Source organism: Parus major, chromosome 7 (genome assembly GCF_001522545.3).
Source record: "Parus major isolate Abel chromosome 7, Parus_major1.1, whole genome shotgun sequence".
NCBI lineage: Eukaryota > Metazoa > Chordata > Aves > Passeriformes > Paridae > Parus > Parus major.
The window spans coordinates 14,236,536-14,380,714 of NC_031776.1; the positions used below are offsets into that span (position 1 = coordinate 14,236,536).

General features: G+C 39.1%; 2 long non-coding RNA genes across 3 annotated transcripts; both read left to right on the top strand.

Annotated features, from left to right (window-relative positions):
* Window positions 1–31,229: 31,229 nt before the first annotated feature.
* LOC117244741 lies at window positions 31,230–74,041 on the top strand. Its single transcript, XR_004498380.1, has 3 exons — window positions 31,230–31,380; window positions 42,517–42,698; window positions 73,971–74,041. It is a non-coding gene; the product is annotated as an uncharacterized LOC117244741 (long non-coding RNA).
* A 1,633-nt stretch (window positions 74,042–75,674) lies between these two features.
* On the top strand, window positions 75,675–89,868 carry LOC117244739. 2 transcript variants are annotated; one of them, XR_004498376.1, is made up of 4 exons: window positions 75,675–75,764; window positions 84,312–84,452; window positions 88,248–88,396; window positions 88,978–89,868. It is a non-coding gene; the product is annotated as an uncharacterized LOC117244739 (long non-coding RNA). The 2 variants fall into 2 exon arrangements; XR_004498377.1 differs by lacking the exon at window positions 84,312–84,452.
* Window positions 89,869–144,179: the final 54,311 nt, after the last annotated feature.

The window sequence follows — 144,179 nt, forward strand, 5'->3', positions numbered from 1 at the left end:
TTCCTGTACTGAAAACAGGACATCGGATTATGGTGTTGATGACAGTCGTTGAATCTACTTATTATTTTAAAAGTTAATAAGTACTAAATAAGATAAATGTCTTTAATTTTGCCTTGCAAGATTTTGCACATTAACCAGAAGATATTTAAATCTCTTCGGTAGAATAGGACACCTTTTCAGGAATGTTCTTCTGACTCATCATACTTCTTAAAAATTGCCATGTTTTTAATTTTTTAGTAGAATCCTCTACTTTTCTCAAGCATTTTTTTTAGAAATTGTCATTTAGCTTTACTTTTTCTCATTCTGGCCAGAATATTTTCACATGGCTTCTGAAGGTGGTAATCACACATTGCAAAAAAATAGCAATGCTGGTGTACCAGCAACATAATTGATTTCATTTTCATGGCTTCCAAGTTAAAATTCAAAATAATCATTATAGGTAGTGATTAAGGTTGATTGATGATGATTAAGATCATTAAGGTGATGTATCTTTGTAACTAAGGGCTGACAGGGGGACCAAGGAAGGATTTCTGGTGGGTTTTGATGCTTACTATTTTGATTTATCTTAAGAGCTATCTACAAACAAAACAATCTTGGAAAATTATAATAATTCAGATAAAGTTTTTCAGGGTTGTATTCTGCTGCCTTGGGAATTTTCATTTTTTCATGCAGATATATTTATTCTGCTGCTTTCTCCATGAAAATAAGTAATATTTCAGAGGTTTGTTTTTTAAGATCCAAAGGTTACTAATTATATTCAATGCTATTTTTGCCTTACTTTGGAGAAATTTTAATACTTCTACATGATTTTTTCTCTGTGAAATTCTTAGGGTTATAGCTAAAAAACCAGGCCTTTATTATTGACTTAGGCAACAAACACTGCAGTACATTTAATTCTACCTGTTTGTCTAGTCTTTGTATATGCAGTTTCTGAATATTTACTTAAATTTAAGAAGACACAAATATTCATATGGACATATATATGAAAAGTGTGTTTTTCTTTCTTATTTCATTGCTGTTTTATATGGACATTCTCAAGACAGAATAATCTCCTGCATTTGCTTCTCCCTCCCTATTAAAAGCTGATTATATGGACAGCCTAAGACAAGTAGGATGCAAAGGTATTTTTCCACCAAGCTGTGAAACCTGGATTTGTGATTACATTTCCAGGCCTAATTTGCTAAGGAAAACAGAATCATCTAACTGGTCTCTTTCAAAAGTCAGTTTTCAAATGGTATTTTTAGATTGTTTGACCTGTGACTCTTTTAAAAATACATTCAGGAATATTTCTGTAATTGGGAGAGAAAACTTGAGGGAGCTATCTGAAAAGAAATTGAGTTTTGTAATGACCAATAAAACACCCTTATGTACTGTAAAATGATTGCATTTATTATTCTAAAAATTAATAAGAAATTATATATTTATAAGAATTACTGTAGTAATACAAATATTACTTTTTAGGTATCACAGAACATATTAGCTGTTCTAGTAAATTTCTGCATTAAATAAAACCTACTGTTGATAGCAATTTTGGATAAACATAATTAAGCTAAAACCTTGTAGTTACCTCTCTTTCTCTATCTTAATATAGTGTACATATGCATACATTCATGCTGAAAAAGGATTGCCATAAATCATCATGACCTAGCAATGGAGCATAGAGAAAAAATGTAACCCTGATACACAATTATTATGCAGAAGTATCTGTATGAAACCATTGCCTATGTTCACCATATCTCAGCATCAGCTGGCAATATTCACATCAAAATCTAGAGGATAATAAGTTAAAAATAATCAATAGTAATTTATCATTTAATTTATTACTACTTCCTCAAATTCTAGAAGAGTACTTGATATAATCAGCTGAAGATACATCATGATAATTTAATACATTAATAGTTAGAGGCTTCAATTGAAGCTCTAGCTCCTGTCAGGGCTTGATTATACATCTGTAAAATATTTCTTTCCAGCTACATTAATTGGTAATTTGGCAGAAAAAAATACAGCAAATTAACTTCTAATAATCATCTTTTACTAAATGTGTTTCTATCTTCTTGAGTACGGAAAGACAGAATATTTAAATGCATTTTCCCTTGTGCACAGTGGGCACTTGTGAGACTGTGCCATTGGGCCCCTAGTCTGGAGCACAGCCTTGGGACCAAAGGCTGTGGCCCAGGGTGCTGGCTCAGTTAGGAGCCTCCCAAATGCCATCTGACTAGGCTGGCCCTGAGCCTAGCCTTACACTCAGTTGTTTAGGTTCTTCTGGACTCATCCCTGCCCATCAGGAAAAACTGGCTGCTGAGTCAGATGAGGCTACAGAGTGAATCACCTTTAGGATTCAGGCACTGGCTGGAAGCATCTTTTGATCAGTAGATGGAGTTAGGTTTGAGATTAGCTAGGTCTGTGGATCCTAGTGTTGGATTGAGTTCTGTTGGGTGTTTATGTAGAAAGACAGTTGTGACTGATTAACCTGAAGAAAATGGTTAGCAATTAAAAAGGTAATTACTATTTTCCTTGTGTGGCAGGTGACCTGAGCAACAGTGAGTTTGCTATGGGATTGGACTGCACTTCCAAAAGGAAGTTTAGGACTACAGTTCTCTATTTAAGATGTGACAAACAAATACTATTTCTTCCTTTACCTCCCTTCTTATTTTCTCACATATGAAAAAAAGTCCACAAAATGGCCTGGCAATGGGAAAAGGAAGACCTGAAGGCTCAGCTCCCTCCAATAATTGGAAGTGGTTAAGGACAAAAGGACAACCAATGAGCATGCTACCAAGATTTGGCAATATTCTCTGCCTTCTGAAATAGCATTGTAGTACTGCTGGTGAGACCATCCATCAGCCCTACAGACATTAAAAATGTGAATGACTATTTCTGGAAAAAACATTTTCACTATTTGTATTAGTTCTAGTAATAAAAACTCATGGCAGCAAAATCACTCTAATTCATACTGAAGCGATTCACACTGAAGAAATGTTTCTGTGGAAAAGATGAACAGAATAGCCAGAAAGAAATTTCTAAGAGCTACAAAGACTGTAACAAAAGCAGACATTGTGGCAGTAGAAAACAAATTGCCAGCTATTGTAAATCCTATTATTTTCTCAGTGTGCCTAAATAGCGTACTACCAGGACTCCCACTGACATTACTAGCATGGAAATAGAATATTATTGTGAGTGCGTTTTCAAAATATTATAGAAGCCAATAGGGTCCACATAACTGTCTACAGAATATGCAATATAAGCTATCAAGCTCTCCTTCTCCTTTGGAGTCAAGAAAATGTGTTTCTTTCGCAGTGAGACTGATTTCTGGCAAGGCCTCTGTTTTGCCACAATAAATAAAAGTAAATAAAACTAGTGCATTCACAGGTTTAAAAGATGTTTTTAAAACCTGATTTCAATTTGAGTCATGCAGTCTGCTACAGTGTTGACATGTTTCCATTTCATCACGAGACTTTTCACTACGTGAGGCATGTTGTGAGGAAATACATCAGGGCTGAACATCCTATCCATCTCTTCATGCTCACCCATGAACTGTTAGAGATGTTTCAGATCAGTTGTCTTGGATACAAAGCAGGTGACACAGAGTGCTGCAATGATGTTCAGAAAAGTTAAAAAAAAAACAAAACTGTAAAAAAAAAGTGTTTTGCCCAAACCTGTCCTATCTATCAATATTCTTTCCTCCCTCCATGCTAAATTATTGGTTTATACACAGCTTTCAAAAGAACTGAGAGGGCTTTTTAAAATCCTGTTTCTCTTTTCTGCTCTATAGTTACATTGTGAAAAGCTTGGTCATACTTCAAAAGACAGAGGGTTCATTTTGTTGGTGACACATTGAGGAAAATACGTTCACACACAAGCATGTGTGCTTGCACACACACATTCTACACTCTATAGAATAAGCTTGTACCAGAATATTTTGAAAAATTTCTAAGAGATTTACAAGTTTTAATGATCAAAACAGTTTGAAGATTTAGATTCTAAAGCAATCAGAAGTGTAACTATTTTTACAATAAAAGCTTAGGAATTAAATCACTGGCACGTACTGGGAAAGACTTGGGTTCACCAATATAATTGTAAATTCATTTCTTACAGTTCAATTGTTTCCACTGTCATATGACACTAATTTGGACGTCCTCATTTCCCATGAGAATTTCACAGTGTATTAAGATACAATAAGGAATAGTTTGCTTCAGATATGTAACTTTAAAAAAAAATAAAAATTGAAGTGCTATATAAGGAAAAATATGTATTATTTTAAATTATAATTATACATACACTTCGGTACCCATTTCTTACATGATCCTAGAGATTTAGATTTTTTCAGGTTTTTTAGCTTACCCTATAAAATTGTAAAAGCAGCCTCTCATAATCATCATTTTGAATAGATATATAACTTGCTTGAGAGATGTGACTTTTAATTTACAGAATTTAATATTTAACATTTCTCCATCATTTCCAGTGTGGAAGCTTCTCTGTCACTGTAAAACAATTTAAAGAAGTAAGTTTTCTGCAGCCAGTGGTGGCTGGTTTTTATTTGATCCATGTGCATAAAACCTTGAATTTTCAGTTCTTGCTTTTCAATTTTAACGTGAGTAATTTACTTCAAGTTTAAAGGATTCCATGTGTGTTGGCAAGAGGGAGCTGGGGCTGCATGAAAATAGCATGTATATAAAGAGTTGGGGAGATTGGCAGCACTGGTTTCGAAATTATAATAGCAAAATTTTCCAGAATAAACTCAATTTATAAAACTTTCACTATGATTTTCAATCCCATTAAAATCTTGTAACAAAAATATGCCTAAAATATTTTATGTGAAACAGCATTTCCAATTTCATGCAGAATCAGGACGGCTTGAGGAAAAAATCTTGCTACCACTGTAGTTAGAGTTTTGGAAAAATTCTATAATATCTTCAAGACTTTATTATCTGTGTGTGCATCTGTGTCTTTGTGTTCTTAGCACAATTTTACTACAGTACTACCTTTGTTTTGGTAAAATTTCATATCCTGTATAGAAAGAAAATTTCACAGAATGCAAGGTTTTGAGTACCTTGTGGGAGAGATAAGTGGTGCCTTCACGGGAAACTCAGTGCAAATTTCTCATTGTGCAGCTTGGATTTCTCAGCATGAATATCTAATGTGGAGCATTGAATAGAGACCCTAAGCACACCTGAGGGAAGCACAAATGCTCACTTGAGTAGCAGCGTGCATGCAGTACCAAAAGACAGAGTGTGAGATCATCAGTGTGTGAGGTGGAGTAGGTTTTAACTTGCCTGATAAAAATTTCTCAGCTCATTCAAGAAAGAACATAAATTTCGTAGCCTAAGTTTCAGGTTGCATGCAAAATTAGTTGCAAACCACACACAAATGAACTTGCATTTCTTTATATCTCTGGAACATCACGAGCCATGCTAGGCACATTCCACATCATGTTAGATGTTTTCACAAAATAGGCATTTTATTGCACCTTCCAAGTTTTCATGCAGAAGGAGTGTTAAATGTCCTAATGCAAACTTCAGGAGACCAGTGTGAATCTCCCTAAGCAAGGCTCACTGCATATTGCAGTGTAGTTTGGACACTACACCCGCATGAAACCTTAAATGTATGTATAGGTTCAAAATAAATATGTCATACTAGAATTTTTAAGAATTGCAAAAAAATACCAGCAGTGTTCTCCATATACCAGCTGCAAAAAGTTAATAGATTTTCCATTCTACCATATCCCATTCCTGCACACCTCTGCCCACCTACAATTATTGACTTTTTATTTAAAACAAGCAGCGAAAAAAAGAATCCCACAAATACAGAGTCATTATGAGAAATGTAAGCAGTTCAAATGAGACACAAGTAGTGATTGGATTAGGGAGTGGAAAGCCACTATCCTGCACTTAAATACAGTGGCTAGACAGCTAATGTATCAAGCAAATTCCAGCAGCTTGGAAATGCGGGCACAAAAACAATGCAAATTGAACAACTGTGATGAATAATTGAAATCATACCTCCAGTGCCAGCTTCCCTGCACAATTTTGCAGCTTGACACAGATTCAAATTTTATAGTGTTTGTACAACATGAGTTTCACAGAACACAATGAAAATTATCTCACATGGAGAAACTCCTGCACAATGGGGCTGACTGTGTATGTGTAAATGCCCAAGCAGTGTGCTTTCATCTTTGACTTTAGTTCTCTACTGATGTAACCTAGTAAACAGAATTAAGGAGTACCTGCTGGAGACAGATGTCATCTGTTCCAGTTGTTTCACATGCATCCTGTGAATTTGTCTGCTCCACCTGAAGCCTGTACAATCTCTTTTTGTTGCACAAATATCTTCATATCTTGATGCCAATTTTCCTTCAAAACAAACTCAGAGAATAATGAATGGGAAAGAAAAGATATTAGCACGTATTTATTACTGGTATCTGCTTTAAGTTTGGAGGGACAAACCTGTCTCATTAGTATATCATATTGCCTCCTGACTTGGTAGCTGCTCTTCCTCAATCCTAGGAATTATGATGGAGCAACGACACATACTAGAGTACATTTCCTCCTGTCAGCCAGCCAAAGGATTAGAGCTGGAGCTGCTATTCACTATCCAACCTTAGCATCAAAACAAGTTGGGTTTTTTTTCCTAACTATGGTTTGAATTTGCTAATGACAAAGGCAACTCCCAGTGGGTGTGACAATCACAAGATAATCAGCTTTAGAGGATTAGAGGACCCCAGGGGTGTGATTAGCTCAGGTTGGCCAAGCCCTCTGTCATGAATTAATTCAGAAATTAATATTTGCATTCTAATACTGCATCTTAGTGAAACTGATTTCCAGCCTATGATTTTTTTTTTTTCATTAGGAAAAGCAATTCACATTGCACAAGACAATTGGCAGCTGTGGTTAATGAAATGTGAGATGATTAAGCAATAAGGGTCTGAGTTTTGTGTGATTTACTTCTGCCAATGATCGTTCAACGCGGAGAACACATTCACTGTTATTTTTAGTCCGTCTTTTTCCTACACTTTCGTTAAATGCTTGATAGAATATTTTCAATTCATTTGATACCATGGTTGACAATCAGATAACTTTTCCTTCCATAATTAGCAATTATCAACCGCACAGAAATACTGAATGGCATTGGGTTTGCATAATAAACAAAAAGCAGAAGTGATGATAGCAAGTTTGCTGAACTGAAAATATACCTTTTGTGCACTTGTCACATATTTGGGAATTTGGAACAGTGGTCTATACTTGTGGAGGCACAGGTGAAATGGCCTATATGTCTGACAGTCACATTAAATCCAACCAGGCAAAATTGTTGCCTGACACATTTAGCTGATGTGTTTGATAAAATAGGCCAGACAAATATACTCTGACAATGCAGCAGTAATTTGAATCTGTTTTATCAAATGAAGAAAAACAATTATTTGCAATAAGAAACAGATAGAGATTTGTATGGTCACCTTTTTGCCTTAAGAGACATCATTGTGTGTGGAGGATAATAGACAAATAGCAGCAATGTGGGTGCTCAGTATGGCATACATGTGCACTCCCTCACTTTTTTACATCCATTTTCCTGCAGGTTCCACAATCTGTTCTTCAGTCCTGGCAATTTCTTGGATACATATTTTTTGTAACCTACTTGTTCTGATCATGTATCTCAATTTCCAAGTCCATAAAATGAGTATGATGGTGGTAGTGAGCTCCCCACTGCTTTGAAATTTAGTTACAAAAAGCTTTAAATACCATCAGTAAAGAAAATTAATTTTGCAGTTTTCTTACCTGAACTTACTTTTTTTTCTTCTCTTTGGGGTAAACAAAAATAATTCTATTCCAGCATTGTTTACATTCCAATCATAAATTGTTTTTTAACTGAACAAAGATATCTAACAGTAGTCACTTCTGGCTTTCTACTTTACCATTCAATTCTTCTGTCATATCCACTAAATATTATATAATCTGTTTATAAAACATTGACCTTGAATTGTGTTAGATTTTTCTGTTACATTTCCTGGGAGAAAATTATGATTGTTTTGATATTTAATTGCATTGTCTGCCTAAATACTTCAAAACACTCAACAAAAGCTGAACTTCTATTTCTTTACCAGTAGTAGCAATAGTCATAGCTGTAGCCCTGGTGACAGAAAAGCAGTAAAATTGTGTAAAAGCCAATACTTAAGCCTCTTAGCCTGAGTATTAAATTGTTCTTTGCTATGTGGACCTAGAGAAAGGGAAGGAGTACAGACTGTAGTTGATGGGCTTTCATGGACTTTCTTGAATCGTAGCACATGTTAATCCAAAACCTGAAGGTTAGCTACTACTTTGTTCTTAATATTTGCATCTGTCTTGTTCCCTCAGATCACTTCTGTACTTAATATCCTTTATTAACATGTTAAATGGAAATTTTAAGGGAGTTTCTATGGTTCTGTATCCTTGTCGAGATTCTCATCCCTTAAATCCCTTTTGCAACCTGTTTGTCTTTCTTCTTCTATTAATCTCTTTTTAAATACATTCCCACCCACATGGAAAAATGTATCCATAGGATTTATGGTTTGAAAAGTGTGTCTTAAGATCTGGAAGTCCAAGTGGAGTGGTGCAAATCTTATCGGTATATAGTGCCATAAAGCATTAAATATAAATTAGACCTCTTGTGAGCTGCAGTCATTAACAGCCTGTGGCTGTGGAAAAGTTTTAGACATAATTCCAGTTTGATTTTAGTGGGTGCACAAGTGCCTCCATAATTCTGGCTTCTGAGGACAGATGAAGAAACAGCTTTTAACTGTGAATGGTCTTATCTTACACAACGGGAAGCAGTCAGTAGTGAAGGCAGCTTCCTTGATACCATTGCAGTTCATCCATAACCAATACAGCACACTGCCAAAATTCTCTATTCTGTGTTCTGTATTCTGTATTCTGTATTCTGTATTCTGTGTTCTGTGTTCTGTGTTCTGCCTAATAACTACTGCAAAGACCGCGTCCACTGTACAAGGGCAGCACCTTCCTAAGGTGCACATTGCCATTCTCAGTAGGGGAAAGAGGAATGACTCGGCTCCTTCCAATATTACTTCAGCCAAAACTGTCACTATTTGGGATTTTTTCCCTGTAAACAACATCAACAAAATGTGCAGAGTTGCTGCCTGTCAGAGGACAAGTTGCTGCTGTACACAACTGAGCAAATAATGCTGCCAAAGCAAGAGTGCTTTGCAGGGCTGGCCCTCTGCTCCTTCAGAGCAGCCCCCAGCTGAGCCTGTTTAGATCCAACCAGACCAATAACTCGAGGAAAAAAGGCAGCAGAAACTCTGAAATAAGGGGGTGTGAGAAATTGCCCTGTTTCCTATACGGGCTGTTTCTGTGCAGAGCGATTATGTCACAGACAAAGGAATTGAGGGACCAAAACTTAAAGGTGCAGACACATGAGTACATCATGACATTCATACTGACAGAAATGTGGATTGAAAACAAGTGTGGGGACTTTTGATATTCCACAATGTTCCTTTGTGTATCTACCAGTGCTGATGTGTTTTGAAACTGTGCACCTTAATGTTTCCATTTCAGGTGTTAAAGTATTCCATTTTTTCACCATTCTTAATGATTCCCTTGATGTATATGAAACAGATTTTTTTTTCACAATGCATATTGAATGATTCACACCATACCATTTTAGCATGATATACAACTGTAGTACAACATATCTTTTGTATTTCCCTTAAAAGGGTAAAAAAATCTTACAAATATTTAAAGCTGAGTTTTATCCAAATGAAAAAAATGTTGGCTGCATCAAATAGCATGGATAATAGGTCACTGAACTGGATAGATTTTTGTCAGGCCCTGAATGCTGTGATGAGTATGGATGTGAAATTTCTACTGCACATGTTACAGATAATAGATTTTCAGCTGTCACTCAGAAAAGTATCCTTTCAGATGCTGTATTGTGTTTACAAAAACAAAAGTTTTAATTTTTTTTTTAGAATAAAACTTACAGCAATTTTTAAAATAGGTTTATTCTGCGTCCAACTTTCTAGGCTTAACTGGAAAGGTTAGGGTAGGTAGCAGCAATGCAGAAAATATGATGGAGATTGATATCTGGGTTTTCTAATGGTGCTTTAATCAGTCTGCTGTTCAACAGCAAGGACCATAGAGAGGCATATATTTAGCACTCACCAAAATACAAGAAATCTGGCTTCTGTACCAGGTGTGGTTATAAAAATATCTATTCTGGAATTTGTATGTGGTGGTCTAAGTTTCAATTTTTGAGCATTCACAGGCAGAGCAGTTTGCTCCAATGAGTTGCTCTGAGGCATTGGGACACTGAGGTAATGGTAGGGACCAGCATCTGAAGTGCTGGGAGTCCTTTCAGTCCTCTGCCTGTGTTCAATCCAGGAGTATGGGGCACATCTTGTTAGCAGGGTCAGCCATCATTTCTGCTCTGGATCTGTGTCCACCCTGACCCTCATGTGGGAAAAAATTGATTTTTGGAACTTCACACAGGAAGAAATTACAGAGAAGGACTGAAAAGACCTGAGCAATATTTATAAAACATGAATGAAAGCTTCTGGTCCTCTTTAGCAGGATCCAAGGTGTTTGTTTGCAGACAAACTGCAGCTGTCTTACAGGAGATGGATCTTAACTTTTAATACAATTTCTGTATCCAGGACTGAATTTTTCTTTGGAAAGATGGGAGTTCAATTTGCCTCCTGCAAAATTAACTTTCAATAGGTAAGCCTTTTGTAAAACCTTTGTTCTCAACAAGGGATTTTCATAGCACCATGCATGTCCTCACTTAGCAATAACAGAAAGGCCTAAATAATCCACATGTCTGTACATTGATTTTATTTGTCTATACCCTATAAAATTTGTGGAAAGGTCCTTCAAAGACACTTTTTTATCTGTAAAAAGTTACTAACTTTGAATTTTGTGCAATATTTTAGCACTGTTCTACACTTCCCTCACACAAAATAGTATTTGGGTAAGCATGATGGACACTTGCAATCCAACATTTGACACAGCTCAAATGCAGATTAACTTGTGTGGTTTTTTTTCATTTCCGTCTCTTGGTAAAGGAACTGCCAAAGTCAGTGTTTCACATTCCCAGAAGATACTTCTTAGCAAAAAATGTAAGTACTAGATAAGCTGCTATTCTGTGTGTAAACACAAAGCTGCAATTAATACATAATAAATTTCAAACCTAGCCTACAGGGTCAGTTTAGAGCAAGCACCCAAAGTATATGAAATTCTGTGTCACATTTGTAACACAAATGTTCCCACAACACAGTCCTCTAAAGAAAATTGCATTCTTGTTTTCACTCCAAAAAATGTGAGCATGTCCAAGCTTATGTTTAGTGTAGAAACAACTTTGCAGTGTGCAGTGCTGAAGTGTAATTCTGAATCATTTTAGAAAGTAGTTGCAAGAACTATTTTGCTATTGTCCCTCTCACAGTAACAAAAGTAATTCTGTTTCTTTTCAGTCGTAAGTTCTAGCTGATAGGTATTCTCCTACCCTCTCCCCCTCCCCACCACTTCCTCCTCAAAATATAGAAGTTTTGGGTTAAGAACACAAGAATAATGACTTTTCTTGGTATTTATGAAACAATTTGTTCTACAAAAAGCTGTCTTTTCTGAAAAGGACATTCAAATTGTTGCTTCAGTGATAAATCAAAAAATTTTTCCTGAGAGGCACATTGTGGGGCACACACATCTTGAAACATCTTACAAGTAACTTAAATATATGCATTGTACTGTAATTTCAAAAGACTTCCTGTCCTTTCCCAGTGTAAGTTTTCTTTTAAAAAACAGAAATCTTTGAAGATGTATATGAGAAGACATTGCTATCAGCCAACAGCCACTTGAGAAAAACAGGCCGATGCACCAACTGACAGCAAGGTTAAAAATGAGATTTGATCAAAATTTTCTCCAGAATTAATTAACTGAAGGATAAAAGCTGGTTTTTCAAGGCTAGACTTTCTTAGATTGTTCTACATTTCTTTTCTGTGTTTTAATATTGTGATGACAGCTCTATGTCTGTCTGTTAGCCATGTCCAAATCCCTTTCGATTACTTTTAGAAGGAGCAGAGTGGCTGCTTAGCTGCAGGAAAGGAACAGAGGCACAAAGCTTTCTGCTCTCTGCTTTGCCTTGTTTGGATTAGGAGATGATCAGCTGTGGATCTCATAGCTGCATTTTGGATCTTCAAGATCCACTTTTAATAATCCTTCGCTAGAAGAAATTTTTTTGAAAGTGATTTAAATTGTCTTCTTAATTGTCATTACATTGTTTCTTTTCCGAAGTCATGTTGATAATTGGGTTTTTTTCTAGTGTCTATGAAGAAAATGAAGGTACAGATGCAAACTTTGCAACTTCAGCCTGTCTCTAGTATGTGTCTATTGAAGGAAAAATCCTTTGCAAATGCAGTTAATTGTTTGGAATAAAAGTTGAAAGGTAAGGCACAGAAGACTTTGTACTTTCAATTCATAGTAATTCATAGAAATATATCTGTGAGGGGAAAAGATTTGGATTTCTTGACAGAAAGAAGAAGATGAGGTGAGACAAATCATGCTAAGACTCTGCATTATAATTAAAACTTCTAATTTTAAGGCATATAATTTCTAAAATGCATAATTTTAAGCAAAAATACTGTTTAAAGATGGAAGGTCATCTGGTTAGGACTGAAAATGAAAACTCCTTGATGAGTTTCTGATTCTGAGCTATGTCTCTAGTAGTACTGGATGATGTAATACATTAATACAATAACATACAAGCAAGGTAATGACTGTTATCTTACTGATTTGTACTATTTCCTTAAAAATAATGAGTGCTCTAAATTATCTGAATGAAATTCAAACCTATTAATTAATTATAAAAAAGATAAGTTTAGATCTGGCAGTTATTCATAAGTTGAAGTAGAAAGGTACCTTCAGAACAAAAATTTTGTCACTCTTAATAAAATACAGGGAACCAAATGAAATACCTGACATCCTGTTGAAGAGGTCTGGGCATTTCACTTTCACTGGGTTCTGCATTTCACTTGCATGCTTTCCATGTGACTGCTCTTATCAGGGAACAGAGTGCATACTTAGTAAATGTCCTTAGTAAAAGTCAGATTTCACCAAAATTATTTAAAAGTACATCTCCAACTATAATCACACATTACTTCATATTAATACAGGTTTTAAGACTGAGTAGATTTTATAGTATAAAATAGCACCTGCTTTGTCTCTATATGAGTCAAGTGAATAATTCACCATGAATAATTTATAAGATGAATTGAGGTTCCTCTTTCATGTACCACCTACGTGAAATAATTTCATTTATTCAACTTTTTTTTCCTTTAAATTCTGAAGTAATATGCAGATCTGAAAGCAGAACTTCCTTACCTAATGGTGCTTGGTCAAATAAGATCCATGTTTCTGTATCTTGAATGGATAAGCAGAATATAAATAAGTTGTGGAAGCAGATGTTATAATTACAGATTTTAAATCTACTTTTGACAAACACTGCTTAATATGAAACCTGCTCTCAGAAGTTATTACCAGGAGTAACATGAATAGGATAAGATGCTTACATAAATCAAATACAACAGAGTAATCAGAATCATCTCTGAATTCACGTGCAGGTATTTTTGTGGTGAATCCTCTTTTGGAATAGGTAAAGAGGAGTTGTGCTGCCTGCTCTAAAGGTGCAGAAGTGCTCCTGAGGCACAGGGCAGTGTGTGGGCAGCAGCTCTATGGTGCCTCCAGAGATCAGCACCAGCCCACAGACAGGGCATGGCTGTGGCAGCCCTAGTGTTCCCTTGGTACATCAAAGACTGCCTCTGGTCTACAGGTTAGGGCACTCCCAGTCTCTCTAATACCAACAGCCACAGCAGCTCCAAGCTGCCCAAAAGAAAGTAGGAGCTGCCTTCCTCCTACGTCTGTACTCCATGCAAACTCAGAAAGAGGCAGGCCTATGAAACCTACTTTACAGAGAATTTTAGACTCTTAAACCTATTTAAATTGTAATGTGAAGGCTTGTTATAGTTTCTATAATTTGAGGCATTAAAAGCAGATGAAGCATCTTTAATCATAAAAGCATCATTGCTCTAATTTATGATACCTGCATTTTAAGCCCCACCATAAAGTGGATTGTGTTTGGGGGGATGATAGTTCTCAGTAAGCAAATGTGATCTATCAGGAAATCTGTTTACATTAAAGCATTTTGACAGCACCAGTAATTAAACCTGTTCCCCAGGTGCAGAGCAATATTTTAAATGCCCCTCCGGCTACAATACCATTCAGGTTTGTCTTTCTCCCTTATCATCCACTGCAATAACAAGATAATGAGAATATGGGAAAATATAAGGAGGACTGGACTAGCAATTAATAATCTAACTATAAAATCAGAATGTTAAAACATTGTTTTAACTGATTTGTGTATTAGTTTGTATGGGACTGAAAAATTCCTTTGTGCATTTCTATGTGCTTGAGAAACAGTAATAGGAAATCGTGGCACCAGTACTTGCTGCTGTGAAAAGTTATAGCCTCACATGATCATTTCTGACTTTGAAGTGTGAGTTGGCTCTAGAACACAGCTATGCAGAGCTTTTTATGCAGACAGCATGTGACTTTTTTCTGTGAACCTTGCTTTGAATAACAGTGCATGAAAACTGGCAAACCCTAGAACCTGATGAGCCCATGAAAGCATAATTTGGACAAGTACATACATGTGCCATGTATCCAAGGGCAAGGTCTATTTGACTTACACACAGCATAGCTCAGATGCTGCTCCCTGTCAGACCAACTAATTTCTAGCATCCCTGCCCAAGCTAACTTGCTTCCTATCAGCCTCCATCTTTAAAGCCCCAAACTGACAGGTAACCATCATTATTGATACTCTTTGGGAGTAACCAGTCAGTTCTGCTCTTCTCTTCATCAGCCAACGCAACAGGTTATAGTGCTGCATTTCCAACCATGCTTAGGGAGCCTTTGGAGGAAATCTTTGGAAGAAAGGTTCCAGGCATGGGTGTGCTCTTGGTGCTTTAACCAACATGCAGTTTTGTTATTCTGAAGATGAAGCCCTGGCACATGAAGCTGTTTAATTCTTTCCTGTTTTTTGAGGGATTGTCAAGGTCTTTGTATCAAAAGTAGGCAGCTCAACCTAGGAAATCTCATATGTTAGGAGAATGTGGTGACTTCTGGCAGTGGACTGAAAGTAAGTATAGCAATCCATCATGAGAAGTTTTGAGAGGGAACAGGACATTCACAGGAGGTGTAAAAAAGATAGGATTTAACACTACCCTATTGCACAGCCAAGTATGTTCTTTCCAATACAGTATTTTTTACAGCTGATGCACAGAGAATTTTCACCACTTGTAAATGCTTGAGATTATATCTATCATGTGCTTAACTGAAGTATTTATCACTTTAGAACACCTTTAAAAATATCAGAAAGCTATAATTTTTGAAATAAGAAATGTCACCATTATTATTCCTACACAGTTTATATGCAAATACATGCTTGCCCCCAAGCTTGAATTCACAGAAAATTAAATATAACAGATTTTTTCCCCTTTCAAGTATTTTCCCCCCATATTGTGCAATAAGGCATTGCATAAAACTGGCATGCCACTTGTACAATCTATAGTCATTACAATACAATCTTAAATGCTGAATCAGAAACCCTGGGATATCTTCATATTCAGTGCTAATTGAATAATTTCTGTGGCTGCTCACCAGCTCTGTGCTGTGTCAGGAAGCTGTGTAGAAATATTAGTATCATAGGTCTATGCCTGGTGCAAAGGAGAACCACATCAGAATCAAAGGGATTTTTGAGTAGTTATTACTTTCTCTAAGTCTATAAACATACACAAATATTTGTTAGAAGCAGAAGTGACTGTTCACCATCCATTTTATTGAAAATGGAAGTGATCTGATTTAGCACAGCTATAACAATCATGTTTTTATACATATTATACAGAAGTTATTTGTTTAAAAACCACAACACAGCAGATCACCTGAGACATTGCTCTTAAAAGAGAAAATATGATCATTATTCATAAAGCTATTGTCAGAGGGCATAAGTGGGCTCTCTCTATGTGTCCTAATGCCTTTACATGCTGCTCAGCTGAAGCGCGGTGCACTCATTTCCATCTGGGTTTCTAGGGTAAGAGGCTGCCTGGATCACCAGAGAACTGGCAGAGACTGTTTCCTAAGCAGCGTAAGGAATGTCTGTTAGAAGTAGTTGTAAAAATCTGTGCTGCAGGAAAGTTCATAGTTTGCAACAATGCCTTGTGTTTGTGGTACAAAATGCCAGCTCTGTGCCACGCTGTGTGCTGGTGCTGTATCTGTTTAGTGTTTATATACAAACAATCAAAGCACTCCTGTAACCACGGGACTGGGTCATGTCCTGTCTTGTTCATTGGGGAATTAATTGTACTTGTTTTAGAGTTAGCTGTTAAGGAGATTAGGAAGGTGAAGCATAGCAGGGTGGCTGTGGTTGCATGGCAACTGGAAAGAACAGTAACATCTGGTATTCTTAATTTTCTTAGAACCTATAGGTCTTTGTGCTATTGTGTGAGTATTATTATTTCTACAACCATGCCTCATTTTTGTTATTTGTTAGCCAATAGGTAATGCCCTTGATGTTACCAGTTGACCCAAGGGCAAAGTTAGATACAGCATTGGATGCTGTGATGTTAAAGTCAGCTTCCTAATTGCCAGGCACAGTTAGCCCCAGAGGACACTCTCCAGCAGCAGCAGAGAGGAAAAGGTCTTTCCTCGCAGGAAAGACCGGCTTTGAGGTTACTCAGTGATGTTAGCTACTTCAGCACAGGGTGTGTCTCCTGAAACAATTGATCTAGTTGAAGTTTTGTTTACTGTCCACCTGCAAGACTATTTCTTTCCTTTTAGGAGGGCAGGGAACCAGGCCATCTGTCACAAGAATGGCACCTAATAGGAAAACTGCATTAAGTGCACTTTAGCTCCTCTTCCTTCATAATTTTCCCCACTTATGCTTTATGTTTTATTTCTGACAAACAAAGGAACCTTTTTAAAGCAGTGCTTTACTTCATTAATTTTTGAAATAAAAAATCAGTAAGTAATGTGGTGTCAAGTGTAGACCAGACTGGTTTTGCTCATCCGTCTTTAGCATTTGACATCACTCTCCCACCACATGGCTTTCTTCAGTGGTTACTTTAAAAGAAAAGGAGCAACAGGGTTTTCCAAAGAGCTTCCCACTAGGGAGCTGCAGACATTGGGCAGACTCAGCAACTGCAACAGCACTTGGCTGGTTCAGAGCCTTGGAAAACCTTTCCTGGTCTTGCCACACCAGGGACAAGGCCTATTTTAAGCTCTCCTTGCCTCTATGTAGGCACCCAAACCAGCCCTTTTCTAGGGCAAATCTACTGATTTCATCAAACCTGACTGACAGTGGAGCTTTGGAGAGCAAAAGCTCAAAGGGAGGGTGAAGACATTCCCCACACTGCTCAGCACCTTTCTCCTCTGGACTCACTGATCTGCTCAATGCCAGACAGAAAAAAGAAATGCCAAAAGCATGCCAAAGCCTCTTTTTCAGCCTGAACCCATTGCTGGAAAGATCAAGTACAGACCTGGAGTTTTGTGAACATCAACCAGGAAATATTTTCTTCAGTCAATGAACTTCAGTGAACCTTGTATGTGCATTTGCTTGGCTGCTACAATTCTCATTGTCTCCCAAGAAGCTGTTGAGAGCACTTTGAAAAAGCTAACAATTGTATAAATGTGGCAAAATAATTTCTTATATTAGAGAATATTGACTAGACTAGCAGATTTTATAGCTGATGCATAAAAATTTCCTTTTGCATATTTTGCCTTTAAGACTTCATTTTATAAAACCACCTTTGTAAATCCTCTTTTGCTACTTTCTATTCATCCTTTTGTTCAGATCTTTTTGAGACTCAGCCCAGATTAGAATTCATCATGTCTAAAAAAAATGAGATGCTAAAGGTATTCTTTCTTCAATGTGCATCCCCAGCCTTTCTTGACAGGCTGTCAAGAAATATGTCTCTAAAAAGCCAGGTTAGATCCTCAGAGACAACCAGTGATGCAGTTCTTAGTAATGTGCTAAAACCCAGTCAGAGTGCACCTTATTGTTGCTGTGTGCAGTGATGTGACATGTGAGTTATTTGTTTGCTCTGCCATAACATAGCATTAGGGGATATAATGTGAACAGATCACTCATTTGTGGAAATATTTATGGTGCTGCTTTCGAGGGATCATTCAATTCGAAAGCAGATGGCAAAGCATGGATATTCATGGACTATTTTAAAAGCTATCTTAGGTAAAATGTTTTCACACAGAGCAGCTAAAGCCTGTAACATTCTGATATTTTACAACATTTATTACTTAATGTTTACATATATTTGCAATAAATCTTCATAAATGCTACTCAAGCAAGAATTTGCTAGTTCCAGTTTTTATTACAGTATATCCCATGAGCTCTTTATTGCTCAGGCCCCTGACCCTGCAAATATCTACACATGACTTAAATAACAGTCAGTGAGGGGCAGGGAGAGGAGGCTACTGTGTTCAGCAGTGTTTCTAGCATGGCAAGCTCTGGGAACATGTGGCGTGTGTCAAGATTTTCAGTTATCTGGAGACTTGAAACCCCCATCTCATGACAGCTAAAGGAAACTAGCTCTAGAAGTGATGATTTTGTCTGCTCAGAACTGCAGAATCCTTCTAAGGTGTAACTTTGAGCATCCAGAGAACAAATGTTTTTAATGATGATATCCAAAGGCTTTATTATTTTGCAAATAAAAATTCAGGTAAATGTGATGTAGATGTTGTAATAATTCCATATAACTCTTGCCCAACCACTCAAAGCTCAGCTTTCCATGGTTCAATGTTTCAAAAAAGAGAATAAAAGTCCACTGTTCATGTTCAGCTGGAGGACTGGCCTTTTTCATAGAATATGTGATTTAGCATGTATTAAAGTGCCACAAATTTTTCAACCTCCTGATTGTGTTTAGTGTCCCTCACCCAGCATTCCCTGGGCTGCTTCTTCCTTACTGCCTTCTGCTCCTTCAGGAACATCCACATGCCCTTTCCACACGGTGGTTTTAGAGATTCACACACCAAAGTTTGACATAAAAGGAAAAAAACAGTATCAGAACATACTTTGAAATTATTCTGTCAGAAAAAGGTGTGACACAGCACTTTGCTTTACCCATTTCAGCTGCGTTCACTTGCAGTGCTCTCGTTCCCAGCTGTCTGACATTTAAGATGGTCCCCATTGCATGGAGGTGCTTCAGGTGTGGGCTCTGTGCCTGCCTTCAGTGGGTTCTGGCCCTGGGTCCCAGCTGGGGCTGTTTGGGTTGTGCCCACTGCCCAGCTCTTTGCAATGAGCAGAGGAGCTGTGCCAGAGCCCGATTGGTTGGGATGGGCACAGCCTGGGGCTTTTCCCCCATGTCTGGAGTTGGGTGGGGATTTCACTGCAGTGCAGGAGCTGTTCTCAGTATGGGGCTCCCTTCAGTTTTGGGTAGGATCCTTTCCACAGGATCGAGCTGAAGTGAGTTAAGCTACTATAGCTGTTTCCTATGCAAATGTCTTTTTAAGTGCTTGGTTTTAATTTTTTTTTTTTAATTTATTTATTTATATTTATGGCTCTAAAGATAGGGAGGTATAGTGCTGGGTGTGGGTCAGGTTCTTTTGGTTGTGGTCTGTCCTGTTTCTGGAAAACGACTGGGGTTTGACTAGCTTGAATTTTGCTGAGTTGAATCCACTGGTCCCTGTGCTGCTGGAGTATCTTCAGATGTTAGAGAGAGATATTTTTTTTCTTTTTACTGTTTCCATTAGATCTAGTCTTGTTATATCTATCACGGTAATAAAAAATATTGTTGGGGTGTCCTGCTTCTTCTCCCTCCCTCATCCACCCCAGCCTCAGTATAGTTATTTCATGTTAAAATTGAAATAAGCCCTGTGACTGGATGTAACCTTCTCCCCCTCTGTGGGCTGTGCTTGTTCTTAAGCAGGGCCTTTGGGAAGGGACCATCCTTCAGACCTCCATCTAACTCAATGCTTTATTTCCATCTTTGTTCTTCTGCAGCCTCACAGTGCTGGTCTCTTTACTCTTTCTACTGCTACAAATTGGATTGTTCCTCAGCTAACAGTAAATGTACTTGGTGCCATAGCAGGAATGATATTTGCTCTGGGAAATACCTTGCCATGAGTATTCAAAGGCTGATGTAGAGTATGTACTTATATGCATATGTATGTGGTGTTTATTAAAATGTGCTTCAGTAAGTATTAATAATGGATACAATGCTAATGTTTGTTATGGGTTTTCAACCCACTGGGGAAGGTGGAGTATAAACTATAACTTGAAATATTTCCCTGTTGAGAAATAGGTGGATTACAGCTACTGCAATGTGCTTACTTTTCAGGAAAACTATTAGTTAAATCTCATTAATGCTATAAATTGTCTGAAGGAGATAATATGCCTCTGAAAAATGCTCTTGGGTAGGTAAGTACTTGTGTACAGCCATATTAACAACATAGCAAAGGTGGAAGCTGGTCTTTCTGACTTAAATACAGTATCTCTGTTATCTGTGCATATAGAAAAAGACCTGGGTAGGACAGACCTGGGATTTTCTGTCCTTGTTCACTTTGGCCCAATGTGGCATTGATTTTTGTAGAAAAAGTTGGAAACTTGGATTGGCTAAGATGGTATGCAGAGCTTGTGTGTGCTGTTTGGGTTAAATTATTTAAGCCTGGCTACTGCCATAATTCATGCTCTGTGGTGGTTTGTGCTGTGAAAGCCTGTGAAACATTGTAGCAGGACTCTCAAAAATTCCTTGTCTTGCCTGGAAAAAAGAATACTAAGGGGTAAAAGCAAAACAAACAAATGAGACTCAGGAAAACTTCCTGACTCTGCACAATGTTGAGGCAAGCAGTCTGTGGTAGACTTTAAATGAAACAAGAACACAGGGGACTATATTTAATTTAAACACCACTCATCCTAAAATAACTTAACCTACGGAATGATTGCTGTGCAAACACTGAAATAATATAGCAGAGCTGTCACTTCAGTCAGTATTTAATAGTCTCTGGCCAATTTCATTATTAACACTTAGAACACTTCATGAAAAGTGATGAAAGTACCGATACATAACCCGTACTGAAATCTCTGAGATCCCACAGAACATTTTTGTAGCTACTGCCTGACACTTCTCAAGGGGGGACTGTGAATGGTTCTGAACTTGAGCTGTTAGCAGCAGATGCCAAAACTCCTCTTGTTTCAAAATTGCAAACAAAGTAGGTGAAATGGGCTCCTCACTGTTTTGCTTCCATGTGGCTTCTGTGGGTGCATAGTAAGGGAGATTAAATGTTTCCTCCTGCTATTGCAAATGATTGGGAATTATTTTTTCTCTTAATTTATATGAAGACTATGCTGATGTATTGTACTGTCTTGAAGTTATATTGAAGGAACAACCCAAGAATAAATACCAAAAAAAGACTGTAGCTGCAGAAAGTGCCTGCAGTTCTGCTGTTAACGTTTTGTTTGTACTACCCTGTATTCCAAAAGTTCTTTTCCATAACACAGATCCTGATCATTGTAGAAAGAAGCAGACTAGCCAAAATTATGATAAAAATTTATATTTGTGTGCATATATAGACACTGTAGTTATGGTGCAAGTATGAGAGAGTACCACTAAATTTATTAGAGTTCCTGTGGTTTGTTTTTTCTTTAAACTCCAGAAATTACTTCTCTTGTAGTGGGGAGAGTGTGCGGGTTTCTGCTTGTGTTATCACTGGTCTTTGGTGGAGATGGTTGATGTAGCTGTGGCTGGGTTGATGGTTATTGTTAGTAACAGCTGGCACTGGGCTTGATTGTTGTCTGAAGGAGCCAAAATGGAATCCCTGGAGAGCCTGGTATTTCCTTAGTTCCTGGCATCAGCTCAAGCTGCAAGTCACAACCTTCCTATGCTGAATTATAGCAGCTGAGAAGTTTGTGTACTTCCATTAGTGACAGATTAAGTAGCATGACTTTGAACTCGGAGATCTTAACTTTAGGTGCACCTGTGCTGACACCTGGCCTGAAATAAACATTAGCATGGAGCTTCTGGCCTTCCAGGTGAGAGAAATAGATTGGAAACATGAGGTCATGTTTCTCCATGGGTAACATGCAGAAAACCCCTTGGGAAGGACATTGCTTTTCTGCCTCCTTCAAGTTCTATAAGAATCTAGGAATGCCTCAAGGCATTTGACTGGTATTGAGTGGTCATCTGAGTTTTACTGTGTTCTGGTCTGAAACTTCTGCCATGAAATTGTGAAAACACTGGTTAAAAGGATAGGAGATCACTAATAACTGAATTTTAATAATGAATTCCTAGCTGAGGTGTCTCCACTGGGTACCTTGGTTTCTTTTTCTGGACAGGTGGATTTCAGACAACAAAGAGGGTGAGAGAGTGGCTTGATTCTCTTTCCTTTCAAAAAAAAGCAACCTGTAACATGTCTCCACTGTGCTTCTCTTTGGTATCACTTGAATGTGACACAAACTATGGAATTTGGGAATCTATAATGTAATGGTGCTGAATATTTGCAGTCCAGATAGTGGCTTGGTTGGACTTTTAGCTGATGTTCTGGAAGCACTCAGAGGTAGGCTATGCTTGATTTAAAGGAAAAATAATGCTTATAACTTTTCCAGATTTCATATAATGGTTTGGATATAAAAAAATAAAATCCAAGTGAGCTTGAATCTTAGATTAATGTGCACTTGTTGTGTGTTCTTAGCAGTTGGACTGCAAGAGCCCAACATTTGCTGTGCCTCCCTGCATGCTTCTTAGTTCTCCTGGGCTGTCTGGCTCCTGTTATAAATGAAAGCTTGGCAGAGTTGCTTGCAGCAATAAAGGATTATGGGATCAGCCCTGTAGTGTGCTGACAGAGACATGTGCAGCCTGGCTCTTAGGGCTGCTGCTGGCTAAAGCACAAGGGGGTTCTTGGTGCTCCAAAGCAGGAGAGACAGGTTGGATGCTGGCCCAGTGGGAAGGCAGGTGGTGGATCTGGCTGAGGACCTGAGATGGGGTGCAGGAGGAGCCTGGTGCCTGCTCTGGCCTGTGCTGGGAACTGGGAGAGGGCAACAGGAGGCCACTGCTTAATCTTGTTCAGTTCTTAGGGATGCACCAACTAAACTGGGCTTGTTCATTTAGTATACTATTAAAGAAGTTGTCTTCAGGGTATTTATTTCAGGCAGTTCTAGTGAAGTAATCCTTTAATTCCTCCGAGTAAATGCTGATGAGGATTTACCGCAGACTAAGCCGTGTGGAGGTCGCTGTGTGAGTGGTTATAGAGTGTTTGGGAGCAGTGTGGCTGCTGTCCCTTGGAGCTGGGCAGTGGGAGCTGCAGGGTGTCCCCCCAGCTGACCCACAGCAGGGCTGTCCTCTGGGGCTGTGCTTGGGTGCTGTGCTTGGGAATGCTTGTGTCTGAGCCTGGAGAGAGGGGCTGGTTCTGCTCCAACTTTGGCTGAAACCACTACTTCTCTAAATGTTCTGCTTTTTCTTCCTGTTGTGCATGCTGCTCAGCCTTCTCTCCTCTGCTTTGATCTTTCTTTTCCTGGGTCATCCCAAATAGTGAGAGAAGGCCCAGATGAAACCGTGGTTTTAGATGTACAATTCAACTTCAGCACAGTTCTGTCTATATGCATTATTTTGTCCACAAAATCATAATGGTTTCTCATTGTTTAGGCAGTGATTTCACTCTATACCAAGGGTATTCTGCACTTAGGAGGCCAGGCAAAGGCCTCTTCCACTATGTCAAAATGGATGTGTAAGGCTTTAGTTAGCTAGGTTTTCAAGTTAGGAATTTTTTATCCTCATTTTGTTATTGCTGGAGCAAGTCAAAAGAAATCTGCGTGGAGCTGCAGCCTGTGGTGAGCAAAGGAACTGAAAGGAATTGGGACTTTACTATTCCATTCAACTCCTTTTCCCAAGGGAGCTGGTTTCATGGGAACACCAGGGCAGTGCTGTTGAAGCTGCATGATAGGAAAGCAGTGTCAGTAAAATCTTATGCCAATATTTTGGATGGGAAGCTGGTTACAGAATGTCATTTGGTGTTGAGCGTGATGAGCTACCTTATAAAAAAGGAAATGATTGCCTGCAGTAAGTGAAAATGTAGGTCCAGTAAGTAACTTGCTTACTCTTGAAATTCCTTTGCTCATGAAAAATTTGTTAGTGGCCTGAGCATGGCTCTGGTCTGAGCAGGTACTCCTGGTCTCTCCCCAGCACTGCACCAACTCCCTTCTGTAAAACCTTCCTCCTGTGGCTGCAGCATTACTGGCAAAAAATCTGATATTGGAAGCTTGTTCTTGGATAATAATAAATCAAGACCTGAAACTACTGGAAAAGCAGAGTTGCATAGAAACTTGAAACTTTTAGCTGCTTTTCTTCTGTGGAGGAAAAATGATGAACTTTTACCCGTTTCAAGTTATTAAATCAAAATTCAAAGTATCCTTTTCTAATAAACTGGGTTCTTTCAACTTCTTCCATTTCTTATGTCAGACATGGAGCTGATTTACATGGAAACATTTTGCTACAAATAGCAACAAGTTATGTTTTCTTTCTTTAGACAAAAATATTAGATTTTTTCTTGAAGTATATTTGAAGGCACTTGAAACTTTAAATTGACTAACAGAACACTTTAGTTTGAAATGTAATGTACTTTTATATATAGCTAAAACATACAGGGTTTGCATTATTTCTGAGTAATTGTAATCCCTGGAAGATCCCATAGTTGAAAGAGACTGTTTGAGTTTAATACTAGAAGCTCAAATGTATTGAAAGCAGCTGTTCTTCAGTTTAGAAATGGTTTTATCTGGAAAATAAAAATAAGCCTTGATATGGAGGGGAAAATAAAATATTTTGATCTAGTAAGAAAGAAGTTTCATGAGTTCTAAGTACCAGTAGTCACCCTTATAAATTAGAATATTTGTGTGCTCTAATCTGACATTTCATTGTGTTTATAAAGCTTGTGACATGGCTTAGTACAATGTGTTGTATTTAAAGGTATCATTACCCCAGGTCGTGAAGTAACATGAATAATAAGGATAAAATTATATGTAAGGGTTTTTTGAAAAATATAATTCAACATGAAATAAAATTTTAAAATATCCTGCTTCTGCAAATTGTTCTGAAAGAAAAATGCAGATTGATGCAGTTTGAGTGACACAGGACAATGAATATGGGCATGTTCCTGCAGCCTCCAAATATCAGTGTGGTAAAGGCTGTTTACACTTCATAGTCTCAGCAAAGGGTGAAGTTTAACCTTGTGGGAGTCACTGGCATATTCCCATTTTTATATCACCCATTTTAGTGAAGTGAGGATTTTGGCTGTGGCTCCAAAATTAGCTTGGTCTGAGCAGTTCCCATGGGCCTTGTAGAAGAGGGCACCCAGGAGGCCTCATTTCTGTGGGGACTGTGGGCAGTCATGGCAAAGCCTGGAGAATGATGGGGGAACAGAGGGATGTGGTGCAGAGCAAGCAAGCCCTGGTGTCACTGCCCTCTCTTCTGGCTGTAGCTGTTGTCTTAACAAACCATCTCTGTATCTAACACTGACAGGCATGGGAACCTCAGCTCGGTATGCCCAAAACAGCAATACTGATTGTAAAGCACAAATATCATCTTTGAGTGTTTGAGGCCTAAAGGCAGACTTTTGCAAAGGAGGATGAATTGATGTTAAGGCCAGCATCTAGCAGCCTCACTCTTCATTTATCCTGTTGAGATCAAAGTATGAGGTTACTAGACCCAAGTCAATGCTTCCTTATTGGGAAGTTTTTATTTAAGCTCTCTCAAGGTGTTAAACTGCTGCCTGTTCCTTGTTCTGGTGATTAAATCAGTAGCAGATATTTATCTTAGAGTAAGCAAGAAGAGATAACACTGAGGACAGTGAAATTACAGCTTAAAGTACTATATAATATTAAAGGTCATTTAGTTCAACACCCTTTTGATGAACAGGGATCTCTTCAACTAGAGCAGGCTGCTAGGAGCCTTGTCCAGTATGACCTTGGATTTTTCCAGGGATGGGGCTTCTATCACCTTTCTGGCCAGTCTGTTTCAATGTCTTCTTGTGCTTGTAGAAAATATCTTCTCTATATGTAGTCTAAATCTGCCCTCTTACAGCTCTGAAACATCCTCCTGTCCTGTGGCAGAAGGCCCTGCTCCAAGAGCATCAGGCTGCCAGCCTTCTTCTCTTGTGCTTGTTATTTGCTCAGTCTAGTACTTGACAGCCTTCAAGAGTTAGTGAATTCTAAAGAGTTCTTGTGCGGTTATCTCCACTTTTGCAAAGGAGAAACAGAGTCAGACAAATGACATGCCCACGGTCACAGAGGAAAAACAAGCTTACTTGTGTTCTGTGATGCTTTTGCCTACTGGCTGCTCTGCCTAGTTTTAGATGAAAAACACTGCTTGTCTTTCTCATGGCTGTTACTAGGATGGATGTTTTTCACCATACCATGAAAGCAAACTGTGTGGGGAGCTAGAGAGCACCACTACATACAGAGCTGTTTTCCAATGGCCTTAACTGCTGCTGTTTATCACAAGCCTTTTTGTAAGGTTTGTCATGAATGACTTCTGCTCCATCATTGCTAGTTGTTTACCTAAAAAACAGGAAGAAATAAGCACTATATTCACTGTTGGGTAGAAAAATCTTCAGAGTAGAAGTTAGGATAGTTGCAGACTTCATAACCTGTAGCATGCAGTGGCATCTGAGTGTTCAGCAGTCTTCATTTCTTGCATCTCTCATACTTACACTGACCAATTTAAGTTGACCCATTTCTGTTATCTAGTTTCATATAGCTTTATAACTTGCATCATTGAAAGATTATTTTTGGCTAATTTGTTTATCCACATTCAAAGTGGGCAAATTAATATAGAATAAGCTTGTGTATTTTTTAAATGCTATATTTGGACTTTTTATGTTTTTCTTCATGAAATGCTACAGGTGTCTTGTACACCTTCATTAGTAATTTAATAGACTACAGGAATTTTACTCATTAGTGTATTATCAGGCTGCTTATCAGCCTTGCTCTGGAGTTCTGAGTGTGTTTTCCTGTTATAGTAATTGGGCTTTGTTCTTATCAGGTTTGTGTAGTATTGTATAAGAGTATAAATAAAATGTTTTTGAGTAAAAATAAAAGGAGTGTGAACAACACTCTCCTGTTATAGAGAATTTGTGAGGATTCCTGTGTATAAAATGCATTTGTAGCGTTAACTGATAAAGCTGTAACAGGGCACCACACTGAGAAACTTGATGATTCGGACCTGGCAAAATAGTAGGGAAAAACACAGACCCTCTAGAGATAAAAGGGAAGGTGTTCAGTGGGGATACCCCTGCCTTTATGTCAAACTATAGAATTTCCTACTTTACTGAGATGTGTGGACAATCTGCTACTGTCTAACTATCAGGAGAAAAAGGGAATCATAGATCAATTTGTGAGCCTGCAGTGAAGGTGACACAGTCAAGTGCAAGGTAAAAGTAGCTATTGACATAGGTCAATGCTGTTGGAATTTGTCTGAGGAATTGGGGTGGAAAAGTCAGGCAAAATAAAAAGTGAAAGATCTATATTTGTTCTCCCATATCTTAAATGCCTTTAAATCTGAGTTGAATTTTTGGTTTCCATCACCACAGTGGTTCCCAGTGCTGTGTGGTAGAGTGACAGGTCTGTAACCTGGCTGCCTTTTATGTGGTACTGCAGGAAGGTCAGAGCAGAGGGAGGCAGGAGGGATAGTTGAACATCTGTATTATTTACAAGGTTTCCTGTTGGTGAAAGTGGGGAAAAGCCATGGGAGCTGAAGAAATTGGGATGTGGAAAGACCAAAGCTGAGAAAGGAAACCACAAAATACGAAGGCTGTTTCTAAGCTCTGTCTAGAAATATTATCAGTGTTGTTTAACTGCTTGCCCCTGAGTAGGATATTACATTAAAGAAGCAGGATCAAACTATTATGGGAGTTCTTGCTAATCAAACATGACACCAAGAGCAGTACTCACCCCTGCCAGTATTAGCCCCAAGGTTGCATGCGAGGTCCTAGGCACCTCATTTTTCTTTCTGGGCAGAAATAGGAGCTTCCCACTGGAAGCTGAAAAGGTGATTATGGGGAGCTGTCATACCAAAACTGGTCTATTAGGAAATCACCTACTCTGTTTCTTAAATATTGCAGTCAAAAGTTATTTTGTGCATCAAAATAAATACTCCAAAAATTAGTGTACCTTTGGTGGTTTCAGTACTTGGTCTCTATTTGTTTGGATCCATGAGAGATGGTAAGTCCAAAATAAATGCCCCGTCAACTGTACAGAGGATCTCACTTATTACAGTGTGATTGAATAAACAGAATGGTGCTAACCCAGAGTATCTAACAAATAACTGTGCTGAGCTCTGGAATTAGGCATAATGACTCTCCATACTGATGCTTGTTGGTACAGCAGCAAAAGCATTAATGTGCATCTGTAGTCTGGTTAAGAGTGAGAATTAATCTGTGCAGAGCCAAGAGCAGTACAGACCTTCATTTCCTCTGCATGTGCCTGAAAACCCCGTGTGTTCAGACCAGCTCTTGGCTGTGGCCTTTCTGCAGCTCCACATATGGACACATGTTTTTGGAGGGGGGATGGCCATGACAGTCTGTGTTGCTCTGAGACTAGCAGTACATGACACTTCATATGAAAAAAGAATGTAGTCAAGACCTACATTCCTTTTAGGTGGAAAAAATTCAATTTAGCTTGCAGCTGACAACAAATTTGATTCAGCATTATCTGAAGAAGAAATTATTTGCTCTTACTTAAGTAGTTTAATCTTGTTGAAGAAGGGGCTAGGCTAAGCAAAAAAATGATTTTTTAAAATTTAAATACTAATTTTGATTCACTTGTTAAATGATTTAGTATTTTTCTTTAATTTTTATTTTAAAAAATAAGCTGTTTAAAGTTTGCAACCCTTCATTGGAGGGGTTATTTGCTGTTATTGCTCATTATGACTGTTTCTCTTTTACAATAACTGACTTGTTTGCCTTTGAATATTAACTTTCTTTATATAAAGAAGAATTAAATCTGACTCTTTCTTGGCAGAAAAACTTCCTTGTGAAAATGTTGAAATAAGACCTTAAAAACCACTATTTGCTGCAAAATTTTGAAATTGATGTACAAAGTGCATTAAATTTTGGCAATTGAAGTAACTTGCAAGTTTGAAGCATAGAATGGTTGTGTTGGAGGTGGCCTTAAAGACCACCCAGTTTCAAAACCAACCCCTGTGAGGAGGGGATACTTTTCACCAGACCAGTCCCATCCAATCTGACCTTGAACACTCCCAGGAATGGGGCATCCACCACTTCTCTACTGCCACCTGCTCCACACCCATGGTGAAGAATTCAGTCTTGTATCTAATCTACACTTCTCTCAGTTTTAAGCCATTACCCCATGTCTTATTGATCTGTGACCTAGTAAAAAATTCCTCTTCACCTCTCTTGCATGCCTCAATCATCATGGTAAGCATTTTCTGGCCGAACTAAATCTGCCCAGTACTTCTTGGGACCAAAAAGAATTTTTTCAACATCAGCAAATTTTGTCAAAATTACCCTTGCCCTAAAACTGTGATAGGTTGTTTGTACTGCTTGGGTTTCCCTCCATTTTTATGATGAGTAGGACATTGCCACTTCTAGGAGGATTAATGTAGGATGTGATTCATTTTGTGCACACTAGCCTTGTGTTTGACAGGTGCAGACTCATCTTATAGAGATGATGAGATCATGTCTCTTTTCATTCAGGAAATACAAGAGTAGAGCCAGTTCTGACCTGGGCTTTACTCCCATCTGAAACCAACCAGTTTGGCTTTAAATGAGGATGGAATTTGGCCTGATTTTTGCGCACTTTGGAGCAGAGAAAAACAAGAAGTGATCTCATCAGATATAAAACCTGTAAAATACACTCAGATTTTATGAATGCTGACTTTGAAAATCTGTTGATTTAATCTTACCAACTTGAGACTTTATAGGCAGGGTCTGAGTACATTGACTGGACCTTTGTAAGGATCATTGTTTAATATTTTGCAGGTGCGCTCTGAATTTGTGGACATTTTTATGATTGGTTTGGAGATTTGCTGAAAATATCTGCAGCACCACAGATCAAAAATTACTTTACTTTTATGTCTTCTCAGACACCAGCCCAAGTATGGAAAAGTAGAAAGGCAAAATGACAAACTATGCCAACTAGGTCTTGCTTCCACCCTCTCTTCCTCTTTAAGTACTGTAAATCACCACTTTCTCTATTGCTGCTCTGTTCCAGGATACTGTGTCACTCAATACTCTTTCTCTAGAGTTGAGAGCCTTTTACCTTGAGGGAGGTAGAAGTTATTCACCCTTATTCCCCTGCCCAAAGAGTTGTTGTTTCTTTTTATCTTTTTTAAATTAACTTTTTTTTTTTTCACTTCTACATAGATAGATTAGAAAATTGACAAGTCAAGATATTTCCACCCTGGTACACCAAGAAAAACTATAGTCTGAGGTGATAGAGCTATACACTCCTTTGTCATGTTTTTTTTTTTTATCAGACTCTTAACAAATAAGTTCTTCTGGGTTTAGTTGTTTTTGTTTGGAGTTTTTCCCTTTCTGAATAACTTTGATTTTTGAAACTGCAATGATTTGGTGTGGTTTGTGATGTGCTTATGGAATCAACATAACACTGATAGCAATAGTGCCTAAATGAATCTCTAATGTCAGCTAGGGTATTACAGAGTTGGGATAAGCCAGCAAATTAAGCTGTTTCAGTGCAGCTTTTAGCTGGAGCTGATGACTGAGAAGATGGAAAACCATTCCCCCTTGGTATCTCAGGCCAGCTAAAGAACCCTGGCAATGTGCCAGTCCCCATTCCTTCCTCCCTTCCCTGCCAGAGGCAGGAGAGCACTAGTAAATACTGCCAGATGTGGAGACATCCTGCTGTGGGGCTGTGTCCAGAACTGGCAGGGAACCTTCTCAAACCACTAACTGCACAGGAACTTGCCAAGTCATTGCAAACATGTAATGAGTTTGAGTAATCCTACAGCCTCAGCCTAGGTTAACTGCTTTGTGGATGGTGTTTTTACCTACTAGTTTTGAGATTTTTAGTGTACTTTTTTGTATGCTTTTTTTGTACCTCAGACCTTTAGATTGGTGTAGTGTGTACTTAGTTTAGGAAAAGCATCACACATAATAATGATCCTGAGCAGGTTTGAATGCTTTCACCACTGGTTTTCATTTTTTTTTCTCCAACATTTGGAGGCTGCCACCATACCCAAAACTGCAAGAGCAAGTCGAAGAAACTTAAGCACCTTCCTCAGAAATCATACCTTGCCCTTTTTCACCTTGAATGACACAAGGAAAGGAAAATAATCTCTAGTGGAATAGCTCTTGAAGTGGAAAAGCAAAGTTTGAGGTGAGCATCCTGAGCACTCTTCTGTCAGTTCCAAGTTTGATATTTCTCATCCAGAAAGTGTTTTCTCTCCTCATAATTATATAATTCAGTCTAACACAGTAATCCTGACTTTGGTGATAAGTGGCACATCTTGCCCGGAGCACTCAAATTCCTGTTTCTGATGTATTTCTCATACTGATGTATTTCTTATGTACCTTCCAGACTTTGAGGTACATGAAAGACAATTGTACAATTGGCTGGTAGAGGAGAGGGAATCTTCTTTTTTTGGTGTCTGCTCTGTCTTAAAACATTTTGTGGCTGTGAAAATTGTGACTTCTATTGCTTGGCACTTTATGACCTCATTGGCACCAAGAAGTGTTTGCAAATATGATAACAATGACAATGATCTTTAAAGCATCATAGAAGTATAAAAGTAGTAGCTCCTGCCAAGACCTGCCTAATTCTAGCATCTCCAGGATACAGAGATGCAGATAGAGCCATTATTTCTGTGAAGGTAGAGTGTCCTGGGAAGCCCAGTCATCTCCAGATGTAAGAGTCTCCTTACTCATTAGAAATGTTTTTGGGTTTTTTTCTGCCAGTTTGGCACTGTTTCCTTGAGTGTGTGATATCTCTGCCTCTGTTTGCCTGTGATCAGTGTGAGTAATCATTTGAATGATGCATCACATGTACCCAGTTTGTAGAATATTGTTGTTCATTATTACATTAGAGTTTCTTTCCACAGTTCTGTAAGTGCACTTCAGTAATTGCTGCCTCATATGTTGGGTCCAAGTGTTCTTCTGGTCAAAAGAACAGGCATCATTAATTACATTCCCTACTTAATTTTCTAAGGTTTCTGCTCCTGGCAAGCAGCTGGTCTGTGCAGCCTCTCTGCAGCTGGAGCTTTCAGCCTCCCAGCAAACAGCATTGTGTGTAATTGCAAGATGAGTCTGCACAAGGCAGAGCAATCCATGTGCGAGACAGTATTGGTATGATTATCAAAAAGATGAAGGCACATGGCAAGGTAACATGCTTAGACAGGCTGCCATTCCTCAGAAGTTCCCCAGAGGTGCTCTGTAGTCAAATGGATTGTTGTGCAATAGAGTTGTGCAGCTATAAGCTCATTGCCTGTTTTGGTGGGCAAGCAAGGTGACAGCAGTGTCCTGTGTTACACCTGGCTGTTCAGGCTGGCCAGCAGCCTGTGAGAGAACAATGCTGGCCCAGGGCAATTTCTGTTCCAGGCAGTGTTTCATTTTCCTGATACTGAAATACATCCAGTAAGAAGTGGAGCAGCACAGCTGGCCTGCTGGCTGCAGAAGGCCAAGAAGGATCTCTGTAGATGGGACAGGAATTAGCAGGCAGCCTGCTGTTGAAAAGCTGCTTTTTCATTGCCAATCTGGATTTCATTACTACCCCTCTATCTGAGGGACAGGACTATATAGAAACTAATACTTGAGCAATGAAAAGAAAAAGTTATCATTTTGTCTCATCCGTTATATAGATCTTATGCTATTATAATTCAGGATACACTTTTTTCCTTATGATTGTCATTTTTATACTGATTATAATATGATTTTTACAGATTTAGTATGCAGAGTGGCTGAAGCTGTAAGGTAAAATTTATCTGGCTATAAACCGCCAGATTGATCTTTGTGTTGCATACATCCTAACTGCATTGACAGGCAATAGGCTTAGATATCAGCAAATCTGTTTAAATGTAAATTGTTTACTAATTTGGTTTTAGGTTTGTAGAAGTAAGACTCATTTTCAGTAGTATTGACCTGGAGTTGAACATTTAGAGCCTTGTCTTTGCCACTTCTTCCTTGTTTTACGTCAGGTGTTTCATACTATCCTTTGTAGTATAAGCAAGAGATCTACATCATAGAAAAATATGCTTGACAGTGCTTTTTGTCTTGCCCGTATTTCAGTGATTCCACTAACATGTGCTTATTTATAGTTTGCTCAAGGGTAAGGTATGCTTACCCTGTTTTGAAATTTCGAAAATGTTTTGAAGTTTCAGGCACTCTTGGCCCATTTGCACATCCCTTCACCCCTTGTCTTTGCTACCTATTAATTGATGTGTTATTATCTCTTCATTGGTCAGTTTTGTTTCCTGTGCTCATTGTTTCATCCTCCAGAGATCTAGATAGGGACAAACTATGAGGTTTATTTTTTTTTCTTGAGGCCAATGCTGCAGCTCAGCAGCAGTCTACTTTATATACGTGTACATGGTTAACTTACTGCAGAATCCCTTCTTGCCCACTGGTGCAGCTATGGCAAATCTCCTCCTTCCCTGTGCAGACTTCCACGTCCATCTTACTGGCCTCCCAGTGTTTTTATAGATTTTCAAGTTGAATTCAATATAGAAGTAGTTTAGCTTCTCTGCAGAGGGGTTATTAACTTGGTTTGGAGTAGGTAGCTCTGACCCATCCGCTATCACCCAGCATCAATCTTCAGATTTTGGTCAGATGGAAAATTCTGAAGGTTACAACTGCTTCTGATTGAGCTGCTGGGGAAGTTCCTCTTAACTATTCAAAGGCTGTACTTTGAAAGAGGAAGTTACATGGTTCGACTTAAAAGAAATGGACAAAAAAAATGTGTTTAGAGAGAAGTGGACAATAAAGAGGAAAAGCTAATTTTTAGTGGTTTCAGAACTCTTTGGACTTCACCAATGGTATCTTTCCTAGAAATTATTCTAAGACTTAGCAGCTCGCTGAAACCATTTTTTTTTTTTTTGACATTCAGAAAAACTAGCTTTTCTTCATGTATTCTACACTGAGGCATGTGTATGTAATTTTCAGGGTTTGGTTTCACTTGCCTTGGTATCAGGCCTATAAAAGGAGCCTTTATATTAACTTCTGTGGATTTCTGCACTGGGACTGTATTAATTTTAGGCTGACTTACCAAAGCAAAATTTTTAGACTAAACCTTCCATACTGCTGTTATCTTTTCAGGGGGAAAACAGTAGCACAGCCTTGATTAAATATAACTAATCTCATGTTTAAATGTGAATACACATGGGAGGAAAGGTCTGCTCAGATACTTAGACTACAGAGAAGTGAAGCAGTAGCCTAGTGCTCAAAGCAATTTGCATAGCACTAATGCTTATTATATCTTTTCTATAGGCATTCATATCCAAGCATGTATGTAAATATTAATTGGCAACCTAATTCATGTACTTTATGTACTGCTTCATGTAACTCAAGTTGCTTATGTTTCTAAAATGTTCAAAAGTTATACCTACACACAAAGCTAAGACATCTCTTTCATGTTCAGCAGATTAAATGTGAGTGTGTGGTGGAAGTGTATATTGCCTTGACTACATTATCATTTTGATTTACATAAGTACAGATGCTTTTTGGTATGTTAAAAAAGCTAGATACCACTAAGATGATTAAAGAGTTTACTATTGTCTTTGTCCTATTTAAATTTTCCACTTAAACACCTGACAGGCTCATTCTTAGTTAAATCTTGCTTTTCAGAGTAATGAAAAGTGCTGTTTGCCCTTTGAGCCAGGAGCTTCTTTCTGAGTCTATTTTCTTGTACAAACACTGCTTCCCTCCGAAGCCCTTGGCAGCCTCTCAGCCTCTGTTACAATTCATTCTGCAGCTTAAGGCGAGGATAATGGCATCACTAATCGCACCTTCCTAGCAGTGTGAGAAGAATGAGCAGTTACAGTTTGCAAACTGCTTTTATGATAACATGCCTTACTGGCTCTAACCTCATTCTCATTGAACTCAATGGCCAAAATTATCTAAATAGTGTAGTATTCTTCAGCACGTATTCATTCCTAGCCCATCCCAAATTAAGAGATAAAATTCCTGAAAGCATGTCTATCAAGGAAACAGAAGGCTAAGAAAAAATCCCTAAATTCTAGTCAGGAGTGTATAAATTCTTGATATTTTACATCTATAAAACCTGCTACGTTATTTCTATTGAAGTTTAGAAAAAGGTGGCTTGTTTGTCTCTTGAGCCTATATAGTTGTACTTGAGTGACTCAGGAAATTCTGAGAAGCAATAAAGAGTGAATTTAAATGAAATAATCCATAATGAATCTTTCCATATATGTTTCTATAGCTGTATAATTATTTGAAGTGTTTTCATCTGACAAATAAGCTTGCCATAAGGATAAATCTTAGAATATTCTAGCAGGAGTTGTATATATTCAGATGATGGTTTTGGTAACTGAGCTGTAGTCCTTCAGCAGTAGCCTTTATATATCATCTACAAATAATTGAGCTAGACTGTTGTTCACAAAGCTGAAGACATTGGAAAGAGGAAGGGCTGTATCATTCACTGTCTGGAATCCCATTTCAGTTGTCTACAAGAAATAAAAATGACTTTCCTGTAGCCTTGTACTGCGCTTTTGTGTACATTGCCTGGCGTAGATAAGGTTGGATGTTTGCTGTTGTTACATCTGAGCAAAAAGCATCTCTTTTTGTCGAAGCTGTGTTTATGAGTGATAGGAGTGTCAGCAGGGTGCTGCTGGACACACTGCTACACCTGGCCTCCACCCTGAGGGCTGGGAGCTTAGCTCACACTGTCGCTTCCTGCATGGGACTGTGCACAGACTGCCTGCAGGAGTAGGACTTGAGCCTTTTAATTTGTTCTGTTTTCTGTGAAGTTATGAGACTGCTGACACACAGCTAGCAGATTTAAATACTGGGCAATATTGCACCTTTTCCCACCAGCACAGAGGATTAATATTCAGTCATTATTGAGCAAGCTATTAAGTACACTTTATTTTAACCTCTGGTGAAGCACATTATTGAAGGATTTTGCAATGCAAAAGAATGTTTCCTACACAGCCCAAAATGAAATTCTAGTGCATTAGTTACATTAAAAAGCTGGGGCCTCTTTCTGTAAGGAAGCGCCTTAAACTGTTACATGATCCAGCAAATGCATAAGATCTTCTCAAACATTTGCAGCAGCTTTATTTGCTATATACTTTTATTTTGCTATACTACAAGATCTTATCTTGTAGTATAGCAAAACCTTCAGTCAGTTTTCAGTAGTATTTCATTTTATGATCAGACTACATAGGATTATGATATTTAGTTTGACAGGTTCTCTTTTTTCTTAAATGAAATGACTGCTCAGTGTTCACTTCTACATCAAGTATCATGTACATTTCAGAGTAAGAGTATATAATTACTAATCTTTGATACCTTTGCAAGAAGTGTATCTATTGGACTTCTTCATGAACAATTTTTTCAAGCAAGTTCATCAAGGACTTACTATGTTTGAATAAAAGGAAGGTTCTTTAGAGGTAGTGAGTAACTTGAATCTGAATTTGACTTTGGGGAAACATAAGCAGTTTCTTTGAAATCTCTTTGGTACTGGCTCATGCCTCAGAGTTCAGCACTACTTTTATCTACTTTAGATGCAATCCAGGTGGGACTAGATCCTGGCTATTGTTAACTAACAGAGCTTTATCAAAGCAAGTATGCTGACTTACCCTGGCAGAGGCACTAACCCTTAATATCTTTAGGTCTTAAGCCTATTTGCAGAAGTCTCATTTATTTTATTATCACTTTTATCATTTATTTCATTATCATCACTTAAAGTTTTAAAAAAGTTTAAACAAGAGCATCAGTCTTAGATCTATCAAATGAAATTGTAGGTCCTTCAAATATTTACATATGGAAATGAGGTGTGTTCGGATAGTTAAACCAAGGGTAGCCATATATATAAATGTGGTAGAGAAATGCATCATCTTAGATATTAGAATATTTTCCCTTGCTGCTAGGGGAAGGGAAGGAAGTATCACAGGCATTTTAGTAAACTTTATACTATTTGGGGTGCATGCCTTGTGCAGGGTTGAGATAAGAAAAAGTAGATCAGAATATTATTGATGGGCAAACCGAACTGTTGCAAACTATTCAACCTTTCTACTGCTGTAAGGACAGATTAATTCTCTCTATTAAAATGCCAGAGTGTAATATACTCTAAAATATACTGGGAGTATAGGTCAAAAGTAGGGAATATAATGTCTGAACTTCTTCATTACAGCTGACCTGATGAAGACTTTGTAATCAGTCTAGTCTCATCAAGAGTTCTACAAATGTACTCAGTTTTCATTACAGCTTCAAGTTAATTCAATATTACCTGATCATTGTTGGATATGATATAAGATGAAGCTTGAAGTTGCAACTCTTCTCATTTGTCTCTGATAACCATCCCATTTTCTGTTAGTCTCCTGACAGCAGTAGCCAAACTTCTTAAACTTAATTTGGGCACAAAAAGAGAGGAAAGACACCAAGCTAAGTCTTGTTAGTAACATGACAGAAACAATCAACTTTGTCTAACACTTTTCCAATTCAGTTCATGTATTTAAATCTTGTGAATTGGTGGGTTTTTCTGAGGTGTCAGCCCGAGGCATAGTGACCGTCTCACTCCAGAGTGTGAAGTGCACTGGGACTGATTTCTAGTATGTTGATTTGGGATACAAAAGTGGATGATCTTGTGCTGCTCTAAGTGGGAGACAGACTTCATTGCAAGCAGCCTTCTTCAATAGACAGAGGCGGACATTTCTTCCTGGAAATGTGTACCAATGAGTCTTTCAGCACCTTGTGGGATGAGTTGATTTCATCTTGAGTCACAACTTGCAGCTAATCAGTTCTTTCTGTTTTTGAGCTACTTTTAGAAGGGATCGGGTGAAAAATTAGGCGAAAAATGTTTATCTACTGCTGGGTAAAGAGAACTGACATGATTCTTGTGCAGTAATGAAAAATTTTGAGGGTCCTTTATTTCTGACATGTCATAAGTCCTGCTTTACTTGGTCTACACACTCTGAATTCTCCTGATCCCTGGTTTTCAGCCTTGTATAAAACAAGTTAATTTCTTCTATCGATTGGCTAGAGCAATCACAATAGTATGTTTTGCACAAATAGAGCTGAAGAGTTGAATACTGAGATTTTTAATAAGAATTTGCGATAAGTAAAAACTGTTGCTGTATTTATAGAAGAAAAAGCTTTTTTCTGGAGAAGATCCAGGGGTGCTCTGGTGGCCTGGCCTCCAGCATAGGGATCTCCAGAGTTCCTTGGTTCCTTGGTTATTTCACGCTTGGGAGCTCCAAAACTCTTCTATTGATGAAAAGACCAAGTCCCACCATTAGAAACCAGCTCTCTCTTTGCAAACTTGGTCCTTGACTCTTAAATTTATTTATTTTCTCAAAGGGATGAACTCCTGTAGTCAGGTAAACTTAAGTTGTGCTCAGACTGGAGATTGCACAAAAACAAAGAGCTTATTTAAATACCTCCTGAGCAAGCAAGATGATAGCTACAGTCCTGAGACTGCACTGGGAGCTTTGTGGTCAGAAGATGACTTCTGCAGGACACAAATAACCTTCCTATTATAATCTGTGTGTTTCATCATTTTGCTCTGCTGTGCTTGTTCCATAGAAAACTCAGGTGTGTGAGAGCTGGTGAGGACCAGTGTTCTTGTCCTGGGCTCTTGCTCTTCTGTAGCCCTTCCCTCTGTCTTGGGGACAGGCCAGCAAATAGGGGAAGCTTCAAATCCAGTTGTGTGGCTTAAGCCTTTATGGAGTTGTAACAGGATTTTTTTGTAGCTGAAATATGACAGCAAAACCCTCCTCTCCTGAAAAGAATTTGTTTCTGGTTTTGTTCATGGCATTTTATGTAAAGCTGGAGAAAGACAACCTTTTCATTTCTTAAAACCTTGTTAGCACATTACCCTCTGTATTGATCATGTTGTGTCCTACAGCAAATCCTACTGTATTTTTACAGTGTGGAGCCTAGAAAAACTACACTTCTATCACTTCTTCCATGGGTTTTTTTAGGTTTTGTTTTTTCTAAATTGATTAAAAGAAAGATTGAGTTTATTCTTGACTGTATCTGTATGATATGCTATTTCTCTTGGACTGCTTTCCAAGCAGAACTGTGTCTTGCACTTTAGTGTATGAGGCTATAAAGATCTTGTAAACGATTTTGATAATTTTAATATGCAGAAAATAAGGCTGCATGTTTCCTAGGCTTGAAATGATGTATTATGCTCCTTTATCACTGTTTTCCTTTCTGGGCACTCATGTTATTTAAATAAGTGGCACTTGAAAGCTGTTTGTGAGAGTCTGTGGTCCAAGAGGTGATTTCTGAATCACCAAAAAGTATAGGTCTTCTAAATCAATATATGGCCTGTGTTCCAGAAAGCAATGCAGAATCCAGAATGCAATGAGAAGAAGCACTTTTTATTTTTATTTCTACTTGCAAAAAAAAAAATCTCTTGTGGAAAAAAAAAGGTAGCTCAAAGTAGTATTTTGGTGAGTAATAGCATATATTATTTGTTGCTGCTTTTTGTTGTGGACCTGGTGTTATATGAATGTTTCACAAAGCCCTTCTCTTGTAAGGATAACTGCACCAACAGTGCCTTTTGGGTTTTTTTGAAAGTCAGTTCACACCAGTGTCTGTGTCTCAGCAGGGGAAGCCCAGCACTTGCAGATGGGCAGGACTTGATAAAAAAAAAGAGGGAGGGAGGGGTCCCTGAAGAGGGTCCCTGCTCTCCTGAGCCTGCCCCCTGCACCCCCAGGGGTGTCCTGTGTCCCCACCAGCCTGCTGGGCTGGTTCTTGCTTGTTCCTGTGCTCTCTGAGCTGGGACCAAAGTGACAAATAAAGCAGGAGCTGATGCCAAGCCCACAAAAAGAGGAACGAGTGTGCCATGCATGTGACAATTTTTAGCCTTTCATGTTGCTCTGGGCCGGGCAACTCCTGGTATAAATTAGGGGGGAAAAAAACTTTGACTATTTCTCACTAAAACTGCTGATTTTGTTTCTCATCCTTTCATAATTCTTACTGAAATAGCTTTGTACAGGATATTTTTGCCTCTGTCCCAAGGAAATACTGTCAGATTGTTCCAGTCTGAAAGTGTAAGCTAGGCTGACTGAAAAATTCTACACTTCAAATACCAGCGGTGCTGTGAGCTCATCATTTCCAGATCTCCATTGCTGGAGATGTGGGGAAAGAACAGATGAGCCAGATTAATGTCACTGGTTTTCCATAACTCAGAGATTTTCTTGGCAAGTTTTTTCCAGCAAATTTGTCATCCCTCTCCTGTTCTTTCTTAATTCCTAGCTCCTCTTTCCCAAGAAACAGAAGCCCCTTTTTAGCTTTCTCCGCTCCTCGGTGGAACACACCCCTTACCCTGGCAGTAAATGCTGCACCATGCCTTATTTCAGAGCTTCATTTGGCTTATATGGGATAGGGACTCCTTAGTTAAGGGCTGGTGAATCAGCTGTAGGAACACGGTTTTCATCTGACTTCCACATTTCAAACCGTGAGGAATTCAGCCCATATTCAGCTGTAATTTGTGTGTAGATACATATGTTACATAACAAAGCAACCTCAAATGTGGTTATTCCCTTACTGCAATTGCATGAGTATTCTAGATGCAACTTGTCCTTGAAATCATCTCTGTGGGTGTAGTTTTGGCAGCTTGTTTTCACTTGATTAAGTTTTTGTTGTTTGGGGGAAAAAAAGATGTTTTATCACAGATATGAACAATTAATCATTTTTGTTTGCATTAAATTTTTTGCTGATATCAGAATTTGAATGCTTCTTTCTCAGCCTTTGGTTCACCTACCCCAATCAAGCTTTCCTTTAGTGCAGGGTGTTGCACCAGTGCTTCCATGTGCCCTTGTTTGCAGTAAGTTATGTGCACCAGCTCACTGCAAAGAGACACCACATGTGTCTTCTGCATCTCATCTGCACACCTTAATAGCACTTATCTATTAAAATTTTTTGATTCTACTGTTTTGTCCTTGAAGCCTTTTATCCTGCAAAAATGATGGATGCTCTTCCCAGTGACTGGCTGGTTCCAGAGATATGGACAGAAGCAAAATGCTTTTCTCACTTGGGTAATGTGTTATTTGCAGGACCTTGAATGAATTCAGCAAACAGAAAATATGCTTCCCTTAGCTCATCCCATTTTTTGCATTTTGAATATATTGCCAAGTGATAAGTACAGTTTTGGTGAAATCCTGTTTGTTGGTGATTTATTATTTTATCTGCTATCCAGTGAGTTCTGCAAACAGAAGCTCTTCCTTCTTGTGTGAAGGTCCCTCCATCTCCAGCCAAATAGTTAAGAGAAATACGTAACTCTGGCTGTTCTGTTTTTTGGTAAGACACATATGATGAAGTTGCAGGTGTGTAGATATGAAAAGGAGGAAAAAGTGAATTAAAGTACATACCCATGTAGTCTTAACTTTGTGTCCTGGCACTGCCTCAGTACCCTTGCAACACATGGATTTCTCACTTTGTTTTTAAGTCTGCTACACAGAAATGATCTTCTGTCTCAGCAAGTCATTTATCCCACCACAAACAGGAAGGCCATGCACACTTAATTCTGAAATTGTTCCTGTCCTTTGCATGTCCATCTCTCTCATGTTCCTTGCCACAAAATGTGATGCTTTGCTGGCTGTCATTAATCCCAGAAATCATGTCCATCTGCCAGCTGACTACTGACAGTCCTCTGGCAAAAACCCTTCCTCAGTTGTGACAGATGTAGTCTGTATAACGTTGTCCTGAAATAAGCTTCTTCTATTTGTCTGAGAGACCTTTAAAAAGTTTTGCTTTTAATCATACACAGAGGATCTCTTTCCTTGTCTTCACCCCATGAGATCGCTGTTTCTCTGAGGTTTTTTCACAGCACTGCAAAGCTGCTTTATGTAATCTCCCTGCTGCTCTACACCTACATCCTCCCAGAGAATGCAGCTGACTTGTTTGTGGATAATACCTTTTGGCTATTAGCAGCTTCAGGGCTGGCTGTGAGAGGGCTGCGCTGGCCTGCTGTATCTTTGCCCTGTCTTCATACCTTCAGTCTGAGTTCCTCTTCATGTGTGTCATCTGCAAGGCTGGTCTCCTAACGGTGGTTGTTTTAACCCCTCTTTGATGCAACAGTATTCAGCAGTACAAAAGGCTGACCAAGTAGTACAAAGCAGTTCTATATAGCTTGAGAAATTGTTTCAAACACGTGACCTTATTTGCTGAATTGGGGGTGGTAGTGGGCAGTAACCCTTTCAAGACAATGCAGAGAGGAAGATTTCACAAATGAGACTTAAGAGCTACTTTTTCTCAGTAGGTTTACTGAAGGAGTTATTCCTCACCTGCAAAAGATTCTCAAATTTTCTGGGTTTGCTCTATATTCTAGAGAAATTAGCCTAAACTAGAATGCTGAAGTGAAGCTAACATGAAGAGTCAACCTGGAAGCTCTGCATAGCAATTCCTGGAGTATGGCTGACATGCTGCAATAATAAGGTATAATATTGCAGATATAACACCTCCATAGCAACCTTGGAAAGGCTTCCCAAAGTGCCCAAAGGGAACTGAGAGGTAAGAATCCTACTGAAAGAATATAAGCAAAATAATCTAGCCTTACTGCAAAAAAAAAAAAATAGAAATTCCACTGCCATTGATTAATCTAATAATAGCTTTGTCAATAAATGTCCTATAAATAAAAAATCATCAATTTTCCAGTGTTTCTAATAGAAATAAATGCTGTGCAAAAGATTAACCTTTATTGCCCTCTTTGAGAAAGCTATTGTAAACATTTGGACAGAAAGTGTAAATAGTAAATTCCTCTGTTTCTGCACTCTTCTTGGGCCAACTGGTTGTCTCCATGAAAAAAGTTCTACTATTATTTTTGAGCATTCTGTTCCCTCATACATCTTCAGTTATATTTCCTGGAGTTCTGTCTCACAGTTGGTACCTTATAATATTTTACATTATTTTGTTTCTTTGATGTACAAGTTTGACAGTATGTGCTCAATAGTAAAAATCATTAGCTGGGTACATCTGGGTAAACAGAATTCAAGAGACAGATTTTTAGTGTCTAAGTCACTGACTCAAATTTTCAGATTACCTTCCTCCTCTGAATGCCAGGAGTTGCCTGAAGTGCTGTGGGTGGTTCTTTTGCTTCTGTTTTCAGACAGCTAATATGTGATCATTTCCTAAACCACTTCTCTTCTCACCTTGGACCGAATCCAAACTATTTTTTACTTTGGATAAGTAAGTCTATCAAAAAGTCTGACTCAGACAGTGGTACATTAAACCACCACAATCTTTGAATTTAATTATTGCATAGATTTAGCCCTGTCCCAAAACAACACATACAACAAGCTAAGATTTAAAAGTTCATCATATATAGTGAGCACAAAATAGAAAAATAATAGAAGTTCTAGAACAATGTAGATTCTGCGTTCTATGAAGATAAAACCCCAGAGCTGCAATATGTTTGCAAAAATGATGCAAGAACCAATTCATTTTCGTGGTCCTTAAATAACTGAGAAGAGTGCAGAAGTGTTGCAGTCCTGCAACAACATGTGCTCATGGTTTAAAGAGATCTGTCTCAAAGTGTGTCAGTCCTATAACCACTCCCTGTTCAGAGTGGTGGGGTGGATTGAAACATGTGAAGGTTCTGTCATATAGTGCATGGTGATGCCACTGTGACAACAGATCAGAAGAAAAAGTTTTGCCTGTTCTGGGCAACTTTAATTCCTAATGGTAAAGAAGCACTGTGAAGCAAACCTGCTCAGGTGTCCCCTCTTTGAATGATGGTCGGTGATGTAGGTGACAGGATCCCCCAGGACACTGCTGTAACTTGCTGGGCACTGCTGTCATCTGCAGGCAGTGCTGGCTCAGACTGAGCAGGCACACAGCCTGTCCAAGTTGTGACAAGCTGTTTGAGCTGTGACGATGAGCTTGAGCTGGATGGCGTAGAAATGACCTGTGCAGCCTTCCTTAGAAACAGAAGGCTTCCTTTTCCACTAAGTGCAAGGCATGTGAGTTAAATGGGGAGACTGAAATACCCTTAAAATTCCAGAACATGATGGAATAATGATTAATATTTCAGAAATACGTGTCTTATTAGTTCGTACAAACTCAGACACTGTGTTATCATTCGATGTGATAGGGAAAGCTGGGGCTTTCATCTGGATTTACTAATATGAACTACTTATGGAAGGGTTCAGAAGTCTTTCTCAGTATTTAAATGTTTGAGCACACAACTGAGGACAGACACCTAACAATTCATAGCTGAGTATAATCAGCCTTGCATGTCATAAAACATAAAACAGAATCCTTCCTTTTAAAGAGGTTATGTCTAGATCAAAGGTAGAGGATTATGCAGTATGCCCAGTTTAAGAAAGTGCTATTCAAGAGGTTAATGTAAAACTGGAAGCACAACACTCTTTGTTTGTTGTCTATTATCTTTCTATTATGTAGAAATGTTAGCGAGTGTTTACAGCCAGCCATGCCAAAATTCACTGAGCTCAGAAGAAGAAAGAATAAAGGAAGCTTTAAACTGTGGGTTTTGTATTTTAAAGTGACAACCTAGAAGTAGCATCATGTTAACTCTGTGTTTCTAATCGCTGAATATTGGTGGCTTTGCAGTCTCTCATACAACATCTAACAATAGTGTTGCATACACGTGCCAGCCCAGTGAATCTGACCCTGGAATGAATGAGTATATACTGGTTCTTGTGGCCCCAGTGGCAAGAGTGAAAGTGGTGACTGGGTTTGAACAAAGGCCAACTGCTCTGCGTCACCCTCAGATCTTTGCTTGCTCTGTGTGGCTCCCAAGATCACAGAATTAAAAGGTGTGTAAATGTGGTGTGACTTCATGTGCTTCTAATCCACATTTATAGGGATTGCTTTAAAGTCAGAACTAATCAGCTTGAATTTCAAGTTTCTTGGGGAGTTTGAAAGAGGTAAATAGAATTGGTTTTCTCTTCCTGGAATAATTTTGACTGTTGAGATTTGGAGATGATGGAATGTGGCTTTGCTCTTTAAACAAAGTCACTCTTCAGAGTACAAGTACATTAGAAGGAATTCCTTCTCTCCAGTCCTTTGATTCTCTGTAGTTATCTGTACTTCAAGATTTATGGTGTCTTCTGTAATGAGAGAAATCCTCTGTAATATATGCAGCCTTTGTACTTTCTAGACTAGAGCCTAATCCAGCTCTTATTCTTTTGAAAAAAGCCTTCATGTCTGCCTGCCTCTTTCAGATCTTGGGCTTTCAAAGTGTAAAGACCTATATTTTTAATAGTCTTGGCCTGTATTCCTTCCTGATGAAGAACTGGTAACCTTAAAGTTGATTGTGAACTAGATCTAGTCAGAAGACCTGGTGGGCTGAGTGCATAAATATGTATGTACACAAACAGCCTCTTAATGATGGCATGGAAACTATGTAGGCAATATATTGATACAGTAATAAGTGTAAGAACTGCATGAATAATAGCTTCTAAGTTTGGTATTAGGGCTGGTTAGTACTATCTTGTGTGATGATTCATTATTATAAAGCCTAATCATTACAAGCTACGGCAGTGTCTCGGGCAACTTGGCATAATTAACCTGTGTTTCTTCAAGAAAACAAAAAGCCTTCCTTTGTCTGGCAAAGGCAGAGTAATTGCTGAACAGTTATGTTTATGTGATATGAAATAAATGATACTGTAATATTTGGTCTTTTGTCTGACTGCCCTCCCCAGTTATCTGTTTCGTGCTTTTGTTGTGGTTTGGTTTTGTTTGTTTGCTTTTGAGGTTTTGGGTGGTTTTTGTTGTTTTTTTGATTTGCCTTTTTTTTTTCCAGTTCACAGAAAAAAATCCATCTCCTCTTATTGGTGTTTTATTGGTAGAACACATTGTGCTAATGCTGCTGAGTTTGCTGCCTTGTGTTGTTTAGCAATTAAGACCTAGACTTGAGAGAAAAAGCCCTCTCCTCTGGGATTTGGTGACTAGCAGTTAGCAGTGTGGTGGATATCACTGAGACTTGTGCCATGAAAATTCATGCTCTTTTTGTGCTGTGCTCACAGCACAAATTTGAAACTTCCATGAACTTTGACAGAAATCTTTGCCACTATATGTGGTATTTAGGTGGCTCTTCTTGCTGTGTATCTGATACACAACCAACAACTGTATTTTTGGGCTTTCTGTTGGGTTTTTTTGGGAGGAAAAAAGTAGGCTGTTATTGTATTATAAGTAGACATAGAGAGACTAATCCTAGCTTTATAGGAACTTTGGAAGTAGGTAAGTCTTCCTGGATGTCATTTCCTTAAATCTCATTTTTGTTCCTCTTCCATCTCAGGAACGTAGTGTTTTTTCACAGAACAAAGTCCCAATTTGTCTTTTGTCTATAACTCAGTTTATAAACTTATGTGGAGTAAAACACTGTTACGGAGTAGCAAAGAAGCTGAATTTGTCATTTAACTTTTAACATGTCCCATGGGTGAGTTATGAGGGGCTGAATGAAGCAAGGAGGCCTGTGCAGGAGTTCACCTGAGCCACTGTCTGGTCAGACAAATGCCTCTGAAAGCATGATTTGAAACATCATCTCTCCCTGAGAAAGACTATTGACTAGACTTCATGGGATTTTGTTCCACTTAACCTCTAATTTGGGGATGCCATATGGCATGTTGCTTTAAAAGCTGACGATTCCTGTTATGTGCAGCAGATTTTGGAAAATGATTTTCACTAAGTGAGCAAGAGATGGAGCACTTTGTATTCCCCATACATCCAGCACTATTAAAGAAACATATTGGGGCAGACAATAAACATTGCTCAAACACTGTTTAGTGCCTCTTGCAATACCTTAATACCACCATCTGGTGAGCTGAAATCATGTTACAGCTTATTTGTAGCTTCTTTTATATAATTTAATGGGCTTGTCTGACAAGGTTTTTACCAGGGAGCTGAACCTCCTAAAATAGGATTGTGGTGTGAGTGCTGCAGTACTGCATGCTTGGCTTGCTTTGTCCCCTGACGCTAGGTGGGTGCAATAGAAGAGCACTGGGAGCTCTCACCTCATGGGTAAGATTTTGGTGCCCTGCTCAGCCTGTTTCAAGATGCTGAGCCAGTGGAAGAAAAAACTGCAGCTCCTGTTGCATTCTAAAAAAACCTGTTGCTGAATGACTTGTAACAGGTTTGGCTCATGAGGGTTTTTTTACTGATTACTCTTAATTAGTTGTCTTGGGATGTTTATCTGATCTCAACTTCTAGACCTTCTGAATTTCGTGTCATGAATCTGAACCTTGTATTTTTAAGGGAGTACTAAATACACCAAGTTGATTAATGTCATCATAATGTAAACTTATTTCATGAATATTCTTTATACTTGCTTCAAATTACATCATGTGGTGATAAAAATCCCCTTTTTAGTTTTTTCTTCATCAGCTGTTGATGAATAGGGTTCTTAAACTGTGAAACAGCTCTCCCAGACTGTCCTTCTGGTTCTGTTCCAGCTTAAACATATTTTTGATTTGGAACAAAACATGATTATCCAGTATTTTTAAAAAGAAATTGGACCTGACCTGAGCCTGGCATTAGTTGCTGTTGCTCCTGTCTCTTTGAATTGCATCCAATTTGAAATGAAACTGCTACAGAAGACACTGGCAAGTGCAGAAAAATATATCTAAATAGTTAAATGTTATGCTCAGTTTTTCATAATTGTAATATTTTAAAATCCCATAGTATAAAGTCTCAGATTAATGATTAATTGTTCATAATTAGCAAATAGCCCAGTGGAAAGAAAGAGGGTTTCTTTTTCACTAACAGAATAAAAGGAAGGAAAACAACTATCTTGGTTCTTATCCTGTGGGGAGGATTGTCATTATTACGACTCAATTTAGACAATTTATTATTAAAACAGACAGGTTTAAGAGGAAGGACAAATGTTGATAGCCCCAGCCTGCATGTTCACAGTCCATTATAGTGTTATTTCTTTGATAATAATATCTCCTAGGAACAGGAGTGACCGTGTCCTTTTAGCAAGAAATCCTTCACAGCTAAAAGAAAAAGGCAATGTATCCTCTTGTGCTGTGACCTGAGGTAAAAGATAAGATCAGTCTTAAACAACTACTCTTTAAAAAGTATTTATTCCCTCATATACCCTGGGAGAAAAGAAAAAAGTGCCATAGAGGAAAGGAAAATTACTTTTTTACTCTTGACTGAATTGTCTCTTTTCAGTGTTTGTAAAATGCAGTGTGATAGTTTCATATTAAAAGGAAATTAATTTTTCTGTTAGGCATTGTGAGACACATTAATAGTGTGCTGAAATGGCATTTAGGTTTGTCCAGCAAGGCTTACTTGTTAAACCTGCTTGTTCACAATCTAACAAAAATAATGATAAATAAATTATCCCATTTGTGAAACAGTGGGATATTATGGACATCTTATTCCATGGAAATAGGCTTTCCAATTTGTTTTTCTAATAATACTAGGAGCTCTACAGAATGGAAGGACTCTAAATTAGATTTAAGCAATGGTCCAGTGGCAATATCTAATAGTTTAGATCCCTGTGTAGCTATTCCTACCATCTTAAACATATTTTTTCTTTGATATTTTTCAAATTAATGTTCTTTGAAACTTATTTTCTAATTTTTACTGATTGGTTGAACAGAAGTTGTAATTGTCAGGCTTAACCACACTTTGGGTTTATTTTGTATTTTATTTATAAATGGTTTAATGTTTTACTCCTTCCTAAATAATCTAATTGCTTCCAAGTATTACTTCAAAAATCTTCAATGAATAATGCTTGGACCAGTCGCCTTGGTTTTTTGTTTTTTTCTTTGTCTCACTCTTTGCAAGTGGGAATTGCTCAGATGTCTGTTTTGTAGCAGTACAAGATGCTTTACTGAAAGGAGGTTATGCATCCTCTCAGCCTAGGGACATTTGGTCTTCAGCGGTATTGAGCAGCACTTGTGTGCTAAATGTAGCCTGAGAGAAGTTATGTGACCATAGTGAAATACCTTACACTGCCACAGAACATCATTTCCCATCTCCAGCAAATGCTTTTAACTGAGTGTCACTGTTGCAGTGGGTAGGATCCCATCGTGTTGGAGAATCTGGGGAAGTCACTCATGTTTGCCCAGCATCAGCTGGATGCTGAGAGGGACTCCATGTGGCTAAAATGTCCTGAGGAAAGATGTGAGATTTAAATTCACAAATGTAGTTACTAGAGGAAAAAGGAGCAAGTGTGTGTGGTTGGATTTAGCTTGGTCACAAGAACCAAAGACTTCATCTCCCTTACTATGTTGGAGTGAAAGCTAGAGGTGGTAGAGGTAATTTTGGTGGCATGTGGTACTTTGCCATTGGCAGGTGTGTTTGTGTGAAAAGAAAGGATAATATCAGACCTTGGTGACTTAAATATGAATACTATCACTCCTGCTCAAGTATAGTAGTATGCAACTTAGCAAAAGGGCAAAAAAATGTTTGCTACTTAAGCAACAAACAACAAAAACGTAGAAAATGCTTTTACTTTCACCATAAAGTTGAGTGTGCTAAGGCAGTTTGTGTTGCCAGGTCAGAAGCGCTCTGATCATACGGCTCTGCCTGATGTGTGAGCTGGTGTTTGATGTGTTCTTGACATCAACAGCTAAATGGAGCCTAGAACTCCTAAGTGTAGTGTAATGTGCCCTCTTGCTTAAGTAACTTCCACCCAGATATCTGTGGGACAGACACCTGAAGGAGGAACTTGGCTTGGAAGCAGACCTAAACACCTGTAGGAAGAGAACCAGTGTTACCTTTCTCTCCACTGCCCAGCAGGATGAGGCACAGCAGGAGGAGCTGCACCCACTGTCAGTGCCTAGGACATGGGAAGGGTGCTGGCAGCTCCTCAGCAAGGCTGCTCTGCTCAATGTGTGTGTGCCTGTGACTGCACAGGGGAAAGAGGGAGCTCTGTCTGAGGAATGGCTAGTTAGCTGCCCCAATTCCCCAAGCTGGTGTGCAGCTTGCTCTATTCTTTGCAATTTCTTCTCCCTTGCAAAAATAAAACATCTGCTGCCCCTTTCCTCCCCTTGCAGAGGCTTTCTGCTGATCATGTGGAAAAAATGCTTCTTCCCCAGATGTTTTTGCTTTCTTTTGGTTGCATTGACTTGAGACAGACATTGCACTGTTGTTCTGCTTGTGTCCCTGCTGTGGCTTATCCAAACCTGCTATTGACATCTACTCTTGTATAGTGGGAATAAGGATAGTGGGCTAAGAACCTGATCTGGCAGTAAGTTCTACTGCTGCTTCACTGGGACCAAGGTTTAAGACAAGATTTTCTTCACTGACCCTGTGTATTTTATTTCACATGATTTATTCACATGATTTATTTCACATGATGATTATTATCTTCCCCTCCAATATTTATCGTGTTCCATCAAGGAAGCAAGCAGTGACAGAGGGGTTTATTCAGTGCATGCTTTTGTGGTAATTTGATATTCTTATCTATAAAGCACAGTTTTATAGACAAAATTCAGCAACTAAGTGAACCACCATGTCAAAAATCACAGCTGCTGGAACAAGGATTCCCCCTCCTTTTTAAATTACAAGTATCACATAGCACTTAATATCTTCTAGTATAACTCAGGGATTAAAAATATTTTTAAGGAACCTTGTGCTTGTTTGAATACTCAGAACCTGAAAGAATATTGCCAATTACATTAACCATGTGTTCAAATCTGAAAGAATTATATACAACAATATCAAGTAGATAGATTCACTAATACATAAAGTTGTGCATTCAATCCATTTGACTGTCACTTTGTTAGTGTTAATGATAAATTTCAGGTTCCTTATATATTTTGAAATAATGAAGCATCCTGTTCTTAAAAGCTAAAATGAGCTTTATTAACAGCAGTGTTCATACACATATTTATTTTAAGTCTTGGGAAAGCTTGTTGAAAACAAGTCAATAGAACAATTGTGCATTTAATTGCTAATCAGTTTTATGTTTTATTAAATGCTGAGTGTTGTTTTCCTAATTCACTTACATGGTAATGGGTAATCAAGTAATGATCAGTGGCTTGTAATTTAGAAATATCATAATTGTATGGAACCTTGAAAGCTAAACGGGACCTGATATGTGAATGGACAATTATGAGCATAAATAACTTTTTTCCCTAAGAAACAGTAATTTTTTGATTGGTAACTGGTGTTTAACTTACTTAATTCACTCAGTGGAGCATTAGAGACTTTACCCTACATAAAAAAAAACTTTAGCTTGCTTTAAGGAAAAATATATTATTTAACGGCAGCATTGAAATCCTTCACCAAACACAAAGCCCTCGGGGACAGCTGAGCACAGGAGAGGTGTGGACTGACAACCTGCAGCAGCTTGCAAATGCATGCAATGAAAAACTAGCCACTGGATGGCTGAGTTCAGAGCTGGTTTGGTCATCACTATTTTTAAACAAGGAAAAAGGAGAAAATCTGTGGCAAAATTCTGGTTTTCTTCCAGATGTATTTAAATCCTCAGTGAAGGGATTCACATAATATTTGGGGAGTATGAATTTGTAAGTAGGATGGCAATAGGTGCTTCTAGAGATTGTATTGCTTTTGAAACTATTAACTTATCAGATGCTTCTGCTTTCTCCTTGGTTCAGTGTGACAAAAACAGACTTATTCACTTTAAAGATCCTCCTCTAGCAAAATAACCCAGTGTTCATATTATAATTCAAAGGGACACAGAAGAAACTATAAAATTACTCATTATGGCAGGAGTAAGCTGAAGATGTTTTCAATTTCCCGAAGTATTTGTGGCTCCATCATTTAAATACGAGTATTATAACACTGATACGTTACAATGTATTTTGGGAGAAAACCAAAACCCCCACAAATGCAGAAGAAATTACTGCAGTTCAGAAGATGAAAATCTTAAAGTAGGCCACTGAAGGGGGCATGGGAAGAATCAAAATATGCCAGTGGCATTAGCAAATTCTCCGTGATCTGTCTTTCTTCTGTAGTTCAGGACCTTATTACAGAAGATGACAAAACATGTTTAACATGAATTCAATTGCAAACTGTCAGACTTGGAGTCCTTGTTAATCTATGACCAAGTAACTCTGTTCCTTCTAGCTAAAGTATTAAATAATGATCTTTTACTTCACAATTAAGTAATCACTCTTGAGAAGCAGCAGGTGCAATGGAATAGAGAAAAACGGAAAAGGGAGTTATGCAAGCTGAGAGCCACTGATCTATGTATACAATATCTAAAAACAAATACAACAAATTAGGTGGCAATGAACATTAATCGGTTTTGATGTTGAATTGGGGGTAACCCCAAAAATGTGGATTTGATATAAATGTATGTTTAAGACATACTGAAAATTAGGAAGATATGCTCTAAAATTAAGTGAGCCAGGTTTTTTTAGGCTTGCTATGAGCACAGGATTTAAAAACCAAAGGTTGAATCTACTGGCACCCAGAGATTTTTCTGTCAGTTTGTGCTGGTCCCAAATGCATTCTTCATTAAAATGCATTTGCTTTATGTGCAGCAAACAGGGCTGACTCTCAGAAGCTTTTATTGCTGATGATCCCTTGATCCAGCAACATTGTGCCCTTCTGGGCATTTTTTTGACTTGAGTGTCTTTGCTTCAAATTAGTCACAGGGAAGACAGCACACCTTTTTCCTATGGAATAAGGCAGGATGTTTGTTTGAGCTGGAAAAGCATTTATTAAAGGAATGAGTAATAAACTTCCTTATGTGCATCTCTCAAATGCCTTGCCTCTGGAGCACTGTCAGGGACAGCTCAGGGGGGCATTTGCAGTCTTGTGTGGTGCTGGAGCTGCCTGGGCATGGGTGGCTACTCAGGTGTAAGGAGGAAAGAAAAATTATGAACATGAAAAGTTTCAAATTGTTTTTTTACAGGACAGTTTCTGCTAAATGTTCACTAAACTCAGACCATAATTTATACTGGAATTCTGGTTTTCCCTGAAGACTTGGTCTTTTATTACTGCTCTAAAAGCAGAATGTGTGAGTCCTGAAAAAGTGGAGGTGATTCCATAATTGAATTATTGATTTGGGTAGGGAGGGAGAAGATGGAAATTTAGATACCATTGTCTTACTGCTTGTTACATGCTCACTATTCTAAAGATTCAATTCCCTGCTTTGTTGCTCTTTTGTAACTAAAATATAAATATTGTTATACTCTAATGCAAGTACATAATGCTATTCTGACCCAAGTGAATGGCAGACAAATTTCATTATTGCTTCTATGCATCCACTGTGGCTGGATGTTAGTTGAAGTTTAGAGTCTATGAACAAAGGAAGAATCCTGTTAGTAAAATACCATTGAAGGCTTTAGTTGGTTTGTGGCACCTGTAAACTGCCCTGCCTATATCTTGCTTTTAAAGATTTTGAACTGTTTCTATTAATGATGTTGACTATGCTTCTTTCAGTCTTGCAAGCTGTGTGAGCTTAAGGAAAATAAATGAAGAGTTCTGTATTTGGACTGTAGTCATGGCTTAGGTTTTTGTTTTGTTTTAACCCATACCTTCAAAGGTATGAATTACCAGAAGCCTTGCAATGACCTTTTGAGTTCTGGATTGCTTCAGGAAGGAGAGGAAAGTACTTTGAGATACAAAATCATAAGGTTAAAACAAGGTTTAATCATTCCAGCACTTTGCATCACTGGAAACAATAAATACTGCAGAGATAATTGTGCAGTGCTGTGATCAAAGATGGAAGAAAAGATGCAAATATATCCTGAACCATTAAGATATTAAAGCAATGTTTTTAGCATCACTGTAACTTCAATTGTATTGAACTGTGAAGTTGAGTACCACAGAAGTAAATGCCAAGTGTGACAAAATGAAATGAGAGAGAGAGAAATTAATGCCAAATGGTATCATCCAAAGCTATTAAACAAGAATCAGACACAGCTACAGCATTCACTGTATCTAATTCACTTTCATACACTAGTTCTGGTAAGAAATTTAGCTGGATAGCACGAAGGGTAATGCATGAAATAATTACAACAATTGCCCCAGGGTTTGGAAGTTGTATGTGAAAAGCAGAAATTCCTGGCTTGGTTTTGGTGGGGTGTTTTTTCTGGTTCTTTTTTTGGTCTTGTTTTTTTTTATTTTTTGGGGTTTTTTTTAATAGTGAGAATAAAATTTCTACGGTTTTTGTAATTGATGTCTGTGGCATAATTCTTATGATATTTTCACTACTGTTAAAATAGTAATGACTCATAGTCCAGCAAGTGTGAGGCCTGTTGTGCTTCCAATACAGAAACATGGAAAAAGGTGCTGTCCCCAGAGAAATTGCTATCCAAGCAGGTGTAATGCAAATGTAAAACGGGTGGCTCACTGAAGCAATTTCATTGAAGTTGATAGCTCTGTTGTCAGGAGGTGTGAGGCTCCAGAATCTCAGAAGGTAGAGGGAGAAGGAAGAGAGCAAATTACCCCAACCCTTCACTGTAAAACTTTGAAGTAAATATATCAGCAGCAGATCGTGAATGAATGTTATCTGGTTGGTTCTGTTCTGAGCTGTGCCTGCTCTCTCTCCCTCACAGCCACATGGAAAACCAAATTGGAAAGCTGGCTCTGGGGTCCAGAGGCCTGTTTGGCCAAGCACCAACTTTTGTGGAGCACAGTGTTAAATCGTCAATTTAACTGTGTATGTACTTGCTGAGATGGGTGTGAGAGCTGCTTTTGTCACAAGAAACACTCCCTGTGCTGCCACCTTGTCTTGTGGCATCCATGGTGACAGCTGCCGGGGGTGAAAAGGGGAGTGCTGCACTCCCAGCAGCAGGGGTGTGGAGGAGCATTGCTGGAGTTATTCATTACCTGGCCTTTGGCTCTGCAGCTGAAGGAGGACTGTCTTGCATGACCCAAATTTCCCCAGCTCTTCTTTTTGAGCTGTTCCTTCCCTTGCAGTAGCTTTTGACAGTCAGGATCCTGCTTGCAGTGCCTTGGAGCGCTACATGCAGGAGTCAAAGGATTAGAAAAGACCTGTCACTCTTGGATGGAGAAGACTAGGATTCCACAGGTTTTCTGCTTTTCTTGCAGTGGGAGCACAGAGAATCGAGGCTCGTGTGTCTCCTCTGTGTGTAGTAAAACAACATTTCTGGTGACTTGAGATTAAGTACAGAAGAAAAACTGTAAACGTCATAAATGGAACTTGAAGGTTTCTGTTTGATCTTTGCCAGAAGGGGACAGATGCCTTCCTTTCACATGCTGTGCTGGACAGCAGGCTGCAGGCCACCCAACAGGAGCTCTGCACCTCAAACCTGGAACAGGTTACATGCCTGTTCACTGAAATTTCAAAAGGATACATTCTTTTGTCCAATGCATTTTAAAATAAGGGTCAAGCCTACTGCTTAAAACAACTTCCAGCATCTATTTTCCATTCATTTGTATGCCCTATGCAAGTGCTTTATTTCAAAATGGTGTTTGCTTCTTTGTGTTGGTATTTAATGTGAGAAATTAGATATCTATTTTAGGCACAAAGTTATTTTCCTGTGGCTTTATAACTTTAAATCCCAATAGCCTGTGATATCCAAAGGATTGTCACTTTGTCAAACAGAAAACACTTCTCATTTTGCACAAGGACAAACCATATTCTCAGTAAGTCTTTGCTCTTCATATTTGTGCTGTAGTTTCATTCTAATCTAAAAGCGCACTTGCTTTGAGGATATTTAGTTAGTAGTTGTAAAAAGCTGCTAAATAGTATTAAGATATCATTTGCTAAGCTGGCATTTTTAAATAACATTTTTTTTTATTTGTGAATCGTGCTTTTTTGTGCATCTTATGGTCCACAGACTTTGAGGTTTTTCAGGCACTTCCAGACGCTTAAGATCTGAATGGTACTCAAGTAATGAAATAATTATTTCCATGCTTCATGTTGCTTGCATATGCATTAATACCACACTGAAATGTGAGCTTGTCATATTAGCACCACACAGGCTAGCAAGCCTTAAAACTGTCCCTCAGTATCTCACAAAGATTCTGTAAGAAACAGAGTAGTTCAACTTAATTTGAATTCAACAGTTACTGCTTTATTTTAATAAATAAAAGTGGAAATTGGACCTTTAAACCAGCTAAAGAGAAGATAATTTTTAGGGATTCAACTTTTTGTGCCATTTATAGCATGAGATAAACAGATTTTATCAATCCCATGCTAAAAGGGAGAAGAATGAGCAAGATGTGACTGCACAACAAATATAGTTGTAAAGTAGTAGTGATGATATGCTTGGTCTCTCTAACCTGGCCTCTGGAGCTAAGAGATTGTCCTTGTTTCACGTGGTGTGCAGTTTCTGGCAGAAGTATGACTATGGCTTGATGGCGAATGTCCTTGGGTTCTAATATTGAGAACAACTTTACATGCATCTAAACTCTGTTTATCTAAACTTGATATTGCAGAGAGTATCTTGTACAATAAGGCTGGATCTCACTGTCATTGACATAACATACTGGTTTTCTATCATCTCAAAGTATATTATTTTAAACCATACTTACTAAAGCACTTAGCAATAAGATCTTAGTAAGTGCAGAAGACACTTCCATTACTAGAGGAACTCTGAATTTCATGTTGTCAATTTTGATGTTGCTCACCTCCTTTACTGAAGGTCGCTGTTGCCTCAGTGAATTCTGAAACTGCTGCACATAGGTGCTGGGACTTACCTGCTTTGCCAGGGCACACAAATCATTTCTGTCCACCAGGAAGGCTCTTGAGTACAGAAGGACTCAATGAGTGGATTAGGTATGACCTGAGGTGTTCAGCTGAAAATTTCCATTGTCCATTAGATACTACTTGAAAATTGAAGTTAAAGGAAGGGGGACCAGGGAAGAAACCTGATTATTCATGTAATGTCTAATGGGGAGCACCTAAACAGACGTTCCTCCTTTAATGTGATATCTCTTTGACAGCTTCCATGCTCTCTTTTACTGGTTGTGAGTTTGAGACATTTAGATTAAAAAGTTCTGACACATCCTGCTTTCATCATTCTCTTTTCTGAGATTTTTCCTCCCCTCTTCCTGTGGGAGATTGACCAAGTATTCCTGTCAATTGCTGTGGTGTAACATTGTGAGCAAGGAGACTGCAGACTGAGGTGTTCATGGGTTTTTTGGCCATTCTTGCCCAGTAATACCTTTCTGCTGACATTTTAAGAAGTGAAACATTGATTCTTTAGAGCAAATGTGGAGGGGGAGGTGTGTGTGAGGCTGGGCAGGGCTGAGAGAAGGTCTATTTAATCCAAAACTGAGCAGGGCATTTGTGGTGCTCTGAATTTCTAATGATCCTTTTATTTGTCAAGCTCTACAATTGCAAGCAGTGAAAGCTGTACAAGTGTTGGTAGCAGAAATAAAGCATTTTGTGTGGCTTTAAAGAGATTATTTTTGTCCCCAAATAGTGCCTCCTACCAAATGTATTAGTTCTTTTCACTGCATAAATATAATTAGTTCAGTCTGTTAACCAGCTTATTTCATCTAATACTTTCTTCTTCACTTGCTGACAATACAGTTACAAAAAAAATTACAAACCAACTGAAAACAATGCAAATAGATTTGTTTGCTGTTTTTTCTACAGTGGCAGGTTGCCAGAGATGACATGCTTTGCTAAATGTCACTAACTATTATGTATTTAGGACTTAATTATGCCTTTAAGGCACTGGCCCTTTCAAGGAAGAGTGGATAAAATTGCTTCCTTGAGAGCTTTCAGCCACGCTCTGCCTGAGAAAACATGACTGCTGGTCGTGTGGTGGGAAATGAAAAGGCAAGAATAGTTGATCATCTATTCAAGATGATGGAGCATATGTTCTTGCCCACACCTCTTGGCTCTGCTGATGGATGAGTTATCTCACTGATTTGGGCATTAAATAAAACTTGATAAAAGCTATGTCTGCACCTGTAGCCTCAAATGCTCCTTTTATCTAGAGCTTATAATGGGGAAGAAACTCTCAGGCTATGAAGTCTAAGACCCTAAATACTCCTAGATTTTCCCACAGTAAAACATAAGGTGAATGGTTAATTAGAAAATAAAAAGGCTCCCTTTGCAGGCTTTTATCCAGCTAACACTGAACCAGGAGGGCTGAGGTGGTAAGAGTCTAGACTGGGACCTTTGATCTCTAAAGAGACTGTTGACCCAGGACACACAATTGCTGCCAATTTATAATTCTTGAAAATATTGTATTTCATAGCATATTTATAAACCTCAGAATATATTCAGAGGCAACTCGTGGGAACACAGCTAAATCAGGATTATACTGCACTGTGGAAGTACGTAGGATGTAGCTGTTGAATAATTTAATGCTTCTTTGCTCTATCAACTTTTTAGTCAATCCATTTTCCTTAGCATTTAGTCAACTCTCGAAGGTTCCCTTTCAAAATTCAAACTATTACAAACTCTTGCAGATGTGAATCTAAGTGCTATCAGTAGTACTGGATTTCCCAAGAGCTGTCTCTCATGTCAGGTAATTCCATTTAGTGTTTTAAATCTTTAGTCAGTAACTCATTGAGAAAAATAGTGTCTCGGTTTCAAAATCTGCATGACCCAGGTTACAAGAGCAGCTGTGAAGCTGGCAAGCGTTCAAACTTCTTCCAGTGCTTCCTCGTGGTTCACAAAACTGATCTGTGGAGTTGGTAGGTTCAGTTTGCAACAGTTTGTAGGTCCAGGAGCCTGACAGCTGCCCCTTCTCTGCCATAGTACCTTCCACCTCTAATGTGAGCTTCCTCCAACTCACCTCTGCTGGATGTCTTCACTCGAGCTCTTCTCCAGGGCTGAAGTGTTTGAAGAGATACAAACAGCATCTGTCTTTGATGGCACCTGCTCCCCTGCCACCATTGATTTATCATTACTGATATCTGGAAAACTCTTTTTGGGGTTTTTTGAGTAGTTATGCCTGCTCTTCTTACAGTCATAAAAATTAGAAGTGATTGCAGCAAATTCTTTAATTATCTTTGCTGTATGTGTACTCAAACACATCTGGGCTTAGAAGAAGGTAACATAGGCTCTAGTCTCAAACAGTGTCTTGCAAACCAAAAATATCAGAGCCTGAGTTCTAGCAAGTAAAACAGAAAGAGCTGCACTTCACATGGATTGCTTGATTTTACACTTGACTTCAACAGAGAAAACATCCTAGAACCATTATATACTCCTTGTTGTAATATAAATAAAACACAAATGCACTCTGACATACTGTCATCAGTGATATTTATATAAAGCACTGGGTTTACAATGGTACATAATTTATTATTGAAATTATATTTAATTGCACTGAAATATTACTCACTGCATGCATCTTCCCATTCTATTATAAATGCATCTTAGTATGCTCCTGCTTGCAGCTGAAATAATGAATGACTTCATGACTTGAGTTATTTGTGGGATACTGGAAATAGGTTTTCTGTCAGTACAGAGACATTTTATAAACTTGTTATGGTGTGGGCATTCATTGCTTCCTCTCTTCTGGCAGAATAAGTCTTTGGACAGTAATATCTAGTACTTAAATATTTTGGAGGAGCTAATGTTAAGAATATTGAGATGACATCAAATTATAGTTTTGCACAAGATTTTAATTTCACTGACATATATTTAATAATATTCACTAAATACCTTAAAATCTTTACATTATAATCACAGCTTTGTTCTTGTGTTGTAATTTCTTTTCTCTCGGTGCTTTTAAAACAGACTTTTTGCTCTCCATCATAAAATTTGAGTATGTATTAATAATGTGAAAACAGTACATCTGGCATGATTGTTGTCATGAAAAGTATTGAAATGGTGCCACTTTACACAAAGTATTTTCCCATTACTTAGGTGAAATACAAGATGCTACTGATGCTATAAGATTTTCAATTTTTAAATAGTAGATTTGCTATGTAGTACTTTTACAGACTATTAGATGCTACATGCCCTCTTAACAAGCTAATATTGCTCTTCTTGAAATGCTTTTAAGACTCCAATGTGAAATGCACAAGACTTGACAAATTTCAGAGTTCGACAGAGTTTCAAAACCCAAACTTGGCATGTTAGTCTATGACATGAACATTCCTTTCTTTCCATTTTCTAATTCTTTCTTTTCCGCTTCTTATTTCTGCCTTATTCAACACTTTCTGTGAAAGGTATTTTTTCTCCATCTTTCAGTGTGTGGTCACATGTATTATTAACTACTTGCTATTCTAGCCCTGCCATAAAAAACCCCAGGCATGTTAATGTATGCCTAGAGTTGTGTATGGCACTGCCATCAATTGTGGTATTGTGACAAGTATTAATGAACTCATCCTTAAATTGGATCTATTATGGGAGACTGTGTGTATGAGAGAGAAAAATGTCTGTCATTAGCTGTAGATACACTTTAGACATTAGGCTATGAGATTTAAGGCTAGTACTCTAAACTTGTCTGACACTGAGAACTCGGTGAATTTTATTTTTTAAGTATTTGATAGGTTAGGAAACCTCTTTAAATCATGAGGTGAGTGCATGGGTACTTGTCACTTCTGCAAATCACTCTGTAGGTATTGGTAATTTGATGTCTGTAGGTGTAGTTGATGCAGAGAAAACATGAAGGGCTGTTAAAGATTAAAGGATTGTCAGAGGAAGTTAGAGGCGGTTCAGTGCTCAGGGATGTGTTCGTGGTGGGTTAATGTAAGGCCTGGAAAACAAGCTGGGACCAAATAAACCTTTTTACAGAGGCAGTGCTGTCGGTGTGGTGCTGACAGCAGCTCAAGTGTGTGCCCAAGCACAGCTTTGGAGCTATAGCCTGCCTCTGCCTGGGGTGCAGGGAAGGCAGAGGCAATTTGGATTAAGATGGTAACAATGGTCAAAGCAGTATTATCCTGTTCTTACACTGAACTAGCCAGCTGATGACTCTTGAAAAATGTGCTAGACTTGCATGCTCTTGGGCAGAGCTTGTAAAGTTGGAGACCTTTAAGAAATTGTAGATGTGAAGGAATCAGATCTAGGAAGAAGTCTGTAGCTTGCAGTGCAGACCTGTGCAGTTTGAGCTAATGCAGTAACTCTGTGAGAACAGGGCACTGAAGAAAGATGAAATGTGCTTTTGTCTTCATGAGAAAGGAGTAATGAGAGGGCAAGGTCCCTGGTTTAATTTACAGTTGTGTAGTAGTGCAGCCTTCAGTTGAATTCTGCTTCTGCCACTCTATCACCCTCAATTACTAGTATCTGTCCCTCCAGCTCCCAGTACCTACCTGTGCCCTTTTTCCTGTGTCCTTTGCCAACACATCTGTATTTCCCCATAGCACCTGTTGTTCTCTATAGAGTTATTTCTTTGCCAAACTGTCCTGGCATCTTGTCTCAATCATAACTTCTTGTAGGCTTTTGTTCCTGTGCTTGACTAATGCTCTTCTCTGCCCCTCTTTTTCTGTTTCTGCAGTTTTCAGGTGTCAAGGAAAGAGGAGAAATACCTTGTCTCTTCTCCATTACTCCTTACTGGTTTTTGAGCACAAATTCCAGAAAGAAAAATAATTTGGCTCAACAGACAGAAGTAAGGGCAACAAAATTTTACATTTTGGATGGTCAGGCAGGTAAATGGTATTGCATGTGCAAATAGATTCATTCCAGAGTAATAGACCCCCACCCTTTGATCTATACATCTATAGATCACCCTTTGATCTATAAAAAAAACATATTTCTAGTCTGAAATATGTCAGTAGTTAATAATCCTGTTTCTCTTACCATTTCTCTTTGGCCATTTAAAGAATATTTAGGACTATATTTAGGTCCTGAATGCTTTAGTAGTCTGAATGCACAAACTAAATCATTATTTCATACTCTATTTTTTTTAAAACAATTGCTATGATGAGGTGACTGATTTGTGCTATGGATGCTCTAGATGGCTAGATAGAGAATGCATTTCAGTGTTAATTAAAATCTTGCACCAGAGCCAGTAACAGACCCTGAGTGTTCTCACTGGGTGAGTCAGTTCCCTCCCTTTTCTCTCACATCAGAAGACCTGATCTTCTAATCTCTGATCCTGTTATTTGTACCATTAATTATTAGTAATGGCAATGCACACATCTCAATGAAAAATGACTTCTTTACTGAAGTGGTGTACATTTGAATTTCTGCTGGGTTGGTGTTTGTCAATTTAGGGTTTCTTACTTTTTTTGTGGACTTTTTCTTCTAATTCTTAAGAGAAGTGGTAGAGATGGTCATTTAAGTTCCTGCTTGTGATGATTGTACATTTGTTGCCATGGCATAAATCTTATTAACAACATATAGTTTACAGAAACATTCACTAACATAATATGCAACATCCTAGAATAGTGTTTTTACTGAAGTTGTCAAATGTGCCACAAATTTTGGCTTACTAAACAAACAAAAACCAGCTTCAGAGTCACCATCAGGCACAGTTTTACAGAGTAAATTGTCTCAATTTGTGCTAGCTGTAAAGCTTAGTTTTCAGTTGGAATACAGAGAGAAACTTGGCATGTTTTGTCAGCTAGTGGAAAATAGAAGCTATTATCTTTTGTTACAAGCAGTGGTGGTGACAAGACCTGGTAGCGAAGAGCAGCTCCAGAAAAATGATTGAGAACATACAATGCCTTCAACAGGTAAATTCTAGCTTGAACATAAATTGTATCCTAATTTATAATTGGAGGGAGTGGAGAGTCCACCAGAGTTAACATACTACTTAACTGTTTTTATCATAAAGTGAAAACCATAAATCCTGCTGGCTAATTAGAACCGTGATTAATTCATTGGTGATAAAGTGTGAGTTCTGCTACCTTTCCTGGTTCAGCTTTGCAGAATTAAACTTTCTTCTACCACACATATTTGGACAAAATAGGTTGGTAGGGTCCCACTTTCTGAACTCATTGTGCTTGGTTAGCAGAGATTATCAGCAGTTCTTCTCCTTTGAAGGCTGAGAGATAGTCTGATACTTTAACTGGAGACTGACACATTTTTGCTGAACAGAAAAATTGCCATTTTCACAGGAAGGGGACAGGATTGAAGTATTTATTCTTATTACTTGGCCATTACTAAAAAAGTTTGAAAGAGCCATAAGAATTTTTAATACTCATCAACAGGTACAGTGTTAGCAAAACCAGAGCAGTTATAACTGCAAATAAGGCAAAAGATCTGAAGTTTTACTATAGTGTAATAACTTCCAAATTGTAACAAGCCTGTAGAAGGTGTTGGAGGGGAGGGGTCAGAGCCAAGAGGAAATTTTGCTATGAGGGAACTGTACAAAAGAAAGAGTAGAAGGGGAGGGGGGTACCTGATTTTTCTAATTTTTCTTAAAAATCCTGTTGTGCTAAGTGTTTTTTCCTCTGCCTTCTTGAAACAGAGTTTTATGCTGTAATGTATTAAGCTGGCTTTTAATTTTGAATCTCTTCTATCATGTAACAAGTATAAAGATTTGCATTCTGAAGGAAGCGATTTGATTTTAGTGAAACAGTGTTTTGACCTGAAAAAAGCTATTCCGGAAACTTGTGGGATAGGAAATGGTAACCCCATGTGGTAATGATACTTGGAGCTGTGCTTGACTGAGACAAAAATAGGTTTGGCGGCTGGTGTATTCCTCCAGCAAGACTGCACTTTAATCAGGATGAAGAGGATTGTGCAGCCAGGAAGCAGGATGATGTGGTGTGAATTTTACCTAATGAATTCACGTCTGTTATCCTGAGCAGAGGCTGTTCTGCTTACTGAAGGCACTCAGGAAGGATTGAAGCAGGAGGAGGGAGATTTTTCCCTTGGCAAACACAGTTCAGAACTCGGGCTGTCCCAGATATTTGTTAGTTCAAGGGTAAAATCTATCACTATGTTCCTGTCAATCCAACCACACTCTGGCTTTTCCTCTCCCTCCTTCTGTGTAGCTTCCCACTATCTATCTCGTACTCTGGGTAACAATAATCCTTTGCTCTGTCTCTTTTGGACCGTTTTTGTGCCCCCATGTGTCCTTTCCCCACCAGTGCTCTCCTGCACAACATTTCTAAGACCTGGACACTCCTTCATATCCATACTCTTCCATGTCTGTTCCTAGAACATCCTCCTGTTGGTCCCCAATGCCTGCAAAGTCATTCTTGATTTACCTGTTGTCTGTTTTGCTGCTACAACTACTTCCTGAGCTTGTTGTGCTGCCAGTGCTCCCAGTTTCTGCTCACTTGCCTTTCTCTGGCTCCTTCTCAGTATCACAACAGTCAAACTAATTGTCTCCCTACCTTTCATTACACATTCATTAATGACTCTTTGCCTCCTGCCCTTATTGTCCTATGGCTTGAGAAGCAACAGTAGTGCAAGAGCTAAAGAACATGCAGAGTGCTTGTGGCCAAAGCCAAAGGAAACCCACGACTGTGAGGAATGAGAGGGGATTAAAGACCCTCACCATGAGGGCATTGGGCAGCAGCTGGTTTGGAAGTCTCAGTATTAAGGACCAAGAAAGAGGATGGAGCAGGATATACTTCAATGACTGGCTGATGCTGTCCTGCTGAAAAGGCATAGTCACACTGTCATCAAAACCTCCCCCACCCCTCTTGCACTGGCAGCATCTTTTTCCCCACAGTATGCATTGACTTGGGTCAGTTTGCTGATCCAGCTGCCAAAAAAGGAGTGGGGAAGCAATAGAAACCACCATTAAAGCATCTCTTTAGAAAGGTGCATTCAGTTTTCTGAGCAACACAGAGAAAGAAGAGTACCTGGAGAAGAGAGTCTGTGTAGGAGGGATTGCTGATGTTTTACTCAGTCTTAAAACCTCTAGAAATAGAACATGGAGGGAAAATATATCAAAGTAATTGGGAAAGGGGTAAAATACTACATCCTTCCTCACAATTAGGAGGAAAAGGGAATGGTTGTATTGACTGAGAAATTAAATATAACTGATAAGTCAAAATATCCAAAACAGTTGTCAACTTGAATTTTGCACATGACTTCAATCTAAGCAGGAAATTATTTTACTGCTGATTTAACTGCCCTTTCTTCTTTACCTCCTCTTTCCTCATTTTACCCATCTGTTGTACCCTTTCATTCCTAAAGATATCTTTTTTTGTAAGAGTGGTGATCTCTCAAAATGCTGAAGATAAGAGGACCTTGATCTCTGCCTGAGGCCTCTACCTGTCTGTAGCAACATTTCCAGTGAGTCAGAGTCTATCCAGACAAGGATATCTGCAACCAGAGCCCCATTTGTGAGGGATAAAAAAATAAACCATACTTGCCAAGGACCGGCTTTCAGTGAGAGAAGCCCACTTCCAAATGAAAGCATTTATTTAGGCATATGAGTGTTAGTTAAATTAACAGATGTGGCTGCCTTGAAGTAATAGGGCTTGATATAGTGGAGAAAGGAAATTTAACAGAAAATATCCTCAGGAAATTCAATCTTGTAATTACATTTTTACATATAAATACATAGACAAGTTAAGACTTTATTAGAAATTTTACAGTATTTCAATCAGCAATCGTGACATTTTAGGATAACTAACAAATTGATAACCAGCAGTTATGTAGCAAGTAACAAGGTTTGTAAGTAATAGCACATTCTGAAAAAGGTGGTATAATCGTGTTGGAGAAAATTTTAGCTACTGTTTAGGTCTGAGGCAAGGCTCTCTTCTTAACTCTGAACTTCATTTCAAGTCCAGATCCAGTCCATGTCTTTTGTAATATTAGGGTTATGTAACAATCAAGCTCACTCTATTTCTTATTTCAGCTCTATTTGTTTCATATCCTCATTTTCCCATACTCGTAACTTTCAGTCTTTGTTTTCCTCCACTCTGACAATTTTAAGAGATCCTCGAAGACCATGACCAAATTTTAGTAGCAAATCTATTTGTTATGTCTGAGTAGCTCCTTAATTACTAGTAAATTGTTTGATGTCTTATCTTAATTGACACTTGAACTGTACTGTCAGCTGAGTGTGTTTTTGTAACCCAGCCAGCTTCCATGTGGAAAATCGGCTCTGACAAAGCTGAGGCCCTTTACACCTTGCATATTTCTGGGGGTTAGCAGACTTTTTAGCTGCCAACAAGTTGAATCTCAGAGTGATAATTTGTCTTTCAGATGCCACAGATTGTCCTTCTTTGGTATGTGCTCACAGCATTTGTTGGTGCTCTGGGCAGATTTGGCCTCAATGTGTCTGAATTCTTTTCTCTCGTGTGCATTTGTTTCCTCATTAATGTTTGGTGGTTTCTGTGAGTTCTAATTATCCTGGAAAAGAGGCTGCTTGCATAGTGGTGGTGGGGTTTTGCCCAGCTGACTGAGCTGCTGCCAGGCACAGCCAAACCATCACTGTTCTGGAGGGCTTTTCCCTGTGCTGAATGAAGCACTGTGTACAACACAACCCTTCTTCCTCTGGCTGAGTACAGTAAAATAGAAAAATTATTCATTATAAATCATCACAATTAAATCTTTGTGTGTCAAGTATCTCTCAATGTCATTTGAGAACTTTAAAATACATTTTAATAAACATTATTTCCATAGTAATTTTATAGAGAACATTCTTACTAAATTATGCCTGACTTGTATATTCAGCTTGCAACTTCTGTGTTTTGAATTTCTGAATGGACTAGTGATAGTGAATTAGTCTTGCTGGCAGCAGATAGGTAGGAGAGCTCAGGATGTTCTTCTTGCTGGTGTTACCCTGACAGGTCTATACCTGTCTATATACATTATAAAGCAACAAACCATAAGAAAGAAGGAAAAAAAGAGTTGGATTTTTTTTAAAAAAAAGTCAATTAAAAGAATAGAACCATGATAATTTTTTTTCCAAGTAAAAGTCAGAGTCAAGTAGAGTTGAATTATGAGTCTGCTCAGCATGCATTTTTTTCCCCCAGCCCTCCTTTGCATTCTTTACTCAGTAACATCTGTGGTATGTTCTATAACATCCCTATGCAGCAGTATTTTAATGCTACCTGTCATCTTCTTGAAAAGAAGAAGAAATATGATCAGGAGACAAATGAGAAGCTAAACAACTGCCTTCTAAAGTGATTTTAATACAGTGAGGAATAGAGTGCAGTGGTATTTTAATAGAACTAAAAAGATTTATTGCTACTTTGTCTTAAGTATTAAGCTACAGTGCTTGCAAAGTGAGGGGTCCTTTGTTTTGGAATCAGGAGCTGGCGTTTCTGAGATGGCCTTGTAAAAGCAGTTGCAAATAGAATTTTTCATTCTAAAAAATTAAAATCTGCTGCTCTTGTTTTCTTATCCTATCGAGCAAATGAGACTAACAATATCTATGAGACTGATCATGATGCAAGTTACATCTTCAGTGGAAAGGCCAGTGATAGGTTCTGGTCCTAAAAAGAAAATTAAACTTTGGAGAAAAAAACACATGATCTGATTTACGTATTTTTTATCTTTAATTGTCAGTCCTAAATATAACTGTTAAAAAGTTGTATAATAATAAAAATTACTTCCTCACAATGCAAAGGATTGAGACATTTGCTCTTTATGACAAAATTATGTCACCTAAATATGCTTGGGTTTGTTTTTTTTCCTAGCAGAGCCTTCAATAATATTTCTAGAAGAAAACTAGAAAGAATACTAAACCTATTAGTTAATGGTTATCCACTGTGTAAACACAAATATACCATAGGGAGAGCACAGGTAGTAGGCAAGCTATCCATTTTAGAAAGCACATATCTTTTCACTGGAAAGTAGGAGCACCTGGCTTTTCTGTTTTACGCATAGACTTGGTGCAGTAAATTGTAATTCTGTTGTGACTACCTGATGTCTGAACTAGGAAAATAAGTATTCATCTTGTCTTAATGCATTGAAGGAAGAGATTTAAATTTTACATTACTCTCTTTCCATTTTTAGCATCAAGTTTCACTGACATAATATTATTTTCTTTCTGCCTTTTGAAGAGCTTACTGCAACTTCAGAAAATCTCAAGACATCAGAAAAATACTTTTTTTGTGATCCTGTGATCCCTTTTGTTTATTTATGAAAGCTTACTTAATGGAATTCATTCTTTCCAACTTGCACACTTATTTAAAAGTCGAACTCCAGTTGCCAAGCAAAATAAACACAGCGGGGTAAGCTGCTGTGGAAGAACAAGACATCAATATGTAATTTTGTTGAACTGACAAAGTGAAATCATAATATTAAGCTAATAATAGTGTCATAGACAATCATACCATTATTTAAATATTGTAATAGATCTATAGACATACAAGAGAAATTCCTCTGGTTTTGCCACAGAGATACATGTTTTCTTCTTCAATTAAAGACGCTAGTGATTTGTAAATAAGCAGCTTGTAGTAAAGGAGGTAAGGCTACTGGATTTGTGCTAAATATTTTGTAATACCCATATCTTGTAATACCCTTGGCTGCCTGGTGCAAGGGAAGTCTTGAATGTCTTGCTTGAGAAGTGGTTACTGCAGAGATCCCTGCCAGGTTTTGTACCTGCACAAACACTTTTCATATAGCACTGTGCCTGTAGGGGCACATTAGGATTTCATACTGATTTTAAATGGACTTTTTTTTGTAAAATTTCCATAGAGAGGGTAATAGTTTGGAGATACAAAGCTCTGCTGATCATTGCTCTGTAATCAACCAACATAAACATGCAAGCAGCAAAAAGCTAAATATCAGGTTCAGTTGTTCTAGCCTGTGTTGGATTAACAAGACATTGAGAAAAAAAAAAGCAGAAATCGAAGCCTTTACTATTTTGGGAATTTTGAGGAGTACAACTTAGGTTTTTTTTGTTTTCAGGAGTTTTTCAACTGTCTATCTGGAGAAGCTGTGTTCAGGGTTTATAACGTGGGATTTACATTTTTAGGAGATAGCCGGCTTTATTTTTTACAGCTACATCCATGTGTAACATAGCACACTACCTCTTCCTGTGAATCTGTGTGAAAGGATTTTTGTCATCCTAAGCTCTGGCACTGTCAATTGTCAGGGTTCAAACTCTACAGAGTCTTTGAGATGATGAGCAGTGTTTTGCATAATTGAGCTCCTTCCTGTGCACCAAACGTAATCAGTAAGTGAAAATTCACTCTTTGCTCTGAAATAACTATATAGGTCTTCTCCAACGTGAGTGCATAGTCTTGGATTGCCTGCCAGAAATGGTGAGCCCAATACTACAACACTATTAAAAGGGTTTTCATTAATTGCAGTGACTTTATATACCAGAGAGCTCTAGAACTGGGGCTGCTCTGTTTGCTGCCCTTACCACCACAGACAACTAGGGCATCTGGTAAGATGATGCAGTGAAAGCCAATTCATCCCAAGATTAGACTTTATAGAATAAATATATTATTTGAGGACTTTGCACAATTGTGAAAATACATTTTCTCATTAACAAATTAATTCAGGATTTTAAGGCACTAGGATGTCTGTTGTCATGAAAATACACAGCATTGCTCTCCATGCAATGCTCAGGAAGAACAAGCTTTTGGTCTCTTATTTCCTTTTCTGCTTAGCTGGTTGTGGAGCATGTACAGTACCACATCTGTGATGTTTCTGTTCTGGCAGCAGAATTGACAGAGCATGGTGTCTCCTGTGAGTCAAGATCTCATGTCCTCACACATTGGCTTTTTGGGATTAGCAGAGCCTTAAGCAGTGCCAAATTCTGTCACTGTAGCCCAGATAAAACTTGGCAGTTCTGGGGACTTTAACATGTGAGATGGAAATGCTTGGGTTAAAAGAATAACCAGAAACTAATACTTGAGAGGTTGTGCAGGTGGTTCTCCTAATCAAAGCACTAATGCCTTTCATATTATGCAAATCCCATTGTATTACATGTGTATAAACTGTACAAATATTGTAATTCCCTAAGTAATGGAAATAATGTGATTTAGGAGGGAAAGGTCTTTCTTAAAGTGATAAGGCACTGTGTATAGAGCTGAGATGAGAATAAATGAGCATATTACAAGTCTCAAATTATTCTTCATTGTCAACATTAAGCTGTATGCTACCCTAGAACCTAATGTTTAATGATTTTTTTAATTACTGTAATGTAAAGCTGCATTCTTCTGCCTTTCTGCTGTATCTTAGTCATGTGCTGCTCAATGAGATCTGCTGCTGCCATGTGCTCTCTGCAAAGCCTTCACAAAATAATATATTTGAATATACGTGAGCATGAGTTTCTCCTGCAGCTACTGTGTCTTAGCACATGGCAAAGAGTTGACAGACCAAAGTTCTTGACTGAAAAACCTTTCCATTCTCTCCCTGACCAGTCCTTCCATGAATGCTTTGCAGAGTTCAGACCTTGGCAAACAGCAGCACCATTAAATGCTGGATTACACAGCTGAAAGGGTAGAGCAGCTGCTTCCAGTCACCAAATATAAAATGCAGATTTTAAGGTGGATATGTGTGCAGGCATGTTTTACTTAAAACTGTAGAAAGAGGGTGGGACTTGGTTTGGTTTGTTTTTTTGGGGGCTGGTGTTTTTCCCAGCTCACTAGAGAAATCCAAAGTCCTACTCCAGGCTGTCAAAACTCTGCTCTCAGATATTTTTGTCAAATGAATTGACTGTTGCCAGAGCTGTATTACCTCATGGGCCACATACCAGTGAACCTCACCTGTCTGGTGTTGATTTGGTTTTCCTTTCAGACAGCTTAGTATTATAGATGTAGATACAGGGATACTAGAAATAGTTAAAATTTTGCTATTGAATTACATATGACATTTTTAGTAGAGATGGAAAATTTGGTTCCTTGGAATAAATTTCTCTTCTCTTTTGTAGAACTTCACAACAAATAACCTTCACTAATGCATGCAGGGTGAAGCAGAGCACAAACACTTTTCTGAGGTCTTTTTGATAGAGATGGAAAAGTTATTTTAGAATGAGCACAGTTTATGTACTGTTTTGGCATGTCTGGAAGAAGGCCATGCTGTGTAGGAAGTAGCTAATGCTTTTATCTAATTTCTTGCTTTAAAATAATGAATTGCGTCCGAGGTAAAATCACCAATTATAATAAATTTAAACAAACCGCTAAAGAATTATCTTGCTTTAGAAGTTTTATTGTCTTCCAATTGCTTCTCAGTCTCTAAAGGGGTCTGAACACTTTCAAGCTAGTCACCATCAATAGTGTTGAAAATTTCTTAATGTATTTTCACCTGCTTTTGCAACCTTTGTCTTTTTTATCCATTTACAACAAAAATGGATTTACTTTGAGCAGTTTTCAATAAACTAAAGGCTGAAATTCCTCTTTTTTTGTCCTGCTGGCCAGAGGAATTGTGTAACAACTCAGTTTACTGGTGAAGCATAGAATAACTTTGCTCTAAAAATTACCAAAGACTTCTTTTCTTGACTCCTCTCTCTGGTTGGTTTGGTTGCTTTGGCTTTATTTTTCTTACTCCTTGACATCTCCATAGCTAATTGCTCAGTGTGAGTAAAATTAAATAACTCAGGCTTCAGTCTCTGACAGGAAAAGAAACTTTTGGGTAAAACATCACTGAGAATTTTGAGAGAGAGCTATGTACAATATAAATTCAGGCAGCAGTAAATGGGCTTTGTGCATTGCAAACAAAATGCCTTTTCTGTTTAGCTGCAAGTGTCACCTCATCCTGTGCAGTATGGGAACTGATTTCTGTGGAGGTGTAAGGGCAAACCAGGGTTTACTTAACCACAGCTTAAATAATTAGCATTTGAGCAATCTCTCATAATATTTGTGAGCGTAAATATCTTACATATGTACAGGCTAATGTATAAAAAACTTCTCAATACGTATGAAGTCCTTAGATATGTCTGTCAGCCATTAAGAGTGTAATTCAAATTAGTGCCTTAAGTTGCTACAGATTCAGTAGTACAGATCTGAAGCAATTAATTTTTTGACAATCTGAAGGGGTGGATTACTGACACACACTTGTAAAAAGAATGTTAGTTGAAACATGGATTAAGACCCCTTTACAGTACTTAAACTGTCAGATAAAATAATTCAAAAGCTTTTTCTGTGGAGTTATTTTAGTGTGATTTAAATTCTATTAACTTTTTTTTATGCAACCCTTACTGAAAAACTCATTGTCTTCTACCTTCTCATAAATGGCACTCAATTTCAGACCAGTGGTTGGTCAGGTGCAAACATAGCAGCTGCTTTATGGCCAGAGAACTGGTGATATATTATCTTGTCTTAAACCTGTGTGATTAATGATTTCAATGTGAAATCTGAATGTGGAAGTGACTGCATTTATGTGATGAGTTAGGGATCAATTTCACATTACCAATATTCAGACTGAAGTCTCTCCAGTCAGTGAATTTGGAGGGCAATTCAGAACAGGAATTCTTGTACCTCTGTACTTGAGGTCTTTCTGTCTTCCTGTGGGGGAAACTTTTCTATTCTGAAGTAGGACAACTCAGGAGAGAAAAGCTACCAAGCTTGCTAGGTGATTTAATCCTCAGTGGTGAATTTCTCCAGCCCTTGGTTTTTTGCTGTAGTGTATCAGAAGGTGTCTGGGGATCTGGTCACACAACACTTAAAAACTTTAACTGTAATATTGCACATGAGTTAAAATACAATTTCACTAAACATGGGAAGAGCGATGGTAAATAGCCAGTCCTGTGTTCTAATTATGCTGCAGTTCATATTCTTTGCCTGTATGCTAACTAGTAACCAGATCTGTCTCATCTGAAATGTTAGTTGCCCTCTGGAGCAACAAGTTGTTGAGTGTTTAGGGAGTTTATAGCTTTGTGTTGGGCAGTCTTCAACCAGACAAGGGAAAAATAATTTCATAAAACTTCGAAGTCCCCCTAAAAAAAAACAAACCAAAAAACATAAGAAAACCCACAAATCAAACCAAATAATCTAAAAATCTCCCACACACAAAACCAAACAAAATTCAAAACTGACTTGACTTTTTTAGGTCACTCTGAACATACTCTTAGAGATACTGACCAAAAACTTGGTATATCCCAACAATCAACTGCCCTGTTTGTATGACAGAATCCACCCAAACAAGCACTTGACATTTTATGAAAACAAAATTATAGTGGTTTACCCACTTGAGATAGGCAGCTGTTTTCCTGTTTAAGTTCTTCAATAAGAGATGCCTCAGACTGTCACTAGCTGCTAAAATTAATTTCCAGCACTCTGAGAGCATGGTTGTATGAATGAGGGCATTGTTGCTGGTAAGGTTGCTATGAATCTGTGCTGAAAATAACTGAGGAAATTATCTTGTCTGTCTCAGTCCTACCTCTCCTAAATTCTGGGTGTAGTAACCATCTGATGTATAACAGATTATTAACAGCTCTGCTTTGTGCAGAGAGTGAAACAGGGAAAGAAATCTTGAGTGTCCATAACAGTGAGACCCGGAGGAGAAGATTCAATTATCATTAAAAAATGCAGATTTTTTTAACTACTCTTTGGACTTGTTTCATGCTCTAGATGGTCCAAGCTGATGTTTAGAACCAAAACAGACATTTGTGTCCTTACCTGATTAAGCATTTCACTCTTCCAGGAGAAATCTTATTTAAACTTTCATTACTCTTTCAGAGTTATATGGTGTTTCTTGGTTTTCTCCAGGTTTTGTTAGACAAAGATTACTTGTTGCTTTCGACTTGTGACTTAATTATTTGTTATATTTGCGTTTCAGTTTGACCCTGACTTCAGTCAGTATTATCATTAATTCACTAATCTTACTGTTTAGATTTCTGCTGTGACTTAATTTGGTGATAGTTCTGTAACACTGCCCATCAGGTCAATAGAAATTGAGGTTATTTCAAGCATTTCTTCAATGTCAACATCAGCTTCATTATTGTACATTTCTGAGAAGTTACTGAGGAAAACCATTTAAGGTGTGACCAGCTGAAATTGACTCAGGTCCCCTAAAATCTCCTGGAAGCCTTATATCACATCTCTCCCAGAGCAGAAAGCAAAATCCGAAGCAGATGATCTTATGGCTCCTAACCACAGGACGAGGTTACTAACCCTGGAAATTCTAGCAAATTCCCCTTCATATATTCCATCCCCATCCTGGTTCTGAGAAGGTATGAGCTTGTCATGTTACCTTTGCAGGTCTTTGTTCAAATCAGACCCATTCTCAATTGGAAGGATTAAATCCGGCTAAGGTTTCAATGCACTCATGGTCATTGGTAGGTAGAAAAGCTTTATTCAAATAATAATAATAATATTAAAATATATTTAGTGTTCTGTGTTAGGTAGAGACTTTGGCATTGCTGCTAGCTGCCTCCCTTGATACTGAAAAGGAAATGCAAGTTTTCTTTTTATTGTGGGGAAAAAAAAATTGAAGTTTATATTGCCATCTCTCTGTGGAGTAGACAACAGAAATACTTCTAATTAGGAAAAAATTGTCAGGCAACTGTAATATACTGGTGATTACACAAACAGGGCTGAGAGAGGAACTTCCCTTTGGCACAAACACCAAGAGTTGAAATGAGCTGGTGTACCAGAGGTGGTCACTTTGGAGGTGCAGGTTGTTAGTCCTGAGCTGAGGAGCAGCTCAGCAGGACCTGCCCCAGTTCCTGGCAGGCGACAATCTGGCAGAGCGATGAACTTGTCCACACCTCACAGGGCAGTGGGCAGTTGTTAAAATGTTTACATTTGGGTGGGAATAGTGCTTTATAAAGGAGAGGACAGCAGAGCAGCTGTGGGAGGGTGCAGGATAGCCGTGCTGTGGGCTGCATGCCCGTGCTGCAGGGGACACTGCCAGTGTGGCCGGGCAGGATGCAGAGAGGCCTCGGACCCCCTGCCTGCCCTCTGGGGCTCTGCTCTTGTGCCACACAGGGTGTGGGTTTGCATACATCCACCAAGCTGCAAGCTCTGCTGCCTGTTTCTACCTACGCTACTGATGGGTTAGAGCAACAAAAATGTCAAAGAATTCGTGTCCTATAATCAGCAGCCTCAAAACTGGCATCCATCAAATTCCTTAGTTTTCAGGTGAGGTGTCAAAACCTGCTCTTCTGGGGTCCTACCATTGACATTTTCTATTCAAGCAGGGATTTACTTTGAAAGACTTCTCAGCTGCTTCAAATAGGACAGTGCTTATTGATTGCATCCCTGTAAAGACAGGCATTTGTTTCCACTTCCACCTTTCCACTAGGGAAGATTTATTTCATGTATGAAAAGATCAGCAGGAGCAGGAAAAGAGACATGTGAGACAGGGAATTCCTGTGGAAGATTAGGTAGTTACTTATGTAATTTAAATTAGTCTTGCAATAAATTTGTACAGAAAACTAATTAAGAAACCTAGCTTTTATGAAAAAGGAATTGATTTTCATTGTGCTTTTTATTGTTCATTTCATAGTTTTTCCTTTTTCCTTTTTTTTTTTTTAACCTGTATAGGATTAATTTCTAATTAATTCAAACTCTGCATAGATTGATTAGTGACTTTTAATCTTTGTACTCTTCTCCCTGTACATCTGAGACTTGTTAGATCTTTTTAATTTTTTAAGAAATATGCTGCTTACCAGTTTCCTTTCTGCTACCACCAGTCATGGCACTGTACAGAACTGGAAGCTACTGTAATCACTGAGTACAGGTTTCTGCATAATGGCCTGGCCTGTATGTAGAACAGCATTTGGAGTTGTATTTGTACTCAACTACTCAGTGGGTTAGAGAACAGAATTCTCTAACAATATCACTAGTCAGGTAATTAAGAAAAAAAAAGGAATAAACATAATACTATATATCAATTTTCTTGCTTATTAAATTCCTACTTTCTCTTATGACTACCTTTTTAATTTCCCTGCAGAAGTTCAATATATTAAAAAGAAAGAAAAAAATTCTTTTCAAGACCGTGAAATTATAGAGCAACTCTGGTAAAGCAGAAGCAGGGGTAACATTATAAAGGTAAGGGTTAATTTTTTTTTTTCTTTGAACACATAACACATTCCTTCAAAGTTATCCTGCTCTCCCTGTGACTACAGCACTCCTATTGAAATCAACTGGAGTTTAATACAAGCAGATACTGTTGAACAGAACCTGTGTGATGATCAGGGAAGAGAATTTAACTCTTGCTACTTAGCAACTGAGAAAATAAAAATTATGTATGGGAAACTCCACTTGTATTCACAGCTGGCAAGAGCAGCTTTACATGCACTCTATGGCCTGATTCTGTTTCCAGGGTAAAGAACAGATACAACATTGAGCTCCAATGATCCCATTTAAATGAGGGCTTATAATATCAAAAAGCCCCCTCAGGAAATGGCAGGAGTGCAGAGGCAGGTGTGGCTGGAGTGTAAAACATGTCATCCTATTGGAAGGGAATCTAATTACCTTTCCCAGACAAGAGGAAGCCCTGAAGTCTGCTCGTCTGCACTTTTATATCTGATGCTTTAAAAGCCAGTGGGGACAATATTACCTTAATATTTTTAGTGGCCACTTTATCCCAGCAGACCTTATACTAGATCAGACATCATTAATCTGAGTTACTCAGGCTTTTCAAAAGATTGAGCATAAAACCAGCAGAAAAGTATAAAGCCAGCAGAAATGCAGTGTGTGCCATGCCTGGCTGGGTAGAACTGTGTTGTGCCTGCTGCAGGTCAGACTGGTACCTCAGCAGCACCAGCCCTGCAGTCCTGTACTTGGGAACCAGACCTGTGCACCTCCTGCAGAGCAGTAGAGAAAGCAGCATCACTGAAATTCACACAAAATGTGAAGTTACTGTGCAAATCTTATGAAAGGTGGGTGTGTAGAGGGCCCCGTGCCCAAGAGGTAATCAGGGCAGGGCCTCAGACTACAGACTTCATGAAGGTTGTAGGGGTTTTTTAGTTATCTTTGGAAATTGTATTGAAATCCCTGTGCTGTAGCTGGATTGGAAATGCACCTGTTCTCATGCCAGGAAATATTTTAATGATGGGTTTTGGCCCATGTGTTTTTGTACTTTGAATATATAAGTGGTGGTAATTGCCTAGCAAGCAAATCGTGGAAAACCATGGGTGGTGTGTGTGACATGTCACAAGAGCCTACAGTTGGGCTAATTAGTGCTGACAAGAGAATTTTCCTCATCCCGTGCTACCTGCAGACTTGTGCTTCCCATATTGGGTTGACACTGAAAGGAAGGAAAACAAACCTTTAGGGGATGTAATTGTGGGGGAAACTCTAAATATTTTCATCCCTTGTGTTCAGTGGGTCTCTGACCCTCTATGCTGTTACCACCCTTTGTTGGCTGTCACTAAATGGCAGTGGAGCTGTTACCTTTTTTCACATTCCAGCATGTTTTAGTAATGGACAGTAATAGAATTCTCCTTCCAAAGAAAGAGGGAAAACAAACATTGTCTTAGCTGCTGCTGGAGGTTATAGGCAAAACATTGTTTCCTTATCACTTGATAGAAACAAATCTGGCAAAATATTGATGTGCATGTTGCTTTACATCTATCTTTGTCATTATTCATAGCTACCCCCACCCATAATGCTGAATTTCCCCAAGTGCCATCTGTCACTATCGTCTGTGATTAAAAAAGAATAATTAGAAATTGGTTGCAAGATTATGTACAGCATCTGTGGGCGCAGTAGCTGTGATAAAACCATCCTTGCTATTAATTTTGATTGCAAAATCCTACAATGGGTAGAAGTAAAGAATAATCTTCTTCCCATCGTAGCAGCAGATAGCTGAATTAATGAACATAAGATACACCTGCACATAAAATACATGTCAATGTACACGGGTATTTAAGATCTGCTTTATTCTTGCAGGTTTTTTTGTTTCATTAATATACAGTAAAATTCAAGAGGCCTTCATTAAGTCTGTAATTCAATGGCAGATTGGCCTACTGTGGAAAAAATTCAGAATGCCATAGCTTTTATTAGCACTTTAAAAATTGCACCAAATTAAAATTGACAATTTTTGCATTTTCTTTCTGAAAATACAAAGACGCTCATTATGATTTTTCTGCTCCCTATTTATCACACATATATCAACTCCTATGTGATTCAGTTCTTCCTTTAATATGGAAAGAAGACTTGAGACAAAAAAAATCTCGAATTTTTGAGTATATTATTTTAAATGTGTGTATGATCTTTTAATGCAGAAATCCTTTCCTTTGCACTGAAGGAGCTGGAATGGAAAGAGAAGAGTTATAGTACCTTCTCTGACAATATATGACTGTAAGCTTTACTGTATTTTTAGACCAGATCCTAATGATTAAGTAGTCAGTCTCATCAAGTGGCTGTGCCATAACTTCTAATAGTGTAGATATAATCTATACTTTTTAAGAAAAACAGAAACTTAATTTTTACTTCATTAAAAAAAAAAATGCTGTTTACAGAAGTTTTCACATATCTCTTGTAGGAGTGGATCTCATACTTGTAGACCTCACATTGACAAAAATGTGATTATCAAATTATTTTGAAAAAAATTTAATGTTGGTGGTCTGCTCTTGGTCTAAATGTTACTTAGTCCCTTTGGTTTCTGAATAAATTCTGCTGTGAATAAAAGTGGGTGGTCATACATAAAGGTATCTAAACCAATAATTCTTTATAATGGCTAGAACCAAATGGGTACCTGCTCTTTCTGGAATAAAGACAGTGGTACAGATTTCAGAATTATCAGGTGTAAGAATCGAGGACATGAACCTCTCACTGATGCCCTTATTACTTCATAGATTAAATCAAAAATACTTAACTCTGAGCCGTTCTCAATTTCATCTGTATCCTGGGCTAAAGTGTCATAAAAAAGGATATTTTTTTCCTCCTATTAAATCATCTCAGGATACCACAGGAAAGTCTAATGTTTTATAAGAACTGAAATAAAAACTTAGTGTACATTTTTCCCATAAAATGAAAGGTACACAAAGATGATTAATTCCAAAAACCTTGGAGTATTGCACTGTGTGCAAATAATGTTTGCTTGAGCACCTAAAAGTGGTGTAACAGTAGACATAGGTTAACTCTAGCAAACTTTGGAAGCAACTTTCCAATAGGTTTTTTCACCAGGAAAACCTATTTAACTTCAGAAAAGTAAGTTAACTGAGCTTGGAAAAATATTAAATATTATGGTTCATTGGCTGCTTCAGTTTGTGTTGCTAAGTCATAAACAGGTGTATGTAGTTTTAGACCTTTATTCAAGTAATTAGAGCATGCATGCCAAATTGAAATGTATTTCATTTAAAAAAAATCAGTTCTAGCTTCAAGTGATCTTTTTGTTCGGAAGTAAAAGTTTATAGTGGCTATAAAATGAGCCCAGATTTAGTGTTGTCATTTATCAGACTCATTAGCCCAGGAGCAGTAATCCTGTGAGGTATCTGAAACATTGCTGTAGGTACAACAGCCTCTTACAGTCAAACCCAAACCAAACTCTGGGAAAGTGCTACTGTTGGGTGAGAACCTTGAGTCTGCAGCCACCTCCAGAGCCAAAGGAATTTTGACTTCAACAGGTCAGAGGAGGGATGTGCCAGTACTTTGGATTCAAGAGAGTTTTCCAGCTCCAGAGAGGAAAGGCTGAATTTAAATGACTAACTGCTGGATATCCCTAGAGAGGAGCTATCATGGGAAGTAATGAGCCACAGAGGAATTTGGGAATTCAGTTTGTGATGTGTAACAGGGATGACTGTGAGGTTGGGCCGAGGCAGGGATGTAACTCGTGTTTGCTGCCAGGAGCCCTTATCGACATTCAGATGTGATGAAAAGTGCTGTTACCTCTTATTTCTTTTTCTTTTAATCTTCTAGTTCTGAAGGCTCCTTAGCTTTCTCCTTGTCCTTTATTAGCTTAGCTAATGGCGTTTGAATGAATGGGGGTCAGTAATGATGGGATTTGAAATGTCTTGCAAGGTAGGCTTCTTTTCAGAAGGTAGAGGCTGTAAGACACATCCCCATAGCAGGGAGTTCTCCTTCAAAATAAGTTGGATTTTTTTGGTGGTATTTGAGTTCTGTCATTGTACGTGAGAGCACATGGACCTGCCATTTCCTGGGAGTTTAGAGTCCCAACTCTGTACGAGAGAGATTCAAAGTCTTCTCTGACTTGAATAATTCTACCATGAAAGTATCACAGCTGTGTTTGAAAATAGGCCAGATGAAGAGTGACACTTTTTCCTTTATTCTTACCTCCCCAATGTGTTTCCCAAGGCAGAACAGGGAAGGGCTGGTTTACAGCAGGCAGCTGAGGACAAACGGGGCTTGGCTGGTACAAACCTTGTAGCAGTTCTGGGTAACCCAGCCAGACCCCATAACCTCAAGTCTTTGTGTAGGATTAGAGGGGGGATTTCTGTATTATAAAATGAAACAGGCTTGGTGAATCTAAAAATAACAAAACCTATCAATAAGATTTTGAGAATAATAACAGTGGTTGTAAATGTTTCCTCCCTTAAAAAAAATGCTTTAACAATATAAAACTGTCTCCATAATGTTAAAATTAGCTGTAACACCGTTCAGTTATCAGTCCTAAGTGATTTTAAAGTTCCAATTGACTATAATAATACTTGCTAACTATATGAAAGTACTTAATTTTAAATTAAAAATTACTGCCTCTGAAAAAGCAAAATTATTTTCTGCTTGTTTTTAGCATTCTAATGTAATGTCTTTCAAAGTTTTCTTTGATTTTGTGTAGTTTAAGCAACAAGTAAGCAGCTTTAATGCTGATTTGTTTCCAATGCTAGGTCTGTCTGTAAATTAGGACTAAATGTAAATCAGAAATACAGTAATATAATTGTCACATAAAAGATTTTATAGTCAATAAACAAGAGCACAACTGTGAAATATGGGAACTATTTTAGAAGGTTTTTCCTTTGAGAGGAGCAGAGGCTGATATAGATTGGAGAAGCGAGTGCTTCCTCAATCCCCTGAGTATCCACATCAGGAGTAGCCCTGTTGCTCACTTTTCAAAGTGAGCCCACATATGTAGAGTGAGATCTGTTGAGCTGCATTGACTCTGCTGTATCTATATCAAGACTGCAATTTTTGCTTCATTTTTAGGCTGTTGGCATTTTCACATTATAGCAGCACACATTGAAAGAGCACTCGGTGTGCTTCATGTTCTCCTTTTCAATGTCATGCTTAGGTGAATGCATGGGATCTGGAGGTGCTGGGCCTGTGACCAGTGTGGCCCAGTTAAAAAGAACTTTCCTCCCTGTGTGGGATGGAGATGCACATTTCCCATCAGTGCCAGCTCTGGGGCTGGCCTGGGAATGAGTCTATCTGCTCCTGAGCTTTACTAATTCTTGGTCTCTCATGTATTTCAGTGTATGGCAAAGCTAGTTAAGAGCCTTTACAGGTCGCAATGTGGATCGTACTCGGCATGTGCAGGCTATGAGCTCAGAGCAGGACAAGCCCCATTGCTTTTAAGGCTTCTCATCATGCAGCATGCCAGGACAATGGCTCTGTGGGGAAAATGGCTCCATGTTTGGCAATGCACAGGACATAAAGCAGGAGCGGGATGCATTTCAAAGAGACTTTCTGCCTAATGTTTATTTGAAATCCACAGACTCACTTAATCAAAGAAGGAAAAGTGAATTGAATAGGTTCAGTGTTCATGGAGCAAGTAATTAACTATTGGTTTTCTGACAAGATCAAACTTGATGGCCAAAACCTTTGAATAGCAGCAGAAAAAGAAACTGACTTGATTAATTAAACCTCAAGAGTGCCTTCCTCATCACTGTTACTGTCAGGGAGAGGGGAGTCAAGGTGGGCAGGAAGAAGCAGCAGGGAGGCAATACTGCTCCTCAGAGAGCAGGGACTTGATTTCAGGAAAGATTGGGAATGCTGTGATGGCATTCCCATAGAGGAGCTTTAAACCTGCTAAGGGAGAAGCTTGAGAAACAGACCCAAAACCCCACATTTTGCCATGACTATTCTTTTGATTATCCATCACGTTCCATATCAAATAATGCTAATAAGTTAGCCAGAGCAGGGGGCTGCAGCCAGTGGCTGCTCTGACCCCCTGGGCAGAGGCTGTTCTGGGAGATGTTACTGGTGCTGCTTCTGCTCCCTCTACCCTTTCCTATGCACAACTCTCAGGACAATTTTTTCCAAAATTCTTTTTCATCCCTTATAAAAAAAAGTGTTTGAATATAGCAATTTTGTAAAATAACTTTTCATCTTTCTCATCCACCTTCCTTTGCTCTATGAATTAGGAACTTTTAAGTTTAAAAGCAGTAAATTAAAAAAAAATAATTAATTTATACTCCTGATATTTGCTTAGTTAGGCTTCTAAAAATACAGTACCAACTAGTAATATGTTTTTTTAATAAAGTCACAATTCTCTAAAGTTAATCTTTTTCTGGGATTCCCTGCTATAATTCAAAATTTTATTTCATTTATTTTTTCCTTTGCATAATGTTTCCACTTGTGCTGAAGTTCAAGGCAAGAATACCAGTAAGGCAGGCCAAGAATCACTCTGGACATGTGTGTCCCCACCCCTGTAGCCACAACAGCACCCTGGTAGCTGCTTTCTCCACCTGCATGTTTTTCAACATCTGCCATTTGTGGGTCTCCAGTGGCTGCACTGTCACTTTATTCCCTGTGAAGTTTGGTCCTTAACACATCAGTGAAGCTCAGAGAGTTTTATTCCCTGCTAGAAAAATGTTCACTCTGGCAACCGTTAGGGAAACTGAAATTAGTGAACGCATTTGATGTCCCCACTCAACTGCTGTTTCTTGGGATGTTCCTTTTCTGTTTCATGAGGGCCATATCCTGCAACTGGGTCTGCTGTGGTGTGCATACCAATATACTCATTATGTATATCCTTTTCTATATGGTTGTATGTGTTGCTGAGAAACCTTATTTGCTCTATATGTTTTGGTTTTAAATATGACAGAAGAAAGAGAGCATGACAATTCTTGTAACCTTTGTCAGCTACTCAATGTGTCTAATTTTTGCAAATAAGCTGGATTACAGAAAGCAAAATTTAACATTTGGTTGTGATCAAGCTAAAAATGTTGTCTTCTCATTGGTAAGGCCCACTTTATACAGGCTGTACCTTGCGTTTCTCTACAGTTGAAGTCCACAGACAATAACCTCTTTTGTATCTGGCTGAAATGCATTGAGGAAGTTGTATTCCTTTTTTGCTTCATTAACCAATGGAATAAAAGGTTGCTGTTTATAGCATAAGTTTAATACTCAGTTTCTTCTTGGCAAATTGGTGATGAGATGAGGAAGGAGCAACCCTTCCTTTGAGCTCTTGCTAAAGCAAAGAATCAGTTGTAGACACCTCTCCTCCAGGTTTAGAGCTGCCTCAAAGTAATGGGGCAGCAATATAGGGCTAAATGTGAAATCAGAATAAGTATTTAATAGTTTGTACATAACCAGGTATCTAATACATGGTTAGTGGTGAAACAGCCAGAATTATTGGATATTGTCTTCTTTATGTTCTTGTACCAGATTATAGAAAACCTAGAGTCAGTTAAACATCAGTCAGCCCACATCACCATCTCTTCTACCCATAAAATCTGTAAATTATTACAACACTGGGAGTTACAGTGTACAGGGGTCAAACCAATTGGGAATCATACAGGCAGCCAGGCTGAGAGAACCATCCCTGCCACCTCCTGCCCCTGGAGCAGCTGCTCCTTGCCCTCCACACTTGTTTATTCTATAGTCCATGTATCTCATGCATGGTTCACTGATCCTTGCAGCCAGGAGTGAAAAGACACTTTGGAGAAGTCCCATTTTTTCTTCAGGTGCATAGGGCCTGCAGCACTCCTTAGTATTTTATCCTGTCCATTGGCTGCCATGCTTCATGTAGTGTTCTATGGGTTTCTTGTGGCAGGCATGTTGTTTCTCAAGTAGTAACCCAAACTCATAATTTAATCTTGTCTTGCTCATGACTGTCCCCTTGTTTCTCTAACAGGACAGATGCAAGAGACGTGTGTTGTTTCAGACACAGATATTTTAGCTGTGCTATGTAAACATAACTACATTTAGTAAGTTAATGTTGCTATAAAATCTGTGTTCTCATTTTTCTAATGTTTGAGCTGAAAATGTGATATTAAATTATATATCTTTGCACTTAAAGTGTGTGTAAAAATTAAAAGCCACTGCTCTTTAGAAGCAAATATCAGTCCACTTTATCTTCCTGATGTACTGTAAACTGCACACACAGAAGAGGTTAGTAGCTGAATGGGGAATGATTATGAAGATGAATGAGTGGCCGGGAGACAGAGTCAGTTTAATGAGCTGAGCAGTAAGGAGGCTGTAATTTTTATAGATTAGCACTGAACTTGTCACTTACTGGCTGATACAACAACTTAGTTTCAGAATTACAGTATGTCAAAAATGAGCTCAACAAGCTCAAAACCAGTGGCAATCTGATTATCCCCCATGTAATCCAAATTACAAGTTCTCCTGGATCTGTATTACCTCTTCCTAATGTTTTATCTGTCACAGGTAAGAAGCAGAGCCCAGGAAAGTGCACAATTACTTTTGTGTCAGATAATTATTTTAAAATTTCTTTTCCTTCACCTGTAGTGACAGCACCTCTGAGCAGCTTCCCATCCCCAGGCTCTCTTGTGCTCAGTCAGCTCAGCGCCTCAACAGATGCCAACCCTGAGGGAAGCAGCAGTGTGGGAAACAAAATGGTGAATGCCCAGGACCAGCACTTTGCTAGAGGTGCTGATACAATGCTTGCTTTTGTTACCATCATTTTGTGTTCTTGTGCTAGTCTTTAGCACAACCTTCTAACACTCTGTGGGTTTGTCATGAGGATTTTTTGGGATGTTCCCAGTACAAGAGTGCCTTTCTGTGCACTGGTTTGGAGGCAGAAGTTTGTTATGCCATACTACATTATCAAAACCTGCTTGTTTTAGTGTCGCCAAGAAACCCCGCCTCCTGGTGGCATTGGGTGCCTAGTGCCTTAACTGACCACAGGGACTGCTCAGGTCGGTTCTTGCCATAGTTCTGCTTGGTACACATGAGCAGAGGGCCTGGTTCCTGATAGAAAAGTCAGGAGCAGGACAAACACCTAGGCTGGTTTGTTTTTTTACAAACTGAGCAAAAGCTGTGAGCTCTCAGTCTGGCACCATTCCCAGAAGTGTTATTTTATAGGCATGATACTTTTGATAATGGCATTGCTTCTGGAGTAGCATACAAGGGATAATTATTGTTCCATGAAAAGATGAGAGTGTTGATTTCTCTCCCTCATAATTCACTCAGGCTGATTTGTTAGAAGAAGCATTTTGGTTTTAGACAGTTTTGGGACAAAGGGGAAGGCCACGTTTGGGTTTAAGGTAACCGGCATCTGTAATTTTGGAGATGGCTCTTGTGGTCAGCTGTAGATGAGACTGTTGGGACTCTTTCAGGTGACCTGAATCCACTTTGAGCCAAGTCCAGGTCAAGAAATGGTGCTCTAGTTCTCTGTTCTGTGTTTCCCAGCACTTTACAAAGAGATGTACATTAGCAGTGTGGGGGATTTCATGCACCATTGTAAGATTTTGCTACTTGTGTCTGCTCTCAAGCCCTTCTCTTGGGTAGTTTACCTTTCCAATGAACACAAACTTTGTCCCAAAAGCTAGGTTTTCTCTTGATATTTACACTGTGAATGTGCAGCAAAAGCAGCAAAACCTGCTTGACCTGATAATTAGCTTTTCTTTCCTTAGCCACTCACCTGTCATTTCACATAGGAACGATTTTTACCCTCTGTATTTCCTTTTCTACCCATTAAATGAGAGCAGTGATTTTGCCTTCCTTTGCCCAGTCCTCTGAGAGTTTTCAACCACCACAGGATATTATGTAGGCACTATTACCACCGTGCACCTTACAGATAAATTACTTCACTTGTATCAAATGCACTAACTCAGAAAAGCTATTTTTAAAATAAAATTGTCCTGCACTAGGTAAATGAGCTTCTTGATCAAACAGTTTTACTGGCACTTGTCAATGACCAAAGCAAGATGACTCCAGCTGCCCTCAGACCCAAGTCCTGCTGCTCTTCCCCCCTACACTCACCCTAACTGTTCAATTTGTCTTCTGCTGATGGATCATGCTAAAATTAGAATTCTCATAAGGGGTGGCTCCTCATGAATGTGCAGAAGTGACTACATGGCTCTTGACAGCTTACACCAGCAGTACTTTTTAAATAATAATTTTCCCATGTGCTTACTGAGCCTCAGTTAAGTAACAATGTTAATCTGTCAACTGAGGACCTGAACAGAAAAGTCTGACTTCTTTTTGTCTATGTGTAATCTTTTAAAATGTAAGTTCCTATTTTTAAAATAATTCATTAAAAAAAAAAACCAACCCAAAAGAACCCACCACATATTGACCTTTTAAAACCACTGTATGCCAGACCATCTTAAGAGATTTGGCACTGACATTTTTTTCATAATGGAAGATTCATTAAGGTCAGTTAAAAATTTGCTGCAATAAATACAGAAGAATTAAGAGCTCATCAGCATTACCACAGCGTAATGTTCAGCGGATTGAATTATGTACTTAGAAAGATGAATCTGTGGCAATTGGCAAGCTTCAAGAGGAAAGCTGCATGGGAGCACGGACACGTGCATGCACATGTATGAGAGAAATGGCAGAGGAAATGAGGGGGGAGAAAAAGGAATTTTAAAAAGCAAACCATTTTTTTCTAACCCAGTAATATTTAGAGAAGACATAATAAATACGTGCTTGTACTCTTGCTCAGTGCCTTGTAATCAACGTTTCTGGTGGTAAATGCTGTGGTGTGACTAAGTATCTGTCCTGCTCTCCTCCCTGTGTGGGTGGATGCTGTCTTTTGAGCCATATTTTGTGTAAACAACAGTATTGATCATGATTGATGACGAGCCTGAGAGGGTCAGCCCTTTGCCTGCCCCCTGGAGTAATTGGGCTGCAGTTTGTTAAACAGTAAGAGAAAAGATATTAAAAATGAAGAAATGCACTAAGTGGGTGTGAGCTGTGTTCCCAGCTGCTCACAACATCTATTCAGTAATACAGGGAGCATCAATCTAATTCTCCACACAGGGTAGGAGCATAGCAAGTCAAAAGCCTTTAACAGGCTCTCCTCGCCAGCAAGATACAATGTTCAATTTAAGGAAAGATTGAAAAACATCAGTCTTCCCTTAAAACAATTTGTACAGAATAAATTTGGCACTTGCCAGCTATTCCCACAGAGAGAAACTGATAATAGGACAGAGAAAATCATGTAACATGATTTAGGATTCCCAGGATGGGATTACTTGTAATAAAACAGGAGGGAGGCAGGAGAAGGAAGAAGAACTGACAGTAAGCTTCATGTTAATTCAGAATGCTCTCAAACCCCTGGAAATTCAGGGCTGAGGGTACTGGACACATCTCAGCATCAAGATTCAGTCTGAATGCAGGTTCAGCACAGTTGCAGATACTGGCTCTGAATGCCTCAGCTGGAGCTGCTGGGTGCAAGTTCTGTTAAAAACCTGTCCCCTAGGGCTTGTGTATCCTACAAAATAATCCTCTGATGAAAACTGGTGTCAGGTGCTGAACTAGTGCCTCACATATCTTCCCTTTTCTCTTTCCTTCTAGCAAAACCATTTACAGGACATGTTCAGCTGAATCTATGCTGACTTCCCATATTAGTAATAATAAAAATTCTCTGAAGCTTTAAACTAGATTCTGCTGTAGGTCACCAAGGGCAACCCTTATATACCACTTGCCCCAGACATCTTTGGGGGATCTGAGCTGTATTATGGATGGAGATAGTGATGCTGCAAGGCATTTAACTGGCAAAGGCAGCATGGTGCTCTAATAAAGCCTGGTACCAAAGATCTGCTGGTTAGAGTACAGAGAGGAAGCTACCCTCAGAACTAAAGGTAATGAATTCATTTAGAAGATCTCATTTGTGTGGGCCTGTAACAAGTTCCAAAGTCCCACAGGGCAGGAAGACAAAACTTCTTCTCTTTCACAAGTTGCATGTCATTATCGGGTGTCTCACAAGTGCAGAACTCAGAAAGAAAAGATGGAATTTGGTTTTCTCACCATAAAATCATTAGCATCCACTGGATTTAAAGTCTCTGCCCTCAGATCAGCTGTGCTCTGTGTGGCTGAGGAGCTGAATCCTACTGTGCCTTACAATAAAAAGACTTAATCTATATTCTTTGAGAGCTCTATTGTAACTAAAATATATTGCTCTTATTTCTAATTTTTGTAGTACGGTTTTAGTAGGTGAGACTAGAGGTTTCCAGAAACAGATTTTCTCACCAAAACAATATTCTGCATACATTAAATGATACTTGCACACTGCTGAAAAAAAAATCCTGAAGTCTTTTTAATACCATAAAATAAATTTTCTTCCTTTAATTTTGTTCTTTAAATTGCAGTGTTTTAAATAAACAACTATGAAGTTATTTTCTCAAGGCTAATGATGATGTGGGAAAACAGACTAGAAAGCATTCTTGGGGTGATGTGTAGCTCTTAATGGTTTATTTCTATTCTCCCACACAGTGGGCAGTGGTGATATTTTGATTACTGTCCCATGGAAGGCACACTGAAAAGAAAATGGGTCCTCATGGAATATGTTGGAGCTCTTGTTGTGGTTAGAATGGAAGCTTCAGACAAAGTTCCTTAGAAAAAACCTGCTGTTGTGTCATGAGGTACAATCTTCTTGCTTTCTAAACTCCTCAGAATACTGCTGGATCTAACATTAGCCCCAGGCTTGGTCAGCAGTTTGTCTAGAGGACTATATAGACGTAATTGAACCTTTATACAACCTTGTCCTGCAAGATTAAGTATGGAAATGTAAATATGCATATAAAATGCATGATTTATTTTGTATGTCATAAAGACTAAAAGACTGTGATCAGAATTATTTACTGTGTAGTATAGACAGTGCGCTATACTAGCAGCTATACCTATTTTTTTAAACAAGATTTAAACAATTATATTGGTGAAATAATTATTAATTGGAAATTGACGTTACTCATCCTTATCAATGACTGTGGACAAATGTCTTTCACTCAGCCTAAAGGAGCAACCTTGAGGGTTGTCCACATGTGGGAGGAATCTCCACATGCACTCCTAGAGGCGGGTGTCTTACAAGTCCCTGCCCTTAAAAAGTGAGACACCCCATTGTATGAACTGCTTATCTGTCAGTCATAGAGTTCCAGACTAGCTCTTTCAGCTCAGCAGCTTTAGATAAGTTATCAGTTCTATCATTTTTTGGCTCCTTTGACAGGAACTCTGCCACATCCTCGCCAGTGTCTGCCAGGAACCATCCTTCTTCACATCCTCAGGATGTTTAAGATTGGGATTGATGGATCAGGCTGGTCTCAGCATTCTTCACCACCAAGCTGTGTGACCCACACCCCTTCTCCATCTGTTGCTGATAACTTTTGGAGATAATGTCAAGTCTGAACTGTTTTGCTCCTGCTTTAGGCAGTGCACCCTGAAGAGTGCCTTTATGTACATAGTGCATGTGATGCTGAATCTAACACTGTACAAAATGTTCTTTACCCAGAAGAGCTCCCCTGCCCTAACTGCCCCCAGCTCCTGACTGACACACTTCTGATACACCCTGTCCCACAGAGTCAGCTGCTTGATTAATCTGTGGATGAAGTTGGTTGTGTGTTAAGTCCTTAAGGAAGGAGCTGTGTTTGTTCAACTCTTATATGCTGACCTTTGTAGTCAACTTCATCAACAAGTCACTTGTAACTCTGAGTACACAAAATGCAGATCTTATTTGAGCTCAGAATCTGCAAGCTACTTGTAAAGTTTATTGGGACTGAATCTTAAGCTACCTAAAGCCAAACTCAGCTTTATGCTCTTTGACCTCTTTGTTATTTATAGAAATGCTAGAGTCTGGCCAGATCGTGTCCACAGAACCAAGTAGCTTCTGTGTTCCTGAGCTGAAGTGTCTGATGGAAATGAGGAGGAGCCAGCTCCATCCTACCTGTGTTGTGCACCCATTAGAGCTCCTGTAGCCCTCCTTTCCACACAGCTCCTCGTGCACAGGACTTAGAGTTGTTGCACCTCTCCCTGAATGCTGTGGGAACTTCCACAAGCCTCCTGTACAGGAGCCTTTTTTTCCTGTCTGAATAAAATATGGATGGGGCATCACTTGTGAAGACATTTGCCTTTGGGTCCTATTTCATAAAAAAATAGGAGGAGGAGGGTCCATTCTTTACATTAATGCTGCTATTTAAGGCTTCCTGGAGCACAAGAAATCTGCTATTCTGAAGCTGAGATGAGGGAAAGGAGCATATGTGCTGTGATCATTTGTATTTATAGATAGACATTTCATTACTGGTACTGGAGCATTAAGTTCTCCTTCAAGGCATACTCAACCTCAAGGTAAGAACAAGAGGTCCCATTAGAATTAATGCAACTCAGCCTCAAACCCAGCTGTGAGTATAGACTCAGAGCCTGAAATAAGAGTTTGGATCTAAGTTTGACATGTCAATTTATTTTTCACTAGCTTTAAAATCTGCCTATGTATTGATATAATGACTTTCAATATGGGATCCTTGGACAACCTTTCTCTAGAGCCTGTGAAAGAAATAAAGACCATATATCCAGCACCTTATTTATATGCAGTACATCAATCTGCAAGTGTGACAGCTTCAGTGAATGCTTAGATCAATAAAGCATGAAAGCAACAAAAATTAGTTCACTTAATAATGAAAAAAATGCTAGTTTACAAGGAACAAATTATAAACTTTAAAGATCTCCTTTAGGGATATCATTCCTGTTCCATAAGTAAGGCAGATTTGTAGTGCTTTCAGGAGAGATTTAGAATATCTAATAGTCAAGTACCATTTACTCTTGGTCAATGTGTTTTACAGTGTGCTGAAATACATACAATTTTATCATGCTTTTTGCTTCCTTTTGCCTAATACACTGAGATGAACTAGCAGAGCAGACTCCATTTGGATGCATTAGTCGCACAGTAAGGTAATCAGATAGTTAGAAATGTCATCATAAACTTGCCTCAGTAGAGCAACTTTACTTTTTTCCCAGCAATGCCCCTGTTGGAATAAAACCTGTAGTCAGGAGGAGAAGGGTGATTAACAAGTTGGGGTTTTTTTAATATTATGTAATTACTGCCTGGTTCAGATTACTAAAATGATGATGATGATAGTAGTAATATGATTAAAGAAAAGTAATTTGTCTGAAGTAAACAAACCTAGCCTGTTCTCCGCTGCCTCCCTTCCCCTAAAATAGCCAGCCAGGGTTTAGTCCTTGGAGAGAGGTTGCTGCTCCAGGGAAAGGCAAAGAAGAAAAGTGAGGTGATCTCTGTTTTCCCGTACTCAGTTCTCCCGGAATTTGCCTGCAGGCAGGAGCAGGGCTGGAGCCTCCCTCCCTGCCCTGGTGGGTGCCCCACCGGTGTCCCCAGCAGTGGGACAGAGGTGGCACCAGCGTGAGAGCTCAGGCAGTGACTGCGGGAGGCACCGAGAGCAGAACAAGGTGCTGCTGCCCAGGGACTGTCTGAAGTTTAAGGCCTTTGCAAAGACCCTTTGTGCTTTTAATGAATGAGGCCAGGCTTTACATTTGTGTTCAGCCAGTAATTAGCAAAAGAGTGGGTTATGAAATGTTCCCTGGCACAATTGCCAAGGCCTAGTCTGATGTCTGGAAAGGTTTTAAAGACAAGATTAATGAGCTAAATGTGCTGTAAGATCACAGAGAAGCTAAAAACTTAGGGCAGGTACTGGTTAATTACTCTCAGTGGAATATGGTGTGGATGACAATGATAATGGCAGTCTGAATGGGCTGACAAATCTTGCTACTAGGCAGAGAAAATTATGATAAATGTCTGCATAAAGACTTGAGTTTAAACTCTTGCCAACTTCTCATCGCAAGTGCATTCTCAAGAGGTCCAAGAATTCAGAGGCTTCTTGCCCAGTTACTCTATGCTGAACTTGTTCTTTGTTTTTAATTTCATATTTCAACATTTTTTGTCTTTCTGTGGCTTCTTTTGATGATGGAATGGCTGTGAAGTACAGTAGTTCCTTTGTAGTGAAGAGTATTTAAGCACAAAATGTGTGAAACTTCTCTTTCTGTTTGTTGCAAGTATGAGTTCATGTGAATAAATTTTGTGATGTTTCTGTATTTTGATTTGAGGTGTGGAGGCTTAGATTTAATAGTGAGGAGTTGTTAAGATGAATTTGTGCAGGGAGATGTGTGCTTCAGCCTGAGCAGGGAGCAACCACACATGCCAGGGAGCTCAACAGCACAGCCACCAACAGGCAGCCAAACCAGAATCCAGAATCTCGCCCAAGCCCCCACTATTGGTGCCCTAGGTAGGGGTGTTACAGCATCCTCCTCCATTCAGTGAACGTTAGTCAGCATACAGTTTCCTGGAAAATATTGATTACCATGTACTGCAGAATTTTTTGTTAAGATTATCTAGGTCTCACAGATACTGTGGGTGTGATAAAAGACCTGAGCTTTGAAATTGGATGTGAATGCACCAAGAAAAAGAAGGATGTATCCTAAGAGGATTGTGACTTAAAGGGATGAAGTTATCCTTGTTATATCCTATTCTTTACATGACTAGAGCTGCAAAGCAAAGGATGATATTTTTTTAAATGTTGAAGTGACTTGAGACTCCTCATTTGATTCTCACAAATGACTTTAGCTACTCTTGTCCTTACGTGCTTCAGCCTTCCAACTATGATGAAGTTTAAAGGGAGTAAGCAGTGGAAATAAAGCTGTGATAAAAGCCACCATTCCAGCTAAAGCTGCTCTTATCCTTTTCAAGTCCTGGCAATACTAATGCCAACCTAAATGTGCTAGGTGTGGTAAAGCAGGGAGCTGATTTCACTTCTTCTCAGGGCAGAGTGTGACAATCATCCCTTTATACTTTGTGTTATGGAATCAATCAGGTGCTTCTCTCTTCTGTCTGTGCTGTAGGTCAGGTGTGGATTTGATTTCACTGCTAAGAAACTCTTATTATTCAGATAAACTCATAATTTGAAATGTTTTTAAAAGCATTACAACCTCCCCTTTAGTTTTACTGGGAGGAGACATTGAAGAAGCCAGGAGGACAGAGGGTTGCTGTTCCTTAGGGCCTGGTACAGAGAGCTCAGCTGCAGTGCTGGTGGCTGCTCCTTTCCCCACACGCTTTCCTGAATGAGAAGAGCAGGGTGAATCCTGCCCTAGAGCCAGCAGTACCACCTGCCACAGCAGGCCTGCAGCCACTGTTTGTATGAAATAGGTTGGCAAACAAGGCCATTTGTATAATAAACATGATTAATTTCAAATGCTATTATCTTAGTCCCTCTCCTTCTAATCTCCAGATCCTCCTGGAGAAAGATCGAACACATTTGCTGTTACTTCATGCTGTTGTTTTCTAAAGCTCCTGCTTTCCCTGTGAAGATCCCTGTTTCATCATCCCTGAGACAGCAACCATTCAGTTTCCCTTACCCTCTGTTCCCCTACATAATGTAATTTAAACTACACTGGCATTCCCAAAAGAGTGAAGCTTGAGCTTTTACTGAGATTTTAATTCAAAGCAAACACAGAGCTAAGCCATGAGCTGATGTTGTTAAGTATGGTACAAAATGCAAAAATGTCATTTCTTTGCCTCTCCTTCCATTTAGAAACACCAAAATGCTTTTATTTCAGCAATAAATGCCATTTTAAGAATTATTAAGATTTTATATATTATGTTTCGCAAAGAGGATTAATTATTCTTCCTGCTTAATTTCTATTCAGGCAATCAAATGACATTAAGCTAGTTTGCTCTTCACTGTTTCATTTAAAAGGAAAAAGAGGGATTTCTGTTTTTCACGTACAATGCCTGGATGATTCATATTAGTACAATTTGAAGCAATGTAAAAATAAGACATTTCAGTCGGGATTTTTGTTCCCTTAAAACCTGGTTTCTGTTTCCTTTATACCTGGCTCTTACACACAAACCTTTTTCAGTGTCTCCCAGTACATTTATTTAACAAAAAGGGTCTTTTGAAAGTAGTTCTAGAGCTGTGGTCACTTTATTCAAGAGAATAGGATGGGTGCTTTCAGGATGTTTGCTGACACTGGAACTCCAGCTGGCAACAAGGCCAAAGGTGAAGGGAATTTCAGCTCTCTTTCTGCTCATGAGTGTGATCCAGGCTGAGAGGCCTTAGAAGGGCAACACATGGAAATGTATATTTATTTTGATGTTATGATGTTGAGAGGGCTTGAGGGGAAGGGAGAGAAAAATAAAGAGGTTGTAAGTTCTTTCTGCAGGGACAGGAGAACCTGATTTCTTGCAAATTAAAGTCAGTGAGAGCTTGAAGCCTTTACTCTATAGGCTGTATTTTTTTAAGTGTTTGCTGAGAAGGTTCCACACAGAAGGATATCCAGTAATCTCTGCCTAGTTAGCTCCAAAGACCTGTTAGATCTGCAAAATGGGTTCTCTTACGGTTTCCTTGCCTTCCTGGTCATTGGTAGTCACGAGGGCAGCAGCACAGTCCATTTTGGTGTCCTAGATGAAACACATAAAACCACATCAACACAGAAACCTGTAAAATCATATAAAAAGAGGAAATAAACTGGTCAAGAAAGTGTGCAAAGAAGACAAAAAAAAATTGAAAGTTGTGGCAAAATCTGTAGCACTTAAACCTCTTCCCCTCTTGGGGATCATTGCAGAAACCTCTGGGCAGCACCAGACCCCTTGTGTGGGCAGCCAGACAGAGGGTGCAGAGAGGAGCCTGATGCCCCCCATACTCCAAGGGCTGCTCTTTTCTGGTCCCACTTCCTCAAGACAAGGGCTGCTTCCATCCCTGACAAGGCTCACCGTGCCAGGAGCTCCTTCCCAGGATGAGCACCTCAAGAAGAAGCAGTTCTGGGGCTGCCTGAGCTGCAGAGAAATATGCCCAGGGCTCTTCCTGCAGGGACTGTGCCCTGGGGTGTTTTCTTCTTGTCTAAACAAATGTCACTCAGGATTAAAGAGCTGTTTGGTCTCTCAGTATAGGGAAACAGGACAGACAGAGGTTATTTTAGCTCATCCAGTTCATTTGTGCTTGTGAAATTTAGTCCCTTTAACAGGTTCTGGTAGTTTAATCTGTTCCTTATCCCACTGATCTTCCAAATAGAAAAGTGCTAACAATATATCTTACTTGAGCCTTTCAAGTGATCCTTGTGAAACACTTTCATTTGCAGTGTAATGAGAACTATCAGGTATTATTGTTAAGGGCTGCTTCAGTCCTAGCTGGATACCAATTCACCTCTCGAGCTTGAAGAATAGTGTATTTCACTCCATATCATTTGTTCATATACGAAGAACAGACTTTGAAATAGTCTTTTTTTCATCTCCTTTTTTGTTTAGTTGGAAGGATTGACACTAGAAAAGCTCATTTCATGAAATAAGTAGTTCTTGAAGTGATGGGTAACAAAGGGATATGCTTTAAAGTGAACAGCAACACAATTCTGTAGTTATCCAGCCTGTGACATTAGGTCTATTCACAAAGTGCTGGAAAGGCTGAAGTCAAACTCCCATGCAATCTCTTGGAGGCAGGCTGTGCTCACTCCAGCATGCCAAATACATGTGAGGCATTCAGCAAAGAAAATATCTATCACTTCACCTTTTCTTCTCACTTTCTGTCCCTTTAATTCGGTTAAAATTATTTTTATCATGTACACTGGTCAGAATGCATTGATGGCTGAATAGAGGGCAACAATGTTTCCTCTCTTTGGTGTCTTAGGAAACTGTCTCAGAAATCCAGAAAGATGGTTTCTTCCAAGAGGAGGCTTTCTAGGGTCAGCTCACAAAGTGCCTGATTTTGGCCTTAACGTTAATTACGATACTAATTTGAGTGAGCAAGTTGTCAAGCTCTCCTAATTGCAATTACTTCATCCTTTAGTTTTGGTTGGTTGTTTTGTTTTGTCCAGTGTTTGAACAATAAGTCACATCTCTTTCGTCTTTTATGCTTATCTCCTTGCTTTGCAAGCAAATGTTTTTGCTCACCCAAAGAACAACTGTGGCATCTCAAGTCAACATTGCTGCCCTGTAATCCTCCTCTAGCTAACACTGCCACAAAAAACAAGTGATGAGAGCCAGGCTGGCAAAGTTGTCATGGTGAAAAGGGGACAAAAATTAAGGCTGCCCTTCCCTGGCAGAATCCCAGCTGGAATGCAGCACTACAAACACCATCTGCTTTCTCCTGCAAATAAGCCCTTACAGAGTGCAGTGGGCCTGCCTGGTGGAGGAGGAGGGAAATTCTGCCCCTGTTTATCACAACCCCTGTGGATTTGGACTCAGCCTTTGCTCATAAGTGTAAATTATTATTAACTCTACAGCATGTGAGTCTAGAACTTGAGCCTGGTTAACACCCTCTCTGTGACCACTCAATGACATCATGGAATCAGGAAGGTTGGAAAATACCTCTAAAATAACCAAGTCCAACTGTTGACCAAACACCACTGTGTATCACCAAATCTTTTCTTTTTTTTTTTTTTTTTTTGTGAACTTTTACATTTAATTTTCAAACCAGTAGTCTCAGCTGTTTACTAAACATTTTGAAAAACTTGAACATGTAAACCACAATCAAAGAAAAAACCCAAACCAGCAGAACACTAAACTCTCCCCACTCAAAAAAATCCCAAAACTGAGCAAAAAGAAGCCCTTCCCATTCCTTCCAAAAAAAACCACAAATAGAAAAGATCACCACTTCACAAACAAAAAAGTCCCTCCAAAGTTTTATAGGAAGGGTTTTGGAAATATAAGAAACTGTCCCAGGACTATAGTTAGTGTACAACAAACCAGTTTAAATGTCTCAGCTGCTGAACTTTCTGAAATTACAGTAATATCTTCTAAATCTTAAAATTATGTCTGTAAGTGACCACTGGTTCTTGAGAACTTCCTGTATTCATGTTTGTAGGAACAAATACTTTCAGAGGTTAAAGCAAGTTTGGATGTCACTTTAGGAAGCATGTCTATGAGCACTGCTAGTGTCCCCACGTCAGCTGAGTAAAGCTGAGCAGCTCACTGTAATATGCTTGTTAAAAACAAAATTGTCAGTGTTACTGGTACACTACCTCTTGAAATTCATTTAAGTAGTTGATGAAATGGAACCTGTGACATTTCAGTAAAGTATCTGGAACTGCTCGAGCAGTAGCTGTTTTGTCTTTGATGCTCATGTTTAAGGCTTCACTGTCCTGGGTCCTGCCATGCTCAGTCTCTGTCCTGGAGAGACACTAAATGTCCCACTCCATTTAATAGCTAGATAATTTCTCTTTTGCCTATCACTGAAATAACTGGGTATTTTGGTTAAGAAATTATACATTTTGTCTTATTATCCACTCAAGTTCCCTCTCCTTCTATTTTTTCCAATTATATATTGAAGAAACATCCCTTTTCTAAGTAATTTAGTCAGTGACTGGGGATTCTCAAGCCTTTCTCTGATTTCCAAAAATCATTTAAAGTGCTGCCACTTGTGTAGGGAATGAATGCATATCTCTCCTGCCTTGTATTCTTCCCAGCCTGAGAACAGGCTCTGCTCTTTTGTCCCTTCTAATCTCAGGCTATCAGGAAAGCTTCTATTACTTCAAGGCTGATATGATTGGAAGTATCTTGGTTTAATCCCATTTCCCTAAAGACTTAAGGGATTTTTCTTCTTGAATCTGAAAAATTATCATTCTTTGAAAATAATTTGTCCTTAAAGCCTGGCTAAAAATTCTGCCCTGTTTCTCATCTTTAAAGTTAATGGATAGGAAGTCTCATTTGGCAAAAAATACTAAGCCCCAAATTGCTGTTTCATTAAGTTCTAATTCAATTATTGTGATTGCTATTAAAATTTGAGGAAGGACATAAGATTTATCAATAATTAAAAGAAAATCTTTATATCCAGACTATAATATTCTGGATGATAGAAGCAGAGATTAAAGATGTGTGAATAAAAAAGCTATTGACATCAACAAAAACCCAAAGGTCAAATAGGTCATGAGTAATAGATAATCATAGATTATCATAAAACTAATTATTATTGCTTATTGCTTCAGATTAATCTTGGATAAGTGTTACTCTCTCTGACTATTAAATACTGTATATTATTAGCTAAAAGTTAATTGCCATCTCTATGGAAGTAATTCAACATATACCTACATTCATATTAAATTACCCAGCTCTTGTTCTTTAAATTCAGTCTCTTTTGTAAATCAAGTTCAACCTATTCCTTAAAGTGCTTTGCACCTGCTTTCTCTTATTATTTTTCTTGGCATATGGAAGTCCTTTTAAAATTTCATGTATGCATTTATATCAGGTTCTGTTATTCTTCAGGGCTGTATAATTTAACAGCATTTATTTTTTATCAACATTTTAAAATGTATTTTGACATCTTACTCTTTGGTATAATTGCCTATTTAATTCTATACAACATTTAAAAACCACTGCATGTTGTAAACTGTCCCATGAAGGTTTCTTTATGCATTACATCTCTCTCTTTATTGGAGCTCATGTCCTAGATTGATGTAGTTTTCCCACTCTGAGTTTCAACAGGACCTGCACCATTTACCCAGGCTGCACAGCACCACTGCCGAGAGAAACCAAACCAAGGGGCTGATTCTTGTCAAGCGCTGCTGCGTGCTTTGCAGAGTCAATGAGAGCTAAACCAAGTCTGCACTCCTGATTCAGAGCACAAACTTTGATACCTGGCTGCAAATGAAGGGCCCATGCAGAGCCCTTGTGCCGCAGCCGCAGCGCTTCCTGCCCCTGTGCAGCTCCTCACCTGCCCTGCTCTCACCTGGGCTGCCGTGCCCACTCTCATGAGCTCACTCCTACAGCACAAATTCTAGAAACGGGACTTAGATGGATTACAAAGCTAATAAAGCTTCAAAGGGTAATGTCGTGGAGGGGAAAAAAAATCCATAGAATTTTTGTGGGATTCTTTTAAAACTTTATTTTTACCACTGTGTTTTCTGGGCGTCTAATGATAGAGATTAGGAGAAAGCACAGAATGGTCCCTCATGAAATAGAGGATTGAGGGTTTTTTTTAAAAGACAGTTTCCTATTTTAAAATTACCAAAAATGCAGAAATGAAGTTAAGACAAAACTTTCAATAAGAAGAAATATTTATTTTGGCAGTACTGAATTTCCAAGATAAAAGTTTTCTCTGCCTCTGTGTTGCACAGAGTGCAGTAATAGAATTTTATATTCCCTAGCAAAAATAGAATTATTAACTGTGTATCTGGTTTAGACAATTATGATTTTGCAGTTATATTATCAGATTCTTCTGAAGGGTTTTTGTTTGGTTTTTTTACATGCCTGATAAGTACAAACATAAATATTTGATCACATACTAAAACTTTTTTTTTTTTTAAAAATAAGATTGCTCATGCCTTCTGCTGTTTACCACTTTTTAAATGATCTATGTCCTACCACAGTCCCCACTGTGTAAATTATTCTGTCTAAAAGGAGCCTTCATGAAAGCAGTCTGCACCTTGCTGGATGTCATTTGCCTGATACTAAAGTCCTGCCAGGAAATGCTGCTTCCACTTCTCATGGTAGACAGCATCTGTTACAGATTTTTATGTAGATCTAGATTAGGAACCACAGCCAACTTCCATGATGTTTGAGGGATTTTATTTTGTGATAGTGGATTTTCAGACTGTGGTCTGAACCAGTTACTTTCTGAGAACCTGCAGGTTTTTGAATGTAGTGTTTATGAGAATAAGGAAATTGCATTTTCTGTACATTTTTAGGTTCATCAAAACGCTGCTAAGAGCACCACCAGCTGGTGCTGGTGGTCAAGCACAGGGCATGGCATGGCAGCAGCCTCAGATCCACCCCACCAGCTTCTCACCAACTCATGGAGCTGTTGCCACAACATTGTCTCATTCTCCAAATTCAGACAGGGAAATTTAATTTCAGCCTTCTCTCGAGCAAAGAAGGCATCTGATATCCTATTTCCATCCAGTCACATGCAGCTGGTGGCTCAGCCCCTATGGGAATGTTTCCTTCACAAGCTCCATTAGGCTCTTTTCCTTGTGGCTCACTTTGTCCCCACCAGTCTTTCCAAGTATAAGCTGGCTCCAAACACAGTAAGTGTTTTACAGTTGCATAGACTTCTATCCCCCAAAAGTTCCTGGGTTTCCCAGGCACCTGCTGTAATTCAATCTGTCTTGGTGGCAACCACAACTGTCATGAACAAAATGTTATTTGGCAGGCAGGGGCAAACAGGTGTCCTGTAGCATGAAGATGCACGTGTTCCTGCTCTCTCGTAGCCCTCTGTGCCTGAATAAATCAGTGCTCCATGAAGCATAAGGCTGGAATCAGAGCAGTGGTGTGGAACGGCAAGGCACTGGCATTCAGACAGTATTAGCAAGGCTAGACAGTAAATATGGGAAATAACAACAAGGAGCAATAATATCTCTTCTGTAGCCCTGACTGGGAAGGAAGGTTGCATGTCCTCACCTCGAGTGATGGAAAAGCCACAGGGAACGTGAACAAACCAACATTCATGTGTGTGGGAGGGCAACACTGCGTGAGACAGAACTGAATCCTCTACTTCATTACAAGGCAATGAACCTCTTTCAGTTCACACTGAGATTTTGGCTCTGGTTACTCTACTGGCAACAGAGTTGTGCACAAGCTACAGGCAGCTTCAGGGAAATAGCAGGAAGGCCCCCAAATGTATGAATTAGAGTTATCCAGATGGGGCATTACACAGGCTGCATAAGCATCTGATGATCAAGGCAGGACATAATGATTCATATCTTGGAGCTATTCCTGGAATTACCGTGGGAAAGCTCAATAGCACGGTCCTGTGACCCACAAGGCTATGGAGAGGTGTTAAAAAAAAATCAGGAAATTTCATGGAAGGGAAAAAAACCTCAAGTTGCTTTTGCAGGAAAGCACCTGTGAAAACAGGCAGGACTTTAAAGCAAGACTTGTTCCTGCTAATACTACTATTTTGTCAACATCTTAAAAGGAATATTTAGCACCCTGACCTTAAGACATGGCACATGTGTCAGCAACAGCCAGTTCTGAGATTTCAAGCTCTGCTACCTTGCTGTGCAGGATACTAAGTCACAGGAAAATTCTGGTGCTGAGCAGAAATACGTGTTTACAAAACTGCCATGGGGATGTGCAATGAACATAGCTGTAAAAAAGTTAAGGCAAAGATGAACACCTTTCTTATATGTGATATTCACAATCTCCAATTAATGGGAAATGACGGGACAAAAAGTCACTGGGAAAGATTAAACTCCTGCAAGTTCATGTAGGTAATCATAGGGTCACTCCCTTGAAATTTTAGATCCTGGATGTGGTCCCATGGCTATAAGAACACAGCTCAAAAGGAATAATGTGCATGTGTAGAGTGAAACATTAAACTCTGTGCTCCAAAATTGGGCAGAGATGGTCAATTATTGGTAGATTTCTTTTTTCTAAGAGACCTACTTTATTTGAGCAAAATGGATTTCACTATAAAACAATACTGCCATTTAGTGCTCTATACTGGACAAAATACATTCCACTGTAATCTGCTCTATAACTATTACAATATAGATATTTCTACAGGTATGGAATAACTGCATGGTTAATAATTTCTGAAAAGTAAAGGAATTAATAATTAGGGAGGTAACATTGCTATAAAATTGTCCCCAGTTGGGGTATCTTCAACCTGTAGGCAGAAGCATCTCTGAAGGTGTCATACAGTGACAGTGTTACCATCTCCAGTGCTGCAGCTCTGCACTAGCAGCAGGCAGGGATGCAGTTGTCCCACTGATGTAGCCAGTGAGACTGCTTTGGAGTGATGTTCTGTGGAGAAAGGAAGGGGTGCACAAACAGCCCAGGCGCTCAAGGGCAAACTCAAGGACTGCCTGTAGCCAGATGGCACTTCTGTCTCAAACCCACTGCACAGGTTGCTGGTGCATGTGCTTAAGTCAAGGCTGGTGTTTCTTAGCAAAAGCCAGTATGTGATATCCTTTTTTATGTTTAAGAACCCACAATCATTGTCCAACTTTGCTGACAATTAGACACCAAGAGAAGAATTTATATCAACTCCAACACCATAACTCAGCTTCTCTCTGGCTGTTTTCATGTGAGCAGAACTTCCTGCAGAAGCAATGCTGCTTGCTGTGTTTTGCAGGCTGGCCACAAACTGGTTACTGCTGGGCACCTGTGCCCGGTGGCATGGGGCCAGACAACTTGGGAAACAGGCACTGCTCCATCCTGACAGATGGGGATTAATATCCCCCAGGCTCAACATGTCCTGGCCCTATATTCCATGAATCAAATATCTGGGACAAGATTCTCTGATGGGGAGGTCTTAGCTCTAGTCCACAGTGAGATTTGCTGCTTCTTTTAGGAGATTGTGCTGTCACTAATCTGGTCCTTTACTAGTTTTCCAAAAAAATTGTGTTTTTTGGAGAAGTCTGACTGGCTTGCAAGTTGGTAACACAAGGCAGTAGGGCAGCAAAGTGGACAGGGACGTCTTACACATATTTTGGGACCCAGGGGAGGAAATTCTCCAGCTGATGGGAGAGGAACTTCTTGGAGGTCACAGCCCCCAGGGTACTCAGGGCATGCCCCTGTTTGCTGATGCCAGCTCTGAAGTGGGGAATTAGGACAAGCCACCCCGTCAATACCAGGCCAAGTGACAGACAGGCAGAGTATGAGCCAGAGGTACAGCTTTTGTAGAGAAAGGATCAGTACCTGGACACACGTTCATATTTGTTTACTACTTTGATACAGTCTTCTGTCAGAACAAGATCTGGTGTGCTAAGACTCATCATCGAGGCTGTAGAAAGGTGTGCAAGGTTTATTAAGTGATAAAAAATCAATACAGTCAGGAATAGGACAAATGGAAATTAGAGCGAATTGGTTCATCTGCTAGAGTATAGTGCAAAGCATAAATGAGAGTGCTAAAATACCAGTGCACATCAGATATTAGCTAACCATACAGCACTTGTTATGATTCTAAAATATTCTTGGTACATGAGCTCTACTTGTATTAGAGAAATATTCTTTTTAAAAAATGTTTGCTTTATTTTAGCTCTGCTACTTTTTTGACATAGCATTTGCAGTCATCTTTCAATCTTTTGCCATCAAGGAACATATGGCTTAAAATATGGATTTTAGGGACCTTGGAAATCATGCTGCAGACCACTAGTAGTAGTACATCTGGATTTTAATACAGTAAACATTAGCAATGGACTGGTAACTGCTAAACTTGGCACATTCTAACTATAGAGGTCACAGAGTAGAAATGAAATTGTTTTCTTTTGAAGGAACCTGGATATTGGATATTTTCTCAAGATATATTATCTGTCAGCAGCTTACAAACATTTCATGAGAACTGAGCTATATTATACACTGTGTGTCATCTTAGAAAATTCATAGAGAGCCACTACTGAGTTCCTACATAGAACATGGCACTCAGAAGCTGCTCAATATTTAGGTAAATAATGACTGGATAATGTTGCTCAGGGTACACAAAAACCCCTCAAGTTTCTTGCAAAATCCACTCTAAAATCCAGGCTACCATTTTCCATTTTGGCTGGCTTTCCCCTCCAGGCCCAGAGTGCTTCTTTTGCTTCTGCTATGCACCTGAGTGCAATGTTCAAAAATCAAAGCAGTTCTTGTAGTTTTGTGGCATTTCTGCTCATTCAGCTTACTCTTTATAATATTTCTGTCACAGGAAATAACAATAACATCACTCTCAAGCAGTCTGTTCTTAGTAGACTTGTAGCACAGTTTTTACTTTAACAGCTCAGTCCTACAGGAGCAAAATCAGATTTTTTTTTTTACAATGTTTGTGTCTGTAGTATGAGATTCTAGGTCTTAGGATGGAGTTACAGCTAATGACAATCTAATACAGACTTCTACTTATCACTGTCATGTGTATATAATTATCAAAATTCAAAAGAGTTAAAGATTTAAATGGTTGCAGGAATCTGGAGAAATGTTAGTTATTGCATCTTTTTTCTCTTGCATAAAGAGGAGAGAGACACATTTCTTCTGACCTAGCTCGTCAATCATTTGAAAGTCTCCAGGAAAAAAAAAAGGTTAGTATTGCCTTCTCTGTATATGCTTAAAGTTTGATAGCATTGCACCTGTTCCTTTACACTGCAAAGGCAGAAATAAAATTAATTTATGCCCACCTTTGAAAACATTAAAAACCAAATTATAATTCTGTTAATACATCAAGAAGAAAGAAAGAAATATTCTTTCACAAGCTGCAAACTTTGAAATTTTGACCCCAGCCCTAGCAGGTTTCTCAAGATGCAAGCATAACACAGGATTTTTTGAGAGAGAAATTTTGATTATCCTTGACTGCAAGTCTACATTATGTTCTTATTTTGACATAAATGGGTACTGCAGGAGTTCTTTCATGAAATAATACAGCATTTCTCTCAAGAAATGAGATGAAAATCTGGGCCAGTCTGTCAAAATAACAGTTATTTGAGCACTCAGCATGTCATAGTTATAACTTGATTTCTCAGTCAGAGCTGCTACTACAGTTATGTTCTGAGTAGTGGAAAATATTCTTGCATCTTGCAAGCTGGCTCAACAAATTACTGCCAAATGCCAACTCTGCTGTCCTTTGATCAAAATAAGTGAAAATGGTCTGTGACCCGAAGTGATCCATTCAGATTTCCTCCCTGCCTATGTCCCAGTCCTCTCTGGTGAGCTGGAGCTTTGGCACTTGCTAGAGCTGCCCTGTCCTCTGCACCATTGCTTCTAGCTGGCTTGGCTGCTCTGCTTCCCTGGCTGGCAGCTGGCCTTGCCCACAGCTTCCCAGTCCTGGTGTTATTGATGCCTCTTTGATGAATGGGCAAGGTGGGAGACGTGGCAGCAAACAGCCTCAACATTAGGAGTTCAGCAGAGCAGCGGGGGAACAGAGCACCATTGCCATTCGCTTTTATCAAACTATCTTGATAGATCATGAATGCACAGGAGGGTTCCCTGGCCTCAATGCAGGTTGGAAGTGAAGAGGGGAATCCCACTGGGGCAGGTATTTTCTGTGCTCTGACCTGCTGTTCTAACCAGGAGTGCAAATGTTGCTATCAGTGCTGCGTGTGCTGATGCTTTCTGCTGCAGAGATCACTCTAGAAGCACTTCATGATCATGTTTGGGGATCATTCACCATTTCATAGATATTCTACAAACAGCTTTTTCTCCAGCAAAACTACCACTGCACCTGCTCCAGTGCACAAAGGCTCACCAGTACCCTTCCAGTTTGACACAGTCAAGCTCAGCAGGTGCCACGGGCCACAGTGTCCAACCTGTGGTTCCAGAACCCCTCTGGAGTCATACACTGGTCACACAGCTCAGGTGCTGTGACCATAACATGTGGTGGTCACACAGCTCAGGTGCTGTGACCATAACACGTGGCTGGTGGAAAGGCTCTGCTCTCCCAGGAGCAGCACAGTCTCCTGTGCAATTCAGAGCAGAGGAGCCATGGCAGAGGACGAGGCTGGAGGGGCTTCCAGGCATTGCCATGTCTCAGTGCTATTGGACCCCCAGGAAAGCACTGTCACAGCTCACCTGCAAGCAGCCCTCACAGCCCCTCTTCTTCCCTTCACTTTTCCAGCACATGGTGTGTTGCATGACAATGTGATTTTGGAAGTTGATTTATGATCAGAAAACTAGGTCTCTCCTGCCTATGTTTGAAAAAATTATGGTTTTGTTGGAAAAGATTATATTATATTATTTTCCACTGTGCTGAAGGTTAGTGCTTTGCTGGTTCAGACTTGCTTCCTTCGGGGAGGTTTTGATGCAAGTTAGCTTTAGGAAACTAAAAATTACTGTACTTTTTACACTACTATTAAATGTTTGAGGCTTACTTAGCGCTGAAGAATGGTTGTTATTAACACAATTCTGGATATGCTATAAATAATGGCTATGGGAATTGGTTTCAAACTGATGCTTGAAATTGTTATTTGAAAACTTGTTACATTATTAAAGAATATTTTCATGAATTTCTAAGTCTCTGTATATTAACCCCATCAGCCCAATCAGCTAAAACAAAATATTTCCAAACTAAGAAAATTGAGATCTTAATCTCTACTAGTTACGCTTTTTCTCCTTCTTTCAAGGATATGAAATTTTATTAAATCTCACACAATATTGAAACATTGATGTTGAAATGAAAAAAGTTAAGAAATTTACTCATTGAATTCCCAAAAGCCATGTTTTTTCATCCTTTCTTTTCTAGGGCATGTGTTTATCACAAACAGATCATTTAGATAGATACTAAATAAAGTATAAGTATAAAATACTTTCTATGCAGTTAAAATAGTGTTATAGCAACCTTAATACTGCTATTTTGTTAATTTCTTTGGTATTTAGATTTAATTTAATGTTAAGGGTTTTTTTCATTTCATTAGAAAATCCAGAGTTTTGCAAGGAGGTAATTCCTGAATGTGTGAGTATGCATGTGTGTTTCAGGCTGTCAAGTGTCCCTGAAATGTTCCTAAACAATTTTGCTGATCCAGTAGGTTCTGCACTGTATCTTCCTAATTGGAAGAAGGTCTCTCTAGAAAAAAAAAGAAATTTTTTTTTTCACATTCCATACCTACTTATCAGAGTTTATTTCCTCTAAAGCACTACTTCAGATCTTCCTTTAAGAAAAACATGGTATGTGAGCTCTCCTGTGTGACGCTGCTGAGAGGCGGAGCATGTTGACATGCTTATTTGAAAACAAGGAGAGCTCGTGAGAAGGTCTTTGTGTGACAGCTGAAATCCTGGAGTTATTCATCTGTTTTAAAGGATAGTTTTGGTCTATGTATATTTTGTGTCAGACCCCACATCTCAAGCAGTAATACCTCAGTTATGCCTACATGGACAAATGCTGAAGTATTCAGACTCTTTGGAGGGTGGATGCCACTACCTTGCTTCAGGACTAAGGGATGGAAAACGATTGCAGGTTAAACTAATTAGTACAATACTGTCCCATGAATATTTATTGGCTCTTGAGACATAGAAGATATATATCAATAAACCTGGAGCAATGTATACTATTAATTAAAGAGCAAATTCTACTCCATGTTTTTCCTGCCCAAGAGATCCAGGTCTATTTTATTACCTGGAAATGAGGTGCCTCAAAAGACAAAGAGTAGACTGAAAGGTCTGAATGTTCACGAATTTCATTTATAACTTCGAAATTCATTTTGTATCTGTCTGGTCTCTCTCTCTCTCTCTATATATATATATATGAGAAAATATTTGATTTAATTTTATTTTCAACATTTTTATTATTTCTGAAATGCAGCTAAGTACAAAAGTGGCCTTGTGATCCTTAGCCGATAAAGAAAAAGCTGCTTCTGAGCCTGTAAAACTGGCATTCAGAATTCAAGCTTCGCTTGATTGTCTTTTTCCCCTTTCAGGTGCATCTAATATGTCTTAAACTGTGTCACTAGGGGTTTTTGTAAAGCTGAGGATAATTAAGAGGCACATAAAACTGTGATATTGGTGTAAACCTCAGAAACCTGAAGGGTAGCAAATGGCTCATCAGCTGCATTGTCAGGAATGGCAATTTTCAGAGGATTGTGAATCAATTTAAGACGTGGATGGGTAAGATGTTTTTCAAGACAAATAATAGGGTTTAAAAGCAAACACACTAAAAGACCTAACCTGCATATCAATGCTTTCATTGCTGAAGAGATTATTGCACTTTTTTTAGTCTCAAGTTGAAACTGTCACCTGAGTGTAAAAGGGGACACGCACACAAAACCCACCAAAAATACACACCAAAAACCAAAACAAACAAATAAAAATGACAACAGACAAAAAAATACCCACATAAAAAAATCCTGAAAACAAAGCTGAAATAGAAAAATAAATAGTTAAAATTCACTGTTATAATTGAGTGAGTCATAAGGAAAAAATGCTGGAAATACAGGAGAAAAAAACTCACTCTTTTTCCTTGACAGTATACCTTCAATATAAGCTAAAACTATCTCAGTTCTTTATTGAGTGTTTTCTAAAGTGCTTCTCTGAAGCTATAACAAATTCTAATAAATTCTAGTATAACCTAAGGACTGCAGAGTCTACTGTAAAAAGAGTATATTTCTGTTACTAATTCCATCCTCAGATCAGGTTGTTCAAAGCCCCAGGTCAAATAGGCTTTGAGAAACCTGATCCTGGTGAAAGATACCCCAATGTGTGGCAGGGGGATTGGAGAACATGTTTAAAGGTTTCTTGTAACCCAGACCATTCTGTGATTCTACTCTCAATACTGCTTTATTGATTCTGCTGGAGGTATTTGAATCACTGTTCTGTGAATATGTGAAATCCTGGATTGCAGACAGGTAAATGTACAAGATCTCTTTACCACTTTCCTTTGCACAAAGTCAAATATTCATCAGTGCCTGAATAGAGCCTGTGACAATTCCAAATTCCAGCTTTTCAAAGCACTGGGAAATATTTTCCCACTACACAACCACTACATTGATTATTAAATGGAATAAATTTGTATCATGTGTGGACATAAACACAAAATAGGCTGAAACTGAGTTCTTTCATTTTATGCTTTTTTTAAGCAGCATTCTCCTCAGCTGGTGGATAGTAGGACTTAAAAAAAACCCCATAGCCCAACAGTCCCCTGAACCATGGGCACAGTGTTGGTTTCTGTTATGTTCTGTGCAATCCCACTGTCCTCAGACAAGAAGAGGAACGGTTTTGTCAATCAATCTTTCCATAACTGGGTGCACTGGTCACAGTGTTGGTGGCAGACGTGGAGAGGGTTTGGATGAAGGAGGTAAAAGGTCTACTCTTCCTTTCTTCCTCATCCCTTTTTTGTTTAATATATATATGTATATTTTAAAATCTCTGGGTTCTGTATCTGGAAAAGCTTGTTCCTCATTTCAGTGGCTTTGGAGGAAGCCTTGGGGGTTTGGATTGGCAGCAGCCTTGTTGGTGCAGTAGCAAGCACTGGTCACTCCTGTGAGGGACACAGCTTTAATTAGCCAAAAACCCTCTTGGTTGCATGTTCAGTAGGCAGAGCAAATTTCTGTGTTCCTAGGAGTTAAACCTTATGACTGTGGCTGTCTGAATATATAAAAGAAGACATTTGGCAATTTTAGTGGAATCATAAACTATGTATATTACATTGATAACACTAATTGTTACTTGAGGGATTTATTAGCCAAAGTAGTTACTTTTCTTGAGTATCCAGGATTCAAAACTCACTGACAATTTCTTCTTGCACATAAACCTCAGGGGTTATGAAATCTTATTAATTGGGAAAGTTTAAGACACAGTTAAGCCATGAACATAACGAAGATGTTTCTAGTAATACACTCTTGGGATACAGATCTGTGCATTTCAACGAGCTGAAAACTTTCTCCAGCAATTTCTGTTCTGTGTGCAATTACTAGTTAATTCATGCCACTGAGCTTCCTCAATCAACAAATACAAGTGCTATGAGATCATGGGACAAATGAGTATATTAAAGATCAAGAGAAGATGGAAAATTTTCAAATTACTCTGAACTTGAGAGAGACGGACAGTGGGAAAGCTATTCCATGTGTCAGGACTTACGACGTGCATTATTTTTCCAGCAGCAGCTTAATGATTTAGCTAGATCATTAAGATTTCCAGCATTCAAGTGAGCAGCCATCAGTGTGCAGGTGTGATATTCTGCTGTTTTGCAGTACAAATTGTCATTCCCAGGTACAGCAATGCTGGCAGCCTTATTGTCATTTAAATGCAGTCGTGGGCTCCTCTCCGTTTGTGACCAGTGGGGCCCGCAAGGTCCCGGGGAGAGGCTGCGTGTCTCGGCAGGGCTGCTGCTGGCATCCTTCACACTGGGATTATTTCAGAGTGACTGCAATGAATGTGTTATTTACCATTTGTTAACACATGGGGATTTGTAACTCTGACAACTGAGAAAAATACACTCATTTATATGATGATTACTCTTGTTTTCTCCAATGGAATCTGAAAACACACTCTCTTATCTTTACATTCTCTCTCATGCCTGTATGGTCCAAAAACTGGCAACAATTGCAGTGATAATTGTATGATGCTTTCTTTGGCAGCAAGGAAAACATTTCACTAGTATTTTCTATTACAGTAAATTCCAGATGTGAAAATAATGATAATAAATATTCTTTTAGCAACATAGAAAAAAGCAGAATTGTAGCAAAATAGGCTTTCTTTTTTTTATATCTTTGATCAGAAAAATTATTTCACACCTGTTCTAGCTTGAGTGGGTAGGTTAAATTATTGCAATTAAAACCCATTGGGAAACTAAAAGTATAATATAGTGGTATAGTACATCGAGCTACTCTAGAGAGCTGGTGCAGTGTCAGGCAACCAAAAGTGAGTCTTTATGTCCCAGAATTCAAGGTTCATGATTAACAATAATAAATGCCTGATAACAATTAATTTTTATTGGAGTTGTCACAACAGAGAGGATGCAAATAATTTAAGAAATTAAAATTCAATTATAAAAACTGAACTGATATGTAAATTAACATTGCATATTTGATTTTATATTTCAATCATTGTGTTTCATATCCCTAGGAGCCACTTTGTAGTGATGTCATTCATAAAAGTTTTTTTAATAGGTCTTTGAATTATTTCCTTGGTTTATTTGGTTAGGTGTGGATCTGGTGATTCCTGTATATGCCTTCACCCTCCTGAGGCCTGGCCTCAGGAAAAGGGGAAGATCCAACCCTGACCCTCATGGAAAGAGTGGCCACAGGCCAGTGTTGGGGATGTGGGAGGCCATGTACCTTCCACAATAGACAGGCAATAATTGCAAAACTGAGGATTTCCATCCCAGTAGCCCTACAACAGGTTTGGTCCTAGACTTTAGTGTGCCTTTTTGAGGGAACAATCTGTAGTGTTCTTGCAAGATGGGCTGGGGGACTTAACAGAACACACTGCAGTGATGCTACTGAATATCTGCATGGAGTTGAAAGTGCCACTTTTGAGCTGCTAATCACTAAATGGCTTGGGCTAAGATTTCACTATAAAAGCTTTCCTTTCTACATGGTAGCATAACAATTATGATCACTGTAGATTTTTAAGATAGTTCCTCTGATAACAAGGGATTAAAAAGGCTTAATGTGAGTCCCATGGTAGAGTTTGCTTTATTTTCCTTTGGTCCATGAGAGCTTTAATTTGCTGACTCTCATCTCATGCTGAAAGATTCCTCTTTTCTGTGGCCTCTGGGGATAGGGGAAGATGACAGTTCTGAGGGAGTCGCCTGCAGGCATCATTTCTCAGAAGTTCCTGTGGTTGCAGTTTCACCTGTTGTTTCAATGCCTAGCACTAGGAGTTAAAAGAAGCCCATTCCTCTTTGAAGGTGAAAGAAGTCTTGTCTCATGCTTCTTGCAGGTTTTTATTTTGCTTCTGTCTTCAATATGCAGAACAGAAGCCTCTGTGCATGCTGGAGTCCCCTGGCACAATTTTGTGCCTGGCAAAGTCTTGCAGGCTTTCTGTTTGATGACTTCCACTGTAAAATCATGAGTCTCTGCAGCCCTCAGGATGGCTGCTCTGTCATGCTGGCAGGATTGTCTTCTGCTGCAGTCTCCATGGGTTTCACTAGTTCTGCTGATTGTCAGATACTTTTAAGATATGCCCTTGATGCTTTGTTGAGAGGTACCTGCACATCAGCTGAATCAGCTTGAAGTCATTAAGCCAGAGAAAGACATCCTTGATCCTTCCCCAATAAGTCTCCAGCCCCCAGCAGCCAGTTTCTCTTTTTGACTGGTGTTGAACTTCTTGGGTTACTTACATTAGCCCCTGATCGCAGATTTTTTGGCCTGTGAAAAGTTAATTTTGTTTGTGAAAGTAGAAGAAAACTATGGCTTAGTTCTGCCCCTTTTTTGCCTGTGAGTGGTTGGCCCTTTGTGTGCAAGGCTTCTTAGGGAAAGTTGTCTCTGGTTATTCTAAAAAGTCTTTAGGGGCCTTTACTGGCCAGAAGAAGACTCACTCCTTCGCCAGCTTCTCATCTCACAAGAAGGAAGAGCTTTTAGCTATCTCCTGTGACATCAGTCACATTTCTTCTTTCTTAACATTTTTAGGGCTTTCTTTCCATTAAAAATTTTATTCTTGACTCCATGTGGTCCCTTTCCAGGGTTTTGACTTGCTCACATTCAGTATTTGTACTGGATTTCACATTTCCAAAGTGCCTTGAAGCAAATGAACTCACCACATAGATTTTACTGACATTTTCCACAATTGTTAGTGACGGACCTGGGAGTGTGGTATAAGAATTCAGTCTGATGTGTTGATGTTGCTCTTTAAGATAAGCACAAGCATCATAAACTACTGCAGCTGTTTTGGAGGCATTGGTGAAAAAAAATGAAGCCTTTACTCTGGTCCTATTAGAAGTGTTTCAAAAACTATTCGATGCTGCCAGTCCTCTGTTCCCAAGAAGAGATTTCCAGCAGTGCAATATGTGGCTTTTCCTGCATTTTCTGTGTATAAAACCCATCTAGGTTTTTGCTTTCCCTCTATGCCTGTACCAAACTGCTGTATTGACCAAGGGTGAGTGTCTCACACTGAACTTCACATAATAATTCCAGGAGGTTGGCTGTTTCTTTTCCTTGGTGTGGCTTGGACTTCCTGGTGGTTTAAAGCAATGATTGTTGTTGTTAGTATTAAATTCATCATGAACTAAATCTACAGGTGCAATCACCCCTTTGACCACATCTAATTAAGAAATTATACCATATTTGGTCTTATTATATCTGGTTTTAGACATTGTCATCAGACACCATTCCAGTGCATGACTCCCTTTACCCTGACAGTGGTTTTCTCAAGAATACCCTGAATAATTCATTTTTCTGATTACTTCTGGAGGAACCATAAGCATCAAGACCTGATCTTTTCATTCTTGTTTGCAGCTAGCTCTGATGTATCTACTGGCTATCACCCTGCCCCTCTCAACTCTTCTCCTCTGGAACCCCAACAGCTGTTTGGCCACTGTGTTGTTTTGCAGAGTTCAGACAGTTGACTGTGACTAATTTTTCAGCCACTGTACTATCACATTACATCATCAAATGTCTACCAATTATTTTTTTAAGCAATTTTCTGTGGGGATAATATTAGAAGAGGAGAAAGGAGTCATTCTCTTCAAATCACTGCTAACCACCTGTGAAGGGAAAATTCACCAATGCACTTGGAGTTAAGGGTAAATCTGAGACTTTGTGAAGTAACACCTGCTTCTTTCCAATGCAGAGGGGGTCAGCAGCTCAGGTAACCCTGGCACAGAAAGTTGTTTTTTGTACAGTTGTTTTTTGGTCTTCTTTTAGACAACATAACAACATTTGTGCAAGGTAGAGTCTGAAAGCAGGCACATAAATAGGATCTTTGCAGCAGTATTCAGTGGGTGGGTGATTTAAGCAGAAGACAACAAGCACAGCTGATGAGGTTTGTTTGCTTCATATGGCTGTGTTTCTGTGGGGCTGGGAAACACAACTGCTTATGCTCTGTAGCTGTTCATGTGCCCTCACCTTGTCATGTGAGTTTGACTTCATGCACGCTGATTTTTCTGATAAGAAGTCCTGACATTTTTGCACTTCGTTTGTTACAACCGCCACATCTTTGTTTCATTGTGCTTGGCAGCTTTCACAAATACATTTAGCCATCTGTGGTTGTAGACCAAATACATGCCTTTTCTTCACGTGTTATCATCAACATTGCTGTGACTAATCTTTAGCACTGGTTCCTGCAGCATTCTAAATAAACAAATGAGAGTAGTTGTAGCTTGCAGCTATCAAAATTCTTTCATGGTTTGTTTAATAAGAAGTGATATGTTTTTACAGATTTGAAGAATGGAAAGAGGAGTACTGGAAAACCCCTGTTAGATTAATGGGTTGTACAGATCTTCACTGTGATCTGTTGCAAAATTAACACAGGCAGTTGGTAATGGCTTTCATTGCCATGGCAGAACAAGAGATACATCTTTAATAAACTGTTTGTTAAATGATGTAGTCTAAACCTACGCTTATGTTAATCCATTGTGCTCAGGGAAAATCACTCAGTTCGGTTGAAAGAATGTTCTGGGTCTGGGAAAATGGAACCGATTTGGAAATTGTTTGTAGTTAATGATGTTTGTTGATTCAACTTGGGCATCATTACAGGCAAATTCCTCCTAATTGGCATTCATTTAGGGAAGAGTTCAGAAAGTGTTTTAATCTGATGTGGTACTTTTGGCCTTATTTCTATATTTAAAATCTTTACCTATTTTGGAGTCTAATATATTTCTTAAAAATGCAAAGACCCAGGTATTTACTTACAGACAAAAATATGGAGCAGAATATATGGAATACATGTATCAAGATAAAAATACTATAATATTTAAGTCATTCTCTGCTTTAAAACCTCACATGACCAAAATTTTTTGTTCTCATTGAAGTGACTTCAAGTCCAAAAATTAGGAGAATGCCATGAAATAATGTTTTTATTACCTTTCAAAGAATATATGTATTCATGCTTAAGAGGACCATTATTGAAAATTATTAATATTTGAATAGACTTTTTTAAAAAAAGAAGTTAGCTTACAATGATCTATTTTAGAATATGCATTTTCCCCATTTATATTTAAATGAGCCAGAAATGTGAATCCCTGAAATGTGCAATCACTTCCAAACAGAGCTTCCTAACAACCTTTCCTGCCCATGTAATCCACCCAAGCTACACTCAGTTTTAATGTTCATTCTTTATGATAAAAATATATTCAATTCTTTTTTTTTCCAAGTTGCTCAGACAAGGTGAATACACTGATCCAGAGACAAAACACCAATGTAAAGTGAGAAATAAGATCAAGGCAGGACAATCAAACCAGTAGCTTTGTAGAGTGACTACATTTGTACAAAGCCCCTGACTTCCAAGGTCAGAATGACCTAAAGTGAACTACCTTTTTTAACAATTTACATCAAAAGCAAGGAAGACAGCATGCAGAGGTGTTTTCTGGGGATGTCTCATATAGGCACCATATGTCACAGTCACAGCAGTGACAGGGAAAGACAGAGACATTGCTTTAGGCCACAGGAGAGATGGGGGTTTCCTGGCATGCAAAAAAAAAAAGGGATCCTGTGAAAATCTACGTATGTTTTGTAGCCCCAAAATAAATAATACTGTGGGACTTTTAAAATACAGATTGCACGCTTTTCCTACAGTGAAATATGACCTGCAGACTCTACACAACAGTGGGTGCAATTTGGTTTCCATCAAAGTGAATAGCAGGCATATCTAATGGCCTCAAACATGGTTTGGATGTAAGAGGCTTGTATCTTGGCTGTTTCTGAATTACATTTGTATGTATTGGCTGACATTTAGGAACTGATGTCCAACAGGCTGTCAGCTCTGGAGCCTGCTCTCTGCATGGCAGCTGAAACAGAAGCAGAGTTTCATCCCAGTAGCCCATACCAAGGGGTGCTGAACACCGGTGCCTGCTGCCAACACGCTGACACCACGTAAAATGGTAAGATGGAGCTGTGGGTCAGTTACAGTGTCAGAGCTAATAGTGTCTACTGGGAAAGAAGCTTTTTGAGGAACACAGGGCAAATAATTTAAGTACTTCTTCCTCTTGCATTGTCATTAGTTTTAAGAATCCAGTGGTTGCACACACCAGCAGTAGGAAAGGTTGAATGCTGACTCAGTGCTACAATGACTGTAGGATTCACATGGTTTGAATTAAACCCGGTCTATGATGCCCACCTGCCCACCTGGTTATATACCTAACATACTGAACCACTAGAGTATATTCAGTATAGGTAAGCTACATTTCCAGCCATCCAGAAGCAAAGCTGGAAAAGTTTCTCATTACATAGCCACACCAGGTGCTTCATTAATCATTCTGGCCAGCTCTTGAGGAGACAAGTTGAGAAGCACTGGCTCTACCTTATGAAATCTAACCTGGACCAAGGAGAGCTGCTCTCAGTGCAATCCTTAGGGGATCTTGTGCCAGAGAGCATCTTCAAATTGTGAGAGGGAATTGCAGGAATAGGATGTACCCTGAAAAATTTTCTTCTAAATTCTTAGCAACTTTGCCAGCACTCACTCAAATAATCTGGTTGTATTCAGGTGCACAATCTTTCTTTTGGACTGTTTTAAGGGATATGAGAATTTTTTTTGGAGTTGGCCTCCATGGGGTGTTTAACTGCCAAAAGCTAAAGGCTGTATTTGCAAGTGGATTTGTGAAGGCACATATACTTTGAAATAGATTTGGAATTGCAATCTGATGGCCTGATAATTTTGATGCTTTTTATGGTTAATATCTGGACTAAATTTTGCATTTTCGGTTCTAAATATTAAGAGTCTGCTTTAGAGAACAACGCCTACTGTTTTCAGTCTTTCACATTTACTCAGCTTCCTAAAATTTGACCTCTTTCATTTGGAAGCCTGTCACTTGGCTCTCAACTTTTCAGTGTCAGTCTGCATTTCATTACCATATTAAAAAAAAATCTTTTCATCAGGTCTTCCATTGAGATCTAATGCTTTTTTACTAAACTCATAGGCAGATTTTGAACTACTATTTTAAATCTAAGCATGCTTATAGCTGCTGTCTACTTTTCATCTGTCTAGAAGAAAATAAAAATCAACATTTCCAAATTTTTGCATAGGGTGATAGCAGATCCTGTAGAGGTTTGAAAATCATTGTAGACTATTGATTTTCTCTCACCAGAAAAGTAGTATGTTAGCAAGCACCATTCAGCATTGCAAAGTAATGCAAATTACTTTGCAAATGGATGCACAACAAGCTTTTTAATTCTTCTCCTTGGCACAGACAATGTATTTTTCCAGTGTGCAAGGTCTGAGGAACAAACCTTGTTACCTACCTGCCATCTTTCCTAAGAAAGAGATATAACTCCACACCATGTGCAACACTAATTCTCCTGCTGAGGGAGGAGGTTAAACACCATTCTCTGCCTTCTTACAGTGAGAATATGAAGTTCTTTTGAGAGCTCCTTGAATATTTCTCTTTCAGCATACCAGACCTCAGTCCCTGTGGGGCTTCCCTGCTAAGGTATCCTGTGGTGTTTTTATTCAGATATTCCTCCATAGCCATGAGGTAGTGGCACTCTGCAAAATCACCCCTTTTCTTTCCTCAGCTTTATGTTCCTTCAGACAGCCCCAATGCAGACATATTTTTCATGTCACCATTATGAAAACGTTTTGCAGAATGTTCTATTTTCTTTAATGAGTGAAAAAGAATTTGATTTCCCCTTCATCAAGCAATGTATGTGCTGCTTTAAATCACAGTTTGATAGATCTCTGAATGGCATGAGTAATTAACAACCCCTTATAGGAGCTTTGTAATAACCAGTAACATCAAAGGGTAGGAATAAACCAGAAAATAAACCAATAATTAAACCAATATATCTTTTAAACATAAGTGGATTAAAAGCTCCTTTGAAAATAAGCATGTGCACTAGCCAACATCTAAATGATGGACTTTGTCCAAGAAACTCATATGATGCTGAACAGAAGATGCAACAAATGTCCATCACACAATGGGATTAGTCTTGGTGGTTTATGCGATAAGAAACACAAATTCTGCCTGGCAAACATTCAGTAGCAAGATGCCCCTGAGGTTTGAAACCATGCTGGTCAGGCGTGCATATCAGTCAGTAGTGCAGATCAGCAAGAGCAGGTCTGCAGAGCAGAACAGTTGCTGAGAAAGACCTGACATCCTTATTATGCATTTTCCATTATTTTATTTGAACTTGTCCAGTGTGGTAAATCTCTGGTGCTGTTGGGAGTACTGTGGATGCACTGCTGGAGGGTATCTTCCAGTTGTTTTATCCAGTTTGTGTACTTGGACACTGCTGTGTGAAGCAAGGATGAGGCAGCAGGGTCTACAGCTAGGTTCAATTCAAATCTTCTCTCCCCATCTGAGCTAAAGCAAGAATGCAGATGTGCTCTTCAGTGAGAAAGAAGGTCAGGAAGAAGTGCCCTTAAATACTTGCTGCTCTTGGGATGCCTTATTGTGCTTCTCACTTTCTCATTTTGGGGTTTGAGCTGCAGCCTTGGTTACACCTGTGTTACTTGGGTCATGTCAGGGGGAAATACAAGGGTTTTTATTAGATGCTATCAGGACTGGGCTCAAGGTCAATCAAATTCTACTGGCACTTGGCTGAAATACAGGGATTTCCCCAGTGCCAGCCCCAGGTAAAGGGTGCAGGACTGTGCCCTGGGCAGAGGCATGGCCAGTCACCACTGCACTGCACAGGGGCTGGCTGAGACAGGCTGCAGGCACTGCATCTGCAGACACAATGAATTTGCAGTCATTTCCTAGGATAGAGCTGAAAGCCTGTCAGCAAGTATCATATATGTATCAGCAGTCAGTAAAAATCAGAAACCATGTGGCAGGATTTTTTTTTATATATATATACTTGAATCTGATAGTGCAAACTTTGTGTTTTTTAGAAAGGATATTATGGTATTAATATTCCAAAGCTGATATTGTATCTAGAAGTAAAACTATGTGTGTTATAAAAGACTTGAATGACTGGATAAATATTGTTAAGTGCTGCTTCGAGAATGAAATGCAGAGCTAGAGTACACCCACACATAAATAAAAACGCTGTCTGCTGGGAGTTCTTTATTGTGTTTAGCAGAGAGCTATAAATGTACATTTGAATAGGGACTTGTATCACTATCTCATGTTTAGATCTTTGAATGTACAGAAATCAGAGCCTCACAAGTTCGGTTAGCTCTTGGATACTTAAATACATTCAAATAATTTTCCTACGGTCTTGTTCAAAAAATGAAATTGAAAATTTTCAGCTAGCTTTCTTGGGAGTCCACAAAGATTATGGAGTTTAGGGTCCAGGAATTACCATAGCCATGATTTCAAAATAAAAACAACATCTACTTTACTTGGCTCCACACATGAAACACAGTTGCAGCCAAAGGTGTTATTTTGGTGTGTTTTGTTAGAAGAGATCTAGATAAATTCAGAGCAAAACTTTGCCCATAAATGAGCCATTTCAAGACAGGCTTGGCATGCAGCCTAGCCAGCTTGCAGTTGTGAGTCACGTATTACAGAGGTAGTCAAAGAGATTCTGTTTCTTTGTGAGCCAAATGTGCTTTCCAATCATTCCTGCAGCAACTCTAGCGCTTGTAGGCTTTGAGAAGTAATTTTAGGATGGTCCCAAGGAGTCTAGTTCAAAATAAATCTGTCTGAAAACAATAAATGAGATTGTTTTGTTATGTTTTCCACTGTGGTTTGTTTTCTCCTCCATCAGTGAAAATTTACAGACAGTTCATGCAGTGTATTGTCTACAAGTCATTTCGCAGTTTTGTGCTTGCTTTTTCTGTTTGCTGCTTCTCTGGCTTTGATATTTATTTTATGAAAGTCCACATAATTTAAATATCAAGCACAACAAAACAACTGTTTAAAGTGTAGATTTTTCCCTCATTGTCTTCATTCAAAATATGGCCAAATATCAAGATGAGTTTGCAGATCTAATTTTTATTCCTTCAGTTCAAAGTCTAAACTTCCTTAAAATGTACATGCTTACACTGACACTTGTCTTACAAAGTTTGCTTTTGATCAGCCAGTGCTAATATACAGAGTGTGACACAGCTTATTAGAATTTTATTCAACAACTAGAATTGGCAGTTTAGGAGAAAAAGAGAGGGATTTATACTTTGTGAAAGTATCTATGCTGTATTATTGTATTGTGCATTTCATAGAGTAGGAATAGCTGGAGAAAAAGAATGAAGAAAAATATTCAGAATTGCTTGAGACTGTAGCAGATCAAGGTGTGTCACCTCTAAAATAAAAATGCCCTAATATCAATCTGTTCAGTTTTAGCTCTATTTGTGGTTATGTGTGATTTTCTGGCAGAAACCTCAATTGTTTAGCCCTAGTTTGTGTGATCCCATATATGTGGGGTCAGTGTAAGGAATAACATAGCTGATAACCAGGCATTTAGGAGTACTTTGGATTATTAGAAAGCATTAGGAAACAAAATGCTTCATAAAGTATGAAATCATGAATGTTTGTCACAGAAAATGATTTATACTAAATTAAATTTTCTAAGTCTTTCAGATATAAACAAGTGTAGATTCATTCCTAATACTTGCTTTAAACTCTCTCAAAACTCAAAAGTGTATGACACAGCTGGTGGGGAAAAAAAGGCAGTATCTTCTTGCTGAATTTTTAAAACTGAGTATGAAAATTTATTAAACTCATTGGAAGCCATGACAGGAGAGTGGTTTGGGAACCAAATGTCATTTCAATCATTGTGGCAGCTCAGGAGAGGAGGCTCTGCGCTCTGATAGCATGGTGATGAGCCAAGGCTGGTTTTGGCATGCTCATGGGTGCAGGGCAGAAACCTATACCAAGTGCTCAGAGAAGATTTTTGGCAGTCTTGGCAGGTCCTAGAAGAAGTTGCAAATGACAAGGAGCAAAAATGCTCCCTGGGAAGTCAGAGGAAGGAGGAGTATGCAGTCAGTGCCTTTGGTAACATGAAGTGAGGAACATTAAGAACTCTCTTGCATTTCTTATTGACTGCTCTGTGTTGTGTTAGTCTTGAGAATAAGATTTCCTGGTGTCCCTGTGAGTCCAGGAGAGGGGGGATGCAGAACACCTACGTGTAGGTTCCCAGGAAGCGGCTCAGCCTCTCCTGAGCACCTCCTGGTGGGCTCCAGCCCAACTGCAGTGCATGTTGCTTTGTCCTCCGTTCTCTGACCCCTCAGAGATAAGCAGTTCATCAGCCTTGCTGATTTTTTGTTCTGGGTTAGCTGCAAGTTCTTTGGTGAATACAGATTCATGCACATGTGCATGTTTTCCTGCATGTGAAAAAATGGCTGAGAATGAGCTAAACCTTCTTGTATTGATCTGCAATTTCCATGGTCTGAAGTGTGTTCTGTTGGCAGATCCTATCTGGTCCCTATCCCTGTCCCTTTGGAGAGCTGGGTAAAAAACTGAGCTGGGCATTGAGAGATCAGTGGGGAGAAAGGAGCCCTCCATGAGGATCCTGCCAAAGTCCCTGCTGCTGAGCAGATGGCTCTTGTGTTTCATCCCAGCTGGAGTTTTTCCATTCCCATGGCTCCATTTTTATATAGAAGAAACTGTAATAATAAGGCCTTGAGTTTGTAAAGTCACAGATTACCATTGCATGTAGAAGAGAGGGGTTTTTCTGCTGTGCCTGAGTGTGGTTCTGCTGCACGGTGATAGTCCTGCTCTGCAGTACATCTGATCTGGGGAAGGTGTGGGGTATTGTGCACACAGTAGGAGATGCAGGTGAATGAATGCAGCTGGCAATCAGGTATCTCTTCTGTTCCTCTCTAATCTTTCAGGTGGAGATAGGCCTCTTTGGCTAGATGCAGAAACAGGGAAATCAAAAAACCACAGGATCCAAGAGCAAAACTCCTTTTGCCACACCAAAGAAAGCATCTCTGTGGTATCAGCAGGGTGAAATTCACTTCAGATCGCATTACACAGGGATTGCACTGAATGCAATCAGAAACACACAGAATTCTGTGTGGCCTTGTCAGCTGAGGTGGCTCCACAGGGTCCCGTGGTGCCTGGCAGATGCTGAGGCCCCATGAGGATTAGGGCTGCCTGCTGAGGTGTGCGGTGTCAGCAGCAGCTGAGCAGCATCTGTCCCCGTTAGGGTACCTGGATCTTTCCATCCCTGAATTGCCAGCCAAAGCCTCAAGCAGAGATGCCTTTCTAGAAAGGCAATCAAGCCTGCTTGTGCACAAGGGTAATGTTCTCTCTCTGACCTTTTCAAGCTCCCAGGAGGGATGAAAAGAATTGAATCCCTGCCAGGGGAAGGGTTTAAATTGACATGACAATTCTGGGATTAAGCAGCTGTCTGCCAGTGCTTTTGGTAACCTAAACTGCATCTTCTTCCATTAATTTTCCTGTCCTGGGTCCTTTAGGATTGCTGTTAAGAAAAAGTTTAAATTAGCTTTGTTTCCATCCTTTATAAAAGGTGCTGTTTTTTCAATGTTTGCACTCATCTAAATGGATGAAATCAATCTTGCTGTACAGCTAGGACAACTCCAAAAGAGAGAGAGAGGGGGAAGGAGTGATTTCTGTGTCTCCTGAGGCAATGTCCTTTGCTGAGACAGGCAGTGAGAGGTACCACTGCTGGGGAGGAAGATCCCTGCAGAAAGGCTGGGGCACAGCCAGACTCCTGCAATGAAACTCAGTGCCCGAGCCAGAGCCACAGCTCACGGTCATGTTGTGCCTTGTCCTCCTTGTGTCTAGTGCTGATTTAGCAAGGAAGAGAAGCCCACGTGAATGATGAGCACATGCTGTGTACTGCTTGCAAGTTTTACTGCGCTTGATACAGAATTAGATCTGTCTCCTTGCTGAACTCTGATTTGCATGTCAGATTGCAGGCTTTATTTCCTTCTTTATTTCAATAGTAGAGATGCCATAAAGAAGTCTGGTTTAAAATAAAGTGGTTTATTTCCTTTCTTCTGCTTAAGAAATGGTAAGAATCTAGGAACAAGTATGGATTTTCTTTTTTGATGTTTTTATATTAATGCTTTTATTTTTTACTTATGTGTTGATTGTTTTTCAAGTTATAAGTGTGCAATGCAGTCGATCAACCTTTTCTGAATCACTTTTACATTTTCCATTGATAAACAAAAAACCCCAGAAGGAGACAACATGGTGTGGTGGCATGTGCAACAGCCATGTTCCAGCAGAGATCTATCACCAGTGCCTTGGTTTCTCCCGCTACTAAAGGACAGGTGACTGTAATTCTTGTGAATGTCTGAAAACCTCAAAGTGGTAGAGGCAGCAGCTGTAGTAATGGCAGATGGTATGTGGTTTGTCAACACAAGTAACTTGGATACTGAAGCCTTTGCACGTGTTGCCTGGGAAACCTACGTACAGCAGAACGGGTTTGTAAAACCCACTGTGCTGACAGAGCATACCTCTGTATATGAGGGAAAAATCTGGTTTCCTACCAGCCCTCAGCCAAGGTAAGAAGGTAACTGGGATACCAGGCCACATCATGATGAGCAGAGTCACAGCCCTGTGCAAGCTTGTGTTTCTGGTGTGCAGCTTGGACTGTGGACAGTCACTTTTATTACAGGCTATCGCTTATGGATTTTTTTTCTTCATGAATGCTTAACGCAACACATAATTAGACACGCAGGTGAATGCCAGGTCTGGAATTAAGACCTGAGCTTTACTGACTTTCATTTTAACTCTCTTACTACCAGGCACTGGGAAGGTTTGGAAGTGCTCTTGGAGCAGGCAGCTGAACACCTTGCCTGGCACAGGGAGCAGCTGCCCTGCTGGGAGCCCATGTGCTGTGCTGAGCTACGAGGCAGGGCTGGGGTAGTCACTGCCAAAAACTGGCCCCTGACACAGCATTAGTAGTCAGGGCAAGGTCTTGGTCTTCTGCTGTTGAAAATGAAGTTGTAATTTTAATGTTTCCTTTATTTATTTTTTTTCCTTTGGTCAAACAATCAATCTGTTGCTGTAGGGGAGAAATAGGAAAGAGTAGGTAAGAGTGGAATGGAATTACTCCTTGGGGAATAATGCTGATATACTTGGTTCTCTATTTCTCTAATCTCTGAATATGTGAAGATGTAAAGAATATCATTAGGAAAAAACCCCAATAAATGCTAAAACGAGCTTGAAATATTAAGCTCTATTTTTATATCTCCATACCTCTAACAAGTACTCCCACTCACCCCAGTAAAGTGAAGGCCACAGAGAGCTACCTCTCTGACTGCCCACCACAGGCTCCTGTTTCTATCTGAAAATGTTCTGTGCCATCGCTCATCCATATGTAATCAAGCTTATCATGGGATAAAAACGTTTTTCATTGTATTTAAATGCACAAACACTTTTCAAAAAGGTGTCGTTTGAGTGGTGAGTTCTCTTGGTAAATGCATGAGCTGTATTGATTATCAGTCCAGGTATTTTTTAAAATTACACTCTTTTTCTTTTCTTAAAAAATATTTTAGAATAGCAGGGCTTTCAAAGCTTTTTTCAAAGCAGTATTTCTGACTGATTTTGTTTGGCCAGTGAGCTCTAATCAATTATTAACAGTACTTCCAGTGGGATGCATATTTGGACATGAGTCTTTAACTCGTCAAAGATGAAAGAACCAGGGAAAGTCATTCTAACAAATTACTATTCCCTGAAAGTAGTGCTTTGTTAATAAAAAACACGCTTTAAATTTAAAGCTGACTTGGAATAGCATGTTTCAGGTCACGACAATATATCATCAAGGTTTCAGGAGTGCTGAAACGTATTATCAAAAAAAACTTGAAATAGTGTTACAATGTTTTGAGGAGCTCAAAATGTCCCATTCTTCTTGCAATTCTGCTTGGAAATATATTCTGAAAGTGGGACTTGTCACAGGAAGGAAATTTCAGACCTTGTTTATCTGTAAACTCAAGCCATCCTACATACACAGAATGATCCATAATTGGATTTATTAGCTATGTAAAATGCTGTGTCTTCTAGGTGGGTCTTCTGCAGTTGCTTCCTCTAAAGGAACAGTACATTTTCATGTTGCTTTGTTACTGTGTCAGTTTCATTCTAATTATAACTGGTCAGATTCAGATACCTTAATGGCTTTGCAGCTACTAAATTTAATCAGACCTGATCATGCTGAGACCATGGTCACAGACTAAGCAGCCAACCCTGCTTCTATGCACTGTGGTCAGAGGACATGAGGTTGTTTAAATCAGGGGAATTACCCATAGAGCAGATATGATCCACTATTTTTACAGACAAAGAGACACACAAACTCAGGAGGTAAATGTAGAGGTATACAGGCTGGTAGCTGTTATAATTTAGGAGTCACAGTTGTTTAAAATTGTAGGTTTTCGATGGTACACCTCAGCTGTCGCTACAACTATTATTATTATCATTATAATTATTTTACTAAACCAGGCAGTATTTTAGGCTGACAAAAGATTTCCAAGTCTTTGTTTTCTCATTGCACCTGTATGGTGCCCTCTGCACGTGCTGAGTTGAAATCCTGCTTTAAAATCTGCCATAGTAGGAAACAAAGTCTTTGACGGGAAGAAAAGTGCCTTGGAGAGAGAGGGTGACAGCCCATCTTGAGATCTAAATGAACTGACACTTGCTCAAACCTTAAGGACCACGTTAATCAAAACTCAACCAATCAGACCCAGTAGGGCAGGGTCAGCTGTGGAGAAGAGGCCTGGGCATTGTACTGGTAGTTACAGCTCAGAACCCACTCTGGAATGGGAACAGTGCAATCACAGTAGGCCAGGTAACTGCAGGTTCCAAGGATGCTGCTTGTGAAGGATGTCCCTGTTCCCCAGGCCCCTCTGCTTCCCACCAGGTCTGGCAGCTCTGCCCAACCCCTGTGCTGGGGCTGTTCTTCATCCCGTAACCCCAGGAACAAAGCTTTCATCAGCTGATCAGGGATAATCTTGGCAACGTTTAAAAGGGTGACCTGCAAGTCGGCTCATCACTGACATCATAGCTCATGACCACGTAGCTCTTAATAAGATGCCCATTGGAACTCTTAATTTTAAGGCACTTCAAGAGAAGAGCTTAAAATATGTACATTGCTAATGAAGGGCTGAAGCCCTAATTAATGTCGTTACGTTGATGTGTTTGTCCTTCATTTCCACCCATTTGTCTCTGAACCTTGGCTGCTTACTGGAAAGCTTGAGATTTATTCTAGTGCAAATAATAGACTAAAGTACTATAAATCTTTGTCTAATCTGTTTCCTGATTGAGGAATTCTATTTAGTTTTATAGAAATACCAGCTGACACCTTCAGTTTCAAAAGCAGTTACATGTAAGTGTGAAAATCACTCCCTCTCCCCCACCCCACTGACATAAGTTCCTTTACAAAACCATTATGTTTGGATAAAGCTCTGTTTACATTTTTAAGTGGTCTCCCTTCTTATATTTTGAAAGAAGAAAATAATTCGGACTCTTTTTGGTATTTAACTGCAGGAAATGTTTTTATATGCAAAATGTTAATATATTTTTTTTACAAAAAAGACAACCTCATAATTATTGTACAATGAAGATAGCAAGCAAAAATGAATAATTGAACTGAAAAGCTTTATTTTGAAGTTGAAGAAAGAATTATGTTTTATAATCTTGGATCACAGAACAGCAACTTTATATGATTACAAAATGGTTGGTGTGAAAACCACCAACTGAGGAGACAGCCAATATCAACAACAAACTATACTGGAATAAGTTTATGAGGAGGTGAAGAGTAATTAACAGCCACTTGTGAGCAAATATTACTGAAGCGAGAGGCTGCTCATCCAAAAACTTCTACCATCCCCTGAAGACTCCGTGAGGTGACCCAGATGATGAGAGGATCTGGAGGAATGCAGACCAAAATAGATGTTTTTACCATATCTTTTACCACATCTAAAACTTTAAAAAAAGGATGTTGGATTATGCCATCCTTTCTTTTTCTAATATAGAAAAATTTGTGTCTTTTAAGAGGCTTTTTTTTTAAGTGACTAGCCTGTCACATTTCCCTTAAGCACATTGTAGTTAAAGTAATTTCTATAAATAATGGAATAGCAGGTATTGATTACTTTTAAGCTGCAGCAGTTTTGCATAATATGATACTGGCAGCTAAGTTATGATAAAATTTCATGTTGTATTCTAGCTGAGTTGACAGTGGGTTGACTTATCCCCAGTGCCAGCATGGCCAGCAGGTACTGCTGCCACCCACCAGGAAACCTTGCTTGGCCCTTCCAGCAGGTCTTTAGAGGCAGCGTTTGACTTGATACCAAACAGAGCTCCTTTTAAAATTAGGTTTGAAAAGATGTCCCTGAGTCTGTAGGACATCCTTGTGCGGCTTGCTAAAAAGCATAGAGTTAGGGCTGACTACATACACAAGAAGATGTAGACTCCTGAAAATGAGAGGTAGCATTTATTCTTCTTTCCTGAAGGAGCCTTCTTCCACCAGCTTATCCTTCAGTAACACTCAAAATTATTTTTAGGTTGCAATTTGTACCTCTGGTGGAGAGTGTCAGATAATGTTCTAAACTTGAGCACTGGTCTGACCCACAAGGTATCCTTGAAAGCATTTTTTCCATGTAAATTAAAAAATAGCCTCTTCCAGAGTTCTAATGGAATTAATCCATTGCCACAGGGATTTGTTAGGCTGTTAATTAGCTTCTTACAAGTACTGCGATTCATTTACATTTCTGATTGTGACACTTCCTTGTATGCCTTTTGAACTTCTATAATTTTATAATTGCTTGGCTAAACAGTTAGGACTGAGAGCCCCACCACATGTTCATTATGCATCCAAATTTTTCCTTCTCCTAATTTTGTGCTTTGAGACACAAGCACATCAAGGATACAAGACAAGGCTGTATATATAGAACATCTTCCTTCCAAATATGCCAAGGGTGAACGATCCAATAAGGAGAAGAAATTGTCTAGGGTGCTTTAATTATGCTTTACCAAAAACAAAACTCCCAAAACATAGAGTAAATGTATAAGAAGAAATACAAGCATATGCCAGTGCAGACATTGCTGCACAAGGACCTCTGAAATTACAAATCTGAGAACACAATCCTGGAAACATCTCTGCTTACAGTAAAAGAGAGGAAATATTAATACTGTAAGAAATATGTCAAAGTGATTCAGTGTTTAGTTGTGTTTCTTAGCACAAAGCAATTAGCTCTAAATTCTTCATGTAAACAGTTAAACTCTTGCATATTCTCTGCTGGCAAAACTAACTTTTAAGACCAACATGAAAATGGTAATTACGCTGACATTTGAGCACAATTTTCCCATCTTCACAGACTTCCATCACAGCCTTTGCTGCTTTATTAAAAGGTTGAAGAAATAAAAGGACTGTTGTCAGCAGAGAAAAAAAAAAGAAAAAAGAGAAAACCTCAATATGATACTTCAGGCAGAAACATGCAATGCAATGCAAGTGCTCCTATCCATCATATCCATTCGGATCTCATGGCATATTCTGTCACCACTGGCAATCAGGGTCTTGATTACACCATTAAAATGTCATCTGTCTTCTCTGTTAGTGAAAAGTGGAAAAAAATATAAGCTATTTGTGCCATCAAATTGGACACACTCTGTATTTTGCACACACCCTGAATAAAACTTTTAAGTAAATTCAGTTGATGTTCACTTCTGGATGCAGGAACTGTGAATTTGCATTCTTGCACTTGTTAATTTCCAAGTAACTTTTAATTAGGAGAATGGTTAAAATCAGATTTCCTACCACAATTTAAAACCACACTTTCTATAAGTTTTTAAGTACTCTGCACCTTTTGAAAGGTATTCAAACAGTTTTTTCAGTAGTTGTATTTAGAGACAATAACTATCTAAATCATCATTTGACTGGGTGCAGTTAGAAAAATCATTGTCATTAATAAATACCAGTTACTGAGCTGACAGAAGTACTGTGAGGTGTTTGGTGCTGTCCTATTTTCAGCTAGGATGGAGTTAATTTTCTTCCTAGTAGGTGGCACAGTGTGTTTTGGATTTAGTATGAAACTGATGTTGATGACACCATGATGTTTTGGTTGTTGCTAAGTAGTATCTTTTTTTTATTTCTCCTCCCCATCCCAGGAGGGAGTGAGTGAGTGCCTGCTTGCTACTGAGTTGCTGGCTGGGGTTAAACATGATTAGTGTTTTTTATGTACTTGGTGTAATTTAGTGTAAATACAGTACTTCACAATCTACTAATGGAAAAATAGCTGAATTTTGGGGAAAAGATGGGCTCATTGTGAAGTGACCTTCTTTTTAAGTGCAGCATATTCAAGATACCAAAACAACAGCTGAACTGGTTATTGCATATTAACATATGCACAGGAATAGGTTTCACTTGAATATAAGCACTGATGCTGTAGATCTGTACCAGTGACAATCAGATGACTGTAACTATAGCAGTGCTCCATGGATTTAGTGCTAGGACTTGTGTCTGTGTGCTCTTAGGGCTGCTCCCAAGCTAACTGTGATGAAGATGTACTCTGAGGCTCCTGGGGTCAGGTTACTTGTAGCAAATCTTTCACCTTCATGTTGTGAGGAGGACATAATTCTGTAGTGATTATTGGGTTAGCATTTTGTAGTGGTAATTGAACTGCCTGTATCTTTATCTTTAGGTTATGAATGGGAACATCAATGACATTCCTTTCTACAGGTCTAGCTGTAGTATGTGACATCAATCCAGAATTTCTTGCTGAGGTCTTAGTGGTATTCTTCATGTCCTAATGGGGGGAGAGAGATTGCACCCTTGATGGTTGTGCCACTGTCACAGACATGCACTCTTTGCAAGGTATTATTGACCTGATCTAGGTTAGACTCTGTATCACCTCCAATTGCAATTTTAGCTCTATTGGTTTCTGACTTTATGCCACTTTTATGTTAGGCTATTGCTATATATTGGGTTTTAAATAATCTTTTTAAAAATAGATTCATATTGAGCTGTCTTTACCAAGCCTCCATCATCGAGTCTGTTTTTAACATGAAACACCTATGCATTGATGCCAGTGATGGTGCTGACTTTTAGGTCTTTCAAGGAAGATTGGTAACCCTTCTTATGTTCTGTTAAGCATTTTAAATATTTGATTAAATGGATGCTGATAACCAGAACAAGACACATGCAGCATAGCCTGCCAGTAATTCAGCAAGAACACTGGGTTATTTGAAGAAATCAGTATCTCAGTTTATATGACTGAAGATGTTGAGAAAAGGGTGAGGTGCCACTGAATACTTGCACAATTGAATAGAAATAGAAATACTAAAACAAAACCAAGACATAAACTAATCTCAAGAATCTTAATACCATGTCCAACTATCACAACTTAGTCTGTTGACATTGCCTTTATTAACCTATTTAGTATTATATTATTTAAAGACCCCTCCGTGGCAACATGCAACATACTTGTGCATTTGACTATTACTGGAGTAAGTTGCAGTCCTTAGTCAGAAGAAAGGTAGGTTCAAAGATGTGGAAGAGAGATCAAATTATTTTAGGAGATTTCCAATAAAATATTTTCATTAATTCAAATTCAGCACAACACCACATGACCAACCCTCACCTCACATCTTATATTGCCCTGCTACAAACATGCACAAAAAGGCCATGATGTGCAGACCAGCTGCAACTCTTGATGAAATCAGTGAAAGCTGTGGTGGTTTGGCACCACTCAAATATATAATCATTCACAGCACTGAGAAAATAATGTTCAGTGGAGAAACTGTAAATTAGAAAAAATCTACAGGTTCTTGTCCTCAATGGAGTTAATGATCCCTTAGTCTAAATACAGTACAGTAAATAAAGACTTGCTCTGCAACTGAGATAAGAGATGGAGTTTAAATTCATGTTACTTTGGCCAAAAGACTGAATTCAGTGTAACTGTTAACCAGTGATTTGTTAAATACAGATTCAATTATTTTAATGTAAAAGTCCAGTGTATGCTTTTAACAGCATTCAAACACAGTTCTTAAGTTTTCCTCTGAGAATTCAAAGGTCCTGCAGTTCAAACTTACATTGGAAAAAAAAGGTTCAACTTGGGCTATCACATATAGGTTCAAATCTATTTGGTCCAATTCAGTTTGCTCCAAGTGGATATAAAGAGCAAACCAAGTCACAATAATTGCATAATGTAAAACATCTTAATCATTGTTATGGCTTATTTACTTCGTGGCAGCAGCTGTTTTATACCCATGTATACCAGTTAAAACCTACATGTCAATTTATCACTTTCTAAAGCACTATTTAAACAAACTGATCTGGCCTGAGAAACACCACAGCATTTATCAGCCTTCAACTCAGGCTGTTAACGAAAGACAACTGTTTCTTTTTAAAATACAGAAATTGAACTGCCGTTCATCAAACAAAGGGAAAGACAAGCTTCTTCCCCCATCTTGGAGGACAGTACTGTTAACCCTTAGGCTGGCATTTAAGGGGTGAGATGATTTCCTCATCACATTTTGCTCATTGTTCTGTTTTTCGTGGTAATTCCTCCTGCTTGCAGCTGAGTCTCATGCTGTGCTGTGCTCACCACTGTGCAAACCCACATACCAGTGCTGTTTGCCAGGGCTCGCTCCCTCCACACATCCCAAATCCTGAGCCCAAGGTCACAGCCCTGAGCCTCTGGATAGGATAAATATTGCACTTAAATATATTCAGAAGCTCCAACCCTAGAGAGCTCTGGGGTCCAAACCAGTTCTTCAGGACTGGCATTATTTCAGATCTTTTATTGGGAAAAAAACTGAAGGAAGTAAATGAACTGACCTTCTTTGACTGAAAAAAAAATAATGCTGAAGATAAGAAAGAAGTTTATAATCTGATTATGAATATTATTGCTATCATTTTATTTCCATGTGTTATTAAACAGCTGTCAGGTTTCCTGTGTTTGGCTACACTGTGAATAGTGTCTTGCTTTTTGCAGACGTGCTGCTTGCAGAGCTATGCTGTTCTCAGGTTAGAACTGAAACTCTGCCACTGACAGGAGCTTCAGGATGTATTTATTATTAATACGGAGAATCCAGTAATGTTGTGTGCTTGCTGAATTAAAGGCAAAATCAAAGGCACTTTACCTGTCAAGACCTTAGTTCAGAGTTCTCAGTTTATCCTGCAGAGGATGACAATGTGTCATTGATTTCTGAAATGGAGCAGGCAGCTACCTTCATTACCAGTCTGGCAACTTCATAGCTGTGCTCAGTGGCAAATCTAGTGCTGGTTCAAACCCCATCTGCTGCTTCCCATGGTAGGGATGTTGTTTTACACTGTCCCATCACTGTACACTAGCCAGGACAATATATCCATCTTTTCAACCACCTCCACTTTAAGTGTCCATAAAACACCAGGGGAGGTATCCTCTTCTTCAAGGGCCAAGAGATGGAGTACCTGGCCCACTGAGGTGGGAGAGTCTCAAAGCTGCTGGAAACACCTAGCATCATCATCAGCAAAAAGGCCCAAGCACTCAAGCTGGCACATCTCCTACGGTAGGATTGGCACTTCAGCTGTACTCCCTCAGCCAAGTGCATTAGCTCCTGTCCTGCAACTCTGCATTCCCTTGCCCTGAACCTCTGCAAGGTAACCTGTGTCCAACGCCAGTGTTCTGAATATAGGCAGTGTTGTGTTCAGATGACCTGCATCCAGCCTTCATCCTTATGTCAGGCACTTTCTGTCAGCTGCTTCAAGGCTTCAGAAATGCTCACAGGAAATGCTGGACAAAGGGATGGTTTGGGTTGAACACGTTGCACCTGGTGCTGATGGAATGGTTGGACGACCATAGCTGGTGCACATCCTGTGTCAGACCTGAGCTTGAATCCAGACCCACGTGTGACCTTACACGTGAAATTTTCTCCCCGGTTCCCGTTATTATCTTCCACTTTATTTACTAGCTTCAGTCAGGATTTGCAGAAGGACTTTTGAGGAAAGGCTTTCTTTCAACTCTGCATGCATAATCTTCTGCATTTTTCTTCATTCTATCTATGCTTATGTTATAGAACATCACAGAAGAATGGGTAATTAATAACATAATTAATTTATTGCTATTTGAATGCTTTCTGAGTAATTCACAAATCTGGATGACTACCGACAGCAGGCAAATATTTAGAACTCTTAACCAGCACCTAAAAGCATCAGAAAAAGAAGTCTGGATTTACAAAACTTTTGGTCCATCTGTGTGATGCAATAAACATCACTGACTTCAGTCAGGAAGGGCACGAAGGCCTGCTCCTCAGGAGGAAATGTTATGTGTTTAGGAGGTGTTCTCTGGGCCTTCCTCTGGTTACTCCTGTTGTGGGGTGGAATTCTGTTCTAAATCTGCTTTGGAGGAGCGGCATGTGATGCTCAGCAAAGGCCCTCCCTGCACCACTGCCAGCAGGAGGCAAAGAAGGGAATGTATTAACACCTCAGTCTTCCTCTTCAAGGGTATCTGAAGGGCTGGAAAAAAATGAAGCAAGGTGTGGATGTTCACCATCTGGAGATCAGGCTCCAGGCTTGCAGAAGGGCCTGGATTTCTTCCTTGACTTTTTTTTTTTGTATGGTTTGGGCATGGCTGAATCAAAGTGGAGCAATGTCAGGAGTGTGGGAAATTTGGAAATGAACTGCTGAGCCTGGAAGAAGCAAGCCAAGAGCTGTCAAAAAGCAGGGAAAGCCTGCCTGGACTGTCTCCAAAGAGATTTGAGACTAAGAGGACCAAAGCCATCTCAGTACGTTGCTGGAATGAACTTGCAGCATGGCAGCGTGCCCAGGTTAGAGATGGAATCAGGACTCTGTTACAATCCATCTGCAATAAATGGAATATTTAGTCTAATGCGAGAACATGATGTATCCTTCTCCAGAAGGAATCATTGTCCTTCACCCAGAGATCTTTGCTGCATTGTGGATGCTGTAAATGCTCCAAGCAGGGGTTTCCCATGGAGCAGTACAGGTAAATGCCATAAAGCTGGTCCCAGTTGCGGCTTTTCTGCGAGAAAGACATTTATAGGTGATAGCAGATGTTTTTGCTTGTCTTATTTCCTCTGAAACTAAGAAAATTATTATGTCTTGTTTGGTGATTTTTGTAGCAAACATTTTCTGTTACCTCTACATTTAATTTTGCCCACAAGAACAAGGTCTTTTTTCATCCTTTAACAAGAGCAAGGAAGGAGAAAATACCCCTCTGCCTCCTTAGCTTTTCTCTCATCTTGATCACTCAAGCCTTTGTTATCCCACCAGACAACTGTTACCTGATCTAGTACCACTCAGGCTCACAGGTTGTAGAGGACAGCACAGCCTCCTGGGGAAGCCAACAACCCAAGTTTTGGCTATTGGTTGGATAGAAAATCACCTACCTGGGTCTGTGTGCTAGACCTCAGCAGGGTACAGTCAATGGAGAAGCAGCCTATTTGAAATCCTATTTCATTTTGCTTATGGTAAACAAATGAGCCATTCAAAGAGAATGTGATATTAGGAAATTATCCTCTGCTGCATGCCTTCAAATAAATCTGAAACAGCACTGATAAAATCAGGAAATCTTTTTTGCTGTTTCAAAACAAGTTACTGTATTTTACTTTATCCTCTAGGTGATGTGAAATTTCAGTCATACGACATTGCTTGGAATCTAATATGTGGCTCTTTCACATCACTCATTACCTCACTGAATCCCACATGCCAGTTTTTTTAAAAGGTTTGCTTTTAAGTCTTCCAAGGACAAATATCTCTTTAGCAACATTTAATGACCCAAAATATCCCAGAGAGAAAGAACACTTGCTGTGCTGTGCTGGTTCCAGTAGCTGCACTGCTTCCCACAGGATGTTAACCCCAGCAATTTACAGTGGGTGAGACAGGGACAAGTTTTCATAAATTCCCCTTTCTGCAGTTGTGACTTTGTGACTTGCTTTGTCTCTTCCCTTTTGTTTTTGTTCCTCGGGTGGCTGCAGCTTTTGTTACCCAAGTATAGTGCAGGGATTTGGGATTATTCTGAGATTTGGCCAGGAAGTTTGAGTAGACAGATAGCCCAAGGGACAAATGCTGATTGACCAGCCCCACTGGAACCCCAGACTCAGGGAGCTAAAGCCAGTGGCCTGTCAGTGGAATACTTAAGGAAAGCCCTCAAAAGCCTGGGAAGGAGACAGCCAGTGGCAGGAAGAGGAGCTGTAGACAGGTACAGTGCCTTTGTTCTCTCCTGCCATAGAGGGGACCTACCTGGCAAGGCTGAGTGTTCTTCAAGGACAGGTAATGGAGAGGTGATACAGAATGTAATGTGGAAAAGCAGGTAATGACTGAAGAATCAGGAGTAGCTGCTTGGGATAGGAACATCAGCTCTCTGCTCTCCATTCACAGTGGTGTGATCTTTCCAGACTCCAGTTTTTACAAGGCAGGACCAGACTGGGGAATGCATACCCAATTACCAGATGATCTAAGTCAGTATTTAGACATAAAAATACTTAGAAATGTCATAGAGAGGGTTGGAGGGGGGATTTCTTTATTCATTTTTCAATTTTTAAGTCTGATCCTAGGCAAACATCAGCGCACCAAACTAAAATGCTTCTTTTTCTGTATCTATCAAAATGTTTTTCAGATGTAGGCAAGTATTCTTTGCCTTTCTTCAGAGATTGCAGCACAGTCAGCTGAAAATGCAGTTAGCCAAAATGACCCAGCAGGCAGCAAAATGTAGCACAGAACATAGCTGGGCAGCTTCTCAGCTGAGATAACTGAGAAAGTCCTCTGAAATACTTACAGCAAAAGAGCAAATGACATTGAAATAGCATGTTCAGCAGCATTCAGTTTAAATTTAACCTTCTAAAAGATGTATTGAAATTGCCAGTTTGGAATCTGGCTCACCTAATTTTACACTGAAACGCTTGTCCTGTACTCAGTGCTGGGAATAAGTTTGCTGCTGAGACTGTCTCTGCCACTTCTCCATCCACTTTATTGGCCTGTGTTCAAATTTTATTTCTTTAGTTAAATTTTATGGTTAGACATTATGTATGGGCACACCTCATTTGATCAGTTATAGCCATGGAGTTTAGCCAATTTATGGCAAAAGAGCCCACTCCTGCCACAGAAGGGATGGGATTCACTGAATTAATATAAATTCCTTGAGGCAGTAGCTGGATCTGAGCAGCACTAAGGGGAACCAATCCTGTTATAGTATGATATCTCAGAATACTACAAGTTTTGCCCTTTTCAGCATGGTAAAATCCATATATGATGCATTTTAAGGTGAATGGAATCTCTTTCTTTGGTGGAGAGATGATGGAAATTATTGATGTATCTGCCTAATGTGCTGTTCTCTTGGCAGACAGCCTGGTCTTCAGAGGATAACTGAGAGCTCTCATATGCTGTTAGTGTTTGTTGCAAGGGTTCTCAAATCACATACAAACAGACCAGCTCTTGCTCTGCAAGATGTATGTAATGGCATTGATCTCAGAGGATGGTGCTCACACCCAGCCAGGAGAGAACTGGGCCCACATTTTTTAAACTCACTGCACGGTGAGGTAAGATCCTGTTCCAGGAGATGTATTCCACTGGCACGGAGTGCCTGCGGGGTGCCAGGACTGGCTGCTCCAGAAGGTGCCTTTCTCTCTCAGATATATAAGTTTCTGTGCATATTCTTTAAATACAAAATAAACATTCTTACACACTTCTCAAGTGATGAATTTCTGCTACTAAAGTTGCACCCATGTGAGGCAATGAGGACCATGCAGACACTATTTTCAAACCATGCTCTGTGCTCTCCAGCCAAGCAAAAGCTTTAGACTCCTCTCTCTGCATCTTTTTTTGCCAGCTTTTACAAGGATATATAAAGTGTCAGTAGCATGCCAAAAGCTAGCAACTGTTTCATGTCGATGTGGCCATTGAATGCACTCTAGAGGGGCAAGACTATCAAAATAAATCCTGAAAGAACAAAAGCCGCAGGGTCGCCAAACTTCCAGATATTTTTACCTGTACTCAGGTCATCAAAGGAAATTCTGACTGCCTACAAAGAAGGCAGCACTTCTTTGGGTCTTGCAAATGGGAAAGGCATTAAAAGTGAGCTCATTCAATCTCAGTCAATAACATGATGAGTTTGCAAGCACGTTCTTCGTGTGTGCATTTGTGTTCCGGTATATTTTGGGAGGATGCCTGTGTCTTTCCTTTTTTTGCCTTCATATGTGATCAGAGTATGTAGATAATGACTGCTGACTCTTGACTGCATCAGCTCCTGTAGCCACATCTTCATTATATCTGCATAGTATATTTGGACATGTTTTCATTTGTAATAGTATGAATGTTTTTTCTTCCATGGTCTCTTGCAGCCCATCTATCTCCCTAACCATCCTCCTTCCTAATGTCAGCTAAGTTGGGGTTTGCAGTGCTTGCTGCAGCTCCTGCTTGGTGCAACACATGGTTCTTCTGTGGAAACATGGTTTCCATCCTTCCATTTTAACATAAATTCTTGCAGCTCAGTTTTTTCAATTCAGTCAGTGGTCATATGCTCACAGTTTCCTGGACTAAAAGACATCCATTCTCACTGTAGCTAATGCTACTTGTGATTAGTTGAGATGGTATGATTGCCACTTTTCTCTGGCAAACCTTATATTTCTGAAAAATTCCCCACATTATTATCCACTTCTCTGTCATTAATCACAGTGTTCTTCTATTTCATGTGATCAGCCCACAATGCATTTGGGAATCCATGACAGTACTTTCTTTCTCTTCATTTTGAGAAGCATGATTTGTGTAAACTTCAAGAGTATCCGTGACATTACTGAAAGCTCCCTTGTACAGCTGGAATTTATGGATTCTTGCCTTCTTGCCCTATCCATCTTCAGATGTTTCCCGTGGGTGTAGATAATGAAGCTCTCTTTATGATATACACAGGTCCACTGGCTGTCCATATCAGACTGGCCATGTGATGGAGGTGGAACACATGCTCCGGAAAGGGCACTTTACTGCTGAGTCAGGTCTACCACAAAGGAATCACTTCACCTTTCTCCATTGTTTCCTTGATGTTTCTTTTCCCATCTTATTTTCCAAGTATTTTCTGTGGGTTTTTTTGCTTTTAAGTTATGCCTGTAATCATAGCATATTGACTGTCCATATACCAAGCCTAATACACCCTTTCAACTTTTGCTGATACCCTTCTTTATTTTTTCCTTTCTCTTTTTCCTTCCTGCCTGCCTTTTTTCTCTTTTTCCCCTAGTTACAATACTCCTGGACTGAGTCACTGTGTCCTAGTGCTGAATCTAAGAAAACTGAAGTGGTCAGTGAGTCCTCCCTAGAAGGACAGGATTTCATTAAGCACTCCAGTCTGGCTGAAGTTCCTAAGTGCAATATTGGTAATATTTTTTACCTTTTTTAAGAACTCTTGAAACCAGCACAGTCCTCTTCAAAATTTATTTTCTCCCTACTTATGCAGGCTTTGAAGGCTACTGCCTATGCTTTTACATTTTAACTTGAAAACCACAGAAAAAATAAAATAAAATGCTCAAGGCATTCTAGATTTAGATGAGTTCAAGTCAGCACTACAAAATAACTCTTGGATGCTGTGCTTCATCCCACTATCACTGATTTTGTATTAGAAGTTCTCTTGAGGAGGGCACAAATTTTGTTTAAAGACCAAATGCAGATAAGAGAACAAACCAGATAAGGGCTGTGGCCGGTGTTCTTGTTTGGTTTGGCTTCTCCCTGGTAGAAATCAATATTTCTTTAACAGATTTTTTGCCTTTCAGTGCTGCTTTTTTCCTCATCTCATCTGCAGCATCTCATCCCCAGCCACTTCAGTACCTGTACCAGCTTATTGAGGCTTTGATTCAGCTCACACTGCTGGCAGTAGATGTTGGGAGCATGGCCTTGACTGCTGCCTTTTTAGTGCTGAGGTTTTTGCACTCTAAGTGCCAAAGCCTTCAATGGAGGGAAAGCAAAGCAGCTAAGATGTATCAAGCAGTTATATGAAGGTGAAACATTGAAGAACTTTCACCTTAAACTTGGCCCTAGTTCAGTGTGTTCCAGGAGAGCAGTGCTTTTCAGGTTGTTTTGACATTTTTTGTCTTCAACTGAAAAAACGTCACATAAGTTGTCCCAGTAAAATTATGCATCTTTTACTGCTGTATTTCCATTATTCTTTTATATATTACTTATGCTATTGTCTGCTTTTTTCCTGCTTATCCCATGAAAGGAAAAAATAAATCTACCTTTTATTAAGATTTTTACTGGCTTATTAATATTCTTGCTTCTATTCTGCTTGGCCTTCCTCCTTTACAGACAACAAACCCTCCACCTCAGTTCCCAATCAACTAGTTCATTAACTGGTGTCATATATTCCTATCACCTTTCATGGCAGCTAATCTCAGTTTGGAGGTTTATTCCCATGTGTGGGTTTAGTGTGAGATGCTTTGAGAGTTGTTTTAAAGTTGTTTGGGGAATTTAGTGCATCATTTTCTCGACAGGCTCCAGTGCCATCTCTGAGCTCAGCAAGACTGAGCTATCATGAATAGCCATTCTTCATTTTCTTTGGGGGGAGGGAACTCAGAAAATCCTTAATCTGCAAATTATAGTTAATGTTCTAGTATAGAAAGTTAAGTAAAATGATAGGTAATATCTCGTGTACACATTAAATTTTAAGGGATATATTCTCCCTTCATTTCATGTGTGATTACTCCTCCTTGACATTAATTGGAATTCTGTGTAAAGTCTGAAGAGAGACCATCAGTGGTAATGTAAATTGAAACAAGCCTCTGATATAATACAGCTTTTAAAGAAAGAGTCATTCAAGTAACACAGCTGCAGTATACAACTGTTCTGTGTCAGTAAAAACCGAAGGATACTCTGGACTGTTAATAATTCTGAAGAAGGATGGTATAATCTACTGCTGCTACATCAAGGTGTTAAATAAATATTATGAGGTAAAGGTTTTCTGTAGCAAATATTTGAAATTGGCTACATAAAATGAACTGAGCTCACCACAGTGAACTGAGAAGGGATAGCTTTAGTGTAGTTTACAGCACCTATAAAAAGTGACTGGAAAATTGATAAGAAAGATGTTAGTTTCCTGACTTGTACATTTTAGTCAGCTGAGCTGGAGACAAATCACAAGAACAGTAAGGTCTGCCTGCTTCCTTATGCAACTGGGAAAAAAAAAAAAAATCCCTTTTTCTGTTGACAGACAGCTCGTTGCTCTGGCGCTGCAGTGGAGCTGGAAAAGGCAGGGAGGGGATACGGGAGCACAGCTCTGTCCTTGCCGCGGCCGGGGGCTCCCTGACCGCCGCTGCTCTTCAGCCAGCACAGCCCCGCTGCGGCTCCTGCCCCTGGGCCTGCACAGCCACGGCACAGAATGAAACCTCCCTCACGGTAAGGCTTTCCCAGATCTGTCTTTAGGGGGAAAAAAACATTTATATTGCATTCTACTCTCTCCATCCGAGTCCTTCCTTTACAATGATGCCTATAGCAGTTATTGTCTTTAAGGAGTTTTCCTGAGTGGGATAACTGCCCGGATTTCATTTCCCATGCAGCCACACCAGCTGTGATAGGGGCACCAGAGGGAAGAGCATGGAGGATGCTCTTTTAAGAAGGGCACGGGGGATGCATAAGTTGACATTACTGTGTCAGAAATACTCATTTGTTCCAGCTTTGATAAACTTTGCTCCTTGAAAGCACTCCTTCCAAACTCTGCTTCTCTAGGACCTCGAGTGCCAGTGGTCCTGTTACAAAGTGTGTCAAAGCAGTGCAAAGACAGCCATAAACACCCTCAAAGCACCTGGAACTTGTGCTATGCTCCTTTGTTCTATTTAAGTTTAAATATCTTAGTGATAAGTCTTATCTTTCCTTCTACCTTATGAAATGCACCTATAGAAGTTAACTCCATTTTATTAAAGACACACATACACAGACCAGGATTTATTTGGACTAAACATTTATTTCGTTTTTAAATGGAGTTAATTGCTAATTATCTTGATCTAATTAATGGTAGTAAATGCAAATTTGTGCCCTCACAAAAAATTTATTTCAGGAAACAAACAGTTCTTTCTAGTCTCTGCTTGTTCTAGGACCAGCCAAGATGAGGCACAGGCATTTATGTCTCAAAAGAAAAGACTGCAAAGGGGATAGATTTGCTTTTGTCATCATGTGTTTCATGTTAAATGACAACCAATTAAATAAATGTAAAAGACAACCAAAGCATCTGGCCTAGGCATGGGTTTTGCTGAAAGATTAGAAGCACGTTTGAAACAGAATGTTTGCACATGCTGGAAAGCCTCAGTCAAATATCAGTGTGAGGAGACGGTGGGACAGGAGGGAGGGTCTGTGGTGTGCTGTACTTTGAAGTGTTTACTGCAATCAGATTGGGACTTATTTTGACTATGACAGCAGTTTTTTGTTGTACAGAAGTAAGAAACTGAGTATTTGTAGGGCTCATTAAAAAAAAAAAGAAAAAAGCAAATCTAGTTCTGCTATTAGAATATAGCGTGGTTTGAGGTTTTTACAGTACAATTTAATCAGATTGCTGTAGCATTAAATCCTCAGTTCATATCAAGGCTGTGATGAAGAGCTATGTTTTCCAGTCTAGAATAAGCAGACTACATTTTTAGTTGTTGTGGAATAGCAGTGAGGAGCAGAAGCAGAGCAGAGTAAATGCTTCTGCTGTTTTGCAGGTGAGCATGACTAATAAACCCATAAGCGAAGATATTTATTTTCATTTTCAAATGCTAATGATCTCTGATAGACCAAGTTAACTCTCTTAATGATATGAAAATGTGGGGAGGAGAAGGGAAGGGGTTCTTTGCAGCAGGATATGAGGATCAGCCACAGTACTGCTGATGTGAAGATCAGAGGAAATAAATCTGGGGCAGGTAAAGAGACTCCCTGGTGAAAAAGAGAAACAATCTGTATTGCTCTGTGGACTCTGAAGGTAAGAGTCTCCAGGGAAAAAATGGGGGAATATTTTCTGGGGTTTTGTCTGAATTGAGAGGAGTACATCTATGACTTCCCTTTCCCCCTCCAAAATGACATCTTATTTCCACTCATTTGTTTCCTCCTTAGCTGTACTTTAAAAATGCTGTGAGTAGCCTCATATCTTAAATTATATCACTGAATTGATCAAATTGACCACACTGATTCCACAGGAATATTCAAGTTCCTGAAAAAAAGCACAACAACCTTTGTGAAGGGCAGTGTGTGCATATTATGTGTTAAATTACAAACCCTCAGCATATGAACCTTAGAGGAAAATTATGTGTTTAAGCTCTGGAATGTCCCCTGGAGAGGCAGAGAGAACATCACTGCCTGGGCATGTGCCAAGCCCTCCAAAACCCAGCCCAGGCACTGCAGGCTGAAAGTGAGAGCAGGGTACTGAAAGCCAGTTAAGATGTAAACCCACACCTATTCCAAAAGCTAGAATTTGGGGAAGTCTTACACTGAATACAACTTAGTCTATGAAAAAGAACTGCTGGAGTCACTGATTTTTCATCACGAAAGCCTCAAAAGGTACCAGTGCATTGCTGAAGTTTAATATGTTGACATTTGATGTGAAAGCAAATATATATCCTCTTTCACAAATGTGGTAATTTATTCAGTGCTTAAAAGACTGTAGGCTAGGGAATAGCACTTTAAATGAAGGGGGAACCTTTACACCTGTTGCACTAGAACTTAATTCTTTCTGAGAATGCTCTTTATTAAAACATATGTTTATTTTTAAAGAGCTTACACTGAAAAAAAATCCTTTTGACAACCCTATTGTTCAACTTTCACTGAATAACTCAGAATATGTCTCTCTGAGGGTTCATATGCTTGTGCTTTGTCTTGGAATACATTGCTGTTTTGTCAGCACCCTAATATCCATGCAAAACCCTCAGTATGTGAAGCTGCAAGAGTACAAATTGTGTATTTTCAAATACTTGCTGAAGCTCAGGTCCTTGCTTTGGGCTTCCTGCGGCATTATTCTCTTCTGATTATCATTCCTGCTGGTTTTACATGCTGCCTCTGCATTTTAAGCCTAGTGAAAATGATGTAACATTGTGCATTGTTCCTTTCTTAGCCAGTATAAATAATTGGGCAAGTACAAAAGTACTTGCTGTGATTTTTTATTTTTTTTCTGAGTGTATTTCTGGCAGATTGGGAGTGCAAAGAAGCTTGGCTTTGGCAGGCTTTTCAGGTGAAATGTAGCTACATCTGAATTTGGATTCCCCCAGCTCGGTAGATCATATTCTCATAAGGTGATTCAGAAAGGGTACTCTGGGGTGTACATGCTCTGAGTGTGCATATTTGTCTTCTTTCACTGCTATTTGTATAGCTTCTTTCAAATTTTTGCCAGGATGACAGTGTTTACATATGGCCTATTTTGGTTATTATTAGACTCTTCCTGTGCCCTATAATTGACTCTTTGCTGAGATGCCATGTAGGATGCCTGAGGTCTTTTACCTATGTTATTTAAATATTTGATCTCTTCCATCAGTTTGTCTGCATGCCCTGTTCTGCTCTTGAGCAATACCCTTGAACATTTTCAAGCCCTCTAGCATTCTGCAAATCTACTGAAAGACCAGCAGTACCTCATGAGGAGCTAACTGGGAAATGTCAACTGGACATAGCAGTGCTAAAGTCAAAAGTCAGCATCTTGCAAAGGGCTAAGGCCTCCCTGCCACAAGGTAATAATGAGAGAAAACCACACTCTGGAGCTATTTTGTCAACTGGGACAAAAGATGAGGCATCAATGTTTTGACCACTCTTGTCAGCTGAGTATTTTCTTCTAATGTAGTTATGATCTTATTATCAGCCAAAATCTGCTATATCCTTGCCATGCTTTAAGATCTCTTTTGAACAGTATTTTGTACTATGAAAATAAATTTCTTCCTTAGCCACCATCCAGACTTTTGGACCAAAGTAAAATGTGGGAAATTATTTAACTTTTATAGAAGTACTTGCAGAATTGGGATGGCAACCCAACATCAGCACTTTTTGAACTTGGAGATATTTTTGGAATTTGGGGAAAGGGTGGGTGGTGGAGAAGAGAGGAAGAATCCAGGTTATTGATTTCCTAATTATGAGCAGGTCATGTCAGACACTAAAATCAATAAGCTGTTCACTCACATTTCTGCATGACTGGAGCACACTGTGAGTTATCATGGTGTATATTTTTATTTAAACAGCTGTGCACATGACCTTACACAAGGGTCACAGCTAGTGAGCTGAAGCATGTTGCAAGTGAAATTTCAATGGGATATCTGCTCACTACTGGAATTATACTCCACGTGGCTAAGAAATTTAAGGTAAGTATTGTAGCCAAGAATCAAAATTCTTCACACCATGAAAGTATTTCTCTGAGTTCATTCAAGCATCTATTTGACTGGATCATAGCCAGAAGCTAACTGAACAAACTTGTGCTTCTATAGGCTGAAAAAGCTATTGCTGGAATGTGTGGCTTTGAGAACATATCTAATTCTACTCTTTAAATACAGAGTATTGGACTCTGTCTCATAATTTTTTAATCAAAGTCATGAAACAGCATCCAACAACTGGGAGGCAAAAGCATAAAATACAACATGTATTCTGGAATGCATTTTATGGGGAAAAACCCAAACAGCAAACCAAGAAACCTCATCTCTTTAGCAGACTCATGTTCATTCACTAGGTTATACATGAGTAATGGTGTCTATGAATGTTGTACCCTTACTTCCTCTGCTGGACACCAGACATTGTATTCACAGGGAACTAAAGTTTTACAAATTCTGGTGTCAGTCAGGTTCCAGATATTTTTGTGCTTGGCATGCCAGTATTTCAGTGTGGTGTGGATATTTTCTCTCTCTTTTGTTTTTTGGGTTTTTTTTAATTGCTCATTAAAATTTTTGCAAACACAAACAGGAGGGTCACTAACAGTCTGCAAAATAGGAATTATTTTACTAATCTGAAAAACTGAACGCAGCACTAAAAATATCTGAGCTACCTTTTTCAAATTTACTAGCACTATCCTGCTTGGGAATGGTGCAGGTGGTGATGCATCAGTTTAATCTCAGCCACTAGAGCTAAAACCTGCTTCAGTTCAGCTAATAGCATTAAAATGTTGCTGTGCTTACGCTAATAAATCCTGTGTCCTCTGGCTCTTATGATGAGGGGTAACACTTAAGCCCATTCTTTTCATAAGGACTTCAATAG